Source organism: Chaetodon auriga, chromosome 16, assembly GCF_051107435.1.
Source record: "Chaetodon auriga isolate fChaAug3 chromosome 16, fChaAug3.hap1, whole genome shotgun sequence".
In the NCBI taxonomy this organism is placed as follows: Eukaryota; Metazoa; Chordata; class Actinopteri; order Chaetodontiformes; family Chaetodontidae; genus Chaetodon; species Chaetodon auriga.
The window spans coordinates 17834701-17973316 of NC_135089.1; the positions used below are offsets into that span (position 1 = coordinate 17834701).

Genomic DNA, 138616 nt, shown 5'->3' on the forward strand with positions numbered 1-138616 from the left:
AATGTCAAGTGTCTAAAAAGCAGCTTTCTATCACTGTGTGTGACAGGAGTCCAGTAACCAACCAGACAGTTTCTGCTGGAATAGATCAGAGACAGCAAACAGACAATCGCCTCTGCTCCTGAAATGGACTTCAGAGCAGAGGTCGACCGTGCTGTGGAGGAGATGGAGTGGGGAGAGGTGGTTTCCACTCTCGAGGCGGCCATCTACGATCTGTTGGCCGACCCTCCACCTGCTCCATGGACACCTCCTCCTCCTGATCCCGTTGGGCTGGAACTCAACATCTCCCCTGAACCAGCAGACGGTCAGGGTCGAGGATATGGTGGGTGTTTGCCCCAGGGAGCAGTCCCTCAGGTGGTTGAGCACCAAAATCCATTCATGGAAGCTCCCGCCATGAACTATGGGCCACCACTGTTCCCTAACAACATCGTGCAGCCAGGTCACCTGTTCTGCCATCAGGCTTATGGGCAGGGACAGGTAAGCTACCGAGTATAGATGAGGTCATTGAGAGTAGATCAATACCTGTATTGATACAGATACTGATCGATGGTGGATGCTTAATGCCACAGATGTCACAGCAGCTCATTCAAACAGTTCTCAGAGTTTATAGGGAGGGGAAATCCTGACACCTGGTGGACAAAAATCACCATTGCAGCTCGTCTAATCACCTGTTCTGTGTGTGTTTGTGTCTCCAGAGTAACGATGTACCAGTGGTGAGGCTCCCTGGCGGATTCACCCAAAACCTGCGCTGTGTTGGACAACTGTAAGTAACACACACACACACATACATCAACGCAAAGACACACACGAGTGAACACAGAGACTGAGCTTCAGTTTGCATCGTCACACACACTCTTTCAGCTGTCTGATGCGTCTGTCTGTCTCTCTGTCTGTGTGTAGGAATGGAGAGCTGCTGTATGAGCTCCCTCAGGTTTCCCCTCCACCTGCCTTAGCTGCTGCTCCACCCATCACCTCCAACTCAAAGTAAGTTTGCTTTGGACAGTTTGGATCAAAATGGATGTTTCTCTTTTTTTCTGACTGGCTCTTGATCTGTGGCAGTGGTCACCATCAACAAGCCAGAGTCTTCATCAAATCACATCTTTGTTTACCAAATGAATATCTGCATGAATATTATTACAATCAGTGTCTGTTAATGCTTTAATACACAGCACAGCACAGACAAGGTTACATTTAGACAAGGTTGTCTTGTATTCTTGTGCTTCTCTGAACATTTCCACAGTGGTGACATGAGCTCTCACTCTGTTTTTGTCCTGTAGAAGGAGAAAGTGTGAAAGCCGGCAGCAGGACGATCGGCCCTACGTGAAAAAGCCGCCAAACGCCTTCATGCTCTTCATGAAGGAGCAGAGGCCAAACGTCGAGGCCGACGTCAGCAGAAGAGGGAGCGCGGCTGTGAATGCAGTGCTGGGTCAGAGAGTAAGTGTGCTGCTTCTGTGTGTTTGACTCACTCACTGTTACAAACTTCATCAAAGTTTGGTTAGAAAAATAGTTTGTGTGCATATTCTGTGTGTGTGAATGTTTTTCTGTCGGTGTTTACGTGTGTGTTGACACTGTGCTGTCCTCTGTCCACAGTGGAAGTCTCTGTCAAACAAGGAGCAGGCCAAATACTACGAGCAGGCCGAGAGAGAACGACTCCTCCACGCCCAGCAACACCCGGAGTGGACCAGCGGGGAAAACTATGTAAGTACACCGAGCTCACACGTCACTGCACGAGAGCGAATGAAACACAGTCACTGCAAAGAGTCTTCATCAGCTGACACCAGATGGTCTGTTTGTTTTTGTTTACAGGGCAAAAAGAGAAAAAGAGACAGGAGAAAGGCACCCAGGACACCTGTGATGGAGCCACATCACCTGCAGATGGTCCAGGTGCAGCTGCCATACACATGAGGTCAGCCCTGACACCTGGTTGGATGAAGAACAAGAACATCATCCACCTAACTGACCTCCCCTGCTGGAGCTACTCAGATCAATTAATAAAGTTTAAATTATTGTATATTGTATAAATAAATATTGTAGAAAAACTTCATGTGAAAAACCTGATTGTATTATTTAAAGACTGGAAAACAGCATCAAGAAAACTGCAGAACTGCTGTATTAGACTGCATTAGAAGAAGAATCGGGGGGAGACATTCCCCTTTATTTGTCACACACACATGCAGCACGGCACACGGAGGTGAAATTTGACTTCCGCCTTTAACCCATCCTGGTCGTCCCTCCTCCGCGGCAGACCAGGAGCGGTGGGCAGCCAGACCGGCTGCCCGGGGACCCATTCTTCTGCGTCACCATTGGTCAGGTGGTGATCTTCTTGCATGTTTTTAGTGGGGGTATATTTTTACGGAGGATACCCCAGGTGAACACGGGGAGAACATGCAAACTCCACACAGAAAGGCCCTCCTCGAGCAGCAGGCACCGAAGCATGGTGGAGGACACACCCGGTGCCCGCAGCGAGATTCGAACCCGGGACCTTCTTGCTGTGAGGCGACAGTGTTGCCACCGTGCCACATTATTTTTAGCTACAGACGTACCTAATAAACTGGCATCTCAGCGTATATGTCTAACTAACCAATAATCATGACTCTCAGTCCTTTAGCCCCTCAGCTATCAAGGTCGTTTTTATGCTTTTGTAAAGCCTCATTACTTTGTGTATCTGTTCAGATATTTATTATTTATTGAATTTATTTGTTATTTCCTTCTTTTCCTATTTACTGTGTGTATACCTGTTGATGTGGGTATAAAGCTGCTGCATACAATTTGCACCACTGAGATAACTATAGTGATATCAAACTGAAGAAAGTTGAGGAAGGACTTTCCAAACTTGAAATCCTCATGATTTGCTTCACTGTGTTCCTCATAACTTTGGTTCAGCCTCCGCTCGAACACAAATATGTATAATCTATGAACATCAATAAATACCTGACACGTCTAACAGAGAGTCTTCTGGCTGTAAAGGAGTGTGAATGGTTGTAATAACCCCTTTTGGGCCACATATCCCTAAAGATAAAAGCATTTGAGAAATATAAACTTACAGTCTGGACCATCAAATCCAGATGAGGCATACGTGGCTCTAAACAAGCTCTCGTTTCAAATGAGGTCTGTCATATCAGAGACTCCTCCTCTGATATTAGTGGATTCTTATGTAAACCTCCTCAGCATAAACACTTATTCAGTTCCTGTTACGCAGCGCATGCTCCCTTGACTCTGTGGTTGGAGGGTCTGTTTTTGAAAAGCACCACCACAGGAGGATGTGGTCTCTGTATTGTTTCCCTCCTCTGGTGTGGCTCAGCTGTGGCTGATCTGGGATGGTCTTGGACACTAATAACGGCAGATATCGGTAAGGGTTGAGTCTCTCACTGCTGGTTCCTTCTTCATTTTAATCTTTTTTTCTAAATAGATTTCCATTATGTTCCTTGTATCTGTGTGTCCCCTGCCTGTCACAGGTTGGCCAGAGGCGCAATTTCATGTATTTTACCATTTCAAATATTCTCTCTCTGGTAGGAACATGCCTCTGTTACACAACTTCCATTAGATCTAACTGCAAAATGTTATTCAAGCTCTGCAGACTTCCTGTTCCCCTTCTTTCAAATGCTGTTGATAGCTGATATCAGTGCATTCAAAATTACACAGAGTACATCTGTTAAGTATTTAATTGATTACTGACGTGCTGAAAAAAGCCTCAGTAGTGTCATTTTTGCTTTGGTGAAAGATGAGGTGATAAGTAGAGTCAAGGTGTCTTTATAATCCAGGGGACGGCTGTACCTCTGCCACTGTCACCTCTCATGTCAGGTGCAAAAAAAGTAACATCTGTGTTTAAATAATCTAAATAAAGACACTTGAGTAGAGATCAGTATTATTATTGCATTGTGGTCAGTCACAGTCACCTTTGCATGGCAGGGCCGGACAACACAGCCTGCATTCAATGGAGCAACACGTGCTTCCTCAGTAGACAATTGACAGGCCTGCCTGCAGAAGCTGGATGTTCACTGCAGATCACAGAGCTGTGTGTTGCCCTGCACACAGGACATGCACTGTATGTGCATGTAGACATTTAGATTTTTGCAGTTCAGGAGTTTGAACTTATTTTACTGTGAAGATCATTATTGAAAGCGTGTTATAAACTAATCCCGGCCAGCGTCTTCTGTGCTCTGCTCCAGTGATTTTATGGCAGGAAGTTGATTGGCTTCATGGAAGGATTGTGGAGTGCATTTGAGAAAAACACTTAAAGGAATACAAATTATGATTTGAAGGCATCACCACATCGAGTCAGGTGGAACACGCACATGTTGCGATTGAGAACACATGAAAACTAGTTAGCGAGTGAGCAGAGGAGTAAAGAAAGAAGAACTTGACCAAACCAAGCTAAACACAGACAACTGAACTGCATGAAGACGTACAATAACAGTACGCACTTTTAAAGAGCTAGATGTGTTAAATAACATCCACTTTAATGTCAGTTCAGATGAACGCATTTGGGACATGACTGGTGTTGGTGAATTGGTGCTTGAGACACGCAGAAAGACTCTTTAAAATGTATGTCAGCTAACTAAGAGCCGTCTCTGCTCCTGTCCGGTCTTAAGAAAGCACTCAGAACATTAGTTTTGATGTATGTTGCATGCTTCCCGGAAGCTCTTTTCCTGTTTTGATGGGCACAGGTGACTCCAGTTTTCCATAATGTGTCATTACACACATTATTCAACACTGGTCACAGTGACACATCTGCCACAGCTGGGCACAATTACCAGTTTCCTTATGCACATCAACATCCTGGAGGCCAAATACACAGAGGGCCTCCAGGGAAAATATTTCTCCTCATTAAGAGCGATGTCTGGTGGTGGTCTGATTTGAATTTTTCTTTTTGAATTCATCACAAAAGACACTGAGACAGACACGTCCTTGGACAAATCTTTCTTTTCAATCTTTAATTACCCCCAGTGAAATGTTATTACTTTCAAATACGTCCATTTCATTGTGTGGTCTGTGTGGTTTCAGTTCTTTGTCTCTGAATGCGTGTGCACCCTAACCACAGGTATCATGTGATCTGTGGTAAGCAAATTGCATCAATTCTTTGTTTTGTTGAACTGTTGTACTTGGTTTTGTTGCTTCAGCATAGTTAAAGGATTCTTTTATCTTTACTATGGAGCACATCTTTGTCTTTGCTTGCTAATAAGAGGATAAGGAGCAAATAGGAAGTTGTCCTTTTGTAACATTCATTTCCATTCTACCTTTGAGTCATGAAATCTGGTGTCAGCAGCTGATTTTAAGAATGAAAAAGTAGAAGTTGTGGCGGCTGTTTTTTCGACCAGCTCATCTCCGGTCCACTCACGCAGTCTGTGACTCACTGGCTTTGGTAGGAAGTGGAAGACGGTATTTTCTTCTCTGACGTCCCTGCTGTGGACATTTGTGTTTGCATCTCTGTCTGTGCGGGTGAGCCTTTTCCTCTGGATTGTGCTTGATTGTTTCTGGAAGGGAACATAGATGATCATAATGTGTTGGCAAGAGCAATAATAGGAAGTTTGGACTAATGAAGAGACATAATTTGTTGGTTTACCGGAACACAATAGTAGGGTGTAACGTATGTTATTTTGGGACTTCCTGGTGGTTTATCTTCTGTATTTTTCAGTGGATGTTGTGATGCCTCTGCTGAAGAGGATGCAGAATATGGAGCAGAGCTCGTGCACCGAGGATCGTATCCAGCATGTCCTCGAGCGTTGCCTCAGTGGCCTTGGTCTTGACACTCCCGGCAAACAACTCTGGAACGGTAAGACGATATCTAATACCCGCCTTTAACGGTAACATAATAGAAAAACAAGGCAGAAAATATGAACTTTGATAACATAACCAGTTCACATTAGAAATAAACATCTGGCAGAAAGTACAGATGATTTGTTAAAACCAGTGCTGCCGGAAAGAGTCTTAGTTGAAGTAACTTTATTGAAATATGAATGGCAAAGGCGCTAAGTAGATTTTTAACCTTTAACCTACATCAAAATACACGAACAACTAAGCTATTAGGAATACATTGTCCATCTTATGGAGGCAAATGGGAATTGAAAGTAGTGACACACAGAATGAGGACTGACAGACAGCATGGGGGAGTATCACGCTGCCTTATGTAAGATCCATTTTGAAATAATTACTCTTAATTCACAACTTCGGCAACGAAGGAAAATAGTGTAACCGTTTAGCCTTCATTCAGCGCCTCCCTGAATATTTAACGCTAACAAGTAGAAATAGCACATTCACTGCCTCTCATCAGAATGAAACCTAAAATGGAGAAATAAGCGCTCGGTTGTGTGTTTCTGTCCGACTAGCTGGGCTGTGCATAAACCGGTGGTGTTTGGAGGAACTTGTGAAGCGAGATCCCCACAACTTCCTCATCCTTCTGCAGAAAATACTGAAGAAAACAAAAGAGGTCAAAAGCCATGAAAACAACATCACCCACACTGCTCGGTGCAATACGGTGAATGAGAGTGTGTTTCAATTTAGTGTTTCTGTCTTCTGCAGGTGCTCGAGCAGTGTCGGTATGAACTGGTGGTGCCCCTCACTCTCCTGTTCTCTTCAACCCTGCTAAAAGTGAGCAGCTGTCATTTATAATCACAAGAAGAAGAAGCACAAGCTCTTCAAACTTTAGTGTTGGGTTGCACCATAAGATATTTCTTTTACACTCTTTCTCATTTGACCTTGTTAGCTGTTTCCCCTTTCTTCTTGCAGGCTCCTCGTGTGGCTCCAGACTGCAGCGTGCTGCACGAGGCCTACCTGCTGTTCCGCAGCTTCCTGGCCTGGCCTGAGCCCTGCTGCTCGGCCAGTAAACACCTGCTGAATATCATCCAGCAGGAGCTCAGAGCACCAGGTAGCGCTGAAGCAAACATGCACTCATTTCTTATATAACTTTAGTTAATAGCTACTTTGCAGCTAATAGATGGTGATGTCTTATCATAGACCAAGTCACCGAGCAGTATAAACAGTCACTGAAATTAGCCCACATTCTGAAATGAACCAGTACTTTTACTTGTAGTTGAGTACATGAGTACTTTTACATTTGGTAAATTAGATTTTGATGCTAATACTTTTGTACTTTTACTTGAGTAAAATTTGGATCCTTTTACCTGTAACACAGTATTTCTACACTGTGGTATTGCTACTATTTCTTTAGTAAAAGATTTGAGTATTTAACCCGCCTCTGGCATTCTTCATGTATCAGTGTGACCATATGGGGGCAGTGTTTACCTGCTGAGCTGTACTAAACCATCTACCCACTTTTATTTTAGGTATTTCATTTCAAAGACTGGTAAGGACAGAGCAGGGCGTTTCCCCTGAGATCCACTGCTCTAAAACCATGTAAGTCCATTCAGACTTTAATGCTAGCCATTAATGATGCCATTCCATCAAGCTAAACACAGCCACTGTTTCTTAATGTCACTTCAAAAACTACATCCTTAGTATGAGTTAGCACTTTGGATCCTGAGACACTGCTCACACCGCTGTTCACCCTGTATATACCTATGATGTGTCTGTTTATTTTATCAGTACGGTACTGGTGGTGAGCCCAGATGAGGACGTCCCTCCAGAGGTCCAGTCTGTCTCAGAGCAGCTGAGTAGCACCCAGAACTCCAGCAGAGACATCTCTATCATCCTCATCCTGCACGGCTTTCAAGCTGCTCTGGGCACCAATCACAATCTGCAGGCACTCTACACCGCCCTGCAGGTGACTGACCCATGTCTAAATGTCTAATCGCTCCATTTTTTTTTTTTTTGGATGCCCAGTTCCTCTGTATTCTTTCCTGTTTTCGTCCCACTCTTGCTCCAGGCAAAGCAGCCTGAGGAGCTGGAGCAGCTTATGGAGGCAGTGACTGACAGCATGGAGACTGCAGCCTCTACAGCAGATCTCAGCACAGCTAGACGAGGTCTGCTACACAGCATGGAGAGGCTCAGAGAAAGCCTCGTGGCTCCAGCTCCACCTGATGGCTGCACAGATACTGGTAAGACAGAAGATATAAACATAAAATACCTTGGACAAGTGGAGGCAAACAGACTACATCCCAAATCCAGATTGTTGCAATGAGGAAAAGTAGATGTTTCCTGTCGAGTTGATGTTTTTTTAAGCTCGTTCTCAGATAGAAGAGCTTATTTAATCTGAGTATCACCTCCTCTAATTAGGGGCTGTTGAGACTTTCATGCTGCCTTTCCCCAAATGTCACACATGCACATGGGAAAACGACAACTTCGGTAATTAGCTCACTTTGATCAACTCTCCAAATGTCTTCATCATTTAATACAGATCAATCTTTAACTGTTTTTTTCTTCTGTACATTCCTGCAGATTTTCTGAATCAGATTCTCACAAGTGAGTCTGAAGCGGACTCGCTTGCAGACTGTTTCCTTAAAGCAGAAATGGACGAGGATGACAATATTGACACCAGTGTGGATGAGGAAGACGAAGTGGAGGGTAGCAAAGTGGACCATCACATCCTCACCACCTCCTCCCCCTCGAGGAACTCCATCTCCTCTAGCTGCTCTGTGGTCTCCACGCCGTCTGGCTCATCGGGTGTGGAAAGTGACTTCAGTGAGGACACAACCCATGAGGACACAGAGGACGGACAATATAGTCAACCAAAGTCCAGGAGGAAACCCAAAAAGAAGTCCAGGTCCCTCTTAGGTGTTGAGCGCTTCTCCCTGCTGTTCAAGTCTCCCCGCAGCCCGGGCTTTTGCCGCCGTGTGCAGAGTATGGGCTCTCGTGGGGATTTTACCAAAGACGTTCAAAGAACTGGGTCGCTGCTGAAAAGCTCCAGGTCCCTGTGCAGACAAGTTCACCCCCTGCATGCATCCGCTGCTGCCCTGGATCCTCTGTCCCCCCAGAAGCACATGTGTGTGCGCAGGAGGCCGATCCTGAGCTGTGATGAAGGCGATGTGGCAGAAGCGCCTACTCTGGTCAAAGTGGTGGTATTTGGAGGCGACAGAGAGGCTGGGAGGCTGGCCAGGGCGTACAGCGACCTGCAGCAGAAAGAGAGCAAATGTCCCCGACTCACCAAGGCATGCAAACTGCAGTTTTACTTCGTTCCCACCAAAAGGAGAACAACAGGAAGCCCAGGAGGAGGACACACGCCGACTGAAGGGCAGATAGGAAGCTCAACCAAAGCTGGTGCCTCTGTGGTGAGAACATCTGGCGCTGTCACATCTCAGCTGATTCAGCCTGTGTTACAGAGAGAACTGTAACATGGTTTTTCATAGACCTGCCAGCAGAAAACTACAATGACATAGAAAGTTACTGATGTATTTCTTTAGCTGAGGTTCTTTTATTTGTTAACTCTGACAGGAGTCCAATGGCAGCGTGCTGGAGAACAGTACAACCGATATTGCCCAGATGTTGGGTATGATCGACCCCTGGTACGAGAGGAACGTCCTCAGTCTGCTCAGCCTGTCCTCTGACGTCCTTTGTCAGGTATGTATCATCACCTTCTTCTGGTCAAGACATTACATAAGATGTCAAGAGGAGTTAGAGCAGAGGGAGGGTTATGTATGTTGGGGAGGATAGTCAAACATTTTTTTTAGAAGAGCAGGAATGGACTTTTAACTTATTCTTCATACCCTGTGAGATATATAAAAAAGTGGATTCTGGTGGTTTGAGGGGTAAAATCGCAGAGCTGAAGCTGCAGCATGTTGGGAACGATTCATTCTGGTTCACTCATTCTGACATAACACTGCAAAGGCTCCTGAAACTTTCTAAAATCAAATATAAGATTCAGCCCCCGTCACCACCCAAATGATTTTCTTACATTAATTACATTAAGTTAATGTGCAACTGTTTTTTAATTATTTTTGTTGTTAACAAAGAATCATAACTAATGCAATCTCAATTCTAGCCCCACACCAGGGTGATGTTTTACCAGTCCAGATTAAAAGCTGTGTCTTTACACCTCATTCCAGGTGTTGTTTTGGTAAATCCTGTGTCATCATCTAATTGTGTGCACATTATTCCCTCATCATGATCTCTTCTGCCTGTTCCCTGTGAATCAGACTGCCTGTAAGGAAGGCGATGTTTCAGTGAGTGGTGGCAGCGTGGAAAGTCTTCCCCTGCTGGCAGACTTGGTGCTCTATTACTGCAGACATGCAGACCAGCCTGTTCTGTTGCAGCTGTACCAGGCTGAGGTCAGAGAAGCACCACACACACACGCGCTCGTGCACACAAACGTGCAATTTGTCACTCCAGTAAACAAATGTGTGAAAAAATAAATGAATGATGTGGTTTCTCCCTCCACACAGCTGACCCTGGCTGGAGGAGAGCAGAGAAGGGAAGTGTTCATTCACTCTCTGGAGCTCGGGCACTCTGCTGGAACCAGAGCTGTTAAAGCTATGGGTGAGTCACACTCTGACACAGCCACAACAGTATGCAGATACACCCACAGACACACACACACACATGCATAGTCTAATGTGTGCTGTACGTTTGCAGGTGCTGCCAGCAAAAGGTTTGGTATTGATGAAGAACGGGAGGCTGTCCCGTTAATGTTAAGTGTTGCCTACAACAAGGTATAGTTCCTGCTTTGACATCCTCAGCTTTCCTGCAACACAAGTAAAGTTTCGAGCCGGAGCTATTTTTTTACATCTGTGCTGTCTTCACCTGATTACAGGTGGCTGTTAGTGGGAGGAGTCAGTGGACCCATACAGACATGGTTTGCACATCGATAAATCTTTACAAAGCCTGCAGGACACCTGAGCACCTAGGTGTGTGGCAGTGATACAGACATAGTCTCAGTCTCTCAGTCATGAACCTGCTATTGAATTGTGTCCTGTGTTTTTGTATCAAGCAAATCTTGTCTGTTCAGATTCCAGAATAGAAAGTCTGCAGCTGACAATGACAGAAGTCCTGAAGAGGCAGTGCTCCAAGTCCAGAAAGGGCTACAACCAGGTGAAGGATGGTTTTACAAGTTTAACTTCAACACTAAACATGCTCTCGTGCACACCCGCCTTATGAAGCCCCTCTCCTCACACTTCCTCTCCCCCCACATGCCCTCTGGCAGCACATCTGCATATCAGAGGCGAAGGTGGACAAGGTGCAGGTGAACGGTGGAGAAGATGGGACGACGTTTTCTGTGTGTCTGGATCAGGATGAGAAGAAGTTCATCCAGAGTGTGACCAGGTAACTAGTTTATATACATGTAGATGGTTCATGCGGTCAGACAGAAGAATAAACAGTGCAGCAAATGTGTCTTCGTCTCTGGACTGTATCTTCCTTTTGAAACGGTTCATGCAGTGACGCTGTGCCTTCTGTCTCTTCAGGTGCGAGGTGTCTCTGTGCTGTAAACCAGGAAGCAGCTCAGACTGGAGGTCCTACAAGCCCTTACCCGGCCAGGTCCAGCCTCTGCATCCGTCATACTGCTCCCTGCTCTGCCTGCCCATCACCTCGTTCTCTGCCTCGTATCCCTGACACACTCTTTCGATGATATGTAACTTACACGGCAACACAGGAGGCAGAGTGTTCTGAATAGACAGCGAAAATGACGGCAGGGAGAAAAGCTGCTCGGAGCTAAGGGTGACATTTATTGACCCACATATATTTCAGGGTTTGTCCTGTAGCTAATGTCAAGGTGTGTCACATTGTTTTGAGGAAAACAGCTCTGTGGAGGATTGTTTTCCAGCTTTCTACTGATATTTTTTACCCTCATCGCATCTTCAATTACTGTACTCACTGGAAGAGACTTTTAGCAGCAAAATCTGTGAGCACTTGAATACATTATACAGTAAGAATGTGTATTAGTTGATCTCAAAGGGGCGTCAATAATCTGCTGTCAGTAGCATAAAACTGATTACTTGATTACTATAGTGTACGTTCTATTGATCCATGACAGAGTCAAACTCTGTTTTTGAAAAATGTCTAATAAAATAAGCTATTTATTTTGAAGTGATAGTGCTGCAAAACATGTTTTGTTTTGTTTTGTTTTGTTTTTTCAGAAAATGCAATGCATAATGGTTTTATATGTCACGCAATAAAAGCATACTTCAGTCAGCTCTGTTAATTCTTTGCTCTGCCTGTTTAAAAGTGACCGCCTTTCCTGAACTTCCTCTTATGAGTCACTCCCTCTGGCTCACTCACACGATAAACACAAGCAGAGAAACTTCAAGGAAGATGTGATAGAACATACAATGACAGAAGATACAATACACTCTGGATTACTGCAGGCAGTGTAACTTAGTTTGATTTGCTGTTGTCTTTTGATTGATTCTTAAGCGCAGACAGGATGGTCGATCCTACAGGTGAGGGCTTTTTCTTTTTTTTTTCTCCTCGACTGTTTGAAATTAGTGGAGTACACTAACTTGTTTTGCCAGTTTAAACTTGCCAGTGTAAACTTTTCTAAGATGGTCCTTTGTTGATCCCACAGTGGGGAAATTTGCAGTGTTACAGCAGCAAATGAAATAATGTAATCGTAAGAGGCATCAGTAAACACAGCGGGTGAAGCAGGCTGTCACTGAGGGAGCTGTCCTGTGCTGTCAGTGTCCTGCATGAGGTGTGGCATGTTCTCCATCAGGGATGATAGCTTAGCCATCGCTTCTTTCTCTGGTTTCCCCTCTGCACTCCAAAAGACCTGAGTCTCCTCAGCAGATACGGTCTGCTCCGGCCTTTCTTACATATTGCATTTGTATTCGCATTTGTAACAAGCATAATCTCCATTTTAAGCTGATGTGGCTCTCTCGACTGTGGACTGTGAGTCCAGCCTGTACAACGACATCCAGGCTCTTCTCAAAGAGATGAACAGCCAAAGCGCTTCACAGAAAGGTAGCTACAACTGAAGGACTGTAAGCCAAAAAAAAGTTTTAGTCTTACTGATTCAGTCCAAAAAATTAAATCAACTTCAGCAAAGAGTGATGAGTCAAATACAAAGCAAACCGCTGTCTGTCCGCTCTGCAGGAAGGCTTAGATGGAGTCTTCAGAAGAGGTTGCAGAGCGATCCATCCGGCAGCGTTTCACTGATCCGAGTGCTGCTCAAAGAGCTGGAGAAGAAGCTGAAGATGATTAGCGAGGTTTGCTCCTTCAGCTCTGCTTTCAGATTTCAAAGTGGAGTTTAAAATTTCATGTAGGTTTCCAAAAGCTTGTGAGGTCTTTTTTTTTTTTTTTTTCTTTTTAGCTTTGCCTGTATGCTTTATTTGTTGAACAAGAATATTTAGCAAAAGCTGATTTGACAATGAGTTTTAATATACCTTTTTGTTTGATGGCTGTTATAGACGTATAAAATGCAGCCTTACATGCACGTCATCCCGGTGCTGCACACTCTCTACTATGTGGTTATTCAGGTAAGACACACCCTTTTGTCTCCAGAGAGCTTTTTACAGCTGTAAATAGATGCAGAGGAAAAGACAAGAAGCTCATTACTCTACACCAACAGGCAATTCAATTATATTATTTGAAATATTTATCTATTTATTTATCTTTCAAGTCGGGTGCCATGATTCCTACCAGCCTTTACCAGACAGTGTATGAGTGTTTGATGAAAATGCTGATCTTACCATCACCTTACTCTACGGTGGCCCTGAGCACTCTGAGAAGCATCAAGATGGAAATGATCACACCGGGTATCATGCATCCATGCACATAGTTTCAGAAAGATGAAATCACTTACACACAATACAGCGCAGCGCTGCAAAATGCTTTAAATAAACACTTTGACAGACGAATGCCTCCCTCAACAGGTTCTTTATATCAGAGGAGAGTCACTGCAGAGCAGAGCTTGAAGAACGAGCATTTCACTTTGCGGGAAAAGTGAGTATATGCTTTGAATGACTATCAGCTTGTATTAAAACGGTGCCGACTTTAACGCTAAATCAGATGTTTTATTATGACCGTTGCCCTTCTCTGTCCGTTAATGTCCTCCAGGGTGTTTGTGCTCGCTGACCCAGCTGTGTTTTCTGTTCAACTGGAAGCAACAGTAAGATCAGACCTGGAGGTGTCCAGTTATCTCAGGAACACACCAACCATGGAGAAAAATGTGGTGCTACGTGTGCTGGAGACGGGGCTGGGGACGACCTGCCAAAGCTCCAGACTGGCTCAGGCTCTGGAGGTAAGCAAATGGGAACAGCAGTGTGGGCCTATGTCGGTAGGCTGGTACATAAAATTTGATACATATACAGTATATATTCATCATTTCCAGAGGATGAATCCTAATAGTTTTGGTGATCCCTGGCGCCACCAGCAGGTCAAAGTCTTTGCTTTTCTTGAGAAATATCTCAACATCTACCAGATGACATTGCATAAACGTTTGTACAGGCATTCATGGTTCCCAGAGGATGGATCCTATCAGCTGACTTTTCCTGCAGTACCACCATGGAGTTGACGTGTTTAATGTTGTGAAACAACAAATAAGACCATAAAATTTGTACAGACATTCATGTCGGTCACAGGATGAACTGTAGTCTTTTTGGTGATCCGTTCCTCTAAAGCCATCATCAGTTCAGTACTTTGGTTTATGACCAAATAACCTGCAAAACTAATTATTTTCCCATCCATCTCAGCTGTACTTTGTGTTTAGTATTAATTAGCTCATGTTAGCTTGCCAACACACTAAATTAAAACAGTGAACATGGTGAACTGACCGCCTAAAAATTAGGTTGTTGTCACTTTGAGCGCATTTCCATGCTAGCATTTAGCTCAAATCAACCCTTTGTACACTCTCGCTTGTGTGGTTGTGCACTCTTAGTCTTACTGATAAATGCTTGCTTGAGGCAAGTTTCTTTTCCTCACTTAACTACATAAATAATACTTTCTGAATGAAACCTTGTGTCTCGTGTGAATTACAGGCTTTAGAGGACCATATGGTAGAGAAATGTTTCCAGGAAGTGGTTCTCGCTGTGGAGCAGAGTATAAAGCATGGTGCAGGCGGTCGTGCAAGCTATCTGAACAAACTACAAGACATACACAAAGACATCTTGACTGCCTCCAAAGAAGGTGTGTGTTCTGCGTTCTGATGTTATAACACCGATTATTATTAGCAGAGATAAGAACATTTTGACAGGACTGCTGTATTATGTTTGCCTTCTTTTCTCAGACATAGCCACAGTAGACCATGGCTCTGCGTGCAGCGCTGCAATGCCCTTTCCGGAGATCAACTTCCTCTTGTGGAGACACGACGAGGATCTATGTGAGTCAGTGCGACAAACCAAAACTGCCACTGCTTCATATTTCTGTTCAGAGGACATGTTGCTGCAGTAAAATATCCACTAAAAGTATCTTTGCTGAAGGGAATCTGCTGGCAGACTTCGCCCTGAAGGTCAGAAGAGACTCAGTTCAGTCTGAGGACAGTGGGACAGAGGGACATCAAAAAGAGAGCGACTTTGATGACAGAGAGCAACCTCCAGACAGAAACCCTGTGCCAGCATTCAGTCGGAGAAATGCCTTTAAGACCATGAAGTCAGCAGATAAACTGACCCTAATGAAGGAGAAGATAGAGGCATTTCCTGGAAGCTCTCCTGTCCAAGAAGAGGACAGCAGGCGTCAGATAGCACGGGTAGTGGTAATGGGGGACGATCGTGTGCTGGGAAGGCTTACCAGGGCTTACCACTCTATTCGGTGAGCAGCTGTTTTTCTTTATTAAAGCGTCTTCCAAATACTGTAGCACAGTGTGTGTGTTCGTACAGCTGTCCATTAATGTTTTCCATGTTTTCCCCCAATAGAGAAAGAGAATCGAAACATCTTATTTTGATTAAGAAACTGAACCTCCAGTTGTACTATATCCCAGTCACTGATGCGGAGCCTTCACCCAGTCCACCTGTGAGTTACACTGAGTCACTCAAAGCGACACTGGCTGACTGGTCACCCTGTAACACCTGTTATTCCTCACAGGATAGCTTGTGTCAGGGTGAAGGTAGATTGTCTCTGGCCTCCTTATTGGGAAGAGTGGATCCGTGGTACAACAGCAACATCAACAGTCTGCGAGCATCAATCTCCAAACTGGATGGGATGGTAACCATAGATTTAAACAAGGCAGCCATGTTAGCAGCTCAGTGAGGCTGTATAGGCACACCACTGCTTTGAGCTAAATGCTAGTAGCATGGTGAGGACATTGCTTGTTCATCTGGTACTTTCTTCCTAATTACTGCAGCGCTCTGATCACAGCAAGCCACTGCAGCAAAACCTCTTCCTGTTGGACACCCTCTGTTACTACCTTCGCTGTGGGACGCAGCCAGTTAATCTGCCGCTCTATTCAGTCAAGGTACAGTGCAATCTGTCAAGTGTATTGATGATCAAATGTACGTGGGTGCAAATGTGTCAACAGAAGCAGCAGAAAGACCATAATGTCATCATGTTGTGTTTGTATATTGTGCTGCTGCTGCTACTTTTACGCTAATCAATTATTCTTCATGTAAGCAATTGATTAAATGACCTTGTATAGTGTGTGCATCACCTGTAGAGATGAACTGGCAGAGAATTACCACCTGACTATAGTTTCTCTCAGTTGACTGTGTTTACATGTACACTAATATTCCACTACTATTGGCAATATTCTGATTTTATACAGGTCATGTTAACGGCATATGAATATCCCAGATGATAACTTCCATTTCACCAAAAAATGCACTTAATAGCTTTTATTAAATTCCTTCTAGTTATCTTCTTATTTTGTTGTGGTCATTTCACAATTGATGCTGCACATGTACTTCTGGTTTGACTTAATGCGGTATGTGTTTAGATGACCCAGTCCAGCTGTGGAGTGAGCTCTGTGGTGCAGGAGGTGTTTGTGTCCCATCTGGAGGCAGACATCCCAGAGTTCAGACACATTAAAGAGAAGTGCCCAAGTATGTTTCTGAATCTCTTTCTGTGTGCATGTGTGTGTGAGTGTTCGGTTACCGACGTGGCTGTGCTAACTCTGTACTTCCATAAAGAAGGTGTTGTCTTTGACAGAGGAGCCGGCTGCACGCAGACAGAAGGCAACAGTGGAAGTGTTTGGAGCAGTCATCTCAGTCAGTTATACAAAGGTCCATTTGCTATTATTGACTGTCATTATTGATATTGTGATACTTTCTATACAGCATAAAGCAGCATCAACAGTAGGATTTTGTCTAACTATTTAATCCTCAACAGATCCCTTTAAGCAAACGAGAAGTTGTAAAGGGAGTGGCGCCCATGACATACGGCGTGGTGATTACATCAGAGCCGGCAGCTGTAACATCAGGTTTACCTTTTCTATGCATTTGTATTTACATTAAGTTGATATACTATTGCAAGGGGAGGGGTCCAAAGGGAAAAAATGCTGAGTAATCCTTGTCACTTTGTCCAGGTGAGGATTATCTTACTGTCAGGTTTGACAGTGTGAACCCCGGATACAACACTGTGAGAAGATTTTTACTTCTAATTAGGAATATCGGCAAATTTATTACTAATATTATTTGATGTAACTGAACCATTAATGCCGCTTGCCAAACTTTCTAAAGCTTTTTCTGTTTTGATTATAGGTGATCCAAACACAAAACATCAGCGTCAGGACGATGGAGCATCGAACACTCTCCGTGTGTCTGGACAAGGACTCTCGCAGGACATACACTGATGTCCAAAGGTCATTTTTGACAGTACATCTGTGTTTCACGCTGGCTCTGCTTCACCTTAAGCATAGTGAAACTATGATATAATGTAATGCCATTCCTTCATAGGATAGAAATTTCTCCGTGCTTGGACCCGGGATGCAGCATCCGGACCAGGTTCAGTGTCAGCAGCGAGCGAGAGCGGCTGTTGAGCAAGTACCTGGACAAAGTCCTGTCACTGCCAATCAACACCTTCACTGGTGTGACCCTCTGAGAGGCATGAGCTGTCTGCTCCATGTGTACAGATAATGGACACATTGATCATGTCCAAACTGTGCGTTACATCATGTCCACCTTTAAGCATCTATAAGCTGTATATCAGCTTTTAATACATTATTTATAGCACATGATAATGAAGTTATAAGCAGAAATAAGTGTTTTTAATATATTACTCATGAACTTTAAGGCCCCCTGGGGGCACGCATAAGTGAAGGCTGGTGTATAAACTGATAATGAATGACAACACAGTAAAACATGATGAGATGATTCTGTACATTAAAAAACACTTAAAATGTACTCTCTGTCTCCAACTACATTATAGTGTTACAAACCATTCATTAAATCTTAATATGCTGCTTAGAAATATTTTTCTATTGTATTCTATTTAACAAAATACCTTTTTCATTGTAATGTTAAGCCCTTAAAATACTGTTTATGATAGTATCTATTGGGAATACAATTTTAATTGGGTCTTTCAGTTTTATGCTACTTAATATTTCTACTTCACTGCATGTCAGGGAGACATATTGCACTTTTTAATATATTTAGCTATAAACATTTGCCAAAATGATCTCCACCATTACGGCACTAAATCCTGTTTAGGTGCTAATGCATCAGTTAGAATATTCCATTAACATACTGCACATCTTGATGATAATATTTCTGTGCTTTTACTCAAGTAAAACATCTCAATAATTCATCCAGTCATGCATTTGCTGCATCATATAAGCCTGTTTTGAAGCCTTATTATGACGTGTTATCTTTATTTGAATAGAATGCAGGGCTTTTATCACTAAGTTCATTATAATGACAGATTCACTGTTACAGATTGGCTGGTTGAAACGAGGTAACAAATATAAGCATCACAGCCTTGACATGTGACATGACAGGTGGAATTTAAACATGTAGTAAATAAACTTTAAAACTATAAACTGATTATGTTTCTCCTGTGTGAAATGACTATAATCTTTTATTTGTATTCACACCACATCTAACTTTTGTTGATGTGTGCTGTTGCAGAATCGTATTTGTCAGATCAAGCCAGACCAGTTCACATTTTTTTACTTTACTACTTTAAGGAATTTCGCCTGCGTTGACCTGTGGCGCACGGAGGCCTCCGCGCCGCCAGGTGGCGCTGCGGGCACCGAATTTACTCTCAGGTGTAAACTTGGAGACGGCTGAATGAATTCATCGTCCAGATGGCAACAGGTGTTCCGAACGCACAGGGGACCAAATTGTGGATGTGATGCAGGCCTTCGAGGTGAAAAATGATGGGCAGAAAAGTTTAAAGAAGTTTATGCGGCAGAGGTGAAAAGGTAAGTGTTTAATGTTGTCTGTCGTTTTTCTGTCGTATCTTCCAAACTTGACGTGACGTGGACTATCCTGATATCCTGCAGCGACAGGTGCATCCAGTCTGACAGGTGTTTCCGACTGGCATGTTCCTGCTTTTAAGTCTTGTTTTTACTAATAAATACCCTCGCCTCACGGCCATTTTTAAAGTTAGAATATTTCTTTATAGTTTCCATATTTATGCCATTCACCCAAGACATTCCTCTAACCTGTGCAGACGCCTTTATATAAAGACCAGACTCTTTGTTGTCAGAGGATTTACAAGGAAATAAATGAGGATAGGCTCTAAACTCTTCTATTGAATGCACCATGAAATGAAGAAAATGAAGCAAGGGGTCCGGATGAGTCCAACAAGACAGAATCTAAAGGACCGGAAGCCTGAATCACTTTGACACGTGTGCGTTTATTTGGTTTGATTCTTCCACCATAGCAGCTGTACTGTGTATGTACTGTACATAGAAATGTGGAAGAAGTGTTCAGATGCTTTAGGCTACTTATTAAATGTCCTGCTTACTTAATCTTACTTAAAAGTACGTGAGTATTATCAGCAAAGTGTACTTAAAGTAAAAGTTTTTAGATTACTGTTACTGCATTAATGTGTATGCTTTTCAAATGTTTAGGTTTGGGCTCATTTTAACGACTTTATATCCTGTTAATCGACAGCCATCATATACTATGAGATCATCATATGTTGGTAGTGTCGCTGTCCTGTGAAAACCACGTATCTCTTACCATGAGCTCAGGAAAAACAGCCTGTTTTCAGCTTTGTTACGATGCATGCACAACAATAACATATTTTTCTCTTAAATGTGATTTGGAAGTACCTCATTGTGAAAGAGCATCTTTGGGTTTGACATTTGAAGGTGTTTTTTTACATTTCACACGCACATCAATTAATCAGCAGGTTAATTGATAATAAAATAATCATAGCTTTAGTTAAGAACATTGCAACTGCAAACAGAAGTGCAGATATCTTCTAAAGAGGTTGCCAAATAAGATGCATTTGAGGAAAAAGAAGTAGTAATCATCCTGCTGTGCTGTGTTTATTTCATTATTTCCCCGTCTGTCCCACCAGGTGCTGCATGTGAAACCTGTCAGGAGAGACCGTGAGCTGCCCGGGAGGACCATCATGAAACGGAACAGGCAGATTAACGTCAAGCGCGCCCTCGTTCTGGCCGGCACCTTTAACTTCCTGTACTGCTGTGCCAGAGCCTGCCTGCTCCCCTTCCTCACCCTGTACTTCAGACAGCTGGGTCTGACTCCTGCCATGACAGGCATCGTCATGGGAACCAAGCACCTCATAACGCTGGTCTGGAGCCCCGTGGCGAGCCTGCTTTCCAAACACTACAACAAGAGGCGAGCGGTGATAAACTGCTCTCTTGTGGGTTCAGCTGCAGTCGCTCTGGTTCTGCTGCTCATCCCGCCGACAGATGTGCACACACAGACCAGCACCTGCAACATGTCTGATCTGAGCAGCGCTCCGACCCAAAGTCTGGATGGTAACCAGCTTATGGGTGGCGTCACAGCTCTTGTTCCCCACTCTGATGCCTCTTTTCCTGCACAGACACCCCCTGATACTCAGCCTGCCTCTGCCGTGACGAGCAAAACTCATCATGATGACGATGAAACCCATCCTCAGCACCAGACTGCCAACTCTGCAGCAGCTTCAGTGAGGAACAAGAGGTCCAACTTCAAATCCGGCTCAGGAGAACAGCGGAGAGAAAAGACGATGGAGGAGGAGAAGATGGAGGGCTATTTTGACTTTCTGGGCAGCCTGAAGGTGATGGACACTCAGCACCAGCTCTTCTTCTTGATACTCATCGCTGTGTCGGTGTGGGAGTCTGTGTCAGCCCCTCTGGAGTGGACGGCGGACGACGGCCTGTATGAGTATCTCGACTACGCGGATGCCTCGGACCGCTACACCAGCACCGGGGTGTGGGGTTTACTGGGAGCAGCGTTTGGGGTTGGAGGAGCGGGGTTGCTGGTCAGCCAGCTGAGATGTCTCATAGCTGATCAGACCCCCAGGAGTGCCGTGCATTTCTACTGCTACGCTGGTGTGGCAGCTCTGACCCTGCCTTTGGCCACCCAGCTCCCTCTGTACCTGAACAAGAAGCGGGACAGAGCCAACGGACTCCTCAAAGCCATGCAGCTGGTGCGCGGCTCCCCCCACGCTCTGCTCTGCGCGGTCACCACCCTGCTGGTCGGGGTAGCCGGCTCGGCCGTGGACAACTTCCTCCTGTGGCAGATGCAGGATCACGGGAGCAGCGAGCTGCACATGGGGCTGTCTCTAGCCCTCGCTCTGCTCTCTCAGGCCGCCTTCCCTCTGCTGGCTGGCCGAGTGTCCAAGCTCCTCAGCGCAGGACGGGTGCTCGTTGTGGGGGCTGCGAGTCTCGGGTTGCAGTGCTTCTATTACTCCTTCCTCTGGGGGCCATGGGCTGCGCTGCCTGCTCAGGTGTTGAGCTGTTTCAGCAGTGGAGCCCTCTGGTGGGCCGTGAAGGTCCAGTGTGAGGATGTGGCCACGGTGGGGGCTGAGAGGAGTGTGAGGAGGATCTACAGCGCACTTTCTCTACACCTGGGGAGCGGGTTGGGGAGCTTTGCTGGGGGGTTCGCTGTCCAGAGGTTCGGACTGATGTGGATGTTCAGAGGAGCGGCAGTGGGTCTGATGCTGTGGTGTGTGTGTCTGCCTCTGCTCCAGTGGAAAGCCCCTCGCCAACGCAGGATTAACTACTCTCGCCTTTTGGCGGCTGACACGAGCGAGGCCAGTGACTCTGAGTCTGAGCAGGAGAGAGACTGGCTTGATAAAGCAATGGAAGACGACAGAGGCCGTAAGAACCACGGACGGAGGACAAACTACTGAGCTCCACAGTGTGTGTAGAAGGGACTTACCGTCACAAAATCAAATCAGAGAATAATTTCCATCAATATGGAAATAAGAATAGTCATTCCCCAGCAGGTTTGCACTCTCGGTTATGGGCACGTCACTCTTTGTTATCATGTAGCGTGGCCCACAGTGGGATTGTGATTTCTCACCCTGTCAGGTTTCATTCAAATCTAAGTGGTGACTTGTAACTCGCATTGCTACACTTTTCCATCAGTTTATCACTGCGCATCCAATCTTTCTCACCATTTCATCAGTCTGCCATTTAAGTGTCAGCCGTACTGATGGACTTCATCTCTGGACCACCTGAGCTGTTACAAATGTGCATTTGCATAAGCAATCTTTTTTCTTTTTTTTTTCAATCAAGCAAACAAGGTGGCAGGATCATGGCTGAGCAGAGGAAGGACTCCGCCTGGCAGCTTCATTATGGGCATCAGGACAACAGACAGACAGAAGCCTCTTATGAAGAGCGTAAACACAAGATGTGTGCACAGGGTGAGGCTGAACTGGACCGGCAACCTGTTGCACCACACCCGGCGTGTTGATCCGCCGCTGAAGTCACCACAGACTGCTGCCAGTCGCTGTCTTTTCGCCTCTTTCTGGACTCTAAACTGTGTGAGCTGATGAAGTGATTAAACATGTGATCAGCCTTGAGTTTGACTGTATTGAACAGGTCAGCACATTCAAACTCAGCTGTTGGACTCTTTTGTTCTGCAGGTGTGAGCAGACGGAGGCAGAACATTTAAAGGACGTCCTCCTTCACTTCTGAGTAAGAAAGTGTTTGTCCAGCGAGTTTGCTCAACACACCTGATGGCAAATAGTCTATTTTGACCTGTGAAACATCTTTAGTCTGCACTTCCCCCTCCAACAGGTCACATTAGTACTGATACAAAAGACTTCCTGATGTCATTTTCGTTTGTCCAGAAAGTTTTTGTGTGTCTGTGTTTTGTCTTCAAGTCTTCGACCTGTTGCAGACCTGAGTGAACTGCAAACATTAATCCTCTTGAGTATTTGTTATAGATATTCTTTATGCTTCATATGCAACCAGCAGCCAGAATAAACATTTGCTTTATATCCAAATCATGTAATTCTAAAGAAATACCTTCATGATACGTGGATACGCTTGTGGCAGGCGTGTTAACAGCCTGGCTGTATGTTTTCGCACAGCTGAGGAATGAATGGATGAATAGATGTGGGCGTCATCGGGTGTGGGACATGGCTAACCTCAGCACAGTAGCAGCTCCCTGCATGCAGATGTATCCGCTCCCTGAGCATCTGGCAGGGCCCTCGAGGGCCGGCCTGCATGAAATCAAGTCATGCCCAGTATGTGGCTCACAGCTGAGCTCAGTCAGGCGCGATGCAAAATCCACAATGAAAGACAGCTCGACGCTCCTGTGGAGAGCGCGGCCGACCATTAAAAAGGCAGATGTCTGTGATTTAAATCCTTTTTGTCTTTTATATTGTTTGTTAAAAAGCGTATAGGAAGGGTGGCTGAGCTTATTTTAAAAGGAGTTTCTGATTTTCATGTTCAGTTTTCTGCTTTGAGTCTCTGTAAAAAAAATACAGGGTGATTTACAGACAGACTGGAGAATTATTTAGAAACATTTCACAAGTCTTTCAGATGCTGATTTGATTGGAGTCGTTGATCCTCTTTGGGAAACAGTTGTGAGTACTCAGCTTCTCTCTCTCTTCAGTGGTGGAATGTAATCAAGTACATTTACTCGGCTGTATTCCAGGTACTTTTCATTCTATGCAACGTTATTCCTCTGCTCCACTACATCTCAGAGGAAAATACTGAATTTGTTCATTCATTCATTTCCTGACAGATTGTAATTTTTCATGCCCTCCTTGACCAATGAAAACCATGTATCTCCAACTTTGGTGATTTGGTGGAAGTGTTCCTTTATGTGTTGAGAGTGATGATGATCTTGTAGCAGATGCATTGCTGTCGGTCAAACTACACAACAGTATATACAGTAGTTAAAATCTTGAACAACTACAGCAGTAAAATGCAACACAGACACACGCATGCAGCAGTCAACGCGCTGTGGCTGTGTGCCATAGCGCGGATCTGACAGCAGGGGGCGCCTGGTAGCAGAGATGAGCTCCATCAGCCCCTCCGTGCAGACTCCACAGGAGGACTCCGCTCCGCATCTGTTACGCACCCGCACCGTCGCGCCACAGCTGCATGGACTCAGTGCGTACCTTTCATATTAATGTCCAGGCTGCACAAACACTTCTGTCGCACAGTGTCTGAAAAGAGGAGCATTTTTGAAGAATATGGACAAAGAGGGAAAATCCTCCAACCAGTACGGCTCTTTGGAGAAGACGCATGTGGACGCAGAGACGGAGAAATCAAGTGAGTTTTGAGAAGCGTCCGCTGCACACGTTTTGCGTTTTCATGTGATTGGATGCATGCTTGCATAGTGTTGTGGTGTGAAGTGATCAACAAAGAAGAGCAGTCACATTGCATCAACTTTCAGTAGAGGATTAAGCCTCAGGTTCTTGAACATCTTCAGTGTTAGGTTATCTAAGGTCAGTGGACTTGTAAACGCAGGTAATGTCAGTATATTTATAGCATACTTTTGACCCAGAGTTTTCCTGCATATTCCAAATAGCCTGTAACTGCTTGACTACAAAAAAGCAGAACATTGTGATGTCACAGTTTCCTCACACCCAAGGTGATGTCATCAGATCACTTGTTTTGTCCAACCAATAGTCCAAAATAATACAAATATTCAGTTTCCTTCCACATAAGACAAAGACAATGTGGCTTGTACTCATATCTGAGGAAACTGGAACTAGAGTGTTTGGCATGTTTGCTTGAAATATGACTGAAACCTCAAAATCATTGCAAATTGTTTTTCTGACACTCAGTAAATTGGCTAATTGACTAATTGCTGCGATTTCAATGAATTGTTCCATCTGGAATGTCAGTGCAGGGCAGCAGCTCAGCTGAACATGCAAGAACGGAAAGTTTGTCTGGGGGCAAAAAATTCAACATATGCAGAATTAAGATCCCATGAATGAATGAAAATGAATTTGTTTTGTTATTTTGTTTGGGTTTATGTCTTTCTTGTTTGTTTAATTGTTTGAGGATATACCTATTTTTCTTATAATTTATGACAAATAACATCGTTATTTCCAGGAAAAATAATTGGAAACTATTTAATGGAGACTCTGAATCTTAAATCTTTAGCTTGATTGTGAAATTATTGCTCAAGGCTCAGTTCTTGGATCTATGTTGTTCCCACAAGCTTTTTCTTCTCCTGCTGCAATCATCGTCATCATCATCATCATCATCATGTGCACAAGGTTTAATTACAAGAACACACACAGGCACACATTCATTATATTTTATTGCTTTCAACATGAACAGTTGGCTCGAAGAGGGCCTTAAGGGTGCGATAGTGTCACCACAGCCGTATTCTATTCAAACGATACGCTATAAGAAGTAAAAATGACACACAGCCTGTAAACAATAGATTTCTATCTACACAAACCTTCAGTATAACAAGTACAATGAAAGGTGACGGTGTGAAATGACAAGCTTAGAAAAACTTTGACACTGTCGGAGTGCTTGGAGCAAAATAATCCAAACAGCAGTAACACATGCCGCCTATTTCAAGACCGAAACACCCGCTGATAATTAAAGTGTGTGCATGCATGTGTACAGATAAGTAAAGCTGTGGAATCAGCAGACCGTAGGTTTTTGGAGACGTTGAGTATTTGTACAGCCGTGATGTCCCCCATGATTCAGTGTGTGTGATTGTAATGTCTTTTCACACAAGGTCAGGTAATTAAAAGCTGATCCAAGCTGTGCTGGATGACTCATCGCCCCTGGTGAGGAGTAGGAGGCTGCGGGGGGTAGGGGCGGGGGCAATGCAGCTATTCACTGAAGCTTAGAGAATTGCGGTAGGGGGGTGACAACATAGCTGTGATCAGCTCATAGCAGGATAGTGAACTGATCAGGGACGGCCTTAAGGCTTAGAGCTGAACGAGAACTGTTGCAGGTTTGACTGTTTAATTCATAACTTCATGTGCTTTTGGTGTTTGCTCATTTAAAACATATAAAACATCAAGGTAGAATGTTAGTTAATGAGCTTCAGTGGTGCTGATAGACAAACTTTTTGTTTTCTTTGAACAGAGCCAGGCTAGCTGTACCCCTCTGGAAAGACTGGAAGTCTTGGCGTTAAGCTAAGCTAACCAGCTGCTGGCTGTAGCTGTATGTTTCAGAGCCCTGTGGACACTGTGGGTGGACACAACAGAACTTTTTCACAGTCGACATTTAACTTGTAATTACAGCAAAAACACCAGTGGAACGAGTGTCATTAATGATGGCCCAGATCCTTTAAGTGTCGTTGTAAATAAAGCCAGCGAGCCAGCAGGGACAGCACCACAGCCTGTGTCACTAATAAGGTTATTAGTTACACCAGTGCCTTCCCTGCAGTTTAGCCTCAAAATAACTGCTGTGACGGTTCATTATAGACACAGACACACTTAATGTGGTGACTTTCCCTCTCACGCGCCAACTCCAGTTCTTCATGAAGACTGTTCGTTTCACCTGAAATCACCTAGATGTTCGTGATGTTTTCACGTCTTTCTTTGAAAATGTTGACAGTGGTCATATTTTTTAAGGACTGTTGTTCATATATGGTGCTTCATTTTGCTGCTTTTGTCATTTCCTTGAGTCAAACACAATTAAAACAAAAGCGTATCTGTAAAAAAAAAAAATCCATTGTCAGACTCAAATAAAGGTGTTTTGGTCTCACCTGTCTTTCAGCGGAGGACGTTGTTTCGATGGCTGACTCTACAATTACGATCGAGGACATTGAAGGAGAGCTGTGCAAAATCGAGCGGATAAGAGACATCCTCGTACGGAGAGAGTCAGAGCTGAGATACATGTAAGACACAACTTTTATTGTCATCACTGCAAACCGCATTTAGGTTTTTTAAAACGCATGAATAGTGACATGCAGCCATGGCCTGATGCCGTTGGACCCAGGAGGATAATGCCTCTATCGTGTGACGTTCCACTGCTTGATCGACCGTACCCTCACATGCAGTAGAGCTCAGCTATAGAGGCATCTGAAAACACCAAGATACTTCTAACAGCCCCTCAGGGGGAAGAGATGATGCACTGTGACTGTCAGCCACCAACACTGGGAGCAGCCATGTGCATGATGGCAAAGAATGTGTGAGGAAAACAGCTATTTAAGGTCTACCAGCACGCACACACCCAACCTTTTTCTTTTTTTTTCTTCAGATCTCTAAAGATGCCCTTTTCTCCTCTCTCTCTCTCTCATCCTCGCTTTTAATTATTTTACTCTTTTTCTGTCAAGACCTTCCTCATTATTTTGACACATGCGGTTGGAGGTGGAGGAGCGGGGGGCTAAGAACAGCGACCAGCACTGCATAATGTGGCCATATGATGAGGCAGAGAAACGGGGAGTAGGGACTTTCGCTGAGGGCTTTGTTTTGCTGTGCGCGGCGTCAAAATGAGCCGTCTGATAAGTGTTGTGGCTCATGAGATCAGTTCCACATCATGTTGTCACTTATATCCACATTCACCCACATTCGGAGGGTGTAAAGTGATGCACAAACCCACCCCCAATAATAAACTGTTTTCCTTCTTGTCTCCACGGGTCTGTGTGTGTTGGCATGACTATCAGCTGCAAAAGCTGGAAACATTCAGCCCAGCTGTACATATTAAATGAACCAGATATAACATGAATTGCTGGGCTTTAGAGGTGCTGGTAGGTGGGTTTTCTTTCCTTTGAACAGCACAGTCTTTGTGCTAAGCTAAGCTAACCAGCTGCTGGCGGTATCATACAGCATATTTCGCCACATATCCAACCATTCCTGTTAGTAGCATTTATGCGCTCCACGTTTTAATAACGTCTTCAGCCTCACTAGCAGCAGAAAAAGCAATTGCTGACTAGAGATTTTTGTATTTCTGCCTTGCTTTCACGTTGTATATATGTTGTGTTTTTTTGTAATTGCCTGGGGTCCAGATATTCCCCACCCCTGATTATGGTTGACTGTGACATAAACAAACACATGTTGAATAAGCACTCCTGAATGGCAGTGAGTCATCCTGAAAATTGTATACTGCTGAAGTACGCTGAAGTGAAAGCCATTTTTTAAACCAACAGCTCAGAGTAGCTATTTCTATCAGAGTCACTTTCTTCTTTTTGTCATCACTGTGACAGCAGCCCACAGACAAACCCGACCGGCCCCTGATGCTTCGAAATCCACGTCACAGACGGTGAAATGAGATCTGATATAGTCAGGTGTGGTTCATTCACAGAAGGCAGTGTTATTCCAGCTCATAAACTCATGGACTTCACTCTCATCTGCAAACGAAATCTGCCTCCAATTTCACACCAATGCTTGGATGGAAAGTTAGGAAGGAAATTACTTGGCTAATATGATAGAAAACCCATTCTGTGTTTTTTAAGGAGGGAAAACAAGCTATTTCAGTCAATGTGTTCTTGAACTAAGTTGATTTGTTGGGTTTGATTTTCCGCTCAGGATGGACGACATCCAGCTCTGCAAAGAAATCACCCGGCTGAAGACGGAGCTGCAGAAACTTGTCTCAATTCCAGGTAAGTTGAAAAGCAGTTATTGCTTTACTTGCTGCATTTAGTTCCACTTCCCCTCATTCACTTCCCGCCTGCACTTGGTATTACTTAACAGCATAGTTGTACACATGGAGAGCGCAGGGAAAGTGGATGGCGGAGTATAGAGTAGACTTTCCCTTGTAGTCAGTCGCCACGGTGGATCACCAGCCAGTTATGTGTGCAGCACTTGAAAAAAATGCTAAGAATGAGCCTGTAAACCCCTGATCTCAGAGCTGATTGATGAGCCCCTCCACCCTGCCAGGAGAAAGAAAGAAAAATGACTCTTTAACACTGATCCTTAACAAATCTCACAGGCCAAACTGAGAACTTGGTAAACTTTATACCTCCAGCAGGTATGTGAGCGTGTTAGCATGCTGACGTTAGCATTTAGCTGTGTTGAACTGCAGCCTCGCAGAGATGGGAGCATGTCTGTAGCCTCATAGTCTGGTCCAATGTTGTGTGCAGTTAATGGGTTTTACATGGAATTCCTGGCTATATACACAACAATGAAGACACTGAGACACACCTGTGCTGTGAAACATCAATGCAGCTAATATTAATTTAAATATCTGACAAAACAACTTACAGCAAGTATGACTATGACTTAGTGACAGCTGGATTTCATGTAAAGCTTGTCACGTGACTGTTGAACAGACAAGGACAAGTCCAAGGAGGACAGAGAAGAAGCGCTGCTGCAGCAGATCAACAAGCTGGTGGAGACCAGAGACTTCCTCGTGGATGACGTGGAGTTTGAAAGGCTGAGGTGAGTCACTGACGAGAGCTTTGACTTTGTGCTGCTCAGCTCACACACAGGCACAGCAGACATTACAGCGCGGTCTGTTTACCAGACAACAGGTTTCTGGGAGGTTTTCATGAAGGCAAATGTGTGCAGTTCTAAAGGTTTGGATCTTTGGATTGTGGTGATTTAACTTTGCGAAGATGAAACTTTCCGATTAGCTTTTAGCATATTAATCAGTCTGGAGATTTTCTCAAAACAATGAAGTTCAATACCTCTGCCATGTGACAGCAAGTGATGGACGAACAATACCTGTTCCTAAAAAGAACTCTGACATTTAATATTTGCACGATTGATCCATAAAAGGTATTCCCTGATCCTCGCAGCTCCATTCATATAAAGCCTTTTCTCTTTGTAGGCTGTGCATCCTTTGTATCTTTACATTGACAAACAATAGAAAGCCCACCGTCACTCTGACTGTGTGTTTGTGGTGTTAAATTAGCTCTCACCCCTGATAAGCAGGCAAGTTTTTGATGCGACACAATATCTACGAGTGACATTTTGATTGGCCTCAGAAAGATTGCAGGCATGTGAGAGGCCATCTTGCTTCATTATTCAATGTGTGTGTGTGACGATGGATCGAAGAGAAGATTGTGTGTAGATGCAGAAGATTAAAATCCTCTCCTGAGGACGCGTCAGTCCAGCCCGTAGCCTTGGTTTCCTTTAAATGCGGTCCGGTGACATTTAACGAGATGTGCAAAATCTCAGAACCACATACTTGACAAATAAAGAACAAGGAAATTTTCTCTCCGCAGGGAAAGAGAGGAAGACAGAGAAATGGCGGCCTTCTTACAGTCCAAATTTCCCAAGGCATTGGCTGCAAAAGGTGAGTCTAACCACAGGGCTGTCGTGTGCAGGCTTCCAGTTTTTTCTCTCCACTCACAACACTTTCATGTAAGAGGATGAGGATCGTTAGATGTGAGAGCTTTTCCTGGTAGTAAACCAAATATGTCTGAATGAAGGTTCTTTGTAGCTGCCTTAAGTGAAGATGCAGAGGGTGAGAGTGTGAACATGCTGTGGTAAATAAGAGTTAACTGTCATGTCTCAATCAGGTTCTTTGCGAGATCAAACGGTGGCGTCCAAATCCCAGCAGACGTCAGCGCCATTCATCACCAAAACTGGACTCACACTTCTGAAAGACTGCTGTGGCTTCACCTGCTCCATCATGTAACGCTGTCCAGGTGAACACAGAGGATACTGCCTGCCTCTACGTGTGTGTGTGTGTGTGTGTGTGTGTGTGTGTGTGTGTGTGTGTGTGTGCGTGTGCGTGCGTGTGTGTGTGTGCACGTGAGCCTCCTCAGTGCTGTCATGTGTGTACTGTATGCCTGCCCTATGAAGAAAGATTACCTGTATTCATCTTCTAATGCTCATATGCATATAATGGAAGAAATGTGTATTATAATATGTTCTGTGGTTTGCTGCTGTGAAATGTTTACATGTCTTGCAGCGAGGAAGCTGACTGGCTTATAGATATAATGATGGTTTCTGTCCAATTAGTGTAATGAGATATTATTATGGCTGCTCTGCCTCTCTGTTTGTGATGTATTAGACACTGGAAGCGTAGACGTCCCTGAGGGAGCAAGTCATCTTTGCAATGCTGCTATAATAAAGTCTTTGACTGCCCTTCCTTTTTCAGGGTGTGGAGCAGTTTTGTCTTATCCATTAGATGCATACGGTGGGTCATGGGAAGCTGCTCAGTGGGACAAATTAGAATCACATTCAGTTCAACAGTTGTTGAATATAACCATAGGCTGTCTTCACAATTTTGCATGAAATAATCATTTGAATTATTGAAGATTTGTAGTGTTAATTTGTCATTTTAACACGTTTTTAAAAGAAGAGTAAGAAATATTTGCATTTCAGACAAACTACCTGTTTCTGGCTGTCATGATTGCACACTGGTATTCTGCCTTTGATACAGTTACTTTACTGTCACCTTCACTCGGGCAGATCTGACGCTCTTTTCACTTGACCTGTTGTCCTCTCTCCTGTGGCTCTGGCTGCCCAACGCCTCCACATTGTTCCACTGGACTGAGTTGATAGTCGGGGGGCAGACAGCTGACATGATTCTTGGTAAGCTGAGGAAACGTCAACCTAGTGTACGCCTGGGTTGTCTTCATCTGACATGTCACATTGCAAGTGTGACTCCATCACTGATTCTGCATCAAACCCAAAATTAACTACAGCATATGTTACACACGCCCTTGTCTCCATGCTTCCTCCCACAGTGTGGGAGTGTAAACACATTTATGAGTGAAACACATCCACAAACACACACAGACAATTCAGAGACATGTCAGTGTTATAAAGGACAGGCTGTGCTGACACACTGTCACCATAAATGTGGAGGAGCAAAGACTAAAGTATCTGACCTGCTGCAAACTGCACAGCATGTGTGACTGTCATGCTGCTGTATTTGCTGGCTTGGTGGGGACACCAGCTGGTTGCAGTCACACTCTGGAGGAAATAATCCAACCTGGACATCATCATCAAACAGTCTAATGTGCTCTGTGGGGATATTTTACCCACTCGTGCGACATTTCTGAGCCCTGTAGTGTTTGTGCAGTGTGGACATGAATCCTCACCTCAGTCACCACATTAGCTGTGATGTCCTCCAGCAGTATACACTGTGTTTACTGAAATACTGTTAAGTTAAATTAAGGTACTATTAAGGAATAAAAGCTCTATGGACCAGATGTTTTGTTTGGGAGTGCAGGTCATGGTCTCCTTAATTCTGCAGGAAATTGGACAAGAATTTATCCAGAAACAAGAGGGTGCCAGGACTTAAATGCTGGACCTGCTCAAAAGACCATCCTGCTACAACACTGCAATGACAACAGGATGAGATGATGTGTGTGTGTGTGTGTGTGTGTGTGTGTGTGTGTGTGTGTGTGTGTGTGTGTGTGTGTGTGTGTGTGTGCTTGGGGTTATTATTGTTCACTGTAGTGAGGAGGAAACCAGATGGTTTCACTTCCACGTAACTTACCTCAGCTGCCTGCCTTCACCTCTTTCTCTTTCTCTCTCTCTCTCTCACACACGCACACACACACGCACACACGCACACACACACACACACACACACACACACACACACACACACACACACAAATAATACACACTGCAGTCACAGATGAGTCATACAGTGGACTGAGAAATGCATTTCCTTCAATAGAAAAGACCATTGTCTTTAATATGTCATTTAAATGGCTCCTGGTTGACAATTTTGACTTGACATGAAGCCACACAGGAGCTTCATCACTATGTTCCTTTCTCCTTTCCTCTTCTTTTTGCTTCACTTTTAGTACAAGAGATGAATTCACATTCAATAATGCACATGCTGTATGTCCATAATGCTTTTTCCTGAGCCTCTTTTCCTGCAGAAATGTGGTCTGTTTCAACCTCCTGTTCTCATGGCAGCTGATAAAGGCCGTCACAGCTGGTTGCAGATTAACAGACCCGTGTACAGCCGAGCAACACTCTCCACTGTATTTAATTTGCAGGCTGAGAAGACTAATCAGGGGGCTACATACTGTGAATATAGACAAGTTACTGCCAACCCACTCTAATTGGATGCTAGTGAAAAAGCTGCTTGTTCTTGTCCATAGCGTTGGCTGAGACATTTAACAGTCCCTGGAAAGGTGATACCATGCTTTGCCAATTAAAAACTTTGTGCTTTCTTCTTTCTTTCTTCCTTCTTTGCAGTTTTGACTTTAACTTGTTATCAAAGCATTTAACAATCCCACATTCAGTTCTGGAGCAGAAAAATCGATTCATAGTGACGTACATTAGGGCTGCGCAGACCGTCCAGCAGTTTATGTTTTGTCACCTTGGCAGGTGTCTCTGACATTTACTCGAGGGAAAGTAAAGGTGAGATCTGTGTGAGTGTCAACCACTGAGAGCTGTGAGAGAGAACAGAGAGGGATAAAAGGTGGAAATGGATGAGAAAAGGGAGTGTCGGGTGAAGGCACAGAGACAGCACAGAAAGGGAAGGCAATGCAGAGTAAGCTATCAAACCGTTGTCACACATCTGATGTGTTTCACACAGAGGAGCTCTGATGTCTAAAATGTGGCTTCACTACCAGTAATGTAGAATATGTTAGGTGTCTTATAATGGCTTTCATTGCATCGACAGTTGGATTCTTCTGCCTTGTGGTGCCTTTAATGGTTACCTTGACATGCAGGTGTTCTTTTATACATCAGTTTGAAGGCCGGACCCCTGCTGTCTCTTACATGACTGGCCTGGAGTTTTGTCTGGATATTTTGGAGAATCAGAAAGTTCCTCGAGCGTAGCAGTGAGAAATGAAGAGCTGGTGATTGAGGTCTGACAGGCTCATCCCTGAAGCTTGCAGTAAATAACTCAAACCCAGACTGAAAACATATGTGAGTGGTATTAAAGTCAGTTTTCCAGCAGGTCTCCCCAGCTGTTTCACAACAAAGGACTTTCATTTCTGCAGAAGAAATCACGTTTGACTGACAGTGAGCAGCTTCTGAATTGCACAGAATCAGTTTATGTTTCCAATTGGTGCTTATCAAATTGGCAGTGATGATGCCATGTCTGTGACATTTCAGTCAATTGGATGAGCGCCACACCAACATTTCCAGCTGCTTATGTGTGGCATGTTGGATATGACCTTATTTATACCTCCAAAAAAAATGCTAATCAATATGAACATCTGTGTTATTCCCAGTGGAGAACGCGCAGTTGTTGTCTCTCACAGCGGAGACCAGAGAATAGTAAATTTGAACATATTTGTTTATGATTGCTGCTGTTTGGTCACTTTATTTTGAAAGCTTTGACCGGAAATGTCCACACTATCACGTTTTACTAAACCCTTGTAAGGTTGCACTTGTCTCCACATTAGAAAACTGTTACTAAAGCTCTTTGTCAGTACAGTTAATAATACCGGTCTCTGCTGTATGCTTGTTGTAATAGTCACTCTAATAATGAGTTGAACGTATCGATATTAACACAAGTTTCACTGATATTATCACTGTGTAACAACCACGAATATAAGTGTGCGTTGCAGTTCCTAACTTTGACCGCTGGAGGGCAGTGAACATTCGTGATTGTGAAGTGACGAAACAGAAAAAGAAGCCATATTAATTCTTCCGATAACAACATTCAAAATATAAAAAAAAAACGGTGCCATAGTGTCTCAATAGAGTTGGACAAATCATTCATAAAGGTACTATTCACTGCTGAGCTGATAATACATTACAATACAAAATAAATACTATTAGCATTAATGTGACAGCCCTTATTAATATGTCACATTTATAATAATCATAATGTGGATAACAGATATCTGCATTATTCCCACTGAAATGTTACTGTGATTGGTCGTTACATGCATTCGTCTTCATGTTGTGGTATAGTGAGCATTACCACAGACAAACTGGATTTTTCATACAGACCATGTTTCTGCAGATCAAACAGTGAACTCCATCAGGTCCAGTGAGGCCATAAGTAGAAGCTTACACTTTGAGAAACGCGTCTTTTCTGGAAGGAAAGGATTTTATCTGTGATTAGAAGCCACCTGCATTTCTATTCCCTCTGTGATCACCCACATAAACCACATATGGTTCTTTTTTTAATGGGCAGAGCCGCACCATCTCCGCTGGTGTAAACAGACGAGTGGGATGTGCATCAGCTGTGAGAGTAAAAAGTATATTCTCTGTAGCTTACTGGGCTGTGAGTCACTGTGTCTGAGTCACACATGCACATCCTGGCTTTGATCAAACACAACAAATGTGCCTCCCCAGTGTGTCTGAGAGTAACATTTCAGAGAGTAAACAGTCTGTCGTGTCTTGGAAATCAGCAAACAAATCTTTCTACTTCATTATAAATGGTCTGGAAAGTTACAATTAATGTGTGACATGGACATAAACAGACAGGACTGTTTTCTTATTGTAAGCATGAGGCAAGACTGGAGCTGCTACCTATTAACCCCCCGCTGTTCCCACTATGTGTATAATGTGCAGTTTTTCTATGCTGGAAGATTACCTGACCTCAGGTTTGCTGCATGGCAATTCAATTAAACACCAGTTAATTTAGTAAATATGCAATGTAAAAGCACAGAACTGAATAATGAAGGTTTTAAAACTAGATTTGGACATAGAAAGCACTTCAAGACAAGGCCTCAAGATCAGGTAAGAAATCAAACAGTGCACCCATGTGGCAGAAAGCCACACAACACAGCACAGCACAGCATGGGGATTTGTGGAAAACACCATTAAGGCCTGGTCACGCATAACATTTGGCAAAAAAAAAAAAAAGAGAGAAATGTTTCTGTCAAGCTCAATGGTTCATTCTTGGAGACAGCAGTTTTCAACCATGTCACATGGTCTTCAAGAGCAGGTGGAGTTTGGAATTAGGGTTGTACTCAAAGTATTAAAAGTAAAAATACTGTGAGCGATACTGTATCATAGCTGGTTAAGATGGAGCTCATTTTTAACTCTTTTATAAAGGTTTGCCAATAATGACTAATGATTGCATTGGATTAATGATCTGATTATTTTCTCCGTTAATTGACAGTGAGTTGTCATCACAGAGCCCAAAGTGACACGTTTATGATGCTTGTTTTGTCCAACAGTGCAAACCTCAAAATTATTAAAAATACATTTTAATTATCACAATGATTAAAATAAAAAGCAGCATATATATGTCATATAAGCTGTATCCAGGGAATATGTATAACAAAACATCATATTTCTTTATGTCTTTTATTGAGCAAAAATCTTAATTTGTACTGTGACTCATAACTAAAGTAAAAAGCACAATACTTCCTTCTGAGATGTGGTGGAGCAGAAGTAGGAAGGAGCATGAAAAGACTCAAGTAAAGTGCAAGTACCTCAAATTTGTACTGTACTAGTACAGTACAGTCATTGAGTAAATGTACTTACTATGGTAACATGGTGCACTTCATGCATAGTAGCAAATGTATTCCACCATTAAAAGACAGATTATCTTGTTGTTCTGTGTTGCTTTATGCTCTTGTCTGTGAATTCATTTTACCACCTTTCCTCTCATGTGCAAGCTCTGTTTATGTCAATGAGAACAGTCACCACTTCAGTACTTTTCTACATATTTTACAGTTATAATTCTTTTGTTTACACGTGCAGCATGGGCCCGTAGGACCCCAGAAAAGTAGGGTCTAAGTTTCATAAGATCATTTACATATATTTCTTACACATCTGCAAACATGCTCATTCATTGCAGATGGCATCAGTCCTGATATCATGTCGGAACAGTTGCTGTAAAGACAGGAGGAGCTCTTTATCTGTCACTGAGTGCAGACATAAAAAGCGCCTGTATGCAGCGCACTAACATCCTCTCACGGTCCGTGTGCTGATCGCAGGCTGCTTTCCCTTTAAAGTGTGACGCAGCCGCCCTGCTGGCCCACTTCGTACAGAGAGCAGCAGCAGCGGCAGCAGCAGCAGCAGCGGACTGCGGAGCGACGTACGGCTCTGCGCGGGGACGTCGCTGCCTGGCTGGGCCCTCGCCGCTCTCATCATGGAGTTTTTACTGGGAAATCCGTTCAGCACGCCGGTGGGACAGCGGATCGGTGAGCTGTTTGACAAACGTCTCAAAGGACACTGTGATAAGCAAACGCTCCACACTGAGGCACCGCCGCTGCAGACATTCCGCCTGCTCTCTGTCGAGCTGCGTCTTTTTTATTACAAAGGGCTTTTCACCGCGCGAGCTCACGCGTATATAATGTCAGTATATTAAAATAATAAATCCCAGGAGCGGTTATTTATGACAGACAGACGTGTTGCGCTTTGATTGACGCGTCCGCTCAACAATGATTTAAGCAGAGGCGGGGTTTAGATGATGTGATGCTGCGATTGATTGGCTGTCATCGTGTCTGTTTGACCTGCCAATAGCCGCACGGGACGCACAGTGACCGACATCCTCATGACCTAAATTACATGCATGTTCGAGTACAGCCTAATGATCGCATATGTGACTTTACTGAGGGATGGCATTGAAATAAACAGATAAGCTGATTTAATTATAGAAGAGACAGTATTAACTCATTGTCTGCCCTCTGTCCATGTCCATTCATGAAAAGTATTTACAGCTTTTTTTTTTTATAATCTGGTAACATTATGGAATCTGGTTTGAGCACGTTTACTATTTGAGCCAAATAAAAAGTTTATTGTCCACTAGCCATGTATCAGACTTCCACATTTCTTGACACACTGTGGTTTGCAAAGCCAGATTATCAGAATACAGAAAAAGATCACAGTCAACAGCAGTTTTCACATCGTTTCCATTTATTTGGATACGTAAGAGTCCAAAGATTGATCCCTGTGGAACGCCAGAACTGTACTGTATCAACTGTGAAGTGTTATGTTTGTTATGCTAAGAAGAAATGGTGATTTTATAGTGGGAAACATTTAGTAGGCATTAATAAATGACATCTTATTAATAATTCCAGTGTGAACTGTTAATTGCGACACCATTCAGTGTAGTTGTTTCATATTTTTCAGCCGCGTATATTCTCCTGTTTTTCGCAGAGGCTGCGACCAGCTCCAGCCTGCCATCAGAGGACTGGGCCCTCAACATGGAGATCTGTGATATGATCAACAGCTCAGAGGAAGGGTGTGTGTGCCTCTTATCTGTTTGCATCAGGAACTAGCGAGTCCTCTTGAGAGTACATGCCCGTGACTGTTGAAAATTCTCTGATTACAGACCCAAGGATGCAGTCAGAGCCATAAAGAAAAGGATTGTGGGGAACAAGAACTTCAAGGAGGTCATGCAGGCGCTCACCGTGAGTGTCGCTCCTCGTCATGCTCTGCCATCACCCTGTTGAGCTGGTTTGTGTTCTCATCACTTGGTTTGAGTTAATTGTTTCTTTTTTTTTTTTTTGGATTATTCTCGCCTCCCTCTGATGTTAGGTCCTGGAGACTTGTGTGAAGAACTGCGGCTACAGGTTTCACATCCTGGTGACGACACGGGATTTTGTAGAGGGGGTTCTGGTGCGCTCAATCATTCCAAGAAACAACCCTCCATTGGTCCTGCATGACAGAGTGCTCAGCATCGTACAGGTAAAAAAAATGCCACATGACATGTTTGGCAGCACTGTGGTGACATGGAGAAAAAAAATCAGGTGCAGCCTTGTAGTAATTTGTAAGTTTCTCCCATTAAGGCGTGGGCTGACGCATTCCGGAGCTCACCCGACCTGACAGGCGTGGTGTCGGTGTACGAGGACCTACGAAGGAAAGGGCTTGAGTTCCCCATGACAGAACTGGATGGTTACACACCCGTCCAAGCCCCACAAAAGGTGCCAACATGGGTGGTGCTCTCTCTCTGCTTACACTGATATTTGGGTGCTGCCTATCACCTTTGCTCATTTCTCTTTCGGGTCATTTCTGTGCCTTTTGCTGAGCAGACTCTGCCTGGGAACGGGCCTGCTGTCACTACCCTGCCTGCTGCGCTCCTCTCTTCCAAACCTCCGCTCATCCCAGCCCAGACTTCTGAGCTAAAACTGGCCCTAGAGGGAAACAATGCCTTCACTCCCAGCCAGGTGATGGCCTGGCTTTTTCCACATTAGCTAAAATGCTGTCTCACGTTTCCTGTTTGCGTCTATGTGTCTCAGTTCATTTTGGCCTCCAGCTCTTCTGAAATCAATACGTGTCTTTGCAGTGATTATTAAAGCTGTGCTTATGAAGGCAGTATTATTGATGTTCCAGATCAAAAACCTGAAGACAGAGCTGGGAGTGGTGCGAAGCAACCTGACGATGATGTCAGACATGATGAGTCAGCTGGATCCTGTCACGGTAAAGCAGGCAGACATGGAGCTGCTGGAGGTAAAAACAAAAGACAGACTCTTAATGTGAAATGTGCTGTGGTAGAAAATCACTTCCATCCATTCATCTTTGCAACAGTGTGTTTTCCTTAACTGATCTCTGTACTTTATACATTTTGTGTTGCATCTGCCCCCTCGACCCCCTCCCCACCCACACATTCTTTGTCTGATTGTGTCATTAGCAGTTATACACAGTTTGTAAGGAAATGCAAGAGCGGATCGTGAAGATCGTCCCCAGACTCAGCGAGGAGAAGCTGATTGAGGAGTTGCTGGCAACTAATGATGAGATGAACACCGCCTTCACTCGCTACCACAGGTCAACTGCATTTATCATTTTATACTACCTTAATTATTAACAAAATAAAAGCTTAGTAGTATTTCAACAGGCTCTATTTCTCCCATGATAAAAGTTTTGGTCTGCTGTTCACAGATTTGAAAGACGGATAACAAATGGGCCAAACACAGCAGAGACGGTACAGGCCATGGCAGCCATTTTTGAAGTGGTCGTTACACTCATAACTTCTGAAATGGTTGCGTCATGGACTTTCAATTTGTTGTTTTTTTGTCACTCAGAGCCACACGTATGTCAACCTGACAGACCTCAATCTGACAGCGGAGTCTGTCGGCCAATCACAAGGCGCATCACTTACCAATAACTGCTCACTCAGCCAGTCAAGATCAGACAGTTTGGCCAGTCAGATGGCCAGACTCAGTGAGTACTCCACCCTTCATACATGCCTACATGCTGCACATGTGCCTGTTCTGCATGTCTCTGCTTATCCTACACATTAAAAATATGTCGCTGTTCTTCTTGCAGGTACAAGTGAATCAGACGACGCGTTATCACAAAAGATAAATATCTCCGCTCCACAAAGGCCGAGGTACAGAAAGACTATCAACCACAGGTTTTGGAGCCTCAAAGGCTTCGACAGTTGCACAAGCTGTAAAGATGTAGTTTTGGTATTAACTAAAACAGTGATTCCTATTGATTGAGTCCTATGAAAAGAGTGGACAGAGAAGTCTAACTACTCAGATAAAAGTGAAGAATAAACAGTTCAAATGTGTGAATAATGAAGCGAATCCTACTGATTCGTCGACGTGTTGCTCTTTACTTCCCACAGAGCAGCCGTGCAACTCTTTCTTGAGCACATTCTCAGGAATGAGACTGCAAACGTGCTGATCTTTGTTTTGGAGTTTAATTCCGACTCATTCCCTCTAATTCCTTTTTAAGATATGTGCCAGTGTTTCAGTGTGTGTTGGCTGAAATTATTAGCTTTCGTGGCAGCTAACCGGCCTGCAAATCTTCCGTTTCAGTGAGCAGAGCGAGGCTGCAGTGGACGGCCAGGCTCAGGCTCTGGACAGCAGACGACTAAACACAGGAACGGTAAGCAGAGATGCGCACTTATTCAGGTTTTACTTATCTTTTCTTATCTATAATAGTGCATAATAGTGGCCTGTAAAAGGCTCTTTGGTTGAGTTAGTGTGTATATTGTCTTTGTCTCAGCAACTGTTTTCTTCCTAAATGAACTCTATGTCTGTACATGAAGGACGGCAGCCCAGCCTCCACCTGCAGCTCCTCGCCAAAGTTAGATTGGATGATTAAAAGGGGAATGGTGGGTCTGTGTCCAAATTGTTGGCCTGGTTGTACTTTGATGCACCTCTCCACGCCCTCCGTCTCTTGGTTTTGTCATGATGGTTTACAATTTACTTTCGCTGTGGTCTGGATTGCTTTTGTTTGGATCCTTTTTTGGGTTTGGTGGTTCAGGTTTGGAGATAAAGCACAGTGGTTTGCATGCTTTTATATGTGGTGAAGACAGTACGCTGTTTTTTTTGGAGGGAGTTTTTTTGTGCCTACACCCACTACAGTGCATGACAAGGTTTAGTTGCACTGTCCTGATATGCAGCATTGTTGTCATATCTCAAGCTTTGCTTACTGGCTCGTGGCTGTTCTCTCGTGTGTGGGTTTTTTGTTTTTTGTTTTTTGTTTTTTGGTAGCTTTATTACATCTTCATGAAGTCTTACTAGTTACTATATGTTTGACTGCTCTGACCATCCTGGTGTCTGCTTTCTTTGTTAGATTCCTATCAACCAGTCCAATGTAATGGATGATATTGAGAAATGGCTGGCGTTGGATGATGAGGTAAATGGCTGGATTACTACATTTACACACATTGACGCACATATCAAAAATAATTCTGGTTCATTGAATTCTTTTTTGAGTCTCACAAACCTCAGCTCTCTCTGCTCAGCTGTAGTTTGTGTTGCAAAGAAACAAATGTTAGCATGCAAACATGCAACGTAAACAAAGTTAACACATTATTATAAATGGGTCAAAAATATCAAGCAGTAAATGTATTTAACAGTCCAAACTATTCAAGATTATCTTATGTATCTTTTAACCATATCTGTCTTTTAATGCACAAGTTGAGGATAATATGGAAGGAAAAATCTGTCTTTTCTGTTTGTGACACAGTATGATGACTTTGAGGACTCCGATGGTGTGACCAGTGAAGGTGAGAGTCTCAACAGTTCACTTACTTTGTAAAATTTTGCAGCCTTCATCGTCCTTTATTTCATTTGGCATTCATGTACACATCCGATGAGCTGTTATATGTTCAACCTACTGCATGTTTGATGTGTAGTTTGTTGTAATGCTCGTGCACACACGGTGCTCACTTGCTTGGGCACTTTGCTGTGCTGAACTGACTGGATATACTCGGAGCTGCAGTCTCAGGTTTTAATCACATGTAAATACATTAAACTCTTATTTCCACCCCTCACTCTGCTAGTTATTCCTGCATTTGACCCATAGGTGGCACTAGAGGCTTAACTGGGCATATGGTGCCATGCACTACCACTCTTCAGACCTATTCAGCACAGAAACTCTACACAGCTACAAAAGACTGCTGCCATACTTTAATTCGCTATTTAACATAACATTAAGTCATTTTATGTTTGCTGGAGGAAGGGACAATTATGAAAATACTAAAAATAGAGGATAAATGATTGAAACATCCAACTTCTGTCAGTCCAAGTGATAGTAGTATGAATGCAAACTTGACAAAACTGATCTTAACATTGACATTTCCATATTTTGTGTAATTAATAGTGTTACATAACATCCAGTATGAAATGAAATGAGAATGTTTGGGACATGACGAATGAAGGGTATGGGTACTTGAGGTCATCTGACAGGGCTGCAGGAGGATAGGTCTGAAAAAAGTGTGAAATTTAGTCTCCTAAACAACATGAACTGACAAAAAACATGTGAATCCACAGAATCAAAAGTACAAAAGTCTCATCTGGTATTTTTCTCATGTATTTATATTGACACCAGCATCCTTTCATAAAATCTCCTCAGTTTGCATTTTTTCTTGGCTGCTCCTTTATCCCATGATTCCCTTCAGTGAAGTTCCTTTGGATAGTTGATGATCTGTTCTCTCATCTAAGCCTGCTTCTCTCCCCCTGCAGAGTTTGACAGGTTTTTGGCAGAAAGAGCAAAAGCAGCTGAGCGCCTGCCGTCGCTGAGGGCCTCCTCGCAGGACACCAACCACTCGGAGTCTTAAGCTTCACTTAAAACCTGCCAAACTAACAGTACTCTAGAAGCTCCTGTGCCATCGGCTGAGAAGTGGAGATTTCTTTAAGATCAATGGTTGAATGGCACATTTACGTGGGCATTACAGCCCGTATCTGAAGAAGGACATTGTAATTCTGTATACTGCTCTTTACTGCAGAGCTAAGGTGTTTTTTAACTCATAAAAATAATGTTACTTGTTGAAGGACCGAGGTTTTTACTTGATATTGCTATGAGGGTTTGTCCATGTGTGGAATGCAAACATTTGCACATTTTCTAAGGTTACATTCCTGCTGTTGAAAGAGAGAGAGAGAGGATGTTGTTACACAAAACAATTTTTGCAACATAGAGTGTGTATTATATTGCTGATATATATATGTGGTCAAACATGATGATGGGTTACTGAAAACACCCCTGTCAAAGTAGCAAACACTGTAAAGTTTTATGTAAGCGAAGCTCAGCTATTACATGATGCAATAGTTTGATGCTTCACATCGTTATTGATGTAGGATGTCAGAGAAAACTGAACAAGTTTTGTTTTTTTTTTACATCCGGCAGTCCCTTGTGAAGTTGTCTTGAAGTTTAACAGGAAGTCATGACACGATGCTGTCATATATTAAACTAAAACTATTAACTGGAAGTCTGGCTGTTGTCATTCTAACCTCAAAGTGTAGTATTAAGGTTTTTTAATCCAGCTCATGGCTTTGCAGGTCTGGTTCCAGGTCTGCAGGCTGCACATCTTTCACATGAGCAATGATGATACCAGTCAATTTAACATCACATTACCCATACTCAAACAATTCCATGTGCAACAATTTCGTGATTATCAAAGTCACATTTTTGTTATATTCTGTATTCACATTTATCACTCCACAGTGGAAATTGCCAAAAAAAAAAAAAAAAAAAAAAGGGAAAGGGCCACAGAGGGTAAACAGGATCAGTGTTTGTGTTAGAGGTGTCATTAATGTGTTACTAAGTAAGTGGTTTTGATAAAAGAAGCAAACCTAAAAGGTTTATATTAGCCAACTTTATCTGGACTAATAGATAAATACTCTCTGAAATCTGATTGGACAAAATAAGCCATCTGGCACGCTCCTGGCCTCTGATTGGTCCACTACACATACGCCTACGATTGCTAACGTAACGCTGGTGCCTGGTCTGTAGTACAGCGCTCCTGCACGTTTGTCACCTCAAACACACGACTTCACCGCCATGTCTCTCGGAAAAGCTGCCCGGAGTTTGGTGAAACCGGTCCGCGGGATCCTCCGGCCCTCGACGGCGGCTTTTGCCCGAAACTACGCCGCTGTGAGCGAAGCCAGAGCACTGCTGGAGAACGAGCTCGACAGTATCCGAGCCGCGGGGACGTGGAAGGCGGAGAGGATCATCACGTCCAAGCAGGGTCCTCAAATCAACGTGGACGGCAGTCGGAGCAGTGAGTGGTCGTAGTTTAAAGCAACAGTTTCTATTAAAACGTGGCGACAGTGAGTGTCCTTAAACGCACCACGTGTGCTCTCCCAAGATGCGATCTTGTTTTTGAACTTGACTGCAGAGAAGTGAAGGCACGCAGCGCTGCTGGAGGACACGCAGGCTCACTAACCTCATGTTTCACAACACTGAGCCGACTCACAGGGCTAAGTCATTTCTAGAAAACCCAGAAACACAACTTTTCAAGAGAATATCAGATCAGACCTGTAAGCAGCTTTAAATTTGACTTGAGCAGTAAAAGCAAACATAATTACATTTGCAGTAAATCTGGTGCACTTGATCTCTACCATGTTTGCCAGCAAGGCAGAGAGCCAGTGTTTACCCTGCAGGATCAACCTTTGTTTTAGACTGACTCCTGATTTCTGAATTGCCATGTGACTTCAAGCCCTGACCCCCTCTTGTGTGGAAGTGACTGTGTTGAATTGATCTGGATGGCAGCATGCAGCCCCATGTTTTGTTTCCTCTGTCGCTCTTTGTTCTGCTGTGTTCGCTTCATTGTGTTGTTTTTGTCAGTTGTAAAAAACTGCAGGCTTTGAGTTGCTGATTTTGACCCGGGAAGTGTCATATATCAGACTCAAACAGTGATCTCTTTACCTCAGCTTTCCTTCTCCATCTAAACTGCCCTCTTCTCCGTCAGGCATATTGAATTTCTGTGCCAACAACTACCTTGGACTGTCCAGTCATCCAGAGGTGGTGCAGGCAGGGATCGACGCTCTGAAGTCATATGGTGCTGGATTGAGTTCTGTCAGATTCATCTGTGGCACACAGGTATTGTGGCTGATTCACCCCTCAGTCAGCACATTAACACACGGGTGACAGCATGTAGCTATACTACAGCTACACCTTGTGGTGGTTGATGTGTTCTGTCTGTGTTTAAAGGACCTACACAAAAATCTGGAGCAGAAGCTTGCAGAGTTTCATGAGAGGGAGGACTGCATCCTCTATGCCAGCTGTTTCGATGCCAACGCTGGACTGTTTGAGGTATGTCCGGCTTTACACTCCACTGTCTCCAAGACCCAGAAGGACTCCCCTGTTAGGACCAATAATGCATCGCGGCCCTCTCACACCAGGTTCTGTTGGGCCCGGATGACGCAGTGCTGTCTGATGAGCTGAACCACGCCTCCATCATCGACGGGATCCGCCTGTGTCGGGCAAAGCGGCTGCGGTACAAACACATGGACCTCGTTGATCTGGAGAACAAGCTCAAAGAGTCTCAGGTGTGTGTGGAGTACCGCTTTTTATGTGAATTTTTGCCAGGGATGTGTTAGCTTCAGCCTCAGTCTTTTGGCAGTACATCGTTTTCTTAGCCATCAAGCGTATATATTTAAGCTTAGAGACACACAGGAGGCAGATGTGCCACAAAGTGCTGCCCGCTGCCTCATAGCGCCCATTTTAACCACTTGGTTTATCAGTCTGCGGCTGGCTGGCCATCTGAGTTTCCATATGACTGAGCTGACAGGGTCAGGTAGGGGTTGCAGTGACATCAGGACCAGTTTGTGCTCGACTCATCATCAGGAGTCTGTTCTGTCCTCCTCAGTCATCTCGTATGCGCCTCGTAGTGACAGATGGAGTCTTCTCTATGGACGGAGACGTGGCTCCCTTAACAGGAATCTGCGACCTCGCCGAACAGTATGGAGCCATGGTATTTATAGACGAATGCCACGCCACCGGCTTCCTGGGGCCCCGGGGCAGGTGGGTAAAAAGCTGCTCAACCTAAAAATTTGTTTAAAATAATGGCATGCCCGTAGAGGAGCATGAATAGGCCAGTCTACTGTCTGTCCCATCATGTAAAATGAGCATCTTCACAGATCTAAAGGGACGTGCGTGGCAGCAGTACAGCCATGTTAGGTGTTTGACTTCCTGTCTTAATGAGTAACTACAATTTTCAGATGAATGTAATGACTTTAAATGTTGTTTGTAGAGAAAACTCGTCAAGCTGAGTGAGAAGTGGCTGCCGGGCAACATTGGTGACAGTGTCTTTCATTAAAATGGCCAGTAGGTGTCGCCAAAGTCGCGTCCTACACACAGGGGCTGCAGTAAAGATGATCTTATGAGGGATTAACTAATGGTGCTGCTGCCTGTGACTTGCAGAGGGACAGATGAGCTCCTGGGAGTGATGGACAGAGTTCACATTGTAAACTCCACCCTGGGAAAAGCACTGGGCGGAGCAGCTGGTATGTCTCCACCTGGTGTATGACTTTGATAACATACACGTCCTACATATACAGTATGTAGAACATATCATTGTATTGTACATATTATTGCCATATTAAGGGAATGTTTATGCAAACAGGTGCATATTTACACTTATTTAGCGGACACAAAACAACTTTGTGATTCGTGTGGAGTAGTGTTTCTGGCCACCTGATGAATGTAAATCCAATATTGACTTTTCCTTTTCACTCAGTTTTGCTTGATGTTTGACTTTCCTAACTGGCTAGCTGCTAGCCATGCTGCCGTTTGGTGTTGGCCAGGTAGCGTACAGTGGTTTTATCAGAGCGTTTCTGCTGAAAAAAGCTGCTGAAAATGGGCTTAACAGAACTTGAATTTGCAGGTAAACTAAAGCAGTGAACTCCAAAGAACTAAAATGCTCCATATGGCTGATGGAGGACTGCAGCGTCTCTGTCTTGAGTTACATGAGAAGATCAATACCACTGTTAAATATATGATTCCAGCCAAGGCTCAGCCAAGAAATAGTCTGCTGTAAACACTGTGTAAAACAGCCTACAGAGCCGTCTGAGCTGTTTCCACTTTTTATGCTAAGCTAACAGTCTATTAACCATTTCCTGTCATCCAACTCAAGAAAGAGAGCAGGCAAATTTCCCCAAATGTCCAACACGTCCTATGGTACTGTTAGGGTTGATGTAACTGATCCATGCAAAAATCAGCCTTCCTCTGTGTAATAAATGTTTTCTTTCAGGCGGCTACACAGTTGGCCCTAAGCCTCTCATTGACCTCCTGAGGCAGCGCTCGCGGCCCTACCTGTTCTCCAACTCCCTCCCCCCTCCTGTGGTGGGCTGTGCCACCCGGGCTGTGGAGCTGCTGCTCGCGTCCAGTGAGATTGCGCAGAGCATGACGGCCAAAACCATGAGGTAGGTTTGTTCTCAGGAGCTTGCCGTTACCTGCCTTTGTGATTTTCAAGCTGGTCACATCAACACATCACTTATCGAGCCTTCTAACCTCCATCATTATTTTTTATTAGCGGGCACCAGTGTTGAAAACGTGCAGGCAATGTTAGCAGGCTTTAATAGAACCCTCAAAACAGGAAGAATTGTGGCTCATCACCCAGCAACAGATGATCACATGTCTGACCTGAGTCTGAGTTGTAATTATTTGTAACTTTTGTTATTTAAAATTAACGAAAGCTAATGTGCACTGTATTTTCTCATGAAACGAAACAGCTAACACTCCACCCAGGAGGAGGAAATCAAAAAGATGATCCCTCCTGTGTCCCCAATCCAAAGTGTGAACACTGAATTGTCAACAAAGAAAAATAATTTATCACCCAAAGAAACTTCTTTGTCATGTTGTTGAACAGTCAGCAAACGAGCTAATATTTGCTCTGGAAGCATTTCCATTCTTGTTTCTGACCGTTGTTCAGTAACAGTCACACCCTGCCTTCGGGCCATGTTATACAACTGTGAGCTGCACTCAATGCAAAACATGCTCATGTTATAAAGAACACATGCAAACATGGGACAGCAGCTCTCCAAAAACATCAAAAACAGCCAGACTTGGTGACCTTTCTTTACTATCTGAGTTTGGCTTCATTAGCCCTTATCAGCACTTCACAATCAGCAGACATCTCCGTCTATTTAATGTTTAATAAGCATCATATTTTTTCTCTGCTCTCCATTCAGATTCAGGAACAACATGACGCAGGCTGGCTTCACCATCGCGGGCTCAGCTCACCCCATCTGTCCCGTGATGCTGGGCGACGCGCGGCTGGCGTCCGTGATAGCTGATGATATGCTGAAGCTAGGTGAGACAGCAGTCCACAAGCACGATCCTGATTGAAATGCGTTACAATGTGTTGCCCCATTACGTGACATGATGTCCTGATTCCAAAAAAAAAAAAAAAAAACGGGATGTTGTGTGAAACAGAAATAAAACAGAATGAGAGAGTTTGTTCATTCTTTGACCTGAAAGCAGAACAAACACAACAGGGTTCAGCACTTTGTGAAACATGACAATATAATTAGGTTTTCAGGCACTGGTTCCACCTTAAATGCTTTGCAAATATGTTCATTGTCTTTTGTTTGCTTTCCATGTCCTGAAACTTCGGTCTTACCAAATGGCCGAAGGAGTTCTCACACTCAGCAGCTTATTCGTGACAAGTGACTTTCTGTGTTGTTTCTCCTTTTTTAAGTGATGGTAGCAGCTTTCATCACTGCTTCATATGCCGTTATTCACGAGCAAAAAGCCATCAACAGCAGTCAGTTCAAGTATTTAATGCAACAGGTTGTCATACGTACAGTATATGAAGTCATTGGTCCATGTATGTCTTCCATGCTTGTGTTTGTCAGGTTGCTAAAATCAGACTGCCTTCTGAGTGAGGTTTTGGCCATAAAACACTAACTAATTTTTAATGTGTCATTTATAAAAATGACAAATGGATCAGCTTTCATAGCCTAAGGGCCTTCCTCAGCAAACAGCCCCTCCATGTCAGCCAGTCTGCTGAGGCTGGCCAGGACGGCCTCCGAGAGGGTGGGGGTGGCAGGGCTGTTGCACAATGATGAGCTGGTTCCACATTAAATGACTAAGCAAACATGTTCAAGTATTTTTAGTGTTTATGTTGTGAAACCTCTCACCAAACGGCTGAAGAAGCTTTTTTTTTTTTGTCTTTTTAATTACTGCAAGCTAACTTCAGCAAGCAAGTTTACTTCAGAAAAAAGATAAAAAAATTGTTGTCCATTTCCACGTCTACTTTTCTTTATTGACAGGCGCCCTGATGCATTGATGTGATATCAACCACTATGTGCATGTTGCATTCACGGACCACACAGAAGGACATGTTAAGCTGCTATTTGATGTTATTTTATCTCCTAATAAATGTATTTGCCTCATTACGTTTATGTATTGCCTCCTAGGCCAGATCAACTGTCTGAGGTTCCCCATCCCTGTAATTAAGCATTGAGAGGTAAAATGACCATCTCTTCCCTCCACAGGAGTGTATGTGATTGGATTCTCCTACCCAGTCGTACCGAAGGGCAAAGCCAGGATCCGCGTTCAGATTTCCGCTGCCCACACAGACGAGGACATCGATCACTGTGTCGATGCTTTCATCCAGACGGGCAGAAAGCACGGAGTCATCTCATGAATGGGACAAAGAAGCAGGAGTCAGAACGAATCAGCAACCAGGATGAATGACGGGACGACGTTGAACCGCTTGCTCTTGCAGATCCTGCAGCCTGTTACCTGTGAGGCCTATGAGTGATGCCGATGGAGATATTAGTTACGTTTGTAGGTCAATGGAGGTTATTTTTGTGTTTGCTTCGCTGAATAAAGCACTTTTGCTAACTTGTAGGTGTTTGTATTTTAAGAAAAAGGGCTCTTAAACATTTATATGAGAGAGAAAATGTTTCTCTTGAATCTTTGCATCTCTTGAAAATGAGTGAGTTTATTTAGGATAACCGTTAATGTGTAGAGCAGATTGTTGCATCATCAGGATTTATTAGAATCAGCCAAAGCCAGTGAAAGAACGGGGGCTTTTTATTTGGGCTTGCTAGTGAGAGAATGATTGTTATGAGTGAAGGAAGATATGAAAACAGACAGGATGGGCTGTAATGTTGAAGCAGTCAAAGGTCAAGAGACTCTTCTCAGTAGGGGGCGATGCTTTGCCTTTTTCCTCAAGACATGCAACAGCACCTTTGCAGATTCTGGATATACAAGAATGTAAAATTAAAGTCCATCTTCATTCAAAATGTGTTTTGCTCAGTGTTTCTTCATTTCACATGTTCGAGCTTCACTGTGCAGAGTGACACGCATGCTGTATGTGCAGAGGCTCACAACCATAACTGGTTTGGAGCCTCCTGTGATGTGATTTAAATCCCTGCAGTGCACACATACACGCACACACACACACTGATAACGGACCTTGTAGTAAAGCAGGAGTTAGTGAGTTACTGTGTAGTTAAACTTTTGATATGACAAATATTAACACATCGATAGATATTGGATTCATTGATTGGACAGAAAGGTGCCACTTTAACAAGGTTTTCAGACATCACTCGTTCAAAGCAGGATGTTTCTCTGTCTTCATATGTCTGCAGGGGATGCGTTTATTTTGTGAAAATCTCAAGTTACTGATGCAAAGTTTTGTAAATTAAAGTCCTCTCATCTGTCGCTATGGTCACACATCTGTCATTTTACATATGAAAAAATAAATGTATGACTTCCATCGTACAGATACTCTCAATCCTGTCCAGAAAGAGAGCTTCTTTAACAACAGCTGAATATTTATCGGGGCTGGTGTGAAAGTGTGTTTTTGTTCAGCTGTGACTTCACTTTAAACTCATATTCTACTCGTGCTTCTTTGTGGCACGTTCCTGCTGTTACTCCTCATGCTTCCGCTCCTCCTCCTCTTGTCTTTTTCGCGCCATCAGTGCTCACAACCCCCGCCTCTCCACCCAAAACACGCCTCCGAGAAGTCCCCTTGACCTATGGCAGCAGCCGGTTATTACTTCCAACCAATCAGAGGGCAGAAGAAGGGCGTTGCGAGAAGCGACTCGCGGGAAACAGACGGGAAGGAGTTCAGTTTTTCCCGCGAAACATACACCGAGCAGCTTTGTCCCCGGCAGCGTCCATCCGTCGTGTTTTTCTTTTCAGTAAGAAAAACCAGTCCACGGTTTTCAGACCCAGCTTTTGTCCTGCTATTCAGCGAACTGGTTCAGCATGTCTGGCTTTGACGACCCGGGAGTGTTCTTCAGTGACAGCTTAGGAGGTGGAGAGGGACCCGGCGTGGATGAGGGGGGACAGAAGAGAGCCCAGATCAAGAAGCGGTTCCGTGAGTTCCTCCGGCAGTTCAGAGTGGGCACCGACCGCACCGGCTTCACATATAAATACAGGTGAGATGATGACGATGATGATGATGATGATGATGATGATGATGATGATGATGGTTGGCTGTAAAAAGTCACTGAGTGAAAATGATTCAAGTGGAGAAGTGTGATGGATCTCATCAGCTACTTAAAAAAAGATAAGTGAATAAACTGAGTGCAAGTGAGTGAACCTCATGACACCAACACTAAAGGGACGTATTTGTCACATCATTAGGGGAAACTTACCGCTGAGCCTGTCAAAACAACTCCATCATGTCCTCTGTGGGTCCAAAGCGAGCTTTCTAACCCTGATGACGCCATCAGGGTCATCTCAAATTGTGCATGAGCCTTGAACAATTTGTCAGAAAACCTTCATTACGAAGTTGGACTGTGGCGTTTGAAAGCAGTGACGTAAAGGAAGCAAAGCGTCTAAATAAAGAGGCTGCTGAGTTGCATCATGGGACATGTAGGATCTAGCCTTTCTGGACCTCGACTTGTTCTGAGAGTAAAAGTGAGAGCATGTCGGCTTAAGATGCTTCTCACTGCAGTGATTCACTGCAGTGTTAAGCTAACAATAGCTAGCCAATCTGGCATTAAAGTGCAGCAAAGTAGTAAATAGCTAACTCTGTTAGCATTGGTAGCTTTGTCTTAGTTAACTGAAGCCAACTGTACAGCGTCTGTTTGATCTGACTTCAGACCTGCTGCTCTTCAAGTATTAGAGCATGAATTCTTCAACATCACATAATTCTTTTTTTTTTTTTAAATCAGAGATGAGCTTAAGAGACACTACACCCTGGGGGAGTACTGGGTGGAGGTGGAGATGGAGGACCTCGCCAGCTTTGACGAGGATCTGTCGGACTGTCTCTACAAGCTGCCAACGGAGAACCTGCCGCTGGTGAGTCTAAAAAAACTAACGCACAGTGATTGGATCTGATTTACTTGAAGATGTCTGATGCCGTCATTCACCGAAATCTCTCCTCTGATTTACAGCTGGAGGAAGCCGCAAAGGATGTAGCTGATGAAGTGACCCGTCCCCGGCCTGTGGGGGAGGAGGCAGTCCAGGATATCCAGGTCACGCTGAAGAGTGACGCACATCACGCTTCCATCCGTGGCCTCAAGGTGCCTGCTTACCCCTTCAGCGTCTCACGATCTCATCGTTATCGCTCCATCATTTGGTCACATTTTGTCATTCCTCCCTCCCCCGCAGTCCGAGCAGGTGTCTCGTCTGGTCAAGGTGCACGGCATCATCATCTCGGCCACAGCAGTGAAGGCGAAGGCCACCAAGGTGTGTCTGCAGTGTCGCGGCTGCCGCGCGGTCATCAACAACATCCCTCTGCCTCCCGGCCTGCAGGGTTACGCTCTGCCACGCAAGTGCAACAAGTGAGTAGCAGCGACCGCTTCAGCTTCACAGACATGTGTGTCATTTTTTTCCCCCCCATCACGTCAAACAACTTCTCTCTTCCCAGTGAGAATCCTGGAAGGGTGAAGTGTCCCGTGGACCCTTACTTCATCATCCCGGACCGCTGCGTTTGCGTCGACTTCCAGACTCTCCGCCTGCAGGAGTCTCCAGACGCGGTGCCTCACGGAGAGATGCCGCGCCACCTGCAGCTCTATTGCGACAGGTGAGGAGCTCGTTCTCATGGAAACACGTCAAATCTGGGATGTTTAGCTTCCGCTTTGTGGCTCACACGGTCTTCCTCTTCCCTCCCCCCGTCTCTCTCAGGTATCTGTGTGACCGTGTGGTCCCAGGCAACAGAGTGACCATCATGGGAATCTACTCCATCAAGAAGATGGCTGCTGCAAAGAGCAAAGGAAGAGAGAAAAGCGCCGGCGTGGGCATTCGTGCGTCCTACCTGCGAGTGGTTGGCATCCAGGTGGACACAGAGGGGGCAGGTAAGGATGACCCCCTGCTTTAAAACACATGTGGAAGGAGAACTGTAGAACCTGCTTTGACGTCATGTTGTGTTTCTTTCCTTCCAGGTCGTGGAGCTACCGGATCAGTCTCTCCACAGGAAGAGGAGGAGCTGAGAGCATTGGCTGCTACTGCTAACATCTACCCCTCCCTGGCTCGCTCCGTAGCGCCCTCCATCTACGGCAGCGACGATCTGAAAAAGGCCATCACCTGTCTGCTGTTCGGAGGTTCGAGGAAGAGGTGAGGCTGTTTGTTCGACTCCAAATCGGCATAGTTGAGCGCTAATTGTCTTTCTTTTGTAGTAACGCTTTTATCTCCCGTCCCTTTAGGCTGCCCGATGGTCTCACTCGTAGGGGGGACATCAACCTGCTGATGCTGGGAGATCCCGGTACAGCCAAGTCTCAGCTGCTCAAGTTTGTGGAGAGATGCTCACCGATCGGGGTAGTTATTGATTCTCCTGTGCAGATGGAGCTTTTTTTTAATTGATCTGAACCAGACCTCATTGTGAACTGTTGTGCGGTCAGGTTTATACCTCGGGCAAGGGCAGCAGTGCAGCTGGTCTGACTGCCTCCGTGTTGAGAGACCCCAACACTCGTGGATTCATCATGGAGGGGGGCGCCATGGTGCTGGCCGACGGCGGCGTCGTGTGCATCGACGAGTTCGACAAGGTAGAAAGATGGAGTGTTGCAGGAGTTTTGTGTTTGACTTCGTTTGTGCCCCGAAGATTAAAGGCAGAACTGCTTTTGTTGTTCAGATGAGGGAGGATGACAGGGTGGCCATTCATGAGGCCATGGAGCAGCAGACGATCTCCATCGCCAAGGTAATGCACATATCTGTATTTATAATTTAAAAAAAAGACAGAGGTCGACACAGGAAACTGACACCTTGACTCCTCCCAGGCCGGCATCACCACCACGCTGAACTCTCGCTGCTCGGTGCTGGCTGCAGCCAACTCCGTGTTTGGCCGCTGGGACGACACAAAGGGGGAGGACAACATTGACTTCATGCCCACCATCTTGTCCCGTTTTGACATGATCTTCATCATCAAAGACCAGCACGACCAGCAGAGGGACATGGTAAGCAGGCGCACGTGTGTCTGATGCGTTTGACTGGAAACGTGCCGCTCGAAATCCTCGAAGGCGGTGAGTTGTTCTTAAGTTGAGTTGTTGCTCTGTCTGCAGACGCTGGCTCGCCACGTGATGAACGTCCACCTGAGCGCTCAGACGCAGACGGAGGGCGTCGAGGGCGAGATTCCTCTGGCCACCTTCAAGAAGTACATTGCTTATGCCAGAACGTGAGTCAGTCCAAATGTGTGTTTTATGATGACGTAAAAACTGGACATTTCCTGTCACTCATGATGAAGTCACTCTGTGCACTTATCACGCGTTCATTGATTGGTTCGGATGCTCTCTGACAGTAAATGTGGCCCCCGGCTCTCTGCTGCGGCTGCCGAGAAGCTGAAAAACAGATACGTGGTGATGAGGAGCGGAGCAAGAGAGCACGAGAGGGAAACGGACAAAAGACCCTCCATCCCCATCACTGTCAGGTATTCTTAGGTGCCGCCTGTCACATCTGCACAGCAGTGATGGATTCTTCTGCTCCACCCTTTGAGACTCTAAGTAATCCTTTGCGTTTCTGCTCCTTCAGGCAGCTGGAGGCTGTCGTGCGTATCGCAGAGTCTCTGGCAAAGATGAAGCTGCAGGCTGTGGCTGGAGAGGAAGAGGTCGACGAGGCCCTGAGACTCTTCCAGGTCTCCACGCTGGACGCTGCACTGTCCGGCAGCCTTTCAGGTGTGTGTGTGTGTGAGGGTGCTGTTCTGTGGTATTTTACTTTGGTCGTTGTAAAGTGACACTACATAAATGAGTACCTGCAGTGTGCTTTACTGCTGTTTGTGTAGTTTTAGTATTGACCTGTACTCTACACCTCAGTCTTTACCAACCAGGGAAACATGTACCCCAGAAAGTCCTTCTTCAGGTTCCAGGAGGTACATGGAAAGACTGTAGTTGAGGTCAACTAATTTGAATGAAATAGAACTGACAATCAAAAAAACATGTTCAGCTAAAAATAATGTAGAAATGTCTGAAATGGTTGATTTGAAACTGATAAATGGCCAAAATAGTTTGCTAAAAGTAATAAATAAATGGTTGAAATAGCTAAAGTCATTGACAAATGACTTTAGCCTCTGCTCCGTCTAAGTGGTTACAGTATGAATCCAAACTTGGTCTGTCAGTTCAAACTATGGGGGGAAAAAACTAACAATAACCACATTTATATGATTGTGTTGAATGCTGAATAACATCAGTTTACGGTCTGTTCATGAGAACACATTTGAACATGGCTGGAGGTCGAGTTCATCTGACCGAGCTGTGGGGGAACATTAGACTAAATATGTCTTTTAACTGCACACAGTGCGTTATTCCATGTTCTTAACTTCTCTCCAAACCCACTTTGTTCGTAGGAGTGGAGGGCTTCACTTCTCAGGAGGACCAGGAAATGATCTCACGCATCGAGAAGCAGCTGAAGAGGCGCTTCGCTATCGGCTCGCAGGTGTCCGAACACAGCATCATCCAAGACTTCACCAAACAGGTCAGTCTGAGGACGCCACCGTCAGGGAAAAGGCCACATGAGGCACATTTTCACAGGCAGTCAAGTCCCGATTATGATTGTATATCTTCCTGTTCATTTGTGTGTTTCGTGACCCGTAGGGGTGTTCAGAGAATGAAAAGCGGAAAAACAACTATTTCCCACTTGTGTAACACAGGAAAACAAAAAGCAATATTTGCCTTTGAGTCACGGCCTTGTGTCACCCCAGACAGGACGAGACGGCGTTATTTACACAACACACAAGGGCCACTTAATTCTTTGCACAGCCGAAAAGACAACACTTAAAACAACAGGATAGATGTCGATCCCGTTAGATGTCCCAAAAGAAGAGTTTTCTGTCTGCTTCAATGAGTCATCTCTGTATTCTGCTGTTTTTCCCCTCTGTACCACTTTACAGAAGTATCCAGAGCACGCCATCTGCAAGGTCCTCCACCTGATGCTGAGGCGGGGTGAGCTTCAGCACCGCATGCAGAGGAAAGTGCTTTACAGAGTCAAGTAGAGCAAACTCTGTTCTAATACCCATACGTGGTATTGGTGTTGTAAATAGTTTTGATCTGCCTATTTGTGCTGCTCTGTGTTTCCTGTTGAACATCTTTTGAATCTTTTCTGATCTCAGTCGCGGTGTTAGAGAATGATGTCAAGTGTCTGCATGATGTGTGTAAAATTAAAGTATTTGAAGTTGCATTTGGGATTTGGTGTTTCATTTTCAACACAGAAATGAAAAGATGAGTTATGGAGACAGTTTTTTTTTTTTTTGCAGGTAGGATTGTTTAATATGGATCACAAGTGGGACAAGTTGAGAGAATTTTTTTCCGACTGAATTTGTCTTGATTTGTTGCATTAGTTAATCAGTAAAGTGCTTAAAGTGTGTGTCTATTGCATGTTCTGGTTCAATCCTAGAAGGTATAGATCCCCATTCCAATAGTGGTCAGGGTGACACACAACCCCACGGCGAACTGCATGATGGCCGAAGGTGGGAACATGGAGGCCTTGTCCTTTGGTTGGTCTGCTGTTTCTGTGGGGACGCTCAGCATTTTCTGCACCTCGTCAAAGACCTGGAGGAAAAGGCATGGAAGTGATCAGCAAGTTGACGTGCTTACGCTGCATGTTTTTGACATTCGCTTCCTCTTTTCGCTGCTTTCACTGTCACTGTCGGCCACTGAGGCCGCGCATGAATGTGCTCTTTAATCCCTCTTACCTGGATGTTTAAGTTGAAGGCGTTGATGGCCTCCTCCAGCACCGCCGCCTTCTCCTCCCTCGTCAGCTCGACGCTGTTCATCCGGCTCCTGTACAGCTGCTTGAAGAGGTTGGGGCTGGACACGCCAGGGAAGGCAAAAAACGAAAGCCCCTCGTCGCTGCTCAGCCTCAGAGCTTTCTGGGTGATTTTCCTCAACACTTGACCTCCAGATAGATCACCAAGATAGCGAGTGTAAGCGTGGGCCACCAGCAGCTTTGGGCTCTCTCTGCCAATCTGAAAAAATAATGTGAAACAAAATCTGTAGTTTTGCAACGGCTTGGCCCTGAATATTAACTGAAGGTCTTCCTCCGCACTCACCTTTTGGATTCTCTGCACATATCTGAGAGTGGCTGCGGGGATGACTACCCTCTTCTTCCAGTCTGAGCCCAAGAAGTGCTCCAGATCTGCTTCAAGTGACTCCTGGCGGGCAATTTCCTGAGGGAAGTATATCGGCGCAACACCCGGATGGGAGGAATTTCTGTCCATCTCCTCCTCTAGTGCCTTGTAGATCTCGTAGAGGGAACACAACAGCACCTGACAGAAGCATAAAGATAAGTAAATAGAGGCCAAAGTGTCATGGCTTCTTCCTTCCAGCCCATCAATGTGTCAGTTGGAGGTGGCTTACCTTGTACTCTGGCAGGGTGATCTGTCCCTTCAGGTAATTCATCATCAGGGGTGTGCTTTCAGCTCTTTCATGAACGTCCTTAGTGGCTGATTTAATCTGCTCCGATAAATCCCTGGTGGGGAACACAAGGTTCAGTTCATCAGAGGGAGTTTTTCAAGCATAACATCATCAAAACGTAGAAAAGTCTTGAAAACAGCAGTCGGTGAGGGGCATTGTCAAACCTGTCGGCATCTTCTATCTCGTGTTTCCTGGCACACTGCATGGTCTCTATCTGCGCAGCCTGGAATGAATGATTCATTTTAATGAAACACATTTCATATGAATAACAGTGTGTGTAAGAGCCCATTTGACCCACCTGTAACGAAGCGAAGTCTCGGTTGTGTTGGCTGGTCCTCTGACAGCTGTCACCTGCTCTGAGTTCACGTCGCACTGTGGCCTCTCAGCTCCATACGTCCACTTTTAACAGCTCCCATGTGCTCAAAGGGGAAGTGTGAGTGCAGACTCACGTTATGCAGATGGCTGAGGCTTAGCATGACAAAGCAGATGTGTGACTGTGGGGGAAAACAACTCAAAACATGATTCGGCAAAAAGCTCAGTTTCAGCCATGTTTTGCCCTGACTGTGATGAAGGAATACACATGATGAAGCACATCAACTCATGTACTGTACTGAAGTTCAATTTGAGTTACTTTATACTACTACACAACTTTAAAGAGGGCAATTTTGATTTTTTTTTGTTCACTAAATTTATTTGACCATTATTTCTCACATTAAGAGTTAAAAATATATATGCGATATTGTGATACACCTATAAAACTCTTGCATTAGTATATAAAGTACCAAAAGATGTAGTTTATACTTTATTAAAAAAAAGACAACATTAAAGCTCTGCTTATGTGTCAGTACTGATAAAATGTCCTAATTAATAATATACTCATCAAAAATGTTGATACTTAAAGTACATTTTCTGATAATAATTGCCTTTTTTTTTTATTTTTCTTCTACACTAAAGTGTTTTCCCCTTTTGTTTACATAAAGGATCCAACTACTTTTACCTCTACAGACAATACAAGTATGCAAATGTGCATTAAACATGACTCACTCAGTACTTTCATGCAAATGAAACTGTAAACGGAAAAGGTCTGTGTAAATTTGTACTCAGGGACTTCTAGATTGAGTGTTTACCCAGTTAATTTTTCTTGTCTAACCTGGAGTGCGCTAAAACTCCGAGGAGCAGTTGGACAGAAGGCTCTCACAGGGGCAGGTACCTTCCTGAAGCTCACCGAAACGTCTCTACCCACGGTGAGTCAAAGGTCTTTATCAGCAAGACAAGAGCAAAGACAGAAACCATTTTTTTTTAATTGTTTGAATTAAACATTACATGTGTAAATTATGAGAATACAATGTGGCTTCTCTGAGTAATATGTCATCTACGATCAGCAACAATGGAGAAAAAGCAGGTGGATTTGTTTGACAGGTTTAACAGTAGGACATAAAATACACGTAAATCATGTAATAAGAATAGTCCACAGTGATGCTGAGTGATAGTAACAGTACGTTACATAGTAGCATATGGTCACTGTGGAAAGTCCAGTTTTAACAGGAATACTAAAAAAAGGCAGACTTTTCTGAAAGGCAAAACTTATTGTCTTTGTACTGTTTCATGTCAAAAAGGATTAACAAGTGATCACGTTCGATTCAAGTTGCAGTTCAAGTGTAAGCACTAAAGGAAGTTGAGATGTCAGTGGAAGTGAAAGTCATAAATTGTGCTGAAGTGTCAGCTGAAGTTGAAGTCGGGAGAGACTTTAGTTCAAATGTTAGTTCAAATGTTACAAATTAAGAGTGTTTTATCCCCCAGCAGTTGATGTCATGTCAGAGTGTCGCGTTTTCCACCAATGAACAAATGATTATTTTCTCATTGAAGTATAAGATTCAATTCTTTGTTTATATACTTAGCTTTTATATTATATTATATTATATTTTTGCTTAAGAGATCACTGAGACCATCCTCTGATTTAACCTTTACCTGTCACCTCAGGACATCCGCCATGTCTCTTTTGACGTGTCCTGACTGTTCCTCTTCTTTATTGTGTATATTTTATGTTTACGTGTATGTTTAACTGGCTGCTGCAGCAAAAGAATTTCCTAAATTGGGATCAATAAAGTAAGTGTAAGTCTAAGACAAGCCAGTGTGTCTAAGATCATTGGTGGGGACGCACTCTCAATGGTGAAAAAAGGCTAATTGCAAGAGTCACGACCGCTGAAAAACATGCTAAACTGTGAGGACAAATGCTGTTGAATAAAATTAAAAAGTTAAAGTTAGTTTGTGTGCCCAACAAGCAGCTTTCACGGACCTCATTCTGACAGAGACACTGTTACACAGGCAAGCTCTGTGGTGAGCTAATAGCTGAGAAGCTGAAACCTCCTTCAGAAGGAGACTTTGTGACGGAGTGTGTTGTTGCTGCTGTGGAGCTGCTCACACCGGACAAATTAACACCGTTCCAAAGTGCCGGTTTCTCTGGAATAATTCATAGAGATGAAGGAAAACCTGACGTGGAAACTCAGTGATAGCAAGTGTGTGTGTGTGTGATTTGACCTTCATGGTGGACATTAACCAAGAAGCTCTCAGAGTTCAACCTGAAGCTCCAGCAGCTTCTCATCTCTCTGCTTTCCAATGTGAAATCACCTGAAGTGAAATTAAAGCCGTGGTAAGTGCAGCTGCAAAGAGGAAACACTGCACGAACAAAAGCCTGCCGTGACATCTGAATATGCTGCTGAGTGAAAACTCCTTCAGGTGTTTGGGGAGACGTTTCAGGATGTGAAAAGTAAAGAAAAGGAACAGAAAATATTTGCTATGTTAACGTGGAAGCAGTGGATGCGCCTGGCGGCCTAGAACATAGCAACAACCTACTGCTGAGAGCAGCTCTTTTCAAAACTGACAGTGGTCACTGGTGAGTTGGCAGCACCTGAGAAGCTTATTATGCATGTGCCATGTGGGGGATGAGGGGGCTCACTTAGGGAGTGGGCCAGCTAATATAGCAAGACAGCCTTGGGACCCCTGTCCCCCCTTGGCGGCGCCCCAGGCGATACATATTGAATACATACATCACAATAACCTCTGTTTACTTTTCAAAGATGCTCCAAAAAACACCTGTTTGGAACATTCCACAGGTAAACAGGTTTATTGGTAACAGGTGATAGTATCATGATTGTGTCTGAAAGGAGCATCCTGGAAAGGCTCAGTCGATCACAAGTGAGGATGGAGAGAGGTTCACCACTTTGTGAACACATGATGGTATAATTAGGTCGTCGGGAACTGGTTCCACATTAGCTGCTTCGCAAATATGTTCAGGTTCTTTTGTTTACTTTCCATATCCTGAAATTGTCGGTCTTACCAAATGGCCGAAGGAGTTCTCACACTCAGCAGCTTATTCAGATGTCACAGCAGGCTTTTGTTCTCTCAGAGAAGGAACATGCACTGTTTCCGCTTTCCAGCTGCACTTACCACAGCTTTAATTTGCTTGAAATGATTTCACACTTGCTATCACTGACTTTCCATGGCACCTTTTCCTTCATCTCTAGGAATTATTCCAGACAAATGACGCTTGGAATAGTTTTACTTTGTCTGGTACTAGCAGCTCTGCAGCAAAATTCTCCTTCTGAATGAGGTTTCAGCTCTCCACAGACTTGCCTGCAGAACACAGCCTCTGTCAGAATATGGTTTGTGAAAGCTGCTTGTTGGGCGTCCAAACTCCACCAAACACTGTTAACTTCGTTCAAGAGCATTTGTCCATGTAGCCCATTCCAGTTTAGCATGTTTGCAGCTGTAGTGACTCTTTCCATTAACATTTTTCATCACTGACGGCGCGTCCCCACAAACGACCTTAGACACGCTTAGACGCAAGTGTGATTTTAAACCTTGAGAATGGACTTTTCCCTGAAGTAGGAAGTAGTTAAAATGTTTGAAATTAGACTCATTGATGAGAAGGAGCAGACTGGACATCTAAATAAATAAATAAATAAATATCGTGCATACACAATCATCACAACCACCTGGTCAGGTGACCGTGGACGTTCAGTCGCTTCTTCTTTTCTATTCTATTAGATTCTATGGTCGTTTCTAATCACGCCCCCTTATGCAAGCAGTCCTCCATTGGTTTTTGTGATCCGAGGGGAAGTCAGTCGTGCCGCTGGAATTTTTTCGAGGGCAGGACGCGTACACCTATACATCCTTAGAACACTTTAACATGCAAAACAGCAAAGATGTAGCAGTCTCGACAGGTGTGCTACATGCTAAACCACAGATGTTGCGCGCGAGGGATCGACTGCTATAACAGGTAACGTAGATCGACATGTTTGTGTGTTAGAACGCACGAACCGAGCTCACATCAGCCTGAGCGGGCGATGGCAGCCGCCGCATCCCGGCAGAGTCATGTAACATCGGCTGAGGAGTTCTCATCCCGAGCCTACAGCTGTCTCTCACTGGGCTGTGTTTCCACATATCTCCAGTCGCTAGATGATCCAAGTGGCTACCTGGTTTGTCAGACGCCATCGTAATTTTGGGCTGAATTAAGGATAAGAGCCAAAGGATGTCGTCAGCGTTGCCGGTTGCCTAATCGTGGCCCAAATGCCCATTCAGGCTGGGAAGAAAGAAAACAAAAAGTCGTGAAATTGTAAGAAAAACAACTGAAAAGACATTAAATGCGGATGATTTTTCACCGTGATATGCGCTACCCGTGAACGCATCCATGGTACGACCACATGCGTCCAGGTCAGGATGTGTTTGACTCCTGCTGTAAGTTCATCTCAATGTTTCATGCAGTTCCAGTAGAATCAGACATGAGGCTAAGAACAAGGACAGGAAGGCTGAGCAGGTATAGGTCAGTGGAAGCGCTGAACGAGCAGGAGAAACATATAGATGCCTATATAAATGTGTAGATATATGAAAAGCAATAATAAACAACAACATACAGTCTGTAAACAAGAACACAGTAGTTCAGCGGTGCTGCGTGCAAAGAGTGCTGGAATACATATTGAATGGGGGATGTAATAGATTACTTTATAAATATGCAGTAGGTGGGTATGTACGGTATATGCTTATGTGCATGTGTATATGCAGTGTGCTTAGATTTATATTTAACGATGACGATGATGGTATGTACAAGCTACAAAACATTTTGTTTTTAGAAATTGTAGGTTGTAAATTAATAGTATTAAACTATAAATAGTCCAAATTGTTACAATCTAAGTGGATTGTTTTTGTTGTTATAATTCCCAAATCGTATGTCTGAACAGCAAGTTGTTAAAAGTAAGACCCATAGAGAATTTACTACAATATTCCAAATGTTAAATGGATTTTATGATCCTTATTATTTATTGTGTTGTCTTTGCCACACTGATTTGTGTCCCGCAGGTTATGGATTCGAGCCTTGCTTGTTTTACCCTTTTCGTCTTGATTGGCTGTGTCCAATGCTCTTTTGACAAACACCACCACAATGGCACCCGCCGCTACGATTACTGCGTGCTTGGAGCCGGGCCTTCAGGCCTGCAGATGGGGTATTTCCTTTCCAGCGCTAAAAGAAACTATATCATCCTGGAGAGGAACTCAATCCCGGGCAGCTTCTTTGCCAGGTAGGAAACTTTGTGAAAGACGCAAGAAATTATACTTCTCCTCCTGAATCACCCATGACACGTACCCTCTGTGCTCTGTTTTGTGTGTCCAGGTATCCCAGGCACAGGAAGCTCATCAGCATTAACAAGATCCACACAGGGAGGCAGAACCGGGAGTTCAACCTGCGCCATGACTGGAACTCGCTGCTGAGCGATAGACCGGACCTCCTGTTCAAGAGAGTAAGCACTGAGTTTTACCCGCCGGCTGATGCCTTCCCAAGCTATCTGAAAATGTTTGCGGAGGAGCTCAAACTGAACATCAAGTACGGCGTGGACATCGGAAGGGTCCGGGCAGTGCAATCACCCACTGGCAGGAGCTTCATCCTGACCGATCAGCATGCGTCAGACTACACATGCGGGTATTTAGCCTCATACTGAACCAGAGGGGAAACATTTGCATTCGTTTGGATTATGTATCGCATCATGTTGTCCTTCTGTTCCCTCTCCCTCAGCGTCCTTCTGGTAGCCACAGGTTTGTGGGTCCCTCACACGATAGAGTTTTCCGGTTCTGAACTGGTTGAAGGCTATGAGACCATCTCCACTAATCCTGAGGACTACAAGAACCAGGCCATACTCATTCTGGGCAAGGGGAACGCTGCCTTTGAAGTTGCCCAGAACATCTTGGGAAGAGCAAGTCGGGTGCACATGCTCAGTCCCAACCCCGTTCGACTGGCCTGGCAGACACATTACGTTGGAGATCTCAGGTAGTGCTCTCTGGGGAGGTGGATTTATTTTTCCCAAGTCAGTTAAGCTACTCCATATTTTTCACATATCTCCTGGCAGTGTCAGTGTTCTACATTGATGATTTGCATACTGTTGGTTAACTTCAGCATTTCTAACATAAACCAATGTATGGCTTTTGTTTTTCAGAGCTGTGAATAATGAGCTGATCGACACATACCAGCTGAAGTCTCTTGATGGACTGGTGGAAGCACAGCTGGATAAAATAGTTATCGCTCGACGAAAGGAGGAAAGTAGGCGGAGATCAGGCAGCAAGAAGAAAGAGAAGAAGGAGCGCTTCTACCTGACTTTGAAAAAGTACATACAGGATGAGAAGAACAGCTCAAAGTTGACACAAGAAGAACTGCCAGTGTATCACATCGACAACTTCTCCATGCGGAAGCCCTACGACCGTGTGATCCGCTGCCTTGGGTTCCGATTCAACTTCACCATTTTTGATAGGTATAGATTTATGCAACATGGCAGGCTTATTGTATTGTGCAGTATCCATGCATTAATTACAAATAATGTTTAGTCCCGTCAATGAATGCCCCCTCATCTTGTATCAATCTTCCCAGCTCTACCTGCCCACCGAACAGTGAACAGGCCAAAGGGAGGTTGCCAGAGTTGACGCCGTGGTATGAAGGGAAGAACACCCCTGGCTTGTTTGTGCTGGGAACTGCTGCTCACATCAGAGACTACCGCAAATCTGCTGGCGGCTTCGTCCATGGCTTCCGTTACACAGGTAAAAGTTGTTTGTTATTCTGTGACATTTAGAGTAAGGGTCCAAGTCTTCATTCGTTCAGAACATCCTTTCTGCCGCTGTCACGTCTTGGTCTGTGTGTTCTTATTAGCTGCAGGACATGTAGTCAATAGCACACACATGTGGATTATGAACACTCAGCTGTATGGGTCGCAGCTGGAATACAGACAAATTAGACTTTGACAGTTGTGCATTTACATGTACTGTATGAATTTTCTGCCCAGCACGAGCTGTACATCATGTACTTGAACAACGTTACCACGGCAAACGGTGGCCATCGAAAACACTGTTGACAACGCAGCTGCAGTCCTGGATCCTGAAACGGGTTGACGCAGCCTCTGGGACATACCAAATGTTTGAGGTGCTCGGGGACATTATACTTCTTCGAGGGTAAGCACATGTTGTTTTGTTATCACCAGAATTAAGTTGAATTCTCCATCTGTGCTCATTTGTTCACTAGATCTGCCCAGTGTTATTTGCTGAGTTCAGTTCATCCATTCATCCACCCTAGTTAAGTTATGTGTCCTGATCAACTGCTCTTCCCCAGCTGTTTGTCCCCCTACATCTCTGAATGAATATGACCACTGGCCAGAAGGCATTAAATGCCCAAACCACTTTTCACAATAAACAAAAGTGCAGTTAATCCCTTTGAAGCTCTTCATAGTTTGGTTGTTTCTTGTCTTTTTGATTCTCAGCTCCCATTGTGAATATGTGGTAGAGTATCCACTCCAGGCCTTGGCTCAGTTCCCCTCTGTCTCAGGCCATGAGATCTCCGACCATGGAATGATAGTTCTTGTCATGCAATACGGCAAGAAGAATATAGACTATCTGGGGCGGAACAGGGCTCAGACAGACTGGACCAAAGCTTGGCAATCCAACTTCCTGCACCCTGTTTTGTACTACTACGACAGACTTCCTACAGGTGAGTGGAAATGTTGCTCCCATTGAAAAAGGCAAACACTTTTTAGGAATTAAATTGCGGCAGTGTTGACAGGGAACAAACAGATTTTTTTCCCCCCAGAGGAAGACATGAGGCTCCGTCCCCATGGCTGGCCCTTACCAAGGCCCAAGGCAATTCATCACATGGTTGAGGACTTCCTCACAGAATGGGAGAGTCCCATATCTCATATCCAGCCACTGCGGCGGTTCCTGGAGCACTGTGTGCAGACTGACCTCAGGGCATTTTATGCAGGTAAAGTTGCATCTTGCAGCTGGTCTGTTTGCAGCCTCAGAAAATCAAGATCAAGATCAAGATCAATATTCCTTTATTTGTCCCGCGAGGGGAAATTCCAGAATGTGTTCAGCTCAGAAAATGTCTCCAGCAATAGAGAGTAAGAAGAGGAAAAGCGGGATGAAACACACTTTCACACAAATTTCTGTATTGATATATTTTTTTCTATGTTGATATATTTATTTTATCATTAAAACAGGAAAGGCTGTCCAGCCCTAACAGGCACAGGCCTGTCGCTCACAGCCTGCACTGCCATACAAAGGCAGAGAGCAGTAACTACAAAAACAGTGTAGATGAGGAAAAATGGTTTCACACAGGCTGACAAACTGTGTAACAGATAAAAAACACTGTAATACTTTCATTTCATGTATTTAAACTTACCACACCAAAGCACATGAATTCCACTACAGATTCAAAAGCTAAGATGGCAGTTACTGCTGCTCTGCTAAGCTAAGCTAATTACCCTTTAACCAAACTCGTTGAACTGTATTCCATTTCAATGTGAGATTTAGCTTCTACCTCATTAGTTATGTTGGTTAGGAGTTACCAAGATGTCTGTCCATCAGGTTTGATATTTCTCAATTATAACAGCATCCTTGATGACAGTATCTGTAAAGAGATGAGGCTTTGTAACATTTTCTGTACTGTAATACAAGTGCAGTGTTTGTGCACTGGCACACATTCATGAGATCTCTTCTACAACATATTACCTGTAATCTTTTTTTCTGTTCGAATACTTTCTGCAAATATTACTGTCTGAGTTTCCATTTTGAGTCCCATCGTATTAACTGGTCCACCAAGGCGTTGTGTACTGATTTATTGAAATGCATCTGATGCTGGTGCCAAACCTTGTGGTGGGCGTGGCATTGTAGACACTTTTTAGTCGCAGAGTGAGAAATTGCATCTTAAAGGTTAAAGTTGATGATAACTATGTTGAAGAAGATTAGAATGTTTGGTTTGCAGCACAGAGAGCAGAGCAGCCGTATTTGTTTTTGTCCTGTATGATTCAGTATACTTTTACCTCCACATTGAATCACAGGGTAGAATATTGATTTTGATATCATCAGTTGTAGCTTAACTAATTACTTGTTTTCTCCTGTGTTTTAGAATCATGTTTCCGCTCATCCCTTACCCACCGCAAGCCGCCACTGTTCTGCCAACAAGGATACTTGAAGCAGCAGGGTGTCACTCACACAAATCAACTGTGGCAGCACGCTTTTGATATTGGGCCGATGCCTACTGAGCAAGATGGAGGCAAATCAGGGGCTGACCCTGCTTTCCCCAACCACCTGGCACAAGCTGGAGCCTCCATATCTTCAGGGCTGAAACTTGGCTTCTGATTGTTTTACTCAAGTGTGTCAATGCTATGCCAATGATGCTGTTTCTGTGTCTTAGACTTGCTACTTCCAGCGTCCATAATATCTTTCTCCCCAAGACCAGATATTTTTGACAGCATGCCATCCATACAGATGAGTGGTTCCCAACACATTTCAGTTTGTGACCCCTTTAAAAAAGCTGTTTGGACTTGCAGCTCTGCATCACCAGATGTAATTGTCAAACACTGTACTATTTCAACCAAAGAATGATTTTCCTTTCTTTATTCAGTGATGTTTAAGGGTTCAAGTAAAAGTAAAATGATCCAGTAATACAGAAGAAACAAGTAGTGATTAGAGGAAAGAGGAAAAAATAAGCATATTTCCTCTTCTGGTAATCATCTCTTGGAAACTGCTGTTCAGCACTGGAGAGGCATCTTGTCCCTTGAAATCTCCCACATTATTATTCCTCACAACATATAAGTTATAATATGCCTTTATCATATCATAGAATTCTACATGACGTGAAGCTCTACAGGTGGAGGGTGGGTGTCAAAAATGATTATGCATTATACATTTGACATTATGTTACCTGATGAAACATACATTAAAGAGATTTAATGCAAACCAATACTTTCTGTGCTGTTGTTGATCTTTCATGGTGCGCACGCGCGGAACAATCTTATTGGATCTTATTGGACGAAAGCTAATGAACAACACGGAATCTGATTGGTCGTGAAAGCTCTGAGGCTGTTGACTGTGCAATGGGTGTGCCTCTTACTACTTCTGTCCGTTGAAATGGCAAATGTGAAATAGGGGACATTTTTGTGCCGTAAAGGAAGGGTGTCTACTGCTGTTAAAACACTTCAAATTACCCAGGATAGAAAGAATTAAATGGAGGAGAGTTTGAGCTGACGTGCCGTGCAGTGGCCTCAGGCGTCGCTGACGGAGCAGATGTCAAATTCAAAGTTGGCTCCCGATATTACTGACGGCTTATTTTCCTTTTTGCTCCTGCAGGAGTAGTAAGGACCGTATGTAGCGAGTGTAGTATAAACACAGTATCCGTATGACACGGTGAAGTATGGACGGATGGAGCCCAATCGTTGCAACTGCCTCGGATAATGACCGTTCCAGCTCCGAGGGGGAGTATATGGTGGAGCCTGGACCCGAGGATGAAACACGGGAGTCGATGGACAGAGAGCAGCGGAGTAACGTGGAGGGGGTGGACGACGGGGGCACCGCTGCCGTCGGGTTCGGGATAAGCGGGACAGGGGAGGGCAAGGTGGTGCTGGGTCGAGTCGGACAGAGAGACGACAACGAACTCAGGTACCTGCACTTGTTGTGGGAGCCGGGACGAGCGGAGCTTGGCGCCGGTGGTGTGGCGAGCAAGCTGGGGAAGATGACGGGGAGCAGGGCCAGGCGGCAGCACAGAGTCGTGCGGAACCTCGGTCCTATTGGGAAAGATATATATGGTGAGGGTCATTGAAAAATAAACAAGGTGTGTGTGTGTGTGTGTGTGTGTGTGTGTGTGTGTGTGTGTGTGTGGGGAGCTAGGTGTTTGCAGCGTAAGTTTACCCACAAAGTTACAAGCTAACGTTAACGTGCGTAATGATGTTGGTATCTCAATGTGGCTAATGTGATGATATTTTCATACAGTATGAAAGCTAGGCTACCCTCACCAACCAGGTACAGGTAATAAAGTCCAGTCACAGTGTAATACTTTGAATAACAGAAGGGAACGGCATTCAAGCTATGTCATATTATGATAACCAAAATCCCAGGGGGTATGTTGTCTAATCTCTTAATATCAATATCCTGTCCATGCTCAGTGTCGTACTGATGAACAGTATATGATCAGTTGCTGTTTTAGACAAGCACCCCTCTTGAATGTGTAAACTCGGTCAATCTGATCCCATTCATCCAGTAGTAAAGCAATATTTACATACTTTTCACGCTGATTGTCTTATCTCCACAGCTGTGAAAAGGCTGAGAGAAGCAGCCAACAGCAATGACATCGACACAGGTATGCACAGTGAGGAGAGTAAAATGCTGTGCAAGTGGTGTCAGATGTTTTGAGGCTGTGTTTCACTAATAAATGATGTGTTCCTGCAGTTCGAAAGCTCCTGCAAGATGACATAGACCCCTGTGCAGCAGATGACAAGGGAAGGACAGCCCTTCATTTCTCTTCCTGCAATGGCAATGAGAGCATCGGTAGGTTGGTGATAAGATTGTCAAGACTGTATCATAGGAGATCATGTATAATGCAGCTGGATGGTTGGAGAGAGCATCGTGCAGTGTGAAGAGTCACAGTCCTCCATCAAGAAGTCCTGCACTGTGCATGTTTCCCTAATCTGCTAGTTATAGTTATGAATTTTAGTTTTCACCAGCAGCTGTTTTTCTACACTTTTTCCTCACTTCAGTCAAGTTTAAATTTCAACAATTGCATGTCTTTCTTTTTCAAATATCTTTATTCGTGACTGTAGTGCAGTTGTTGCTGAGCCACGGCGCTGACCCCAACCAGCGAGATAGTCTGGGGAATACCCCCCTCCATCTGGGTAAGAGAACAATCAGCATGCCGCGAAACCTGTAGCACTGTGTTCAGTAATGCATATGACTGTGGTTTCACTCTGACACACAACTGTGCAGCTGCTCTAGGCTCACAACTGTATAAATGAGTAGATATACCACAGAATAACATAAAGGAATTTTTTTGTGAAGCGTCAAGTGTTTTAAAACAGTTTTATTCTTCTATTCTATGTTGCACCTTGCCTATTTTGACTTGTATTTCTGCAGCGGCCTGTACCAACCATGTGCCTGTAATCACCACATTGCTGAGAGGAGGTGAGACCACTGTAGAGGTGTTGTTTTCTTGTGTATACATGTTACTCAGTTTGCCATTTATAAGAAAGGTCTATTTAAGTTGGCTGAAAATAAAGAGGAGCAAAATCGACTTTCTTCACTTTGGAGTTATTCATTTAAAGATTACATGTAGACACATGTAAGGCAGCAAGTACCATGGATTACCTTTTAAGTGTAAATTGCAGGCCAACATGAGCACTGATTTTAGGATGGTGATTAGACTGTTATTGTGCTATACTTATTTATTTTAATTTAATTGGACAACTTTCAGCCAATCAGAAACAAATATTTGTGTGGCCCTGGTAAATTTTAAAGAATTCCTAGCTGCCTGTACATTTCCCACCAACAGAGGGCTGTTTACAACAAGCAGAAGCTACTTTAAAATCATTTCATCATAAAGTAATGCACAGCGTTCAGTTAAAATATAGTTCAGATGAAGGACTGTAACCACATCAGTGTCTGTAGCTAGCCTGTATGCTACACTGTCAAAATTAATTAAATATATCTCTCCAGATTTTGAGTGATGTTGCTAGATTTGTAACAACAATGATCCTTTAACTCTAGACAGTATGAATAGTATTCAGTTAGAATTGAGAATTCATTGAGACTGTTTAATAAGCATGTGTAACTAAGAGATCTGTACTACTGCTTCTGTTAAGGAGCTCGTGTGGATGCCCTCGACCGAGCAGGCAGGACCCCTCTGCATCTAGCACGCTCCAAGCTTAATATTCTGCAGGAGGGAGATTCACGCAGCTTGGAAACCTTGAGAGGGGAAGTCACACAGGTAGACAATACGTTAACTTGCTTTTCTTAGTGGAGCATGGCTTGTGGCTTTGGATAGATCGTGATTGTTTTGTTTTTGTTGTCCCTTTGCAGATCATTCAAATGCTGAGGGAATACCTGAACTTAATGGGCCAGAGTGAAGCTAAAGAGAGGCTGGAGCACATTTCGACACAGTTGCAGCACACACGCACCAAAGAGCAGGTGAAACCTACATACAGGACATGTGTTTATGTGTGGTTTTTAGATATGCATGTAGTGATTATTATGCATTTACTTTTCACCAACTCATACATGGTTTCATGTGATTTTGCCTTTTTTCAGGTGGATGAGGTGACCGATTTACTGGCCAGTTTCACATCACTCAGTCTACAGAAACAGAATTTTGGGGATAGGTAGAAAATAAAGTGTATTGAGAGCTGCAGTCTTGCTCCTTCTCAGGCAAGATTCTGCTCCACAAGCCTTGACCAGACCAGAAAATTCTGAATCACACTGCTTGGGTTTTCTGTCTATATTCCAAACTAAATATTTATCCACAGTCCTGCTGTCATGGACTCTAACATTTGAACACCATGCCATCTTAATTAAGGTAGGATGCTAGCATTTATAGCTCTGGTGGTGTTTTTATAGTGTCCCTGTGGCTAATGCTAGAAAAAAATATATATTGTTAATTTGGTTAAAATGGACTTCAGAAATGGGGAGTCAAGACAAAAGTCAAGACAAAATAAATAAATAAATAAATCACGTCAGCTTTTCAGAAAGGGGATAAAAGCAACTCCCTAAGGGCGAATGCATTAAGATCAGGAAGCTAGTGGAACAGAAGCTAACCCTGAGATGTAGTGGGACTTCAGCTCTCTATTTGTGTGTGTGTGTGTGTGTGTGTGTGTGTGTGTGTGTGTCACAGCTTGTGCTGACATGTTCTTTGCCTGCTATTATTAGCAAAGTTGTTAGACAATTATGAGATACGTTTCACAAGAAATGATTAAACAGTTTTCACTGTTGTATTTTTGGTTTTCTTATCAGCAGCGTTTGCATCTTGTTGCCTTTTCTTTTGTACTGCATGTTATGTTTGTACGTGAACTGTATTGTAAAAATTGATCTGGCTGTTGTTGGAAATGGGTATATGTGAATCAATAAATCAATATGTTTGGCTATATTTGTGCAATAGTGTCTTTCATGCAGTGCAAAAAATGTAAAAGGATTGTCTATCTGGGTGTTTGCTGCAATTTGATATATTTATGTCAATATCAACATAATAAATGAGAGGGCCTTCTATAGTTGTCATTTTGGATGGTAGGTACCTACCTATCAGCTCTACCGATTGTACTGCTAATATGGCTACTTTTCCCCCACGTTGATTGGCTGCATTACCAAAGTCCCTCCCCCACATGGACACGTATTGTTGTTTCGCCGATAATAAAAGATGGCGGACGGACCCGCGTAAATTGGAGACCCCATAGAGGTAGTAATATTTAATAAACACATTCTTTCCTCTCCTTCTGGTGTTCGTAAACTACACTTACTGTCACCCCAGAGGAGATGAAGATATGAGCAGAGTTAAATACATGTCCGCCACAGTATTTTGTGCACTTGAGGTGACCGCGGCCTAACTGTGGGTTAAAGCCTCGGTCTTTCCTCCGCCGGTCTCTCCGGCAAGCTGAGGGCACGCTCGGCGAGTCGGACTCGAGTACTGGAAATGTTGGGAAGCTAGGGAGTCAAAGTAAATGGACAGGGGGTGTGTTTGTGTATCTTTATGAAAGTAGGCGGGAATTTGTTAAGCTATCATTTTTGTGCAGTTTTGTGGGTGACATACAACATCATTATTGTAATATAACGCAAATTGTACTCATTCTCGACAAGCAGCGAACCACTTCCACTTCTCCACTTTTTAGTTACGTTAGCATTATGTCCAGCTCACCGGCAGCTCCAGCGTTGTTTTGGCTGCTCAGTGCAGGACTAAGCAGGGATAGCTGTTGCAACAAAGTAGCTATTGCGATGTAATTACCTTTTCGTGATGTAGGTAACGTTACTTGGTGCGAAAAAAATGAAGAAACAAATGAGTAAAGTTTTCCACTTGGTTGTTGTGTAACGGTTAGCTGGTCTCTCTCATTTTTGTCTGGAAACGTTATATTCGGTTCTGAAACTTCCATTTGAATTTTTCCCCTCTAGTTGACTTTGCAGGTCAGTATCCTGCCTTATGTTGTCAGTAACATACTGTGACAAATAACCGTCGACACAGGACGAGCCATGGCTTTTGAGGAGATCAAGAGCAAAGGAGGAATGGGTAATGTTTGCCTGTACACTGCATGTGGTTTTACTGTGTTCTTACTGTATAGGAATATCAAACATGTACAATTTTTGTATATCTTCCATGTGCAAACTAGCAGAAAATATTTTAAGAGACGTGGATGTAATGAGATTCTTTGGCAATGTTTATCCTCAGTTTTATCAGAAGTTTACTATTAAGGTAAGAATCACAATACTTATTTCATGTATTCCAGATGTGGGGATGGAAGGAGAGAGGGGCCTTGTAGCTGGCCGTAGCCAGAGAGAGAAGAGGAGGTCGTACAAGGACCTGCTGAGGGAGGAAGAGGAGATTGCTGCTCAGGTCCGTAAGTCTTCCAAGAAACGGCCCAAGGTAAGTTATCTCTCCACAGTCACTTGACCTCATGGTTTAATATCACAGAAGACTTGAAGTTATTATGCAGATAGTTGTAGTGTCTTTGCACATTTTAATATGTTGAACATATTTGTTTATGAATTGGTAAATGCAAAGCAATTATGTCATTCTCAATCAGGATTCAGAACTTTTCATGCTTCATGGAGGGGACTCACACAAGAAGAAGAAGAAGCACAGCGATGAGTACTATCACAGAGGTGAGGGCTTGATGTTGTAGTAATCTTTGAATTTCACAAAAAAAACGACTTCCAGCTATTTACTTTTTTCTTTTTCTTTCATCATCCTTGTCAGACCACGATGGCTCAGGCCCACCTCCCCACAAGAAGAAGCACAAGTCTGCAGACCGCTCCCCTCCTCTCTCGTCCCCCTCATCTTCCCACCCGACAGATACGGCGATGGGCCTCCTGCAGGCTATCACCTCTCCCTTGGCCACAGGCTCGGACCCCAGTCCCCACTTGCATAAGAAACCCTCCTACCCTTCCTTTTCCTCGCACTCTTCCAAGGACCGCAAACGTGAGAGCAGCAGCAGCAGTGGAAGCAAAGGGAGCCACTCCTTCTCTCACTCCCGCCCCATATCGACATCATCATCATCTTCCTCCAAGAAACACTCATCCTCTTCCTCCAAGTCCTCACTGTTCCACGGTGGCACTCCAAAAGAGGAACCCTTGACGTTACGTGAGGCTGACGGGCTGAAGATGAAGCTCATCATGTCGCCAGAGAAAGAGGAGGGAGAGAGTTTCCCGTTCACGCCGCACTCATCCAAAGGAGGTGTCAAAAAAGAGAAGGATAGAGACCGAATGCAGCTTTCGAAGTCACCCAAGAAGAAACTACAGCAGAATCGAGATCCACTGCCTGTAGTGGGGAAAGAGGTGGAGGTGGAAGGTATGATGGTCCTAAATTATGTTCCAGGGGATGCAAGTTATGTCACCTTTGTCTTGAAATCAAATAGTATGTATAGCACCTTACTCCTAAGGAACTAAACTGACCATATGTAAGATACAGTCAGTACATCCTTCCATTGATAGTCACTGATGCATTTGAATCTTGGCTATTCCATAAGCCAGTGTACTGATAATAAGTACATTTACTCAGCTTTTACTCTGTGCTTTAGGGGTAAATGATCAATTATCGATGATTTTATTAGTAGTAGTGAAGTAGTAAAAGTACCATGGAGATGTATTGGCACAGATGTTGCTGCTACAGATGTTATTGGTGCACCTGTAGTGCTAATGTACCACACCGCCTCTAGATTATTATTATTTTTGTTTTGTTTTATTCATTAATATTTATTGCTGTGTCGTACAGGTCATTATGGAGGTGGCATGGGAGATGATAGCTCTTCATCTGGGGGTGAACTGGAGGCTGGTGAACTGGTTATAGATGATTCATACACACATCTGTCAAAAAAGAAGAAGAAGAGTAAAAAAAGCAAGAAGAAAAAGGACAAAGAAAAAGACAGAGACAAGGATAAAAGTGGGAAGGACAAGAAGCACAGCAAAGGATTTGGGGGTGAGTTTAATATTCTTTAAATATACAGCATGTATCCTGTAGTTGTCCCTACAGCTGAGTAGTGTTGAGCCTCGTAGTTGTAAAAGATGGCACTGAAAGTTTCATTGAAGTCTTTCGTCTGTTGTGGCAGCATTCAGGTTAGCAGTTTTAAAGATGGCGGCTATCACACCGATCAAATCTATACTTTAGACTGAACCATTATCTGACTGTGTCAGCACAGCACTTCATCACCGTTGCTTTATCTTTTTATGACACCCTCATCAGACTCATCGAGGAGCCACAGCCACTCCCATCCCACTGTCACCCACAGTGCTGTTGGCCCAATGTATGCTATGGGCACGCCCGTCCCTCCACACCACCACCAAGGCAGTGATGGGGTGACAGAGAAGAAGAAAAAGAAAGAGGAGAAAGACAGAGAAAAGCATGAGAAGGAAAAAGATAAGGTACAATACTGTTCAGCCGTATTTCTTGCAACAGTCAAACTGGAAAAAGAGCTTTGAATGCCAGAAATCTTTGTGTGTGAGGAAATGCACAGTTTTCACTAATATGAAAAATAATTGGTTAATTTGTTTGTCCTCTCTCAGCCCAAGAAGAAGAACACATCGGCGTATCAGGTCTTTTGTAAGGAGTACAGAGTCAACATAAATGCAGAACAGCCAGGACTAGGTGGGTAGTACAGTGACATACGGTATAATGACACTGATTGGCATATAGTCCTTTCAGATATCACTAAAATAGAAATTTAAACAATATGGTTGTATGTCTAATCTGCAGTGTTTGGTGAACTAAGCAAAAAGTTGGCGGAGGTGTGGAAAGCAATGCCAGAGAAAGACAAATTAGTGAGTTCTTTTCCCTTATTTCTAATTAATACTCAAAAAGCTTTTGAATGTCTGTGTTTGTGCATGCAGCTGCGCAAGTTCACTAAACATCCTGTGTTTTATGTTTGTTCTCCTGCAGGTTTGGAGGCAGAAAGCTCAATATCTGCAGCACAAACAGAACAAAGCTGAGGCCACTACAGTCAAACACAAGAGCACCAGTGAGAGCAAAAGCAAAGGTACCTTTGACTGAAACTGCACACTTTCCGGTTGACTGAGAAAGATTTACCATTTCTCATGTCTTTGTCCTCTCGCTCTCAGTCCTCATTACTCTTGTCTTTCAATTGTGTTTGGTCATGACAGTTGTAGGAACGGGAACAGGGATGGTGTCTCCGAACAGAGCGCCTGGCACTGTGTCCCTGTCCCCAGCACGAGTCCCAGATGTGGATCCCATTGATGCCGCAGCTCACCTGCAGCTACTGGGAGAGTCCCTGTCCTTGATCGGGCATCGGCTACAGGAAACAGAGGTAAGCTTCCACACGCACCCGTGCACGCACTGTATTTGCAGGTTTGTTGTTTTTTTTTTTTGTTTGTTTTTATGCTGTGGATTCAACCTGAAACCTCCATGCAACAAAGTGGAGAGTCATGTGACCGATGTTTCCGTGTGATAGGGGATGGTGGCGGTGTCCGGCAGTCTGTCTGTACTTCTGGACTCCATCTTGTGTGCGCTGGGACCGCTGACCTGTCTCACAGCACAGATACCACAGTTAAACGGATGTCCTCGAAACGTCCTGGTACAGTATTAGCTTTTCTAAATGTATAATTATTGTATGCATTCAGGTGTTACACACGTGACAGTGTTTGTGTGCATCTGTGCTGCAGATTTCTAACAAAGCTCTGTCTCTTTTCCTGTCAGTCAAACACGTTGGACAACATTGCCTACATCATGCCTGGGCTGTGAGTGAAGGATGATCAACATGTTTGACCGGAGTGTCCTTTACAGGAAGTGACACTCGGACTGTAATTTAAGCCACCGATGGCATCTGAAAACTCGGATATTTCTAGTGTCAACATGTTTTTAAAGTATTTTTTTAAAAATCCTGTTCTCTTAATTTTCTAATCGTTATATTTTTAAATTAAACGTTTTACTGGACACGTTAATCTTTCTTGGCATGTCAGCTTAGTTTTACTGTTACAGTGCTGTTGTATGAATGATGTATGTGCTCCACTGAATGTGTGTGTGCATTTGGTTCGCTGTGAAGTGGGTTTGACTGTAGTGTATGAGACTGCAGACTGTTCTATTACAAGTCAAATTATGTGTTTTTTTTTACTGAAATGTACAGGAACATTGAAGTGGTTGTCTTTATGTCACCATCACCATAATGTAATATATTTGACATCTGCTTAGCTTTTCTTTTACCATGTAAAAAGTGCTGTCATGCCTTGCTGTTTTATACGTTTGATATTTTGCTGTGCAGACAGCACTTAGATTTAGACTGTGCTGTAGAGTTTCCAGTCATGGAAAACACCTGTAAGTGCAGCCTTGTTGTAATCAGGAGCTGTTCATGCAAACCTCTGTCAAACATTTAACAAACTGGCAGCATTAAAATAAGATCCGTTCCCAGATTCAGCTTCTGCTCTTTTATTAGCCTTGATGGCAGCGTGCCTCTGGCCTGAAGTGCTTCAACAACCCTCTGGATGGATCAACATGAAGTGTTCTACAGATGTTCGTGGTGGCCAGAGGATGAATCCTAATGATTGGTGGTCCTCTTTCCCATCAGCCTTAGCTGTACTCTGTGTGACGCCAGTTATCAAATGTTAGCATGCTAACACACTAAATGAAGGTGGTGAATATAGCAAACATACCTGCGTACCATCAGCATGTTAGCATTGTCATTGTGTCTACGTTAGCATGTGGGCATTAGCATTTTGCTCATAAAGCAGTGGCAAGTTCCACAGAGTGTTTTGTTCTAAATGAATCTATCCAACAGTATGTACAAGTGCAGCTGAAAGGACCAGTCATTAAATCAGTTCATTGACTGACAGAAAATATAATTTGCAACTATTTTGATAATGGTTGAAGTCATTTTTCACGTGAGGACACTTCATGTGTGGCTCAGCTGTCACTCAGGGTAATCGTAACAGTGTTTCTTATTAAAACCTGAATTTTCACAAACCCAAAGACATGAATGCATAATGAAAATAATTATTAGCTGCAGTGAATATTTCCTTCACCACTGGGTTTAGATGCTCGACTGTATGTCGCTGCGTCAAAACACACCATAAAGTCTCAATGAGTCAGGCCCAGTGAGCTGAAACCAAATCCGTTCAGTCATTTTACCGCAGACCCCGGGCGGTCCGCGGGCCTCGTGTTGAGAAGCGCTGCAGCAGCCACCACAACAGATGGAGCTGTATTCACCTCTGCTGAAGTCAGGCAAGTCGAGTGCGCTCTCAGAGGCAGGACTGAGTCAGCCTGCAGGAACAAGGAAGTGCGTCCATCCCTGATTCGACGCGGCAGCGAAAGCAGCAGAAATGTCAGCATCTGCTTCACAATCAGGTAGGCTGGAGAATTACTTTTACATGCAGTTGAAGAGCTAAGTTTGCGATACATGTGGGAGAGAAGTCGGCAGGCGTGGCTCTCCTTTGCGTGCTTTCTGTATTTGAGCGGTTTGAGAAGGGACGACAGCTGCATAGGGCGCTGCCGCCACAGTGACAGGACAGCATTGATCAGCTGATCGCTATCAGCACACACAGATAGCCTGTCAGCGTTACATGAGAAGGAGCATTCAAGAACTCAAGTTTTTCTTACTCTGATCAACTTGTGTACTCCCTGGACAACATATACACAGTATACCTAGTACACACTGTTTTACACATAAGCAAGTATATCAGAAAAGCCACAGCTGTGTTTGTGTTTTCCCTCCTGTGTGTCTCCTGCTGAGCAGAGCTCAGGCTGGTGGTGCTGGGCCAGACGGGGGCAAGACCGAGGTCAGCAGTCTGCACCATCCTGGGCCTGCAAGACCCCCAGCAGGGCGCAGATGATGCCGTCATCCAGGAGTGCAGCAAACACAGAGGAGAAGCTGCAGGCAGACAGGTAGGGATGAAACACATGGAAAAGATCTGACTGCAATGATTCGTGGGAGGAAATATCTCTTTAAAAGTTTAATTGAAGTTAAATGTCTAGAGTATGAGGCCAGTGAGGCAAAGGGAAGTGTTTGAAAGATAACGAGGGCGTGTACCAGAGTTTACACAAGAATTCAAGTAGAACAGCAAAGCATTATAAAACTACGTTTGGAGACTGATTATTATTGTCATTGACGCATGATGACATTTGCTAGATTTGAATATCTCTTGTGCAATGACTCCTATAGCGCTCACATGTGTAATCAAATTTATAAGCAACAAGCTGGTGGTAACGCTGTGGATGTTTTGATAATACAATTCCTACATATATATGCACATACATACCTACAAACATGCATACACACAGATACGAACATATTACATAGTGTATATATACATACACATGCACCACATACCTGCATACACGTGTATTTACTGTCCTGCTTTCTAGAAATTCCCTCCTTCCAAACTTATATACTACTTCTCATTTAATTTACCTTGAATATAATCTATCCAAGTCCTACTTGCCCTATGTTGTATTTCATTACATTAACATCTAAATTTGTAGCAATGTACTTCAAAAACAAATATAAAAACACCTTGATTTTATGCTTCTACCACGTCTGTGTAGGTGGTGGTAGTCTCGAGTCCAGCCTGGTTTGGGTCAGACTGCGACCCAGAGGAAAGGAAAAGACACATATCCTCCTTTATAGCCTTATCCAGCCCTGGACCACATGCCTTCCTGCTGTGTGTCCCTGTGAACCAGCCAGCTGAAGGAGAAGCCAAGGCACTGGATGTCCTGAAGGAGCTGTTTGGCTCCTCTGCAGTCAGCACAAACACCATCATACTTTTCACCCACACGGAGGAGCTGGATGAGGACGAGCCGCTGGAGGAATACCTCGTCACATGGCGCAAGGACCTCCAGGAGCTGGTGGAAAGATGTGGCCACCGCTACCACACCCTGGAAACCCGCAGTGGAGAACAAGGGGAGAGGAAAGCTGTGGAGGAGCTGCTGGAGAAGGTTGAGCAGGCTGTGGCAGAGAGCGGGATGCAGCACTTCAGCTGCCCTCTGTACCAGGAGGCTGAGGAGAGAGTGAGGGAGAGGCAGGAAGAGATAGTGAGACAAAGGAGAGGAAAGGAGCTCAACGGCCAGCTGTCTCCCCCAGACTCACCCCCAGAGGAAAATGTGACAGAGGAGGAAATGGAAGCAGTCCGGGAAGAGGCAGAGAGGAGCGTGGATGACTTGAATGTGGATGTAGATAGTATTTTCCCCTCTGCCAGCATCTCACCCTCCTCCCCTGCTCCCTCTTTTCTCTGGAGCTTGTGGGAGAAGCTGACAGGCTGGATGACGTGGCTGCCCACTGTTGTGAGAAGGGAGGCCCTGCTGGGAGCGCTGGTCGGTCTGTTTGTGGGAGGACCGTTTGGAGGTATGATGGGGGCCACTGTGGGATCAGTGGCTACTGAGGTGAAGAGAAGAAAAACACAGAAAACTAAGTGAGAGATAATCCTGCACTAATGTATTATGCACCTTACAGTCATTCACTGTGTTCAGCACACCAGTTAATCACTGAGCTACTAGCTTACCAGCTAGCACAGCAGTCAAAATAGTATTTATGCTTGATCACTGAGCACCAGGACCTGTTTTTTATTTCAGAATGGGCACCACTTGAATAAAGCATACTGTATTATCTAATGGCTTTATTAATGATTAATCAGTCATGCTCCACAGATCAGTATTAACCCTTTGATAAGAACAGTGGGTTGCCAGGTTTGAAAAATCTCCTTGGCTGTTGTCTTTTTAGGTAATTATTCCTCTTGATGTTTCCTCTACAGCACTCAATTAAGTCTGCCAATAAAAACCTGCAGTATCTGATTTTTTTTAATCAGTTTTCTTTCAGCGTAAGTAAAATGTGTGACCACAAACCTGACATATTTCTGCCTTTTATGCTGATATGACAACTCAGCAGATATGTAGCAACATTAGCATTCATTTGAAGACATGTTTCTGGTCACCTGATCAACATAACGAGTCCAGTATTAACTCTCATTTTAGCTCTGTTTTTTGGTATCCACCAACTTCTGAGGGAAATATTTGGCTCTTCAGCTCCTAAATGCTCCACTATGTTCACCAGTTAGTTGCTAACTGTATCAGAATGACCCAGGAAACATAAAGCTGTGGGAAGGAAATAAAACTAGAACAAAACAATCAGCTGTAAAATACTAAAAGAGCTCCCTAGAACTGAGAGGATCTGCAGAGTCAGCTGATATTGTGAGCTCTTTCGCATGCAAATAGTGATTTTATCCATTGTTAACACAAAAATGTTGAGTAGTGCAGCTTTAACTAAAAACTAAAAATCAATGTAGGACACCAGTCAAATAGATTCTTCACACCCTGGCAACACAAAAGCTGTCCATATGAGTGAAGTATTAGTGATCTGAAAAGAAATAATACATATAAGTATCAGTATCAGCTTTAGTCTTTTCTTTTAATAAAGTAGTAGTGCAAAAACTTTTTTTCTCAAAAAAGTTTTGTGGTAATACTAAGAAACACCCACATGGTGGAGACATTGACTTTGTATTGGCGAAGCTGAACCACTTGAGGTGAACTGAGAGACACTTATTGACTGCTTACCAAGCAAATAAAAGCTGCTGTTTGAGGTACATTTCTCCGTTATTTCTCTAAGCTCTCTGAATCTGCAAACATCTTTTATGTTTGTGTGATCAAACTTTGGAGAATTTCTGACTGAAGGATGTCCAACATCTAGGCCAGCTTTACGCATAGGGGCATTTTGGTTTTGTCTTGTCTAAGGTGCTTTTTTTGGAAGCGGCATCAAACACAGTATGTTGTAGAATGAGTGGAAAAAGCGAGCTGTGGCGTAAGAAGCAGCCCAGGATTCGTGCTGCTTAAACTCGGCAGAGCACTAAAGCAGCTGTCTCTCCCAGACTCTCTCCTCCTTACACAATGGCAGGTTATGGCTTTGACATTGATGTAATTGATACTCTGCTAAAACCGTCAGTCATAGCCCATCCTTACATCTCTCTCTCTTGTTGCTCTCCCTGTGTCTCTCTAAACTGCCGGCGGCTCTGCCTCAGGAACAGCTAGGCGTTTCCGAATGTGGGTGGTCCAGCCGGGGTGGGAGGGAGACTGAGAAAGAGAGAGAGAGAGAGAGAGAGAGAGAGAGAATTAGCCCAGCTCTCATGTTTCCCAAAAAGAGAGGGGAGGGAGGGAAAGACACGAGAAAGAGAGAGTGAGTGAGAAGCAGTGAATGCGAGGGAGAGGAGAATGAGCGAGAGTTGAAGGCAGAGAATCAGCTTTGGGACTACATCTGTCTTCCAGATGTGGCCTCCACAGTTGCCTGAAACAGGAAAAAAGAAGGTTTTAAAAGTAAAGGAAAATTGGTGCTAAACAGTTTTTTATTGTTAGGGATTACACACAGTATAGACTACAGTATACAGTACGGGCTTAAGAATCCAGCAGCCAGGATATGCTGCTTTTTTTTCTCTTGATGAAACGGCAATGAAACAGCACGCTGGACCCCTTGAAGTAAATGTATATGAAAGAACACCTGTCCAAATATTATTCAGTCTTAGTGGAGACACATCACGGATAAGACAGAGAGAGCAATAATAGAGTTGGCATTATGGAGGAAAATTAATGAGAATTTTTTGGAGGGGAATTTGTTTCTTCAGGAAGATATGGGACACAACAGTATCAGAGATCAAAAATAGCACGAATCAAGGCCAGTTCTGCGTCAGAGTGTCGACCGCGGGGGCCAATATCAGGTCTGGATGATGAGACATTGTCAGGACAGAGAGGAGAAAAAAGAAGGACTGCAGAGTTGATTTGTGCCTGTATGTATAAGCAAAGCCAAAATCTGAACAAACATGTGAGGGAATCACCAGTGAGCCATCATTAACACACAGGCTCCTCTCCCTCACAGCAAAAATGTTGTTGTAAGGGCCTTGTGGTCCCTCGTTGGATTGGAAGGGCAGTCCACTGGGAGACGTGGACGCCGCAGTATTTTTTGTTATCATCGCGCCCTATGGGCTGGAAAAGACAGCAAACCAAAGGAAAATAAACAAGATGACACACTTTTTCCTTAACAGCACAGGGCCGTTTCCTCTCGCTGCTGCTTTACAAGGACATCACACTTTATGATTAAATGCTCCAAACGTGATAATAACGGCATTAGTTTTGAAGCTATTTCACTGACCTGAATGTTCAGTATTCAAGTTTTAAACACTCAAACTAATTCAGTGAGTTAAATTAATCTAGACATAATGCATTGGATTTAAAACTGCAGAGTTTCTGTGATGAACTCAGAGAGAAATATCAGCTGACAGAGAATTATTCAAAATACATAAAACCTCAACATGATAAAATCCAAACAGTTAAAAACTCCAAAAGAACAGAAACATTTTTTTTTCATAGGGAAAATTATATGGTCCACTTTACTGTAGTTTTAGTTTTTAAAATTAGATTTAAAATAAGTATATTTCAGTTACCTAATTTTGAATAATTGCTAAGTTTTTTAAATGAGCTTTATTTAGAAAAACTAAAATGTTGGTGAAAAGACAGCAGCAGTGTGTGAAGTCAGAAATACAGCAAGAGTTAGAAAATGTAACAAATAAATAACAGATAAAATAAAACAATGGGATCCACTGAGAGAAATTAAACTAATGCACTGATGCCGTCGATCAAATGAATAATATTCAACCGAGCAGTTCAAGTGGACTTTGTTAACAAAGCGTGATCGCAGGCTGTCAGTGTGTGCCAGCAGGGCTGAGACAGCGGTGTCCAACAGCCGGCTCTCTCCTCGTCTCTCTGGGTGTGCTCACTGTGAGCCCTCTCATCTTTTTCCCATTAGTGCTGTTTTCATGTTCCTTCCTAGCGTGAGCGTGTGTGGCTGCAATTGTTTATGAAGCAATGCTTGCCCCATCCGACTGTGTGTTTGTGTATGTCTGTGTGTGTGTGAGCGTGTGTGTGTGTGTGTGTGTGTGTGTCTAACATGGATGTCTGTAATAGAAATGTCATAGAAAACAAAACATTGAATGAAAGTATGTTTAATTGTATTAATTTATGTATGTATTCAATGTAATTATGATACTGAAAGTCATTTAGAAATTGGCCAAATGTGGCTCAGTAATTTGTAGAGAATAGTTTAAACACTTGGAGAGCCAGAATATGAGATGCAACATTTAAAAAATATGATTAATTTATTTTTTAGTCGTACACCCCGGCCCTGTCAGACGAACTCGAGCACCCCTTCGTCAACACCACCGGTCTTGTTCCACATGTGTTCATTTGAACTGATGTTACTTTACACTGTTCACTATATAAATTAGCTTCGTACAGTTAAGCTGTCAAGTTTGCATTTGTATGCAGCGAGTGCCAGAAACTAGATGTTGCCCATCAGGCTACTTTTTGGTAATAATTTCAACCCTTTATCTATTAGGTTTAGCTAACGGGTTAAAACATTTATGCACTGCTTCAAGCAAACTTCACCTGCTAACTAGTTCTCAGTCAAATCATAATTCCATTTTTTCTTTCAAATTATTTGAGGTGCTCCACACTCTTTCTACATACCCTGTGGAAATTGTTGAAGTAACCCCTGGAGTACAAACTCCACTGGTTGGAAATCACTAATGCACAGTATCTCCTCATAACAGCAAAAATGAAAAGGCAAAAATAGCGTGCATGTATGGATTAACTTACTCAAAAATATCCTTATTTATTCTTAGAAAAAAAAAACAGGTTTGAATGTGTTTTTTCTAGTAAAAAAAAAAAGTCAAGGCATCTGTATACTATCTGCGTTGCCTTCATTTGGTGTGGAAATTCACTTATTGAAGCTGAAATAAAGCAGCTCACATACACAGTGTGACCAGAATGTCTCCACCACACAGAACAAGGTGCCAGGACAGACAGGAAAAAAAAAATTTAAAAAAAGGAAAAACAGGAAAAACAGGAAAGAATCCCCTAGATAACATGAGTACAAAATCACAGACAGCTGCTGAGGTTAGGGCTCTGATGGACACACACACACTCGCACACACCAAACCAGCCACACACGTGCCAGCAGCTGAATCGCTTTTGGGGATAAAAGAGACAAGACTCAAGTGGAGGTGCGCCGAGTGAGCCGGCCAGCAGGAGAGTCACCTTTCATCCCCTCACGCCGGGCCGGCCTGACCTGAACCCTGTCCAGATGTGACAGACCAAGTTCTCTCATGGACAGAGGCTGGAGCCAAGAGGAAGAAGAAGGAGGAAGAGCAGAATGAGTGTCAGATCATGTTGTGTGATCTGGTTCAGGTTTGCATGCCCTGCCGTCATCTGTCTGTTTAAAGGGAATTCTAAATATGGTCGCCACATTTGTGTCATTTATTTTAACTCTTACAACCTTAACATACGTTCTGTCACTTGGATACCAGAAAGACATTTGGGCTTAACTAATACCCCATGGCGAAATGTCAAAATCAGATGGCAATAAATGAGTTCCAGTTTGACTCAGTTCACTTGCCAGGGGACGGATAAACAGTGAGTAGGAGGGTAAGGTCGTGGACTCGTGTGTGTCTAACAGGCATTTGTATTAGCCCACTGTGGCTTTCAAAGCAAGTGTATGGGATGAGAGGAGGGGTGCGGATGGACAAGGATGGCAATTACATTAGGACGGGGGAGAAGTGAGCTATTATGAAGCTTAGAGCACGCAGCAGGGAGCCAAATTTGCTGCAGAAGGATGAGGAGTTTTGGGGAGTTGTGGCGAGATAACACGGCATGAAAGAAGAGGCAAAGCCAGAGTTCTGTTTGTGTGACAGCTCCGAGGAGTTAGCGGTCTCACACCACACTTCCTGCAACAGATGGGCTTTGAGGACTATGGGGGGGGGGCTTCAGTCAGAACAGAAGACAACTCACTACTTGTGGAGCTGTGGTGCGGGTGTTGGATAGCCCCTGAGCTCACCATAATTGATGAATAGTGTGGTCCACATTAAGTGACATGCGCCGTTTGCTGTAAGTGGGTGCGATGATTGGGAGCCTTTTGAAGCTGGGGCCGTGGGCTTTGTTTGAACCGTCAGCAGAGACCCCTCTTCTCTGTAAAGGACACCAGCCTGTGGTTTGGTCGCAGGCTCGGTGCAGGCCAAGCTCAGAACACACACACAAACAAACACACACATGCACACATACTTTACCCTGCAGTACTATTACAGGCTTTTGGGGGAGGTGATTGTATTATTCCTGCTGCAACACCGACTTAATTCAAGGCAGATCTGACCCGAGCTCGTTCCTCTCTACTCCTGCTCTATTGGATCAAGTCTTAATCCTGCCCTCACCACATGAATGTGAGACACAAAGAGGAGCTGCACTCACTCCTGCCACATACATCAAATGTCACTCAGGTCCATATGCTGTCATGCAGCTTCTGATGGGTATCTCTGTGTCATATGAAAGCTGAGGGAGCTTAATGGAGGCCTAGAAAGACCAGAGCTGGAGACAGACAAGCAGGAAGATTGGAGCCACGTCTCGCACAGATGCAGTGTGCGCCGTCAACCTGGAATTGATCTTCTGTTGCCTGTTGTTTTCACAGATCCACGAGCCCCACACATCCTATGCCAGCAAAGCCGGAGGAGCTGACCCGTGACACCACTTCAGAGTCGGTGCGCACAAAACAATCTCTAAATAGGAGTGTCTTAGGAGACACTTTACAGTAAGCTATGACTAACAAACCCAAAGCACCTCAAAACAACACTGGCAAGCATCCAACTTCCATCGCAGCAACATGAGCTCCCGCTCTCAGCCAAACACATAATAACTCCCGCTCAAGGGCCCGTTATTGTCATATCTTTTCAAACGATGCCAAACCCAAAACACACACTCCACTCACACACGACCTTGAGCTAACAAGGGACGCGGGCTGCAGACTGCGTGCACCAGACAGCAGATCGCGGGGCAGAGGCACTTGCGGTGGACTCAATGTTTGGTGTGTGTCACAGTCCAGCTCCCACACAGTGGAAACACAGAGGCCCCGGGGCGGCGGGTGCTACTGAGGCCCCCTGATCCCCCACTGACGCCCCAGGGGTAGACTTGCCCTTCAATCTCCATCTGAAATGAGAGACAGGCCATTGGTGCACAGGGATGGGCCTCTGATTTGTTCTGTGGTCCCTTTGAAACCATGCATCCTGCAGAAGAGAGGAGAGAGGGAAACATCAAGTAAACATGACAAGGCAGGATGGAGGAGAAATAAGATGAAGATGTGCAGCTGCAGTGGCTTTACTTTGTCCCAGAGAGGGCAGTGGAATCAATGTGGAAATGATGAGGTAGCGTCAAGAAGTGTTTCATGTTTTTACAAGCATCTCATCTCAGAAAAAATAAATATGCTAAGTACGTTAAAATCAAGGACTTCTATATCAAAAAAGGAATCACGAGCAAAGGAGCGGATTTGCCTTCAGATGAACAGTGATCAAAGAATATGTTGAATCCCTCCCTTAACATGCTCTTACACAAATGTGTTTTAGTTTGTGCATGGTTTGTGCACAGGCGTGGCCCAGAGGGAGAGAAGGAGTGTGTGAGAGACAAATCGTGAGAGAAACAGACAGATTGTGGTGGCTTTGATGTGCGCTTGGAGCTTGGTCCTCAGAATAGATACTAGGTGGAAAAAAAGCAATATCATAGGACAAAATGTCTGTCTGCAAACCGCTACAGTAGAAGAATGTGTAGGATTTTGTGTGCGTGTTTGCTGCTATAACGTGCTTCCACACACTTATTCATGTGTGCAGACTATCGAGATGTCAATCACTAGGAGTGATGAAGTAGAAAGAAGTTTTTTCTTTCCAATATCCTCAAGCAGGGCAGACAACTGACACGCCTTTAAAGGGAAACAAAACAGCCCACACCACATCTAAATTGTGTTGTATTCTCTTCTCCTCAGAGGAAACTTGTGTGATCAGAACTCTGCCACCAATATGCTCCCCATATGTCCAAGTCCACTCTTTTGTTTTTTGAGGAATTTGGCTTTTGGGTACATATCTAGGCTATTTATCCGTCTCTATGTATCCTGCACATTATGGGAAGGCTGACTTTGGCTGAATGCTGACAGCCCGTCTCTTGGCACTGCACTTGATGGCTTTCTTTATCGATAGCACACACATAGCAGTATCGGAAGAAAAGGGCCTAAATCAGAGGTTAACCTTTTTTTTTGGGTTGTGTACCCTCACAGCCCCTTTGGATGAACTCAAGAACCCCTCCATCAGCACCACCAGTCATGTTCCAAATATGCTTATTTGAATTGATTTTAAACTGGATGTTATTTAACATTGTATTCACTCAATATGATTCCGTTACTTTAACTGTTTCAACCATGCAGATTCCTTTTAGCTTTCAATGTACTGGACTATGTTCAACTATCCATTTCAGCAGTTTATCCTTTACTTTTAGTTGTTTCAACCATTTACCCATTTTTAAAAAATTATTTTCATCATTTCTCCATGTTTTACCCATTAATCCATTATTTTTAGTTACCTGTTTCCTGTTAATCTGTTACTTTTAACCAGCTGTTTTGACCATTGATCCATTACTTGTCGCTAAGCGTTAAGACTGCTTGCTCACTAACCTTTCACATGCTTGCAATTATATCGTTTAGTGTTCAGGTGTGGCGGTTCAGTAGATGGCTTTTCTTCTTTCACATCATTTCTGGTTTGTTCAGATAGTTAAGAAACTCTACAAGAATCTTTCCAAGAACCCGCTGTGGTAAAAGCAGGCCTTGTTGGGAACCACTCGGCTAAATGTGTCCAAATTCTAAGACATGGTTTAGCAGTGCAAACAGATCCTGCAGATATGAGGCACATCAAGCAACGTCAATGTTTTTTCAATCTAAATTCTAAAAGATTACTTCATTTTTAGCACGATGCCAGACCCAAGTCACAGCCAACATCTGAATACGCCATCACTCACTGAAATATTACAGACATCAGAAACTCACAAGCAGTGGGGATTTGAAAAATGAATCCACGTATTCACACGGCCTGTCTAATAATTAACGGATGCTATGACTCAACATGGTCACAGCACCATAATTATCTGAGGAGGCTGTCATATTTATTTAACTAGGAAGCTAAGACTGCTGAAGTCCAGCCATGTCGTATGTTAGATCGTGTCAGATTGAAACCATGCCACATTAAGCTGATTTTTTTCCCCCTCTCTCTCTCTCTGTTGAGGCAGGGTGGTCCTCACTCTGGTGTGTGTGTGCGTGAGACTGTCACAACAACATGACCCCCAGAAAATCTCTAACATACACACTAATTCTGCTCAGACACGCACATGTAGACCAGAGACCTTACATTCATACATCCACACACACCAAACTCTGTCCCGTCTGCAGAGACAGAAACAACAAGGCTGCCATTGACACTGACCCTAACCTCCATCCCATCTCTCCATCCCCCGGCCCTCATCACCCTCCCACGTCGCCCTGGGCCCGGCGCTGGCCACAGGGCCGAGAATGCGGTTCAGGTGCAGGACTCTGCTGTTTCCAATTAGCGGGGTATAAATTAGCATCACTCTCTCCTGTCCTCTCTCCAAACATTGCTGTGTCTTCATCCTTGTCGACCCTCCACACTTCATTCTGCGTCTGACCTCCCGCCTATATCGCTCCGACACATAAATTCACCTCCTTTATGGCTCATGTCGGCAACCTCTGCACTCCCCTAACTCATGCTGGGTGCTGTTAATGTGCAGTGCATTTGGTATAAAACCCTCCATTTCAGTCAATGAGAGTATAAATCCATTCTCACATATCTGACTCTGAAAGGAATATAACTTCTGGTTTTACTGTACAGTCTGGTTACTGTAACTGAGATATTTCACAGAAGACAAGGACATAACCTGACACATGCGCTCCACATTGCAGCAAGGCATGCACTGATAAGGTTACACTGAGATTCAATTACTCAGTGAGAGGAAATGTAGCCTTATTCCTCGACTTATTAACCAGTGTGTTTGCGAGCTTTTTCTTCCACAGGTCACTCTGTTAAACTGAGTGTTATTTTTCCAGGGCGGAGAGATCAGCTGCAGTGTAGCCAAGTAGGACCTGAGGTCACCCTGGCACTGAGAGTTCACATCTGTTCAAATAAATCCTCCACTGTGCCATCAGCAGTAAAAAAAACACACACACATGCGTGCACACGCACACACACAAACACACACACACACACACACACACACACACACACACACACACACACACACACACTTTCTCTCTCTCTCTCTCTCTCTCTCTCTCTCTCTCTCTCTCTCTCTCTCTCTCTCTCTCTCACACACACACACACACACACACACACACACACACTGCATGCATGTATGCAGGGTGGAATGTAACTAATATCTAGTCAAATATTTACTTGAATACAGACTTGAGGTACTGGTACTAAGTATTTCCATTTCATGCTACTTTAAACCTCTACTCCACTACATTACTTTTTACTCTATAAAATGTATTTGACAGCTTCAGTGACTATTTACTTTTCAGATTATTCAGATTGAACATACAGAACATAAAATAAGTTGACATGGGGCACGAAGGAAGATTATGGAGTGACTCAACTAATTTGAAAAAATAGAAATTACGATGAAAGCAGAACACCACATGTTGTAATTGCGAGTGCATGAAAGCAATTAACAAACTAGCAGAAAAGTTTGAAAATAGCCAGTTAGGTAGCTAATAGTATTGGATAATTTGCTGAAATAGCTAAAAGAACTGGATAAATGGTTATAATTGCTAACTAAAAGCAACTGTAAAAAAAGCTAAAAATGTAACCTAACAGTAAAGATAATGGATAAATAGTTGAAATGTCCATCTGCCACGAGTTTGTAGGCAGACAAACCAACCTCAATACTGACAGTGCAGCTATACCTTAAAAGTATTGCACCAATATCGACTCTGACTCTGCCTGGACTTGGAGCTCCCAGTGAGCCCGAACTGATGGAGGCCAGTCTGACTACAGGAAGTACAGCACCAAAGTGGGTTTCTGGCACCCCGGGGGCTGAGTCGGCTAATTGGACTGCTAGCTGCACGGCTAACAGAGCTAACTAGTTAATGGCAGCTGCAGTTAGCAGCCATTAGCAGTTCCTTTAGCAACAAATAAATCTGTCTAACTATCAGGAAACCCTGTAAATCACAGAGAGTTGAGGCAGCAGGAGGACATCAGAGGGAAAACCTGAAAATATGTTTCTATAAAATATGATCCACTTTCACCCAAATCAGTGAATAAATTGATAAAGTTGCGTTTTTGTACAGTAATGAGTGAGGTCTGGCCCCCAAAAACACTCCAGCAGCATCATAAAAAGTTGAGAAAGCATTTAATTGGACTCAAAATTAGTGCAGGATGAGTCATCAGCATTTTTTATGCATTTTCCAGGAAATGACAAACTCTTAACACACCAATAAGAATACCTACAAAAAGACCTTTTTTAAATTATTGTTAGGCCAGATACTGGTGTGTAGGTGACGATCAGTGCACATAGTATGTGGTAAAAACTTAAACATCTACTTTGATTTCATGGGAACTTAGATGAAAAGATCTGAATAACCTCTCCAGCAATGCAAGAATGCTTGTAGAAATGCTAATATGCACACACTCAAACACTCATTCTCTCACAAAAGCGCACATGCCATAAAAAAAACCAATAAACATGAGGAGGTTGGGAAGCAACAAGCGCCATACCGATATTTCATCATTCACTTTTTTCACATTCCTGACTTTGGCACCTGTCATGTGTGTGGTTTTTCTTTTTTCTTTTTACAAGCTCAGGCTGCTGTTACAGAGAACACAGCACACGGGAGGGAAATTTACAGAGCGTGTCCTCCCCAGGCCGTGCAGTGTTCACAGGGATCAAATACTCCCAAGGTGTAGTGTGTGTGTGTGTGTGTGTGTGTATAACTCTATATTCCTCTCCACCGCTGCTGCTACCACCACCGGAGCTGCAGCCATGGCGTTTTACAGAGCCCAAGACCTCAGTGTGCCCTCTGAGTTTTCTCTTTATGAGCTCTAGCTCATCCCTCGACTTGTAGAGAAAACAAGAGCAGAGCAGGCTTTTATAGGACTCCTGAGGAAAACACAAAGAAGGAGGCAGAAAAAAAACAAGCGAGAATGTTTTGAGGAGTTAGTTTAAGGCCTCTGCTCCCTGAAGGATGGCAGGAGTGGGGAGGCTGACAGAGGAGGTTAAAGGGTTAGCCGCAGGATTAGACTGCAGCCCCGCCTTTAGCTGCCTTGCAGATTTTGGAAAAATGTTTGAAAGAGGTGAAGCAAATGAAGATGAAGAGAAATGGAGAGCAGACACAAGGAGGGTGTGAACTTTCCCCCACCGACACAAGCTCACTGATGTGGGCTCCCTCCTCCACGGGAGTCCCAAAGATATACACGGCCGTTCGTTTAACATCTTTCACCTCTCCTCCTGACCTCCCTCCGTCCGTCCTTTTTCATTCTCGTGTCCATCCTTCTGCCTCTCTAGAAAACACACTCTCCCTCACTGCCCCTTGCTATTTCCTTTCTCTCTCTCTCTGTCTGTCTCTGTCTCCGTCCAGATGTTTGGCCCAGCAGCAGCAGCAGCAGCAGCAGACGCACTGAGAGAGAGGACCTGCGGATCTCCAGCGTGGACTGGAATGCTGACCCTCTATCCATCTCCATCAGCGGAGGCGCATTTGTTTGACTTGAGATGTGATTGTGTTTTCTCTTCCCCACACCTGCAGCTTCCTCTGAACCGTGTTCCCCCGGCCCACCCCCTCCTCTCTCGGACTCTCCGGACTCTCACTGATCAATTGCTCTAACGTGGAAAAACACTCATCCAGCTGCTACTGCTTTCCCTCATGTGTTACACTTTCTGCTGGTGTTCCTTTAGGGCCAACCTGCAGAGGAGGAGCTGCAGTTCATCTCAGCAATGGGAAGTATTTTAATCCAATGAAGTCATGAAATGAAGCAGGCGCGCTCGGTCCATTGACAGCTCCTGTCTCTTTCTGTTGTTTGTTGTCACTTCGGCTTTGATTGACTGCTGTGAGAGCGGGCCTCTGGGGGAGTAGTGTCTTTATCAGAGGCAGCTCATGTGGGATCTGCATAAGATAATAAACCTCCTCTGTGTTATAATGGTGTTCCCTCCACCCGGAGCTGAGCAGGCATTGTGACTCTCAACAAACTGTGGTTTGGTGCAGATCAAACGTTACCCTCGTTTTTGAATTTATCATGCAGCAAACCCGCCCTCATTAGTCAATGGCACTCAGCAAGTTGTAGCGTCTAATTCTGCGGGGCCGCCCAAACTTATCACCCTTCATTTCAACATGGTGGGCTGCCCCATTGCTGAAACCCTCTCAAGCTGTTCCAGACATCTGACAACAGCCACATTTATTTATTGACTTCATTTCGCTTACGGGGCAGCCTTTACAGCTCCCTTGAGTGATGCAGAGTTAATGTAGAACTGTTCATTGCTCGTGAGTGTTTTTTCACTCCTCCTCCGTCGTCTCTACCACCACCTCCTCTCCCTCCTTTTAAACTGTTCTTAAGTGTTTAAACACTCGGGTAATGACGTGCTGTTGTGGAAGCGAAAAACCATGTGGGATAAAAAAAAAGAAAAACATCCATGTGGGCTTTTCCCCCGAGGAGAGAGTGAACCACCAAGGATGGGATGAGAGTGAGGAAGGCCCTGTTAATCAAAATGAATGAGCACCTCTCAGGGCCCTTGTGTCAACGGGGCCACGGAGGATCTCTCAGCCCCTCTTCGCTCTGGGATCATGGAGCTCTGGGTGTAAAGAGAGATCCAGACACTGCTGCACAAAGCTATCGGCAAACCCAGCCTCCTCGCTGCAAATATTCCATCAGTTACTTCCTGTTTGCTCATCTTCACAGCATCATGTAGACAGCGAATCGGATTCAGTGACACCATTATTTAATTTTTATTTTCTGTAACCTCCATTTCAGCATGCGCCAAGCTTTTGTTTCAGATTTCCCCCCAAAGCACAGAGGTATTTGAGTTAATCTGACACTGAACTCATGTCACCTTCCATCCACACCACCCGTCATGCTCCAAATATATTCATGGATGTTATTTAAAAAGTGGATATTGTTACAATATTTTTTTCATACAACCGAACTGTCAATGTTTTCGACAGTTTGGACAAATTTGTACTTTTACCACTCAGAGTGACAGAAACTAGACATGTCAGCCGTTTATTCATTACTTTTACCTACTTCAACCATTTTCACTACTTTTAGCTTTTTGAACATTTTTCTGCTACAGCTAGCTTAGCATAATGACTGGAAAGAAGGGGATCATTAAGCAAGACTCCACCTACTAGCGCCTATGTAGCTCACTAAATTACCTATTACGAATTGTTTATTTAATTTGTTAAAAATTAGAAGTTTGAAAAGGATGTCCTCGCTAGCTGTTTCCCTTTGTTTTCAGTCTTCATGCTAAGCTGAATTAGCCAGTTGCTGGCGATAGCTTCATATTTAGCATACAGGCAAGAGTGGCATCAGTCCTCTCACCTAAATCTGGCTAAATAAGTGAATAAGTGTATTTTCCAAACTGTCAAATAAAAGAAAGACATTCATCAAGACAAATACATTTGTAAAAGGTAAAAAACTCCGCTCTTGTCCCCTGAGCTGTCACAATGTGCACGATGTCCTCAGGCTTTCTCCTAGTGTTAGAAAACAACATCAATCTGCATTCAGCCGAAGTGTGACTTGATAGAGCTGAGACGGTATTACATTAAAGGTGGACTGCAGCTTAAAAAGTGCACCGTGGAGACAAGATCCACCGTTACTTAAAACTGTATCATCTGCATAACAAGCACAGAACTTTGAGGCCCTCCTTTAATAAGCCAGTTTGAGCTGTGGCCACTGACTCTCCTTCGCTGCCTTTGACTTGAGTCCTACCTGAGAAATAATCACTAAACCATCTCCCTGGTTGTCATTAAATGGCCTTTCGGAACATTTAGCTGTTTTTTTTTTTCTTTTGTTTGTTTTTTCAGCAACAGACAGACAGCTGGAGAGAGGTTTACCTCAGAGAATTTGAGGCAACAAGACATCCTACAACACAAGAAATATGACCTATTTTTGCCAAGATGGTCTGATAAGACCATGAATGTCTGCATAAGATAAACAGAAATCATATTAACTTGGACTAGAAGAGGAGACATTATCACCATAATTCCATTAAAATAATTATTGGTGGCTATGACTTACATTACCCAACAGTTATTATTGCATTGCTGTCTTCTGCCTTTTGAGGCTTATCATGTTTTTGCTGTTCCTCCTTTTCAACTGCTTGAAATTAAGCCCTTTCTCTTTCTCTCCCTCGCTCTCCCTCTCCTCTCCCCACTGTTGCTCCTACCGCCTTTCACAGAACGCCTTCAACTCAGCAGCTTTTTCAAATTTGGGGCTTGCGACACTCAGCCAAAAGCCGCAAATTACCCCCCTCTAGCAGCAGCGAATTAGGAACAATTTTGTGTTAGCTATAAAAAAAGAGAGAGAGAGAGAGAAGTGAGGGGAAAATATAGCTTACACCAGGGACCACCAACAGAGGCAACATGGGATGAACGGCTCGTTGGCCGACAGTTTGGGTGGCAGGGCGGTGCTAGAAAGCAGCCTCAGAGATCTTCAGAGCAATCAATCCTATCATATCACATCTACATAGTATGGCACAACATCCATTACCAAACACAAAGGCTTGAATTAGTGGATTTATGTTGCTGTTACAGGATGTTTGCAGGCCTATGAATTGGCTTTACAGTTCCCTGAGCACACAGAGACCTGCAGCAATGATAAAAAGGCAGGCCTGTCCCCTGACACTGACAGCGTTATTCACTCTGGTGACACCGAAGGGGAAAAGGATTCGTATGAGGTGACAATTCACCGGCTGAAATATCCATTCTATCTTTCAAAGAGGGTGGGATTTTTGATTTCCCCCCACTATGCGGTTGGTCCTTAACTCGGGGCATTAATGTAAAAAGGGTCTTTTACTTGTTTCTTACAAAGCGTGAGGTTTGGCATGCCCTCTTAATCTGCTTCCATTGAGCCAATCCATGTTTTTCCCATTCTGGCACCCTTCTCTGCTCCCTTTTAAAATCCATTTCCAAGTTGTAATATGCCACTGCAGACGTTATTGAGGGGAGAAAACCCAAATGTAATGGGGGAGAGAGGTGGAGAGACGAAGAGCAGACAGAGAGAGAGGGAGGTAGAGAGCGAATGGAGAGAGAGAGAGAGAGAGTGGGGAGGCAGAAAGGGAGTTTTCCAGCTATGACCTGGCTAGTTTTCAAACGTCCCCTGCTCTTCATGGCGATGCCTGGTGTGGAAGGCAGACCACTTTGTCTTCCTCAGAGATCAGTCGGTGCGGGCGGGCCACAGCCAGGTTGGGGTTACTGACTCTCATTAGGCCGTACACCGACCGCCAGGCCCCAGACTGTGTGACTGTAATAAGAGCCTGCACGGTTATAGCCTGACCCCTCTCTGACACATCTTGGCCCAGATGTTAATTGTGCTTCCTGCTCTCCTTTTGATTAAATGACAGAGAGTTTTAAGTCTTTGTTTGTATGGCTAATGGCTCTCATTTAGTGCAATAAGTGGTTTTTGGGGCTGCCGTGGGTGACATCACACTCCCGCTGCCTTTGATCTCAGGCCTGTTAAGGGCGAGCATTTCTCTTGGTGGTTGGAGGCCTTCTACCTGCACGTGGTGGCGCACAAAAACCCAAATGCCAAGTGCAATGGGCAGGGTGAGGGCATGAGGTCGCCAGCTGGGGAGCAGTAGGGCACAAGGAAGATTGAAAATAAAGAGCAACAACGGGGGGGAGGAGGGAGGGGGGTCAAGACCAAGTGCCACCCAGTCAAGTACTGATTGGCTGCTTCACAGGCTTTTCGAAGAGGAGGATCTATCTTCCATAAAATCCTGAATGCAACTGCGGATTTTCTCAAGATGCCTAATGGAGCAGTGCATTTCCTCCAGAACTTGGCTGGCAGAAACAAAGCCACGGTCTGAGGGTAAGAATAGAATATCTAAGAGGTTTAACATAGTTTGGTTTATTTGGAAATTATTAGAACACAATGTTCAAGTTCAAGTAACCTAAAGTATTTAAAGAAGTCACAGACATATTTTTGGTTCGCTTCTCTTGCAGCATCCTCAGATCATTTCCTTGCTTTCAGTTGCTGGTGTTTGTTTTTGTTTCTTTCCACCTTTTCATTTCTCCATCCTTGCCTCTTTTCATCTTGATTTTATTGTCCCCTCTGCCCCCAGCTGCAGATCTCTCTCTCTCTCTATTTTCTCCCACTCCCTCTGAGCGCGTGGCTGAGGTGTGAGATCATTCTCCTTCTGGGTGGCTTTCCTGCTATATGTCACTGTCATCTGTTGGCACTGAGGCTTGAGGGGGGGTCCCTTTTCCAAAAACACACCGCACTCCGCTTCACCACCCTGAGCATAATAAATTCTTGGGCACGAGACTGGAGAGGGGTGCACCAGCGGAGCAGCGTGTTTTACTGGACTTGGCAGGGTAACACATAGACCGGTGAGAGAGGGAAAAGGGGGCGAGGGGGGGCGAGGGTGGAAGATTTATAATTGAATAACTCCCTGAAGCAGGGCAGCGGGGATTGGCCCTGCCAGGAAAAGCAAACGCCAAGGAGCGAGTGAGGCCTGTGGAAGTCAGCCATTAAAGTGAGAGGAGAGAAAACCTCAGCTGTGATCTGCCTCAGCAGAAAGGTGCGAGATTTACTAATGATAACTGAAAAACCACAACACCTTCGCCTTTACGTTCACCCAGCTCGGATTCTGTCGCTGCACAAGACGCTCACGGGCTCACAACAATGCAGGGTAAACTTTACACAGCACCCCTGGGTTTTTCTGAGTTTTTTTTTTTTGTTGTTGTCATATTACTGTCGAGTCTAGATTTGTCTTATAACTGTCACAAATGTATTGGTAGTTTTGTACAAAATTAAGACTTTCAAAGCTGCAAAGGATGCAGATATTATCAACAATCAGGAGGCAACAGTGACGAGTAAATTTAAAAAGAGTTAGATTATAGTTTGCAGCCATATTGTTTGTCATTTTGTTTGTGTAAATGATCCAACAGTGATATAAAAATAACAGGAACCTGCAGAAAAATGCACCCAAGACCAGGCTTATTTTGATCCACATGAACACAACATAATAATAATAATAATGTCAACACTGGGTCAACTGTTGTTTTGGGTTTTCTACACATGTGCACTGGGTAAAGTCATAGGTTACACTGCACAGTAATACTCAGCAATATTGCATTGGTGCGATATTGACCCAGAGATTTTCAGGCAGCCTCAAAACTCATATAAAAAACACAGCAGACTATAAGACAGGAAAAATATTTTAAGTGAATTTATTCCAAATTATGCATTTCAAACTCGCTGCAGCAACACAGACACATTGTTTTTCCAGTCCTGACTGAACTTGCAGGAGTTCTCCCAGAATGCACCAGTCTCTCCCTGCTTTCGGGTCTCTGCTGTGGAAGCAGAAGGAGCGAAGGCAGCCAGGCGGGGTGCTCGACGAATGAGTTTATCTTGCCTGTTTGGCTTGGCGTTTGTGAGTGGGGAATGAAAGCATGGTACAGCGGCGCTGTTAGGCATGAATGGAGTTCAGACTGAATCGACTTGCTTTTCCCACAGACACGACCCCCACATCAGAGGGAAGTTCTGACTTGTGATAACTCAGAGCTGATAATCCACGTGGAACTGAGCAGAAACACTGCAGTGGTGTAACATGGCACGCACCATTGACAGGTTGTCACATAAATGTCCATTCATCATGTCCACTTGTGAAGAATCACCTTAATATGACACTGAGTAAAGTTCTCTGTGGTGACACATTCAATTTAAAACACAATCCCCTTGTGTCAGAGTCCAAGTGAACTTGGAGGCGACACACAAAAGATGGAAAAAAAGTATGGATGAAAACAGGAAAGTCTTGCTGCTAATCACTCGAAAAGAAGCTTTTACTCGTAATACAAGTGAGGATTTAATAAGCCGTGTCACACTCAATGACGCACAAAGGAAAAAGGAGAGTAAAAAGACTTGAAGCAGTGTACTGGCAACTTTTACCTCCTTCAGGATGGAAAACTGATGTGCACAGCTACACACACACACACACACACATCAGCCTGGGGTGTCTGACTTGCTTATTTTATCAGGTGCACCAGCTTCTCTCCACCACCCCCCACCCCCTCAAAATAAAAAAGGACCCTGACTCCCCCTCTCCGGCCTGCAAATCAGTCGCTGCGACAGTGTTTGTCTGCTTCAGCTTCTCTTCTCTTGGCTCCTCAGCAGCAGAACAGGCTCATTATAATGACAAAGATTTCCTCTTCTGGTGCCTTTTAAGGATTATTAACAGTGTTTAACTCATACCTGAGCCTGATGTTCGACCACATCAAACTGCACTGAGGCGAAACATCCTGTTTATGTGTGTGATGGCAGACAGGGTGCATGATGGCTGCTGGATCACACGCAGGCACACACAAGGCAATCTGTTAGTGCCACTTTTCATGAAATGCAACCTCTCTACACTGCATCGTTACATGTAGTTGGACAATCTGCATCACTACGAGCAAAGCACTGAATCTGAGAGAACAGAATATCTGTGTTCAGCTGTGTATTTGGCTTTCCAATCAGATAAGTTCTAATAGCAGAAGTGCTGCGGTGTATGATACGAATCTTATGTTGGATCAGTTTAACCGCAGCTCTTGCCGCACTGTTTAAGAATAGCAGTGCAAATATTAGACGTTTGGTTATGAGAAGAAAAAAAAAAGAAAACATAACCTCAAAACAGATTGAATTAAATATCTAAAAATGGACGCGTCTGTAAAACTTTGTGAATGGAGCAAAGGGGGAATCAATGAGAGCGTGTGCGCTTCTCTCAGGAGTGGGCATCTTCACAGCTCACCATCAGGTAACAATCTTTTTATTTGTTTCAGCTCCTCACTTGGGTGCCAAAGTCTGCTAAAGGACTGAGTGTGTGGTGTGATCCATCAGCCCCGTCCAAGAGCTTCAGCACGGTAATCCATCTAAAGCAGACTCAGAATAGAATTAAATAAATACTTCCATGCTCCGAAACCTAGAATTATTTTACTGCTGTCACTCTGGCTGTAAAGCAGCGCTGCGTGGACACAAATGAAAAAGAAAGCAAAAATAAATCTGATAATTTGAATTAGCAGCGTGTAGAACTAGGTGGAAAGTTTTGGAGATAGATTTAATAATCACATATATATTTATTGATTTATGAAGCGTGTGTGTCCAGGTCAGATATGTCTGGTTAAAGAAAAAAAAAAAGATCATTTGTTTCAGGTTTAGGTTATAGATTATGGTTTGATTGAATCACGCTGAGACTGATTCACCAGAACATTTGTACAGCAGCCTGTAACTGGGAAAAGGAGAAAATAAGAACCAGTTCTACAGTGAAACTGACTGGTACCATTACTTCCAGCCAGTGCTGACAGTTTCGAAGCTACAAACAGCCTTTTTCATTATCCTTGAACTCAACTCTTATTTATTTAATAAAAAGGAATCTATGAAATTAATGACAATATTAAAAACCTCTTTCAGCTAGTTATATATTATTTAAATGAGGATGTCACCTCTTTAAAACTCAGAATTATTGCTTAAATGGGATTTTTTTTAATATGCCCTATAATCTAAAATTAGAACCAACACACTTTCTACTAAAGTTCCTCAGTAATAATAATAAAAAATAATAAGTGAAATACTTAAAAAGGCTCTTTTATGGGAGCGTTTGGGAGGTGAGCGGGTAGAAAGCGGCTTTATGATTGAACAGATGAGAACTTATTTGACATGAAAATGTGTTGTACAGATTTTCTCGCGGGAACTGACGGACAATAGTGTGTGTGTGTGTGGTCCTGCGAAATAAAGCGATTACAGGCACGTATATTTCCAGGAATATCCAAGAACACATAAATGACACACACACACACGCACGCACGCACGCACGCATGCGCGCACACATACCTGATAGGCCTGTGCATTAATCGAAGTGTGACTGACTTTGACCTTGAATTTATCTCACGTGGTGCATCATGTTGCTTTCTCCGTCATTTTTCGACCATGAAATATTTTTAGTTTACTTTTTTTGCAGTGTTATTTAATTTCAATTTTCATTTTTCAACGAGTGTTATATTTGTTTTTATTTCATTAATCGATTATTTGATGCAGGAGCGACACTGGGAGCTCATTTCATTTGTCTGGTTTTTCCTCCTCGTTGTTTTTAATTCAGTTTCTTTGGTTTGTTTGTGAAACAACACTTCTTAACATTTAAATAACATTTTTTCTTTGTCATTATTAAGAATTAGGGTATAATGATGAGCCAGTGCACAAATCCAGAAATTTGAATTAAAAACAAGTTAAGACTTGACATATAAAAACAGTTTCTATGGCTGTAAGCGTAAAGTCCCGTGTTTTCTAAATAAACGGCTGTATGAATCTGTACAAAATACAACTGAACGCAAAGTTTAAATATTCACTTTTATTTCTTTCCAAAAAAAAAAAAAAAAAAGGGAAACTCGTCATTTAAATATTTAAACAAAAGAAGAAAGGCCTCGCTCAGGGTAAAAATAAAAAATAAAAAATAAAAAAAAAGTCGTCTGGTAAAGGATTTTTTTGTCGTCATTAAGATGAAAACAGGGAGATTTCTAACATATTTACAACATTCTTTTAGATCAGATTGGTCACATTTCCACCGCTGGAGAAACTATGAGCCTCTGCTTGAAACGTCTCTGTTACCTGAGAAAACACGAGCTCAAAGTCCGCTTTGCTGATTATTCGTTGTTAGCAGTGTTGATGTGTTTGGCCAGGTCCACGGTGCCACGCTGAGTCTGTAATTTCTGATACTCCTGATGTAAACTGAGGAAGTGCGGAGACGCCGCGGGGTGGAAGAGCGCAGGGGACGCGTAGGCGACGCTGGAGGTCAGAGGAGAGGAGTAAGTCGTGCATTGTGCCGGGGAGAAGGCGTCGATGCCGGGCTGAGACTGGAGGAAAGCCTTGGCCGTGAGCGCGCCGCGGGAGAAGAAGCTGGAGAGAGCCGGCAGGATGCTGCTGACAGGTGGGATGGCGGCGGGGCCGCACGGTGAGTGCCCGTGGTGATGGAGGTAGGGGTAAAGCTCCAGGCTGGGCAGCTGCAGGGCCGCCGCGCCGAGCCCGTAGGCGCCGTGCGGGAAGCCGTGCAGTCCGCTGGGCTCCAGGTGCTGCTCCTTGAGCGGGTCGAAGCGAAAATGCTGCCGCTTGAAACGCTTCCTCCGCCGCAGGAAACTCCCGTTCTCGAACATGTCCGAGGAGTTGGGATCCAGCGTCCAGTAGTTGCCCTTCCCGGGGTTTCCGGGCTCTCTGGGCATCTTTACAAAGCAGTCATTAAGCGACAGATTGTGTCTGATAGAGTTCTGCCAGGCGGGGAATTTCTCCCGGTAATAAGCGAAGCGGTGGCTGATAAAGTCACAGATCTCGCTGAGGGTGAGCCGTTTCTTTGGGCTCTGCAGTATGGCCATCGTTATCAGAGCGATGTAAGAGTACGGAGGCTTCACCGACGTGGGACCTTTGGTTTTAGCAGGACTGTAGGTGTCCCGATCTTTGCTCTGGCTGCTGGAAGTCTCGGTGCTGCGGTCCTGCTCGCTCCGCGACTCGTCCAAAGGTAAGAGCTGCTCCTCTCCGCTGTCTTTGAGTCCTTCCCCTACTACGTCGATAACAATATCCTCCATGATTTCCAAACCCAATGTCATAGTAGATGTCCGCAGGTAAAGCCAACACCACCTGCCAACAGGTGGGAGAGTGACAGCTCTTCTCTGAAACGCGATGAACAGACCTTTACGCACGGCTCATCTCCATGCACAAAAACGTGGAAATCCGAGCACAGTCCTCCTCCAACTTTTCAAGAGGCAGACTCTCCAAACCGCAACGCATCGGCTCTGATGTCCTTTATTTTGGTCTCTGGAAGCGCAAAAGAGCGGTCAGCGAGCGATTGTGCGTAAAGCGTAAAAGCGTGTGCGTCCTCTGAGATGTCCAGCATCATCTGTAATCTCCGCTGCTTTCCTGTGGGTCGGGTGGATGTGATGTCACTCTGAGGCACGAGGAAGAGGATCCTGACCAATGAAAACGACGCAAAGGGTACCAAGAAGGCCTGTACCAGCCTCCCAGCGCGACTCTCATCATCAGCGCATCAGTGCCAAGCCGACTCTGACATTAGAGCTCCATTCAGTGAAAACATCCTCAGGAGCAGGAAATCAGAAAAATACATTTTTTTTAAAGAGACGAATTCACATTTTTTTTTTTAAAGAAAAAATAAAAAAAATAAAAATCATTTCAGAGTTGAGTCAAAAATGTCAAATTTTGATAATACATATGAAGATAATGAAGACAAAATAAAGTTAGAGCTGGTTTCTCGGCGTACGTAAAAAAAATAATAAAAAAAGAAACGTTATTTCACTTTTTGCTCGCCGCTCCTGAACTATAAGTCATCATTAATTCCCCAAAATAATTCCTTTTTAATGTTTTCAGCTCTGAAAGGCAGGTGTATTTTAAATGAAGACGCGAGAAAAACGTGTAAAAAGACATTTTGCAGAAAGTCCTTTTTTTTCCCATTTGATATCGACCCAAAAACGTAGGAGGGGAAACTGTGTAAAGCAACAAAGAAAAGCCTCTCCTCTAAACGTGCAGCGGTGCTGGAAAGTGGTAATAAAAGGGCCATAAATAGCTACATATTTAAATTTCCGAAGACACTTTGGGCACATCAGATCACCATCCTGAGTTTAAAGAGTGAGGGGGAAAATCCCCCAAACACTTCTCTACGTGAGGCAGGGTCTTAAACCTTAATCCCCCTCGGAGGCTTCTGCAGCCGCTCTTTACGCACACACTTGACGCACAATTACATGTTTTCAGACGTACAACAGAGGATAAAACTGGAATGACTGATTTCGTGCTGCTGCGAAAATAATAATTTGTTGCCTGCATGGGGGCTCCTTTGAATCAACTGATAGGGCTGTGTGCCTCCTCTCGAAACTCGCAGAAGCTAGGGCTTTCCTTTGCCTGAGAGAAATATTGATAAATATCACCATGTGTGAAACAGAGAAGAAATAATATTTGATGTGCTGTCTGTAGAACCTGAGATTTCTGCGTCAGAAACCCAACACTCTCTGTTCTCCATTTGCGCGCAAACCTATCAAAGTCCGCCAGAACCCCGTCAGATTATCTTCTTTAATAATGGGCAACTGGAAGCAGAATGGTAATATTGGGATGAAAGTAATAGATTTTCACTCGCTCAGACATAAAAGAGAAGTCAGGAGAGGAGGGCGCTTTCGGTATTGTTAAGAGGCCTCTGGTTGTTTGTGTTTAATGATGGAGCCCTTTGTTGGGGATTCCCACATTTCCTGCCTCTAATCGTATTGATACCTCGGGGCACAGGGGGACCGGGTCCGGGCTGGGTGGGCTATACGGTACCAGCAAAGCTGCAGATGATTTCCCAAATTCATCACGCATGTCCTCAGATTGGAAACAGGCCCGCGCGCGTTGTGTGGTTTCAATAAGGCGAGAGCAGGAGCGTCAAATCACTACAAAAGCTGAAGGTATGGCACAAAGACTATACATCTCCAACAGCATCTGACAGCAGAGCTCGGAAAGCCACGTGTTGGAGTCACTTCAGGGGACAAGCGGCCCCGGGGACGATGATGGACAAGACGTTTTCAGAGCTGATACCAGGCTGCTGGTATTGAACGCTTCCTGATGTTAGATTTACACATACGACCTCCAGCTTTTTATTTAGGGTAATTTTGTAAGAACCCCCCATCATAAAAGCTTCGCCGCGTTAAATATGAGGCTCAGTCTTGAGTTTTCTTTTTAGAAAAAGGCGAGAGATGGAAACGTTCAAATCACTAAGGCTTTTTTTTAAAAACATAGAAGACACATTACGCGCACATTTTAACAATAACAGCTCTGCTATCTAACAAAAACGGCCATTGTGGAGATCTTATTTGTTTTGTATCGCAGATGAAGAAGTGGGAGAGTGAGCAGCCACCAAGGACTCGGTGTAATAACATCATTTGGCAGGAACTAAACAGGCCTGCGGGATCTTGCTGGATCAGTCTGGATAAACGATCGTGCATCCGTGCGGGTCAGGAGAAGGGGTTAGATGAAGCTGTGACGGGCTACTTCAGTTGAAATGTTTTCTTATCTGAGACAAAAAAAAAAAAAAAAAACTTGAGGCCGTTCTCATGATTCACAGAGTGATAAAACCCCGAGCGTGTTTCTCATTGGGAGAGGCTGAAACGGCTTCAAAGGGCTGATGTTGTTTTCACATGTTGCCCCCCTCTCTCATCTTGATTCCCTTAAAATCTTGGCAGTGCAGTGGACAATAATATAACGTGTAATTTAAGGTATCATGAATCATGACTGCATGAAACGGAGTCAGACAACGGAGAGGTGCTGAGCCAAGCACTCATCTGAAACACACGCACACACACACACGCAGAGAGTGAGGGGAGGATGTGTGTAAATTTCATGAGCTGAACTGGTCATTAACACAATATTTATGGGCTGACCAACTGATCCACTACCTAAAAGTGATGGAACCTGTTCTCTGTGTCTCGCTGTGTTCTGTCTGCCCGTCCCTCAGCAGTCACTGTGTTGTGTGGAGCCATTTATGATCGATGACAGATCTGAATGTCTAGTCCTATCGATCACAGAGCAGCGTCGCTCTGACCGCGTGGCGCCATCTGGTGGTGCAAAGGTGAATCGCCTCTAAAGGCAGATGTAGTGCATCACATGTAACTCTGTAAGAGAAGATAAAGTATAAAAAAAATACAGAAACACACTCACAGACTCAGAAATAATCAACACCTCTCTAAAACGGCCTCTACAAAAGCTGAACACTCTAGTATTCATGGAGGGATTTATTGCAGAGCTGCTGCATTAACCTACTTTTGTTTGAGCGAGCTGTTTTAAACTGGGAACTGACAGGGTCAGACTCCACGTTAATCTGTCATTGCAAACTTGTGTTATGTGGCCACTGTTCAAACCCACCGAGCTTTATTTCAAATGTTGGGAGAGATTTGTGTTTGATGAAATAGGAGACATGGCAGCTTGGATTTTAGCGTTGCACTCAGTGTGAGCATCACGTGGAAGCTGCAGGGAAGTAACACAGAATATCAAAGTGATAATGTTATAAAGTTTTTTAAAGTTTAGGTGGAATTCAAGGCTGGATTGGGGAGTTTAACAGTAAAAGACCTTAGTTCAGCTCAGAACTATAAGCTGCCAGAAAGACACAGCACATTATTATACATTCAGCACAGTGCATGCTGGGATGCACGCTAACATTTCCCAGCTAAATTAACTGGATTGCATGTTATTCGTTGACTCTATAAGTGGTCAGAGTTTAACATAACAACATGAAAACACATGAAAAACAACATAAACCTTTCTGTCAAAAGAACACATTTACTGTCTCACACAGAAAAAGACCCTAGTGTTGCTGTCAACTTTTTTTTCCCGGCAGACATTTGAACTTCTCACACCAGGAAAAACACAGGCATTAAATACTTACTTACTTGGATACAGAAATGGAACAGAACCATCATTCATGCTATTAGTGACACCAGTGTTTTTCCTGCTATGTCAAGTCAAAATCTACCAAACAAACCACCTGGACGAGGGCGTCTTACACCTCAGCTGAACAAATTACAGTTAGTGTGAATCATATGACTTGAGCATTTGTGGGTTGAAGCTAACAAACCTACTGTGTCTCTTTTACGTTGAGGCAATGATTCAGATTATTTCATTAAAGTGAATTAAACAGTTTTATGAGGAAACTGTAAACCAGTATTTATCTCATGTAACTAATACTTTGTGGTTTGTTTGTGTTCAGTCTCTGTAACTTTACAGTTCTGGCCTGCAGAGCGGACCTCACGAGACTGGCAACACACAACAGAAAAACACCAGCCAAGATCAAATAACACTTCATCCACAGTACAAATCACGAATGTGTCAATATGCTGAATAACATACTGATATTTCCTCTTAAGATAACATACTGAAGGAGACAGCCAGCATGGAGGAGAAGGAGAAACAGCCTCTGTGTGAGGGCACAGAAAACCAACAGCTGGAGTTTAATCACACAGTTCTATTATTCTGTTAATGCAGCTGTGATATAATTTCTAATTGTGATGAAAGTCAATATTGATTGCTTGGAGCTTAACCAAATTCTCTCCAACCTCTGGGGTTTTACTAATTTAGAAAAAAAATACAAAATAAAAAATCAAATAGTACCTGACCTTTCCAATAGAGGGAGCTCTTACACCAATAATGAAGACTTTCTGGCTTCCAAAGAAAGTATTAATTCCATCCATTTCTAAGCTTTTGAAACTGGGCTGATTCAATTGTTAAGTGCACACACACTTGTTTGCCTGGATACACTCAAGGTCCAGTTTGGGAGTGAGGAGTTTCACACAGACATAATCCTACAAACAAGAGACCTGAACACCATGTAAGACACAGTAACACACTGCACTTTGGCCAGAGTGTCAGAATGCATCAGTGCTCCGCTGACCTCAGTGAGCATTTTTCTGCATGCCTTGACACTGAAAGCTACGACACTCTGCCAAATGCTTGTGGAACGCACGGCAGAAATTTCCAACATTATTTTCTATTGGGAGTGACAGCAGCGGTTTGCCTGCAGTGTCGTGTTCGGCCCCGAGCTGCTGTCAGATGGGGTCTGAGGATGGAAGGAATGCAGATGTTGTGTTTTAAAGCTCGGATCATACCATGTTGACTGATTGTCAGGGGTTAGGGCGCTGGCTGGAGTGACTGTGTATAGAAGACAGCAAGCTATTAAACCACAGGGTGTAATGACAAGTTACAAGAGTTGGAGACGGGCTTTACAGGCACTAGCGGTCGATGCAGAGCGATAAGATGACATAATTTTAGAGTGGCTGCAGCGGTGCAGATGTATGTATGACACATTTGAGTTCTGTTCAAACCCCTTTTGACTTCCTGTTTTCTGCCTCATGCAGCATCAGATGGGATGCTAATCTTCCACTGTCATCATCTTGACTGGCCTTGCTTTGACAGCGTGTCACAGCTTGTCCAAAAGGGACACAGAGGCATTTCATGGAAAAATGCATCACTGTGTTTGTTTAGACCAGCATCTCCTGAGAAATGGAAGAAAAACACAAGATCTCTGCGGTGGAAGCAGGCAGATGGTGGTGATGGTCTGCGTGACGATACTCCAGAATCCAGTGCATAAACACACCCAACCGGGCCGCAGCCACACTTTCATGAGGCTTTACAAAGCATGGATGTAATAAATCTCAGAGGTCAGTGGAAATGGACCACCTGGCTTTGGTAATCCTTCAAACACAGAACTGTAACATGGTTTGCTTAGACTGAAACTGTGGGCTGCCAAACTTACTCAACTTACACATTGTGCACACTTTTCCAAACAGCTGCGAGAAAGACAGAAAAACCCACTCGTGCGATCAAATTAGAGCTCTGAGTGCACATTTGCTTCATTCTAATTATGCGATTTTTATTCCTTTAATTCACATATTGAGCTTATTCACACACACTAAGCCTCATGATAGGGAGGTGTAACATTTGCCAGAGCTGAGACATGAAAGGTGCACAGTAAATTATTCGCTGACATCTGAAGCAAGTGGTTGGTCACATGCTGTGACCCCTCTGCCCTCTCGTGAGTAGAGAGGGCCCACGCAGCAACTGGTCCCAGTACAGCCTCAGGTCACTGCCCCTGGGTGCTCTGGTGTGTATTTAGAGGTCAGACCGCTACACTGAGAGCCTGCTGTAAACCCAACATGGACCCCTTCATAATCCATCAACACCCCTCTGACAGAGAAACACATGTGCACACTTGTGTCAGTGGAGGTGTAAAGAAGCACCACCCACTTATTTCAGTCTTTTTTATTTGACAAATAAACATGTTCGTTTATAATCCTTCAAATAATCATGGAGTCTTTTGCTGTGTTTTAAGTTAACCAATTTAATCACACTTTCCACACATTGTGCAGACGTCCTGACTGATGTACAGTGCATGCTACAGGTTTGTGCTGCAGGATATGTGTACTTGCACACGCACACACAAACACACACCAGTCCCGCTCTGCCAACTGATGCAGGCACCGTCAGCTGTGACGCGAACACATTCCAGGGGTGATTCCCACCAGACAAGTTCAACGCTGACAGATGCATTCCTCTCCTGGCAAGCCATCAGGAAACCCACCTGGTCTGTCTTTCAGCCTCCACATGTTGTGGAGGCCCCCTGTCCCAAAGCGTGCTGCCACCCTGTGACCTCCCCGACACCCTCGGAGAGCAGCGGCACAGCCAGCGAAACACAGGTGGAACATGGCTGGATTTAAAGTCAGAACAGTTTCTGTTTGTTTCCTGTGTGGTTTAAGTTGTGCCCACACTACTGGTTTTTCACAATTAATGTCTTGAGCACGTATTTTTGTTGGAGGGAGATTATTTGCTCTGGAAATGCGCAGGCGGTGCCCGATGACGGATGACAGTTGGCCCCAGTTTTTCATTCTGCTCTCTGGTGAATTTATACAAACCCACATGTACAGTATTGCACTAAAGTATCGTCTGTGGCAGGAGGTGCACATTACATGGACAATGTAAGATGTAAGTCATGCAGACAGGCCAACATTGCTCCAGATCTGAGGTTGAGCCTAATGGCATCTTGCTGAAAGACTAATGTTAGTACGTGTACAGTGCTCTCACCGAGGGGAAACACATTTCCTCACTCTGATTGACAATCAAATGCTTCAAGTCCCTTTGGTTTAGACGTGTAACAGCAGGAGCAAATGACTGCTCGTGTAACACTCACAGTTACAGTCGCTTTGTCAAGCTTTTCATAGTCATTTAATAACACCCCATGAAATAATGTTGTGAAATGCCTCTGGTCTTTGAGGTAAGGCTAGTTAGCCAGACATGCTAACATTTACTGCTTACTTTCTTACATTTTTGCTCATGTTTATGGCCCCTCTGTGGGTAGCTACGGTTGCTAAACTATGAGTGGACAATTGCTGCTCGGGTGAGGGGTTTAGTGAATGGTCAGTTATGCTGACATGACACTCAGGTTAGAGACTTTTCCTCAACTTCACCATCTGACTCTAAATGCCTTTGTTTTTTAATCTGAGCATGTGACTTCGGGGACATTACCTCTGACAGAGGAAAACCGTACTCTGAAAATAGCTTGTGAACTTTCACCACAGGTGGCCAGAGCAGAGCGTGGGCCAACAAATCACAAATGTTTGGAGTGGTTGCAGCGTGTCATGCTGCTGATGATCAGTGATGGGTATCTCTGCTTACTGACCCACAGCAGCTTCCCTTTCTCCTTCCTGGGGATGAGTGTCCTATGATGGGAAATCCAGGTCACCTGCCCACTCGGCCCCCTATGCAAACCTGAATGTAAGCGTGTATTCACACACGTAGCCACACATAAACACACACACATGCAGTTGGCAGCTGTAACTGCTGGACTCCTGAGAATTTTAAGGCCAATAAACTTGGCCAGAAAAGTCTCAAACCAGTAGGCGTATCCACCCATCAGTCAACAGACACCGCGGTGGTAATATGTTACTGTAACAAAGGGCACACAGGTTCTGACAAGCCCTGCACGTTGGCATAATGACTTAACATTGTTTACGGGATACCGCAGGAACATTTCCAACTGTCTCCAGCTAGAGCGAGAACGATTTATGACAAGCTTATTGACTGTAGGCCTCACAGATGAAATGCCTGTCATATCTGTGTGAGAAAAATAGTGCACTTGGCGGTGAAAATGACCAAAGATATGCCAATTATGAAGAGTGCATTTCCCAAAGGCTCCGGTGTCCAAACAAAACTGTTGCCGGTCCAAGTGACTGTCGAGCCAAGAAAAAGAGGAATGAAAATTGAAGAAGGCTTATCTATTGTGTCTTTGACTTTCAAGCTGTGAAATCATCTGGCAGTTAAACAGATTTCTGTTTTTTTAAGGATGAGCTCTTTATTGCTTTTGGCTTTCTTTGACAGTTTCACACTTGACATTTAGGAAGAATTTGTGAGAGACTTAGTGAAATGTAATGAGGGACAAGCAACATCCACAGAGGAGCTTTACATGTGTACATTCACATAAGAACCATGCAAAACAGTTTATTATTGCTAACTTGACAGCAAAGCCCTGCACTTTTCTGACAAGGTGTCAATAAAAAATGCTAACAAATTTCACAAAGCTGCTATTTGCTGCACTGCTGTTCAATACTTGTGTACAAGGTACAATAAAAAGATAAAGAAATAAAGAAATGTTGCCTTAAAACTATTTAGTACTCAGTTGTAAAAATCTTCATTCACTATTCATTCTGACGTGTGAAGGTTTTTTTTATTATGTTTTTCTGTTATGTGCTCTCTAAATTTATGTGTCTAGTTTGCCCTTTTAATCTCTTTCTAAAGGAGATTAAGTATCGCTCCATATACCTCCTTCACCCAGCACCACAGCACACGTGGTCCCAGCACAATGAAGACATTGAGTGGAGCGATTGTCCTCCTGCACCCTTGGTACCCATAAATCTGCCCCATGGATCAGAGAGGAATTCCTGCAGACAGCCTGGACCTCACTCTGTTCTGATCTGATCATGTTGGGCTTAAACGGCACTACCAGCACATAAACACTGAAGCCGTTTTACCACTGACCTCATGATGATGTCTTTGGAAGTTTGAGCCCTAAGAAAAAAGGAAGCTGGACCAAATGTTGACAATAACTGTGTCAGACAGGACCTGAGCTGAAATAAATCATCTTAAAGGAGATGGTGATGCACACAATGTGTGAAGCTGTCCGGCCTGTTCAAGTGGTCACGGAACTAAATGGAGCCCAGCAGCTCTCAGCTGTGAGTGGAGCAAGTCACAAATCAATCCAAGCTATGCTGTTCAAACAAAACCAACTCTGTTTCATCTGTCTTCAAAATACACACTCTTTCAAACACACCAAACACACGCAGCCACACACAACCAAAGTAAATCTGTGCCTTTAGCCGCCTACCCCCTCTGTGCTTGGCAGCAAAGCCTCAATCACACGATACCAAAATCCCTCACACGCTGCCCCAGCTATATGACATCTACATCTTTTTCACTGAATTCTTTCTTTTGTGCAACTCGAGCTTTGAGAAAAGCCACAATGTCTTTTTTTCCACCATCTTTTTAAGCCACTGACTTTATGAGGAGAGTCATGTGAAAGGGAAGTAAAACAGACCACAAGTTCAAATAAACCAAGCCTGTTTGAAGTCGGAGTGGTTGTATATCACCTATTTCAATGCAAAGTATTTTCTCTGACCACAGTTCATTGACGTGGAAGTGATGTTTCAATCCCAGTGGTGTATTCAAAGGTCCGTGCTCTGTCTTGCCTCAGTTTTGAGGGACGTGTTGTTAAAGTGTTGTTACAAAGTCAGCCAGTGAGGTTTGCAGGAATGTGTGTGTGTGTGTGTGTGTGTGTGTGTATGTGTGTGTGTACATGTATCCCGTAGTAAGGCCTGGTCACACCAAAAAGTGGCACAGCAGTACATCATTGCATCAAATATTTGGTTCCAGAGGTTTGGTGACATTGTGAATACCAGCAGGGCTAGCTGGCAAACTACTGCAGCTGGTGAGCTAACGGCTAACATGGCAGCCTGCCTGATGAGCATTAGTCAATGTAGCCTCCTGACCTTTTTGTATTTTTTCCGCTCTGTGCTGTTCACTCTGGCATTTTGCTCAACATGCCATTCAAAGATTATTTCTGTATCTTTGCTATGCACACATATGTTTTCCGGGTGTAATGTATATGATGCGGAGCTGCTGTGCATTTCACTGTATGAGCACGTACAGTAGACATCCATATGTGCGTGAGGTGACTGTGATTAGAGGGTGGCCCTGCAGTGCTCCCCTCGGGCCAGTTTACCCTGTTATTTTCCCCTCGTCAGCCCGTGCCCTCAATAGGGAGGGTGGGTCCGTGACCTCCCTCCCACGCACAACCACGGGAGAGGGAGGCGCCCCCTTCACACAAGCCCTCTTAAGTGTCCGCAGAGGAGGGGCTGAGTCCACAGGCCCCCTCAGGCCTCCGCAGCCCCCAGCAGAACTCCACATGTCCCTTAAAGCTGTGCTGAAGGCCTCCAGGGTGAGTCCTCCACTCTCCTGTCCTCACTGTGACACGGTCGTGTAGCGTGCGCTCATCACTGTCCTCCATCGGCACTCCTGGAAGTAATCACAAGTGGTGAACCGGCGACACCGCGGCAGGGTCGAGGCAAACTTTTAAGGCTTTGGACTCACCTCCCTTTAACCACAGCTGATGAATTAAAGAGATACAGAAGGGCCAAGCGGTGACACAAGTAATAAGTCATAGCTTTCTTTGACATCCCCTCTTCCTCTTACCCCCACTTTTTTTTTTTTTTCACCGTCTTTTCCTCTATTCCTTTGGCTGTTTATCCCGCTGTCTCTCTCTCCCTGGTTCCCACCCCCGGCATTCAGAGACCCTGAAAGGAAGGCACCACCGTAAAACAAACAGCCCAAGGCCTTGTTTAGCCAGAGCGCCCTGTGAAGTCTGGGAACTATCTGATGGAAGAAGGAACCAAAAAAAAAAAAAAAAACCCATAATAAAATTGCCGTACAGATGCTCACAGTGGAGTCTGCTGTGCTGAAAGTTTGAGGTTTGGGTTCATTAAGCATTAAAGAGAGTTAAAACAATAGTGGACAGTAGAGGGACTGTGCTCAACAGCAGCACAATGACTGGCAAACGACTCCGCAGTCCTGCTGTCTGCACTTGGCGGTCTGATGCTTCCAGCAGAACAAACGGTTCAGACTACCAAAGTCTCAGAGTCTTACTGATTTTAAGACAGCATTCAGACTCTCCCGGTAGGTGGGGACTAGAAACTGTGGATTCAGGATTGGCAGCTCACCAGAATGGCTTTAGAAGAACAAAACAACACGTGTTGCACAACTAACAATGCTGATCAGGACATTTCTGCCTGTGCTCTACACGATAATTTAGGTTGGAAGATAAACATTAATCCACAGCAGCTGACCATTTGTCAGTGTTCCAGATTTTAATGTTACGTGCCTTAATTATCCGATAGCTTTCATCACAATTAAAGACATCAACCATGAACAAATCTCTCCAGTGTTGAGGACTGACTGTCACAGTATTTATCACCATGCATGATAAAATATACATGATCAAGCATTCAAAATGTGCACATTGAAGCAGTGATTCTCTCCATTTAAACATCAGATCAGGGTTGCAAGGTTTCTAGTTAGCACAGTGGGACTGATTCACCTCCTGCAGTCAGAGGGCATTACCATAGTAAACGCAGGGGGTTTCACCTTTAGGCATGATAGCATCACCACAGGACATGAAGTGAGGCCCTCTAAAGCTATATAAACACCCCAGTTAAAGAATACCTCGCAAATCTGTTTGGTTATTTAAAGACTGACTGTCTGTAATGTGAAAGGGCTCACTCATGGTCATGAACCCACAGTGAACTACCAACAGATTCTGCAGTTTTTCTATGATACTGATTTGTGTTGGTACAGTTCCCAGAAAGAAGCAGACACCCAGTCATCATATTGACTTCGTCCTGAGTCCATGATGTAAATATGAGGATACATGAGGACGGCATCATTTAGCAGAGATGAAGATTTGTGATGTTTTTCCAATTCAAATAATTTAAAAATGCCTTTATGGAAAACATTTTCCCCACTTGTGAAAATGAGTGAAAACCAAATCAGCTCTTGTCACATCCAGCGTTCATTCAAGCTCACAGCCCACGGTCAGTTCAGACATTCCTGCCACAGTATTTCCCACACTCCCACTGCTCCACACAACTGTTAAACATCATAGGAAACACTAAAATACTCTCCAGAAACACCACTCGAAACACTTTCAAACACACTCCTCCCACTTGGCCGTCTGGGAAAGGCAGTGAACGAGCTAACGAGGGAAATTAGGATGACATAACACAATTGTTTTGGAAGAGTGATATTTTATAGTTTCAAAGAAGGAAGGCTGCATTTCAGCATTTCTGACACATCACAGACTTCTTAACTAGGCTGGTTTTTCGCTTTCTCACACAAACACACACATACACACACACACACATACACCACACACATAGCATGCAGACAGCAGGTGCCCATGCGCACAAAGAGAAAGTAACGACAGATACTTAAAAGGAGATGTAACACATTTAGAAGAGGAAAAACAATGTTTGGCGTCAGTCTTGCCACCCTCACACACAAACCACAGTGCAGGATGGCACGCTGTCTATCTTCTGACTATGAGAATTGCGGCTGAAAGCTGATACGTGACTAAAGCTGAAACAGTAATCTGGGTCAAACCTCACTTCTTGCTGCTCGTGCCAGACAGTTTCTGCAAGCAAGCTCGAAATACAAGGGGGCTTGAAGCCATTATTAATGTTATTGCGTGTAGTAATTCCAGTTAAAACTACTCTCAGTTTCACGAGGCAGGTCAGGGCGCTACTACAGTAGCAGCATTGACAGGGACACCGGATCGCTGCTGCCCTCCCTGTCACCTCTTGGCTGTCAGTGATCAGTTAGCTCTGGATGTCTAATGTCACGATGCTGAGGTTTTGGTGCACAGCTTCCCACAGTGTGCTTTATTAACATCCTCCAGACGACAGCGGCTAACGCAGTTTGTCGGGTTGAGCTGGAGGCATTTATGGGTGTTTTTAAGGAGGAAATGAGGGGCCTGTTAACATCATAGCCGAGATGATGGGAATCTAAACACGCAAAAGAGGTGAAGCGTTACATCACTGCAGAGAGCCAGCAAGAGCACAGACTTCATGCTCAGACGGCATCGAGACCAGTGTTCTGTTTCTTGTTCTCTGCATGCTGATATCTCATTGTTTCCCCACAGACGAAGGCCCCTGTAATCTCTGACACTCTGACAGAGCATTAATCAAGTACAGTTTATTTAAGAATGTAATCCCCACATTTACCAAACCAGAGTGTGAGAGAAGTTTCTCCTGTCATGTTATACGACTTGTGATTAATGATGACATAAGGCAGAGGACGTGATAGTGAGGAGGCAGCAGCCCTGCACCCGAGGAGACACATGACTTGTTTGTAGTTGGTTGACTTATCTTATCGGGAATCACATGCTCTGTTTAGCATCTCCTGTAAGAAAGGCAGACAACAGGTTACAGTAAATTGGAGAATCTGAAATACCTGTCAGCTCTAGTGATCTGGGTATCCTATCAAAGTGATTCCCAACTAGAGGTACTTTTACTTAGGGGTACTTCTACACATTGGTTGCTGAGCTGCTCAGCTAATTTTGAAAAAAAAAAAAAAAAAAAATAGAAATCACAATTTAATTAAAAATATAGACACACAGTCAATTCTAATACCTGAACACCATGTTTTGTGATGGAGAGAGTTTGAAAACTAGTTAGTGAGCAAAGAAGTCATCTGAAATCATGTGAAACTGCACAAATGTTTGGCTGTTTTGCTGTTTTTTGCTGTAAATACTGTTTATATACTTAGTTATATTGTATTTTTTATTATATTATTACAATATTATATAATATGTATTATACATTATAATACATATTGTATAACTATATAATTAGTTTTACTTAGTGATATTTTATTTTTATTCCTGTTTATATTTTTTGTTACTTTTTCTAAATAATTGCATATACATCCTGTGTGTGCCTGTATGTTCAATCGCTACTGCAACAAAATAATTTCCCGAATTGGGATCAATAAAGAAGCAGTCTAAGTCTAAGTGAAATCCAGCTTCTGTCACTGTCATAGTAGCTGCAGTATAAATAACCAACCCAACTAAACTCTGACAGTTTAACTGTGTGGCCAAAATACTGTAACAACATCCACTTTAATATTGTTAATAGTGTAAATTAACCCCAAGTCTGAAGTCAGTTCAAATAAACACATTTTGAACATGACTGGTAGCATTGATGAGGGGGTATTTGAGTTCATCTGGGCAGCTGGGGTTGAAAACAAAAAGGTTTGGCACAATTGTCTTAACAGCCTGTTTTTATAGATAGATATTTTTATTTTTATTTATTTATTTATTATAGATAGATGTTTGAGATTCTTGTATATAACCAATAAACCTGCCCATTATCTCATTAATGCACAAAATAAAAAGGCATTTTTTAATTCATATTTTGGTGGCATACCACTTCTTACATTTGCATACATGTCACGGTATGCACCTCCAAAATAGCAGCTTCTCAGAACTACAGTCCTTATGATGTCATCATATCAGAAAATCAGCAAACTGTGTCATTAATGGGGGGGTTTCCACGGTAACAGTGGCACATCTGTGGCAGATACGTCATGTACTGTTTATGCGTTAACAGGTTCCAGCTAAAGATGCCTGTGTGATGTGACGCTCCTGTCCTCATGCTCACAGCTCGTCACAGGCCTCTGCAGGGTTTGGAAGGCACGGTGTGTGTATCAGTGTGTTAGCATATCTTTAAATAGGAAAAGTAAATGTTCTCATGAAGAGAGAAAGATAAAAATAGTAGACTTATTTGAACATTTACCTTCAGGAAAATTGAAGGGATCATTTAAGATTTTAGAAAGTGGACAAATTATGTTGTCAAGAGACACACACACACACGCACGCACACACACACACACACACACACACACACACACACACACACACACACACACACACGCACACACACACGCTTCCTATTAGACTCAAACATCAGAGATGTGAGTGACTGCAGCAATGAGAAGGTGTGTAGTAAACTAATACATTTCATTCTTAGCCCTCTGACATTTAACTTGATCTCTTTAGATAATGGGAAAAAAAGATTTTTTGTCATGAACATGTGTGGTGAGTGATGATTTTTGGCCCGAGCTTGCATGAGCTGTTAATAACCACCGTCAATAAGAGCAGTGATGATGGATCCCTCAGACTCCAGAGGTGAACAGGGACATGCTTTTATATTGTCTAGTAAAAGAGCAAAAGAGAAGCAGTTAGAGAGACTGGCAGCACAACAGAAAGACAGACCTAGTGAAGGTAAACAGATAGTGAAAGACAGAAAAGAGACTCCATGGTGCTGAAGAGGGTTTTCTCCAGACCTGGACCTGCGCCTATCCAAACACCCCCGTCTGTGCCTTCCCCTGACCCCACAACCCTTTCATTAACCCCTAGATGTCACACAAGGCCACAGCTGCATCCCAAATCTGAGGAAAAGAGTGGAGGACTGGCTGAGGAGGGCTCTTGTTAGACTGCTGGGAGGATCTTGACGTCCACTTGTAACAGGGGGAGAAATGATTTTGCCTCAGAGTGCAGTTCTCCTCCGTCACCCCATGGCCTTTTTTCTTGGAGGGAGGAGGGAAAAACGAGGGTTGGATCGAGTTTATATCTACAGCTGGGAGGTCGGCTTTCCTCTGGGACAATGTGAGGATATGAGTGTTTGATGACAAGTTGTGATAAGGGACTCGCTGAGTGTATGTGTGTGGCGGAGGGTAATGGGTACAAGGGCAGCCAATCTTTTTTTCATTCCCATTTTCTGGATATTGTTGCCACAGTCCTTCCAGCCTTTCGGTTTCATTCCATTTGTGAAGTGTGGAGGTCACTTTCTTCTGCTGAAAACAGGCATATCTGTCTAATGATTGGCTGATAAGGTGATGCTATGCATGAGTGCATCTACATCTGCCCATGAGACAGACAAATGCTAATTTCAGCACGCTAACATGCTCAGAATGACATGCTGATGTATAGCTGGTATCATGTTTACCATCTTCACCATCTTAATTTTGTGTCTTAGCATGCTAACATTTGCTAATTAGCCACAGTACAGTGCATAGGATGTCATCAGCTTTGCAGGTATTTGGTTATAAAACAGAATATAAGAGGATCAACTCAAATTTTGACCCGATGACGGCACTAGAGGAAAAGTCAGAGGATGACAAATGTCATTAGGATTCATCCTCTGGGGACTGTGAACGTCACGGCAATCCAGCCAATGGCTGTTGAGATATTTCTCTCTGGACTAGTGGTTGTCGGCCACATTGACCTTAAAGGGGCTGAAACAATGAGCAGCGACAAAAACGGTAAAGAGCTGGAGGTGAAGGAATAAATGGTTTCCTCTTTTGTTGAGCCCATGTTCTTTGCGCCTCACTGAAATAATAACCTCTCTCTTTGTGATGACGAGGATCAAGCCCTACTGTTTCAAACGTGACTTGTAAGCTGGACTTCATCACGTGAACGAACAATCAAAGGCAGTTTCCCTGTCATTTGTTGTTTCAACATAAACTGAAACTAAACTGGCACACTGACTGTTTATGAAGTTTTTAAGGACTCTCCTTGCTCCCGGTTGACCTCAGGCCACAGTTTACACTCAGTGGCTGCGTGGCTTCCACATGTACACCCAGACTCTATGGATCAAGGAATTTCTAGTTCTGTGCATTGCTGCCACAAGCATGATTTAATCAGACAATCCCTCACAGATCTGCAGCGATAGTGGCCCGTTTACGGTATGTACCTTCACCTTTCCTGTGAAATCAGAGGAAATGAAGAGGGCTCGTCAGTGGTCGCTGAGGCCATGTGTTTCCTGAACTGCTTTCAATAATGAGCAAACACACATCCTTCTGCAGGCATTTTATCTGCTCCCAGAGCCCACATCAAGGTCTTGGACTGTCCTCCAAACAATGGGCTCAGGAATCCCACTCTCTGCTCTACAAGGAATCAGGCAGTCATTTAGATAGCTGTATCTATCTGTCTAGACACACAGGGCACGTCAGTGGTATCACTTGTTGTAACAATGCAGTGTTAATTGCAATTCGAGTGAGCGTGAGCAAAACAACAAACACTGAGCAGAGATGGGAATTTTAACATTGTTTAAGGGGATTTAGAAGTTTAACTTCTGATTGCTGGTGTTTGCTCTCCACTGTGTCTGATGTCTGAAAGCAGGGTAAAACAGTTACGTATTCCAGTGAAAAGGACATGACACACACACACACACACACACACACACACACACACACACACAGAGTGAAACAGAAAGAAATGGCATGAGGGGATTTTTGGGATCAGATGTATCAGCACTAAAATCTAACAGGTCAAGAGACGCCCACGCCATTCCAGCCCTTCACAGACAGAGCAAAGCTAGTAAATAATGACTTCCTGTGAAAATGCAGTGCAAGAAGTGTTACCACTTCCTTTCATTTTCCTTCTCATCTTTCATCTGTACTTGTAAGGATCCCAGTGGAGGACGTTCAAAACCCCAAGCCGAGCAGCATTTTTGGTCATTAGTGGAACTCCTTGGCCAAGGCCAGACAGCAGAGAGGTTAAAGGAGGCAGGAGGCGTGGGTGGAGGAGGTTAAAACTGGTCGCTTCGCAAAGAATGGTTATTTTTGAGTTGTGTTGTGCAGGGTGGGTAATTCTAAGGTCCGCCACTTTACTGTAATTTTTCGCAAAGTGAGAACCCTCATGTGGTTAGCCAATCATTACCGTCTGCTACTTTTGCCACATACCAGTCGATAGAACAGGAAAGAAAACATTTGGCCTTGTTGGCAAAAGTTAAATGTGTAAAATGGGGAACAAAGACAACTTAAAGGACGTGGTGGTTGAAAGACATGCAAAAGATACTCACAGCATAGCAAACAAGTGTGCACAAGGGTCTTGAGCTGCAATAGACTGGTGCAAACCACAGCAGCTGAGAGGATGCAGCTACAAGAATAACATTTGCATTAACAAGGAAATTACTTGCAGCTCACAGTAGTTGCCCTGTAAATCACACAACATGCCTCCGCAGTGCTGTGCAGCCGATTCTACATTTAGTTGCATGCCTGTGTAGTAAAACCTTGAAAAGTAAACAATACATTCAGATATCCATTAATCATCCACATGCTTTATATAGTCTTGGAGTACGACTACATTTCCTGCAGACATGAAACTTGTTGTCCAGATGTGGACAGCTCATCAAAACAGTCCAAAAATGACTGAAAACAGTGAAGTCATGGGAAAAAACAAAACAAAACAAAACAAAAAGAACCAGTCACACCCATCTCAGAGTGGAGCATGGCGAAGGCAGCGATGTTATTAACATGTCTGTTCCTCAGGAGGCAGCCATGCAGGGCCAGGAAAACCTCACACGGAGCCTCAGCACTGGAATTCTCCCACACAATGAAAACAGACATGAAGACTCTCGCTGTGACAGAGAATGTCTTCCACAGGGTTTGTTAGGAAATGAAGAAAAAGTTCAGTCAGAGAGGGGAGATGTCACGTAAAAAAGGTTCAAACAATGTGAACTTCTGGACGTCTTCTAAGTTTATTGAATGCCAAGTTGTGCAATGGATAAAAAAGTTAATAAATCCTTCATTTTCTGTCATTGCTTACTGTGAGACCAGTTGGACCACAATGGGCCAGTCCTTGGGGGGGGACAGAGGAGAAGAAAGAAAGAACAGAGTGTTGTGTTTGAGATGGATGAAGGCTGGAATGACTGAGGTGTTTGGTGATTTGGCCTGTCAAATGAAAATAACACTTGACAGATTATAGATTAATTACAGATGCAATAAAAAAAGTAATTAGTCGGCTAACTGTTAGCCATGTTAGCTCGTCTTAGCTTCTTTTTCATTACCCGTTTGCTCTCGTCTTCTTCTTTTCACTCTGACCTTTTGTGAGGTGTATGTCTGCTTAGTTCTCTCTGCTTTTATCTTTATGCATGTTTACTATATGAAAAAAATCATAACATTTGTCAAATCATGACAATTCTCTTAATGCCTGTGAAAACTTTGTTATCTTTCACACACATGCAACACATTAAAAAGCCTTGTTTGGGTTATTTTACTACATGTGAAATGTAATACCTTTTTCAGATACTTTATGAAGATTGATGCGAAGCAATATCATGGATGGAGTCACTGTTTTGGAGACAATTACGAACATGCAGGAAACAGGTTTTCATGGGAAAATCTGAAACATGATGGGCAAAGAGGAAACACATCAAATGGGAGAAATAACAGGAAACTTACTCGATAAAGCTGAGTGTTTGGTGACCCCGACACAGTAAGATTCACAAGTCAGGAAAGATATGTATCCTCACATTCTGGTCTCTCAGCCTGCTGATACGGACTTATCTAACACCAGATCTACAGGAATCCTGAGAGAAAGGTGGTTGTTTTTTAGTTTCTCACAGTTCATTGTTCACATGGGTTTGTCTGAGCTAACATTCACAATTGAGTAACAAATAGAGGCAGTAAACGAAAAATGTGCTGGATTGAACTTGGTTTCTGGTTCCAGACCTCTGAATCACTACCCACATCTCAAAACACATTATCGGTAAAAGCGGCAGTGTAGGCTTTTACAGTGGAATTAAAACAACCTACATATTCCTTTACTCACATTCAACCTTTCAAAACTTTTACCGGTAAACGCAGAATGTAAACGGCATTATCTGGAAATTCGTCTTGTGCTTCTTCTTTTTTTTCTTGTCCTTTGTGGCTGCAGGCAAAAGGCATTCACACATTTTTGTATGCACAAGTGAGAACACAAGTGAGAGCACGAGTGAGAACACAAGTACAGACTTAAGTGTGATGTAAATGCATTTTGTGGTGTGCAAAAGCAAACACCTGCTCCACCCAAAAAAAAATCTGTCAAGTTGAATTATTATTATTGAGCCAGTGGTCTCTACAGCTCCCAAAAAGCACTTATATCACTTCTTTCAAACAGCATATACACTGGAGTAACACACATGTATTTTACAGGGTATCGGGGAAGGATAGAGAATGAACTACAATGTCACTAACTTGCTTTTCCTGTTTCAAGCCATGATATTAACTTTAAAGCTATGGAGCTAATGCATTAAATAAAGCATTTGTTCTGTGCAAATGTATTGCTGCAGATGTTGGCTTAAAAATGTTTGCTTGATCTGTTCAGTCAGACTGACTCATCTGCTAAGAACTCTGCCCACTTTTGTCTCTGCATGAGTGATTCTGATGACTTGTGTCTTTCTACCTGGTCTTTGTTCACTCTGCGGTGGCCAGAAAGTAAAAACATAGTTTCGTGCTACAAGGATGCTTTGACCTCTTTGAATGACCAGGAGTCCTACATGCAAGACTGACACATGCTGACAGAGATCTGTGGTTTAGGGTAAAGCAGAGCATTGCTATGATCAGAAGTGTTATGTTCACACTGTTGGCCTGAACTGCACAGTGTAGTTCTGCCAGCCACAGCTGCTGCACAGTGTGAATATTTCAGCCTTTATTGAAATGCTCTCCCTTTTTTTTTACTGGCACAAAGACAAGTTCGAAGTTGAAAAAAAAAAAAACAAATCCTCCTTTTGTTTTCTGTCAGTGGCCTGGTTCACATTGCTCTCAGCCTTTTCATGTCACAGGTGTGCCTGCCATTTGACATTTCACTCCAATATTTGTCTCTGTGCTATTGTCTGTGCTCAGTGACACCAGTTTGTGACTCAGTGGCAATTAATGAGTCTGTCTGGGACTGAAAAGCATGAGCATGTGTGTTTGTGGGTGTGTGTTTCACTTGTAGTGCCAACCAATCATGCCTGATGGTGAAGGAATATGTGTCACTATCATCTACCTCCTACATAGATCCTGTGAGCACTGTGAGAATCATGCTCTTTGATTTCTTCTGTGCAAACATTTTAAGCGTCTGTGGGACAAGTTGGAGCACACAAGGGTGGACCACCACCCCACAGCATCGATCATGGACTACTACAACAACCAGCTACAGTATGTGAGGATACAGGACCGAGAGCCTGACATGATTATCTGCCGCACAGGGGCCCAACAGGGAACCGTCCTGACTCCCCTCCTCTTCACCCTCTGCACTGCAGACTCCATACATACATCAGCTGACTGCCACCTGCAAAGGTTCCCTGACTGCAATAGTGAGCCTCATCACAGATGGGGACAACAGGGAGTACAGAGAACTGACCCAGGCATTTGTGGATTGGATGAAAAACGCACTATATAAGAAAAGCCAGATCAGACTGTATCTGTTGAGGAGACTGAGGTCTTTTGGAGTGCAGGGGGCGCTCCTGAGGGCGTTTAATGACTGTGGTGGCACCAGCCATCTTCCATGGAGTGGTCTGCTGGGGCAGCAGCACTGCTGACAGGAAGAGATGTAACAGATTGGTTAAGAAGGCCAGTACTGTTCTGGGACACCCTCTTGACCCGGTGGAGGTGGTGGGAGAAAGATGGATGATGGTAAGTTATCATCCCTGGTGGAGAACATGTCTCACCTCATGCAGGACACTGACAGCACTGGGCAGCTCCTTCCAGCTCTCACAAGACCATACACACCAAAACTGACTCATGTTTATACTGAACTGTGTAATATCAGCATTTCCCATGTGTAATAGCATGAACTCATTCATTGCCTTGTTTTACTTATTGTATTGATTAATCTATCATATCCTCTTCTTTTACTGATGCTTCTTAGTATCACACTACCCCCTTTGCTGCTGTAACACTGCAAAGTTCCCCACTGTGGGATTTATTTAACTATAAAAGAGGAAATGAGAAGTTCATTTATTAACAATTAGTAGTGAAGTCTAAAAGCAGGGAATGAAAGAAAGAATCAGCATATTGAATAACATGTGGTGTTTCTGTGTCTTTTTGTATTTTCACATTGAGGTGAAATGGATTTAAAATGTGTGAGAGTGATAAAATGTTGTATCGCAAGAAGGAGACACTTTTTTCTGAAAACCCTTTGCCAACCATGTGGTATGTAAGTGTGTTTTTGGTGTTTCCTTCCATTTACAGAAATACACAGAGAGGAGAAGTGCAAAACCACCCTCAGACTCTCTCTGCCACAGAGGAAATACCTACGTCACAACTTGCAAACCTCACAAGACGTTTTGCAGGTCTGAGACCAGAAGGTTCACTGCTTCCTCACAGCATCCCTCGTAGTTTATGGCTTTCTATAGCCGAAAAGGAAGGGTGAGTTTTTCTCCTGCTGAGGCATTTAAATGTTCTTACAAAGTGCCCCATTTCTGCATCCACATATTCATGTTTCGCCCACAACAGGAAGTCAGAGACGTTAAATTACATTGCAAATCTCAAATTAGGCTTTTTTTCTTTTAAATCTAAACTGTCTGAAAAAAGAAAAACCAGTAAGTAATGTTGTGAGATGTCATTCACCCACCTCACATGATCCATAATCATCCAACAAACAAACAAGAAGTGGCTGCCTGAAATACAGGCTGAAGATGTACTTTAACCTCACCAGCACAGTCTCCATCTGGGTTGTTTAGTTTTGTTTTTAATTTGCTGGCAAACATTTAGAATGTAAAAATGTGAGACTGAGAACATATGCAGCATTACAGACACAACAAAACGGGACCGCCAGCAGCATGGCTAGCTTGCCCGAAGCCTGAGGACAGTGTATCAAATTTCATGGCAATGCATTCAATATTTGTTGAGCAATTTCAGTCCAAACCACAAATGTGAAGCTCGTGGTTACATGAAAACGTCAGGGGATCACCAAAGTCATTAAAATGCGTCCTTTGAGGACCATGAATGTCCGCACGAAATTTCATGGCCATCCATTTAATAGTTATTAGGTGGTGGACCAACCATTGCTATCCACAGAAATGCCTCCCCGACATGGGTAAAAATAAGATAAGTGTCTATAAACAATCAGAAGCTAAAAATAGACCACACAGTTGCACAATCATTCATCTATATCATCTGCGTTTGGGAGTTCCTTCACTGGTCTGGGGCCTGTTTAATCGTTGCCTATATCTAAGTGGTTGCCTTCAAACTTGTGTCATAGTTCAGCATCACTGACTGATTTTGCACATAGTTAGTTCAGCTTAGCACAAAGACAAGAAACAGGGCAACAGGTAGCTCTGCAAAACCAGCAAACTGTGGTTTTACAGGAGGTTAGTGTGCATGACCAGTCACTTCCCGGACTCTCCTCTGGTGACTGCAGCCTCACTGTGACAATTAAACTTCAGGAAATAGTCAGCGAAACCACAATTTGTTGATTTTACACCTTTTTTTTTGTAGGTATTACACAAATGAAATACATGTTAATTCGAGAGTTTCAGACATCCTGGTAGGTAGATTGTGTTACCTTTGGACAGAGCCAGTGTTTAAGCTAAGCTAAAGTAGCCAGCTATATCTTCATATTTATCACAACAACAACAGCTGTATCAGTCTCATTGACTGTCTCTCTCAGCAACAAAGCAAGTAAGATCTCAGATTCTATAGATATACTGAAGACTGACCAGACCTCCACAAAGAAGGCAGTGAAGGTCCTTTAAACACTCTCTTACCTACAGCATCTTCAGTCACTCACTCACAGCTGATTTATGGATTTAATGACTCCACTGACAAACCACATTGTACAACATTAATTACCAAGCTGCTCGTTTCCTCCCACAGATACCAAGTGATGTCACTCGGATATATAGTCCTACGAGCATGCAAAGTAAGTGGGTCAAATATTTATGGAGCTGCACGGAGAGGAAGGGCTCACTGGAGAACAAAATGTGCGTGTGGTAAACAGTCTTGAGACAATCGTGACCGATGACCTGCATGCTTCGAAGACACGATTTCATGCCTCGACAGAACGAGATAGTTTTCTCCTGCAGAAGCTACATGTGGAGTCCAGACACTTTCTGTTGCTGACCAGAGTACTTAAATCCTACCAACACACACATGGCAGCGGGGACTCTGACTGACTAAGCTGGCTGGAGGCAGGATCATCTCATTAAAACCGCTGGTATCCAAACAGAACGAAAACCCAGCTCCGCATCCTTCCCGCTCTGCTCAATCATCTCCCTCACAAGATTTCCAGTAAAACCTTGCATTTAAACAAAACCCTTTCCATCTGATCTACAAACCTCACTCGACTTGAACACGGCAATGATCTGTTTATGGTGATTAAGGGCAGCATCTGCCTAGAACTGGTGAGAGAATCATGCATAAACATGTGACTCACAGCGAGGACAGTGGGAAAGGGATTGGGAGATAATTGGCTTGAATTGAAACAAGACGAGGACACTGGAGCTGTTTCCAAAGGAGATCAGACTAAAGAACGTGCAATCTCAAAGGCTAATCATGATAATAACAGCAACCATGTGTTCAAATAAATGACCTTTTCCAGCAATGACACAGCTCTCTGTTCACTTGAGACTGCTCATCACAATAAACAGCATAGTAGGATGAGGCTATTCAGAAAGACATAATTTTCCAAGGAATATCAACAAAAAGATGTAACACTATATGATTGCTTGGAGCTGTGACTCCTCTCTCTGAAAGCATCCAGATGAGGCAGGTTTTGGAGAGTTTCGGCTCTCTGGGAACAGAGAGGTGCGGGTGCGTAGCTGCAAGGGCTCTCATGGAAGGCTACGGTTACTCAGCCCCAAGCGTCTGGAAAGGCTGGAAAGAATATACCCCTTGTCTCCTGGTAAGGTTTTACAGTGGAATACCTCGCATACCTTTACAGCCAACGGTAATACAGGCAGTACTCCAGACGACGGGGTGCTGGGGTCCGCTGATCACCATGTGCTGGGCCCCGTCACTGTTATACAGCCTAGAGTCACAGAACATGCAGCAACCAGAGTCCCATGTCTGTTTCATACCTACTTGAAATGACATATCATCAGACAGTGAAAGGCCAGCAGTCATGAGAGACAGTGCGATGACGAGGTGCACTCACAAATCATTCAAAAAGTACATTCGATACCAGAGGGGTTTTCTGTTACAATTAAGAAGGAAATACTGAAACTACTCTGAGCGACTATTTTGTTAAGTTTTAGTCAGTTTATCGGGTGAAGGTCTGGTCACGGCAGCATTTAAAATAGTGAAAAGTTGAAATTAGTTAAACACCTCAATTAGTGAAATTTGTGCGGCAGAACCAACCATTCGGACCCCCTGCTTGGTAACCACAGGACTAACATACCTAACTGCATATGAAGTAGTAAAAACTGGTAGCATTTTGACCAGCGACAGCAGTAACATACTGCGTACACACTAATCCATCTGAAGTGTCACTCTAATAATGTCATGTATAATAATACATCAGTCACAGGGTGCGTTTTACTGCACAGCCACTGCTTTTACTTACGATACTCTGAGTACATTTTGCTGCAAATACTTTTGTAGTTTTACTTGAGAGGGATTTTTTTTATATTGTTGTATTGGTACTTTGACCTGAGTATTTCTTTCACCACTGTGTTTCACTTTGTGTCAAGTCTGCACAGTTCACACAGCCTCCATCTGAGTCACATACACCGTGAGCGTAAGGGATATTTCCTTTTTGTACAAATTGGTAGGCGCTGGCCGTGAGATCAACAGTGTGTGTGTGTGTGTGTGTGTGTGTCAAGATGTAAGTGTGTGGGTGTATGATTTTAGTTGGGTGCAGATCAGCATTCGGAGTACAGATGTAAACCTTGTGACACATGGTGTGTTTCAGTACGTGTACACAGCATGTTTGATCGTGTGAGCATGCACACTTTATGATTATGTGTGTAAGTGTGAGTGTGCGCCAGGCTAGGCTCGTTTTAATAGGTTCCAGAGGTTGGACATGTGTCAGCCAATAAAAACACAAGAGCCTACAAAATGTTGAGCAATTCACTTCCTGTGGCGATGACTTTATCAACGCTACAAGTGCCAAAGACTAATGACCTGTTCTGCTGGTTATGTGCACCAGGTTATTGTATTGAGATAATGCTTTCACACGCATTTCTTGCTCCAGCCGCAGGAAATGACATAGGAAGACGAGAGTCGGTGCACCAAAACACACAATGCTAAAAACAAGCCTTGATCCAAAACCCTGCAACCAGAGAAAAAGCACAACCTAGTAATTTAAAAAAAAAAATAATCCTGCTTATCTTTTCCTTATTACAGTGATTAGACTGATGAAACACACTTCATACGCTTCAAAGTGAGGCGTTGAAGCACATAGAGTTTTTAAATCCATCCAAAGTGCCTCCCAGTGGGCCTGTATTCCCTCGCTTTCTCTTCTTTTCTATGACAGGCACATATGAAACCAGAGAGGGGACTAACAATACTTTTGGTTTCAGTTAAGTACAGGATCAGTGAAACATACCCAGTCTGGCCTCTGTGATGGTCTGGGTGAGCCAAACAGCCTGCTGGTTTCCCCTGCATGGGCCCACACCACACTCACAGAGCATGCTCGTAATGAAGGGTTTCTGCTCTGCTTTTTTTGGAACCACTATGGAACAATGTACACATTATATTTACTTGACAAAATGTGCCTCTGCTGTAAGCAGAGAGACACGGACGAGGGCAGACAGTCGAACTTCACGGTGTCTGTATGAACTCATACCAGTACAGTTTTTCACTCTTTTTACACTCCAGAGCGTCGCGTTGGGAGGTTGTTTTGATGTTCAGCAAGTCAAAAAAAAAAAACAATTTTCCACATTTGCTTTATTGCGCTGAAGGATTATCATGTCACAATAAAAATGTTTATCTGCCTGCACTGTCATTGAATAGATGTGTGAAGAGGCTCATAATACTCCCATCATGTATAATAAATGGCTTGCACCGCAGCATTAGGCAAATGGCGCCAAGAACACAGATACAATACAACGCACTCACCGAGAATATTAAAGTTGTCAGTAGTAGCTTGCAGTATCTGTGTTTATGGTGTAGAGCTCTGAGTAATCCCAAAATGTATTATAAACCCACAGGAACTGATTTCACCATCATGCAGGGAAATAAGATCCATTTACTGATCCCCACCGGCCTCAGTTCATCTACGCCTGTCAACTGTGTGTTCACTGCACATAATGTAGTTTACAGTGATAACAGTGGCAGATTTACACATCAAAACTCAAAGTACTAAACAAAGCAAAGAAAAGTATGTTCTTTTCGAGCCAGCAGGCATCAATTTACTCACTGAAATTACAATTGTCGCTATCAGATTTAATCGATTAGCTAGCTAATTAAGCTAACGTTAGCTCTGGGTGGTTGAAACATAAGCATGACAAGGAAAATGTTATAAAGTTTTGTCATTCTAATGTTGAATAGGACTCTTTTAACGTAACTCTTTTCAATGCAAAGCTTTTTTAACAGAAGATTGACGGACCTGTCATGCCTTCTTTGTTAGTTATGATTAGACAATCGCAATTCAGGGAGGAGTTTTAGCGAACAGTCACTTCTTTCTATGGGTTCATTTAATCTTTATGAACAATATCTTTTATGACATTTTCTTGTGCTACAGCAGGCTGAATAAGGCAAAAGCAGCGTGCAGGGGTTGCAAATTTAAAAAGCATGTCTTTAAGGGGTCACAACCCGACAGACTAAGAGTGTGATTAAGTGTAATCTACCCAATATGGCCGTGCCTTTTCACCTTATCAGCCTTCTTGCGTTTCGCTGCATTTTTCACGGAAAAGCCTTCCTGATAGGAAGTCGGCCTCTCGAGTCTGGCCTGTAAAATTTACAACCTTATTTTCATTGGAGGTGAAATGCTTATACAATTGTTTGGTGAATAGAAATGTGTGCCAGTGGGAGTGTATGCTGAAAGGTACAGCTATTGAACTGAGACAATGGAGTGTTGTAAGAAGGTATTTTTAACCACCTCGCTAAGAACCCTAAAATCACTTTTACCTCATTTGCTATGGCAGTGATAGACTCATTTATAATCCTTCTGTCAGGGTGATATCGGTGATGTTTCCTGAATATATATTAGACTGGCTATTGTATTACTAATCTGCCTCTACCTGTTTGCTGCTGCCTTCCTTTATATACAACTATGCAGGCTTCCATTCACTGACTAACACCCTGGTGGAAGTAATTCATTATGTTTTTCCATGGAAAAGCAGCACATAAAACCCAGCTGCTGCGGTCTTGGTGTTTTAATGAACAACACAACTCACTGCAGAGAAGTCCAGGACATTTTCAGCATGATGAATCACGTTTTTCTTCACTTATATCATGAGGTACCTGAAACCCAGAGATCACAGTCCAGTCTCAGAGAGGAATGTTGAATTTCCCCAACATCGTCATCACACAAAAGGATCTGTTTATGACTTTATTCCCCCGCGCTGAATGCCCACGCTCCCTCTGTGTGAAAGTGAACGGAGCTCTTCCGAGAAGCTGACCTCCAACAATGAGTGCTGGGGCTGCTGGCATGTCAGCAATTGAAGAAGTTTGAATAAATCTCACAGAGGCCGGTTACTAATTCTCATGACTCACCCCCACCATGCAGTCCGTCACACATCCCTCCCTGCCCACCCCCACCCTCGTCTCCCCTTTCCCCGATGTGGGAAAGCTCCTCTGCTCTTTCTTCCATTCTGCCCTCCAAGATGAACTCATCCCAAACCGCTGCTGTATGAACAAAACAAGCTTTCATGAAAACTGCCCATTCACATCCCACCCCCCGAACAGCTAATGTGGAAAAAAGTACATACATATGGAAGTATGAGTTAGCCTGTCAGTGACCACTGCATGGCAGCCAATGAATTGAAAATGACTATCCTCTGTGGAGGATATTGTCACTGTGGAAACCTCTCAAATGTCAGCCAACCAGAAATCAGGATTGACCGTGATGCCTTTTTCACTTTACCTAGTTTGGCTTTGAAATCGACAGAGAAGAATGTCAAGTTAAAACATGAACATCACCAAAATGTAAAAAGTTTTTAAATAATTTTCACTTTAATTTTACTCTCATGGTGAAACCCTGCTAGGAAAGAATGCCTCTTTATCATGGCTGACCTGGTGCCTTCGTGGGGTTTATCAGGACAGGGAGAGGCTAAAGGGTGGAAGGTTAAATGTTAAAATGAGGGAATGTGGAGACAGAGAAGAAAACATCTGAAAAACTGAACCAAACATGAGGTGAAACAAAGCCTTTGTGGTTTCTAAAAGAAAAGAGGACAACAGCTGACATCAGTGACGCACTGAGATACACTAGATATTTCTTTAAATTTTGGTTTTTCAGTTTATTGATTCAAGGATATTGTTATTGTTTAATTGTTTTACATTTTGGGAAATATGCTTATTTGCTCTCTGGCAGGGAGTTAGGTGACAAGATTGATACCACCGTCATACTTGTACACCAAACATGAAGCTGCAGCCAGCAGATTAGCTTATTTTAGCTTAGCATAGAGACTGGAAACAGGAAGAAACAGCTGGCTCTGGTTAAAGGTAAAAAAAAAAAAAAACAGAAAAAAAACATAATGTAACTTGTCAATTAGTGAGTTTTAAAGGTGCTGGCAGGTGGTTTGGTTACTTTTGGACAGAGCCTGGCTAACTGTTTCTCTGTTTCAAGTCTTTGTGCTATCAGCTACGCTAACTGGTTGCTAGCTAAAGCTTCATATTTAGTGGTCAGATTGAGAGTGGTATCAATCTTCTCATCTAACTCTTGGCACGGAACAAATTTCCAAAAATATTGAATTATTCCTCTAACAAACAGATATGTGAATGGTATCGACTGTGTCATATTTTCCAAATTGTTGAACTAATCCTGAGGGCCTTAAAAAAGTCAGCGTAAACAAACCCAATGCAAAGACATGTCAACATGTCATGCAAGTGAATGTGACAAAAGCAATTAAGTGAAATTCAAAGAGAAGAACCGGTGGCTTTTTGACTAATGAGGTAGAACGCTTGGTGTCAACAATGCTGACTGAACTATCTCCCTTTAATTATAAACACAAAGTTGATTTCCTCTCGTTGCAGGCCAACAAAACTTGGTGGTCAACCCGCAGCTCTTCAAAACTGGTGGGATTCAGTCTCATTGATGCCATGGCAGATTTTCATAAACACAGCTGGAAGTGAGCTGAGACAGTCATGAATATGCAGAAAATGACTAAACAATCATTTATCTGCAGTATTGAAACTGCATGGCTGGAGCCTGAGCTCCAACAGAGCAACTTGCCAGCTTGAGAGTGAGAACTGGTGAAAGGTTTATGAAGGAAATGAGGATGTTTGTGTTTGCGTATAGACTCCACTGACACTCACATATGCTCAGTCTATGTCTAATCAAAATGATCCTGAATGGCAGCCTCTTCCTGTGTTTATTTGTACCAGAAAATCCCCACTGACTGTAGCCACTTCAACAAAGCCCCTTGACTCCTGCAAGAAATATGTACTTGGGGGGAGATTTTTTAAAAAACTACGTTGTTTATATCAGGGAAATACATCAGTGCATTTTACTGTGCGGAGGCTTTCTATAAAGACTGTCTGGCTTCAAGACAAAATGAAAAACTTCAAGTGTGTTTTCCTTGTAAAAACACAAGGTCTCCACCAAAAGCAAAATGCTATTTGAGGGTCAGCTCGGGTGAAAGAATTTACACGTTCCACAGAGCCACTACATAAAGCATGCTGTATGTAAATGTCGCTTTTTACAACAGTTGGAGGCCCCTTTTTTTAAGATTTGCATCTGTTTGCATGATAGAGACAACACAATTAAATTAGAGGCAGGAGAAATGGTCGAGCAAACCGTCGCTTGGGTTTGAGTTGAAGGCTGCAGATGCTATCTGATCTGAATTCAAATGCTTTGACTGTGAGGAATTGAGTCCTGTTGGATAAGAAAAGAAGGGACAACAAGCATGCAAACAGAGCCGCTGGAGACTGGAGACTATAGAGGGTCAGGTACATTAGCCCGCCTGACAGAAATACACAGCACGGAGGCAATGGAAAAGAAACATATCCAACATTTACATATGCTCTTCCCATTTCCCCTTATTAGGAGCTCAAAGCGAGGTCGCTGCCCAGCACAGCTGCACATGAAACAGTGTGGCAGAGAAGCTGGACTTTGACAAAGGCGGGCTATTTCTAGGATTCCCATAAATCTCTGGCAGCCGCTACAGTGCTGGACACTGCAGTTTCCTCTGTCTTTCTCTTTTTTGAAATGGGCTCTGTTGTGGTGTTTTTTCTCATCTTAGTGTGGATTCTCTCTCTCTCCCCGACACAAAAACACAAAAAGCAGGCGCAAAACACATCATGACCCCAAGTTAACCTTCACTGTTAAGAAAGACTAACACTTTCCAAATTCAAATGACTGCGCCCTTCTGTGACTACTCATTTATGTGTAACACCTCATTCTAAATGTTCCCTCTGCAAGACTTTCCTGCTGAAAAAAGGATTAGGCCAGCATATGAGGCATCTGACTGAGAGCACACCTTGACTTTACACTCCAGAGCCTAAAGATCATTAAGGAACACCACTGGAAAACACATTTTCTTGCAGAGAGTTTGATGTGAAGACTTTCATGTCTATACAGTAAATATATACAGCTACAGCTAACAGCCAGTTATCTTAGCTTAGCACAAATAATGGAAACAACTAGCCTGGCTCTGTCTAAAACTCTAACACCTCTAATAAACACATGTCATATTTCATTTGTTTAATATGTACCAAAAATACCAAGTGTGAAAATGACAATTCAACATTGTATGGGGGATTACGTGCTGGATTATTTCTTCTCTGAGAGCACTGACTTCCTGGACCAGGACAAGAAATATAGCAGAAATATAACAGAGAAAAGCTACTTTTACACTTCAGTGCTTAGAAGGATTCAACAAATGCATAGATACAACATGATTATTAGTGAGCGTTAGAAGTGCTGCTCATCTGATTTTGTTTGTTTGAATAGAGGCAGACCATCTGTTTCCACTCTTTATGTTGAACTACGAGCTTCTGGATGCAGCTTCATATTAAATACAACTAGATATATCCAAGAAATAACCACATTTGCCAAAATGTCAAACTATTCCTTTAACACCACAATCTTTATGTTCAAGATGTTGCTTGTGAAAGAGGAAAGTAGCGAGCAGCCAAGCAGCTGGTAAAGTATGTGCCTCAAAGCACACCTTGACTTGACATTCAAAAGTTCAGAAAAGGAGCAACAACTGATTGTTTGAAATACAAAGGTGTGAATAATTTAGATTGCACTTGTGAAATAGCATTAAACCAGGGGGCCCAGCATTTTCTACTGTTAGTAAGAGGTGAGAATCTCATTTGAGGTGTGATTTGCATCATATGGGCCCCCAGTAACACCCCAAAGCGGAGAAATGCAACAGGTTTCTGCAGGTGATGCAGGGTTTTTTAAAAAAAAGTGTTTTCGTTGTGTGAACTGAACCCAAATGGCCTTGAATAAATGCAACTTAAACATGGGCTGACCTGTCAGAAAAAAGCTGGTCACTTTAGGCTTTAGGCTCAAATATCTCATTAGTCACCGACAAACAGCAGCCAGACGAGCAGCGACTAAAGGAGACAACACAAGCAGCAGCAAATCAAAAGCCGACTATCATGACAAAAGCAGGACTGACTGACTTCCTTTCTGCAGGCGCATTAACGTCACAGGAAAAATCACCCAGAGCCAGGAGAACGTACTGAATACAGAAAGCCCCCTCCACCTCCAGGCGGTGAGACGACTGGGTGGGTCCGGGCCGGTCTGTCTGTTCTATAGGTTTGCCTGTGGCCTGAGGGACGCAGTGACGGAGCAGATCCCCACTGTGGGGAGAAAAAAAAAGACAGAGCAGAGGGTCCTGTTGTCGTGTCTTTGTGTGTTAACTAACCAGAGGCGGCACACTGAGAGCTTGTCACAGTGTCACTGCGGGGGGTTAACTGCCACTTGGCTGACACTTCAACCTGGTTATCACTTGGGTGGGCCTCAGGGAGCGAAGGAAGCGCAGAACGAGACGAGCCAGGCAGCACCGACAGCAGAAGACACCAACTGGAAATCACTTTAAAGGGACAAAAACCTGATCCCAGACAAGCAGGTGTGCCGAAAGGAGCCGCTGAGGCTAAAATAAGAACAATCCTGTTGATGTGGGGAGAAAGAAAATAACTATTTATAGAAAAGTTAAGGCCACCAGGCACGAGCAGTCTGTAATGTTTAAAATGACGTGTGTCTGCTGTAAACACTCCCAATCTTCCATTAATGATGTCTGGGGAAATGAGTAAGTTCTTGCTTATGTGCTCTAATTGTTGGTTGCACATCACTCTGTACTCACAGTGCCCCCCCCCCCCCCCCCCCCCCCGCCTACCCGTGTGTCAGTTCCTACCACTGACTTCATCTGTGTTTTTCTCAAGGATATCCCTCTCCTTTCTAGGCACAATGAGGCAGCTTCCTGTTTAGAGAAGGCCCGTCCAGCCTTCTCTCACCCACCCTCGCCTTACGTAACTTCCTGTCGTTCTGCCCGTGTCCAGCAATGTCACATCGTTGGTTTGACGCAAGGTCGTTTTCAACTGCTTTCATTGTTGTAGTGCCTCTGAGCCACTGAGCAAATGATATATAAATAAAACGGAGTAAAAGGGAGATGGTGTCGTTTTTCCTTTCAGATATGATGGTGGAAACACTAGAGAGCAACAGCTGTTTTTATTATCAAGTCATGTCAGATTATTTTCTCTTATTTAATCGATAGTTAAGGCAGAAATAGCAAAAAAAACTTCCCTGAGCCCAAGGTGACATCTTTAAAAGTCTTGTTTTGTCCAACTAACAACCAGTTCAGTTCAGAATTATTTGAAACAGAAAGTGAGTCTGCATCCATCTGTTTTTATGGGCATTTTCAGTTTATGTGAGCGTGTATGTGTGAAAAGAGAGAGATGTAAATTCATTTGCATTTTCTTTTGCTGATTTTCTGTAAATTCATTTCAAATTTCACACCACATTCAGATGAAGACTTGGCTAGAGCTCAGCAGCAAGTCCTCCCATCTGAAAGCTCTGAAGCCAGAACATGTTTGGCAGTTTTCCTTCAAAAAATGAATGAAATGAAAAAAAAAAAAAACAAAAAAAAACAACAACTCTCCACTAAATGACTAATCAATTAATCAACAAGTCATTTCAAAATGTGCTCGTGATCTAAAGCTGGCAGGTAAAGATATACTGGATTTGGTGGGATGGCTTCTGCTGTGATCTGGATCTCTCCAGCTGTGTTTGCTGTTGGGACTGTAATAAGATATAAAGGGTGATAAAAACTAATTTAATCCCAGCCAGGAAAAACACGAGTAATCTTAATTTCTTCAGCACTTTCACACTACAAAGCAGTTTAGGAGGAAGACAGTTAACAAGGGAAAGTTTCTCAGTGCTCAACTCAAATCTGAGGCTGCGGTTCAGCGTAAAACTTATTTGATGATGTGAAAACTTGAAGCCTCCACATGCTGAGAATGGACAGTGAAGGAGGAGCCGTCTGTGTCCAGCTGCTAAAGTTTTGACATAAAAAACACTGGGCTGTTCATAGATTCTGGATCTCAATGAAAGAGGAGGGGGAGGTCATTTCAAGAATATCCGATGAGGTAATTAAGCTTTTTGTACACAAATGATCATTCAAAGCAGAGTATTTTCCTGTCTTAAAACATGTCTGGTGGGGATCTTAAAGGGGAAAAAAGACCTCCAAATGGCACGCCTGCCAAAACTGTGATTTTTGATGTGTGAGCTGAAAGATAATTACAGATGAAGCCGATCTGAATAAGTTATTTTCTGAAATCTGGGGTTTCTGAACAGCAAAACAGAACCAGCTGCACCAGTCTCACAAATTACTATTTTTCCACTGACAAATTAACTTGTGGTTTTCAGTTCGGAGTTGACTTCTGAGTGTGAGGTTTGTCTTTTATTAACTGTGGGAGAGGGAGAGAGAAGGAGAGATTTCCACATAATCTGACAAACCAGAAGAGCAGCATAGAGCTGTAGTGATCCACAACCATAATTAAACTTCACATGCTTATTGACAGGAGGGAGAATACAAATGGCAACATTTTACAGGAGCTGAGCTGCACCTCAGGGCAAACTGATAAGGTGAAAATTTCACTTTCCTCCTTCTACTTCTTCTGTTGTAGTGACACAAACACAAACACAAAATCTGTCATCGAGCTCTGATTCCTCCTGAGGGCGAATCAGAAAAAAAAAAAAAAAAAAAAAAAAGACTGAAGGGGTCAGAGAAGGAAGGAAGAAAATCGCTGAAGGGCAAAAACATTATAGACCAACCCACTGCGTGTTGAGTCCTGCCCTGCTCCATTCCCACATCACACTCACATGTCGCTGTGGAGCCGCTACAGACCGAGTCCGGGTCCTCCTCTGCTGCGGCCGTGGGATCACCTCTGCTGAAGTTTCTCTGGATATTTACACGATTTTACAGGTGCGTGGAAACGTTTACTTTTTTGCCACATCGGTCCGGTAAGATGCTTTGGGAGGAGTGAGATGCGCCTGTGCTGCTCGGTGATGGGTTTATAGTGACTTTAACTCGCAACAGCTGTGAAATGGATAGTTTGGATGTCATAATGTGTATAAACCTAGCTGTGTTTTTTTTACTCTATATATGCCAATTACAACTGGAAATCAATGCAAAGAAATGATAAATCAGTAAGCTCAGTTTAATTGTCTGTGCGAGTTAAATTTGGATGCGTAAATACGCGCGTATTTACGCACAAATGACACATAAGATGCCTGTTAGTTTCTACTTGTTGTGTTCCACTTGTCCCAA

The 138616-nt window shown here is 43.7% G+C and overlaps 14 protein-coding genes across 21 annotated transcripts in view; 12 read left to right on the forward strand and 2 right to left on the reverse strand.

Annotated features, from left to right (window-relative positions):
• The first annotated feature begins 3254 nt into the window (after positions 1-3254).
• LOC143334072 (phosphoinositide 3-kinase regulatory subunit 5-like) lies at positions 3255-11979 on the forward strand. Of its 3 annotated transcripts, none has more exons than XM_076752591.1 (18): positions 3255-3346; positions 5633-5770; positions 6324-6424; positions 6517-6585; positions 6724-6862; positions 7281-7350; positions 7540-7717; positions 7820-7991; positions 8170-8238; positions 8332-9161; positions 9325-9450; positions 10026-10157; positions 10272-10365; positions 10462-10538; positions 10640-10733; positions 10835-10917; positions 11030-11148; positions 11289-11979. In XM_076752591.1, the coding sequence occupies exons 2-18, from the start codon at positions 5644-5646 to the stop codon at positions 11434-11436; spliced, it is 2628 nt and encodes an 875-aa protein (XP_076608706.1). In that variant the 5' UTR covers positions 3255-3346; positions 5633-5643; the 3' UTR covers positions 11437-11979. The 3 variants fall into 3 exon arrangements, with proteins under 3 accessions (XP_076608706.1, XP_076608707.1, XP_076608705.1); XM_076752592.1 differs by lacking the exon at positions 3255-3346 and adding an exon at positions 5411-5436; XM_076752590.1 differs by lacking the exon at positions 3255-3346 and having other exon boundaries at positions 5492-5770.
• A 256-nt stretch (positions 11980-12235) lies between these two features.
• pik3r6b (phosphoinositide-3-kinase, regulatory subunit 6b) lies at positions 12236-17790 on the forward strand. Its single transcript, XM_076751474.1, has 19 exons — positions 12236-12263; positions 12685-12783; positions 12916-13028; positions 13230-13298; positions 13442-13577; positions 13695-13764; positions 13879-14062; positions 14799-14946; positions 15047-15139; positions 15240-15567; positions 15672-15768; positions 15841-15960; positions 16100-16210; positions 16688-16793; positions 16900-16973; positions 17080-17170; positions 17276-17328; positions 17451-17551; positions 17646-17790. The coding sequence occupies exons 1-19, from the start codon at positions 12248-12250 to the stop codon at positions 17788-17790; spliced, it is 2154 nt and encodes a 717-aa protein (XP_076607589.1). The 5' UTR covers positions 12236-12247.
• A 1225-nt stretch (positions 17791-19015) lies between these two features.
• On the forward strand, positions 19016-23255 carry mfsd6l (major facilitator superfamily domain containing 6-like). Its single transcript, XM_076753126.1, has 2 exons — positions 19016-19111; positions 20221-23255. The coding sequence occupies exon 2, from the start codon at positions 20275-20277 to the stop codon at positions 22000-22002; it is 1728 nt and encodes a 575-aa protein (XP_076609241.1). The 5' UTR covers positions 19016-19111; positions 20221-20274; the 3' UTR covers positions 22003-23255.
• Positions 23256-24148: 893 nt separating this feature from the next.
• LOC143334341 (bMERB domain-containing protein 1) lies at positions 24149-31069 on the forward strand. The gene is made up of 6 exons (XM_076753106.1): positions 24149-24382; positions 26807-26927; positions 28558-28631; positions 29301-29409; positions 30198-30268; positions 30495-31069. Exons 1-6 carry the CDS (start codon positions 24304-24306, stop codon positions 30611-30613), a joined length of 573 nt encoding a protein of 190 aa, XP_076609221.1. The 5' UTR covers positions 24149-24303; the 3' UTR covers positions 30614-31069.
• Positions 31070-36849: 5780 nt separating this feature from the next.
• On the forward strand, positions 36850-43471 carry tom1 (target of myb1 membrane trafficking protein). 4 transcript variants are annotated; one of them, XM_076753135.1, is made up of 16 exons: positions 36850-37007; positions 37966-38050; positions 38141-38219; positions 38347-38496; positions 38598-38732; positions 38841-38975; positions 39142-39258; positions 39440-39573; positions 39688-39730; positions 39831-39969; positions 40075-40138; positions 40572-40641; positions 40805-40870; positions 41335-41397; positions 41731-41770; positions 42729-43471. In XM_076753135.1, the coding sequence occupies exons 1-16, from the start codon at positions 36956-36958 to the stop codon at positions 42821-42823; spliced, it is 1467 nt and encodes a 488-aa protein (XP_076609250.1). In that variant the 5' UTR covers positions 36850-36955; the 3' UTR covers positions 42824-43471. The 4 variants fall into 4 exon arrangements, with proteins under 4 accessions (XP_076609250.1, XP_076609251.1, XP_076609252.1 ...); XM_076753136.1 differs by having other exon boundaries at positions 39443-39573; XM_076753137.1 differs by lacking the exon at positions 40805-40870.
• A 490-nt stretch (positions 43472-43961) lies between these two features.
• gcat (glycine C-acetyltransferase) lies at positions 43962-50236 on the forward strand. Its single transcript, XM_076751538.1, has 9 exons — positions 43962-44263; positions 44954-45084; positions 45196-45297; positions 45387-45533; positions 45854-46008; positions 46408-46490; positions 47237-47408; positions 48177-48298; positions 49485-50236. The coding sequence occupies exons 1-9, from the start codon at positions 44044-44046 to the stop codon at positions 49634-49636; spliced, it is 1284 nt and encodes a 427-aa protein (XP_076607653.1). The 5' UTR covers positions 43962-44043; the 3' UTR covers positions 49637-50236.
• Positions 50237-51071: 835 nt separating this feature from the next.
• mcm5 (minichromosome maintenance complex component 5) lies at positions 51072-56554 on the forward strand. Its single transcript, XM_076752999.1, has 16 exons — positions 51072-51383; positions 52125-52251; positions 52347-52475; positions 52564-52736; positions 52823-52978; positions 53080-53249; positions 53337-53508; positions 53598-53709; positions 53793-53936; positions 54023-54088; positions 54168-54344; positions 54450-54562; positions 54686-54814; positions 54916-55058; positions 55727-55854; positions 56270-56554. Exons 1-16 carry the CDS (start codon positions 51211-51213, stop codon positions 56369-56371), a joined length of 2214 nt encoding a protein of 737 aa, XP_076609114.1. The 5' UTR covers positions 51072-51210; the 3' UTR covers positions 56372-56554.
• Positions 56555-56629: 75 nt separating this feature from the next.
• On the reverse strand, positions 56630-58164 carry hmox1a (heme oxygenase 1a). Its single transcript, XM_076752828.1, has 6 exons — positions 58090-58164; positions 57956-58014; positions 57735-57846; positions 57428-57643; positions 57071-57343; positions 56630-56927 (listed from the first exon to the last, which is right to left on the reverse strand). The coding sequence occupies exons 2-6, from the start codon at positions 57994-57996 to the stop codon at positions 56769-56771; spliced, it is 801 nt and encodes a 266-aa protein (XP_076608943.1). The 5' UTR covers positions 57997-58014; positions 58090-58164; the 3' UTR covers positions 56630-56768.
• A 3724-nt stretch (positions 58165-61888) lies between these two features.
• On the forward strand, positions 61889-68061 carry foxred2 (FAD-dependent oxidoreductase domain containing 2). Of its 2 annotated transcripts, none has more exons than XM_076752826.1 (10): positions 61889-62528; positions 63147-63364; positions 63457-63762; positions 63856-64107; positions 64274-64585; positions 64702-64868; positions 65111-65276; positions 65582-65808; positions 65908-66078; positions 67225-68061. In XM_076752826.1, the coding sequence occupies exons 1-10, from the start codon at positions 62511-62513 to the stop codon at positions 67455-67457; spliced, it is 2070 nt and encodes a 689-aa protein (XP_076608941.1). In that variant the 5' UTR covers positions 61889-62510; the 3' UTR covers positions 67458-68061. The 2 variants fall into 2 exon arrangements, with proteins under 2 accessions (XP_076608941.1, XP_076608942.1); XM_076752827.1 differs by having other exon boundaries at positions 61896-62070.
• A 178-nt stretch (positions 68062-68239) lies between these two features.
• ankrd54 (ankyrin repeat domain 54) lies at positions 68240-72223 on the forward strand. The gene is made up of 8 exons (XM_076752686.1): positions 68240-68902; positions 69406-69453; positions 69543-69641; positions 69914-69985; positions 70224-70271; positions 70949-71073; positions 71166-71273; positions 71394-72223. Exons 1-8 carry the CDS (start codon positions 68512-68514, stop codon positions 71466-71468), a joined length of 966 nt encoding a protein of 321 aa, XP_076608801.1. The 5' UTR covers positions 68240-68511; the 3' UTR covers positions 71469-72223.
• Positions 72224-72467: 244 nt separating this feature from the next.
• Positions 72468-77698, forward strand: hmgxb4a (HMG box domain containing 4a). 2 transcript variants are annotated; one of them, XM_076752684.1, is made up of 13 exons: positions 72468-72531; positions 73239-73353; positions 73571-73707; positions 73868-73946; positions 74041-74631; positions 75055-75258; positions 75523-75701; positions 75843-75924; positions 76033-76097; positions 76216-76312; positions 76437-76600; positions 76745-76867; positions 76990-77698. In XM_076752684.1, the coding sequence occupies exons 2-13, from the start codon at positions 73317-73319 to the stop codon at positions 77032-77034; spliced, it is 1803 nt and encodes a 600-aa protein (XP_076608799.1). In that variant the 5' UTR covers positions 72468-72531; positions 73239-73316; the 3' UTR covers positions 77035-77698. The 2 variants fall into 2 exon arrangements, with proteins under 2 accessions (XP_076608799.1, XP_076608800.1); XM_076752685.1 differs by having other exon boundaries at positions 72481-72531; positions 73251-73353.
• An 818-nt stretch (positions 77699-78516) lies between these two features.
• Positions 78517-81857, forward strand: LOC143333523 (GTPase IMAP family member 7). The gene is made up of 3 exons (XM_076751575.1): positions 78517-78630; positions 79019-79167; positions 79828-81857. The coding sequence occupies exons 1-3, from the start codon at positions 78606-78608 to the stop codon at positions 80692-80694; spliced, it is 1041 nt and encodes a 346-aa protein (XP_076607690.1). The 5' UTR covers positions 78517-78605; the 3' UTR covers positions 80695-81857.
• Positions 81858-101778: 19921 nt separating this feature from the next.
• On the reverse strand, positions 101779-103118 carry foxd7 (forkhead box D7). The gene has a single exon (XM_076753167.1). The coding sequence runs from the start codon at positions 102962-102964 to the stop codon at positions 102011-102013; it is 954 nt and encodes a 317-aa protein (XP_076609282.1). The 5' UTR covers positions 102965-103118; the 3' UTR covers positions 101779-102010.
• Positions 103119-138162: 35044 nt separating this feature from the next.
• s1pr5a (sphingosine-1-phosphate receptor 5a) overlaps positions 138163-138616 on the forward strand; it is a 3539-nt gene continuing 3085 nt past the window's right edge. Inside the window, exon 1 of the mRNA XM_076751511.1 lies at positions 138163-138271. The gene's annotated coding sequence lies outside the window, so the exon portion shown is untranslated. The remainder of the gene's footprint in view (positions 138272-138616) is intronic.

Bases quoted from the DNA above. Each gene is read 5' to 3' on its own strand.
- mcm5 (XM_076752999.1), top strand. From the start codon at position 51,211: ATGTCTGGCTTTGACGACCCGGGAGTGTTCTTCAGTGACAGCTTAGGA. The intron at 52,252-52,346 runs GTGAGTCTAAAA...TCTGATTTACAG, and splicing joins CAACGGAGAACCTGCCGCTG to CTGGAGGAAGCCGCAAAGGA. The intron at 53,250-53,336 runs GTAAGGATGACC...CTTTCCTTCCAG, and splicing joins GGTGGACACAGAGGGGGCAG to GTCGTGGAGCTACCGGATCA.
- mfsd6l (XM_076753126.1), top strand. From the start codon at position 20,275: ATGAAACGGAACAGGCAGATTAACGTCAAGCGCGCCCTCGTTCTGGCC.
- hmox1a (XM_076752828.1), bottom strand. From the start codon at position 57,996: ATGCAGTGTGCCAGGAAACACGAGATAGAAGATGCCGACAG. The intron at 57,344-57,427 runs GTGAGTGCGGAG...TTATTTTTTCAG, and splicing joins ATGTGCAGAGAATCCAAAAG to ATTGGCAGAGAGAGCCCAAA. The intron at 56,928-57,070 runs GTAAGAGGGATT...CTTTTCCTCCAG, and splicing joins CCTTCAACTTAAACATCCAG to GTCTTTGACGAGGTGCAGAA.
- foxd7 (XM_076753167.1), bottom strand. From the start codon at position 102,964: ATGACATTGGGTTTGGAAATCATGGAGGATATTGTTATCGACGTAGTA.
- foxred2 (XM_076752826.1), top strand. The intron at 64,869-65,110 runs GTAAAAGTTGTT...TTTTCTGCCCAG, and splicing joins CCATGGCTTCCGTTACACAG to CACGAGCTGTACATCATGTA. The intron at 65,809-65,907 runs GTGAGTGGAAAT...TTTTCCCCCCAG, and splicing joins CTACGACAGACTTCCTACAG to AGGAAGACATGAGGCTCCGT.
- LOC143334072 (XM_076752590.1), top strand. From the start codon at position 5,587: ATGTTATTTTGGGACTTCCTGGTGGTTTATCTTCTGTATTTTTCAGTG. The intron at 9,162-9,324 runs GTGAGAACATCT...TAACTCTGACAG, and splicing joins CCAAAGCTGGTGCCTCTGTG to GAGTCCAATGGCAGCGTGCT. The intron at 10,366-10,461 runs GTGAGTCACACT...GTACGTTTGCAG, and splicing joins CAGAGCTGTTAAAGCTATGG to GTGCTGCCAGCAAAAGGTTT.
- hmgxb4a (XM_076752684.1), top strand. From the start codon at position 73,317: ATGGCTTTTGAGGAGATCAAGAGCAAAGGAGGAATGG. The intron at 73,708-73,867 runs GTAAGTTATCTC...ATTCTCAATCAG, and splicing joins CTTCCAAGAAACGGCCCAAG to GATTCAGAACTTTTCATGCT. The intron at 76,313-76,436 runs GTACCTTTGACT...TGGTCATGACAG, and splicing joins CAGTGAGAGCAAAAGCAAAG to TTGTAGGAACGGGAACAGGG.
- LOC143334341 (XM_076753106.1), top strand. From the start codon at position 24,304: ATGGACAAAGAGGGAAAATCCTCCAACCAGTACGGCTCTTTGGAGAAG. The intron at 28,632-29,300 runs GTAAGTTGAAAA...ACTGTTGAACAG, and splicing joins GAAACTTGTCTCAATTCCAG to ACAAGGACAAGTCCAAGGAG. The intron at 29,410-30,197 runs GTGAGTCACTGA...TTCTCTCCGCAG, and splicing joins GTGGAGTTTGAAAGGCTGAG to GGAAAGAGAGGAAGACAGAG.
- gcat (XM_076751538.1), top strand. From the start codon at position 44,044: ATGTCTCTCGGAAAAGCTGCCCGGAGTTTGGTGAAACCGGTCCGCGGG. The intron at 44,264-44,953 runs GTGAGTGGTCGT...CTTCTCCGTCAG, and splicing joins CGTGGACGGCAGTCGGAGCA to GCATATTGAATTTCTGTGCC. The intron at 45,534-45,853 runs GTGTGTGTGGAG...TGTCCTCCTCAG, and splicing joins ACAAGCTCAAAGAGTCTCAG to TCATCTCGTATGCGCCTCGT.
- pik3r6b (XM_076751474.1), top strand. The intron at 15,961-16,099 runs GTAACCATAGAT...TAATTACTGCAG, and splicing joins TCTCCAAACTGGATGGGATG to CGCTCTGATCACAGCAAGCC. The intron at 16,211-16,687 runs GTACAGTGCAAT...GTATGTGTTTAG, and splicing joins TGCCGCTCTATTCAGTCAAG to ATGACCCAGTCCAGCTGTGG.
- ankrd54 (XM_076752686.1), top strand. From the start codon at position 68,512: ATGGACGGATGGAGCCCAATCGTTGCAACTGCCTCGGATAATGACCGT. The intron at 68,903-69,405 runs GTGAGGGTCATT...TTATCTCCACAG, and splicing joins TATTGGGAAAGATATATATG to CTGTGAAAAGGCTGAGAGAA. The intron at 69,986-70,223 runs GTAAGAGAACAA...GTATTTCTGCAG, and splicing joins GAATACCCCCCTCCATCTGG to CGGCCTGTACCAACCATGTG.
- tom1 (XM_076753135.1), top strand. From the start codon at position 36,956: ATGGAGTTTTTACTGGGAAATCCGTTCAGCACGCCGGTGGGACAGCGG. The intron at 38,051-38,140 runs GTGTGTGTGCCT...CTCTGATTACAG, and splicing joins ATCAACAGCTCAGAGGAAGG to ACCCAAGGATGCAGTCAGAG. The intron at 38,976-39,141 runs GTGATGGCCTGG...TTGATGTTCCAG, and splicing joins ATGCCTTCACTCCCAGCCAG to ATCAAAAACCTGAAGACAGA.
- LOC143333523 (XM_076751575.1), top strand. From the start codon at position 78,606: ATGTCAGCATCTGCTTCACAATCAG. The intron at 78,631-79,018 runs GTAGGCTGGAGA...CCTGCTGAGCAG, and splicing joins AGCATCTGCTTCACAATCAG to AGCTCAGGCTGGTGGTGCTG. The intron at 79,168-79,827 runs GTAGGGATGAAA...ACGTCTGTGTAG, and splicing joins GAGAAGCTGCAGGCAGACAG to GTGGTGGTAGTCTCGAGTCC.